Genomic DNA, 120414 nt, shown 5'->3' on the forward strand with positions numbered 1-120414 from the left:
TGAAGTTGAAGCTGAAGGGGAGATTCAGCGCTCCAGCAGTGCCAGCTCTAGTTCGGTGAGACATTTTAAGTTTTCGACATTTATGTGTCACAAGAAAATAAGAGTTATTATTATTATTGGTAAATTTCATAATAAAGGAATCGTTATAATATATTAAAATCTTTTTTTTTTTTAATCTTATACTTCAATAAAATTATCGAATATATAGTCTTAAATAAACAAAACTTTTTGGTAACAATTTTTGGCAACACACACATTCAAAGAAACGCTGAAGGTGGTGTTGCATGAGATACATGCAAATCAGGACAAATTTTTCTATTCCCTTTAATAGAATATAGTAACAAAATGTAAGAAAATTTTTAAAGAAATCTTTCAGTATTGAGCTCTGTTATTTATTTATTTTTTATTAGAGACTATTTTAAAAAACAACTAATAATGGGCTTTGGGTTAATGTAATATTATACAGATGGGAATGGCACAAACGCTAGATTTTATTTACGAATTGAGCTTTTCTCTTCTTTTTAATATATTTTTCAATTTGAACCATCCCCAATCCTTTGGGGGGAAAATGCAAATTCACACAAACAAATTCGAGGCTAAAAATTAGCAAACGAATGCTGTCTAAATTGATATATATTTTTTATTATTATATTTTTTCTCTCAATTACAAATTTCTATGGGTTGCAGTCCGAGGATGATGGGCAAGGTGGGAGAAGGAAGAAGAAGGGACTGCGAGAGAAGATAAAAGAGAAACTAACTCTGGGGAAGCAAAAGGACGAGCATCCGCAGACGACAGGGTTCTCCGCTGCCACCACCACCTCTACCACCACAACCGCAACGCAGCACCATGATCATGAGAAGAAGAGCATGATGGAGAAGATCAAGGAAAAGCTTCCCAGTGGCCACCACAGCAGCAGCCACAACCACTAAATAAAGCTTACTCATGCATTCATATAGGCCCTTTAAATTGTGTCAAATGTCCATGAGCTGTGAAAGAGCGAGCTTGTATCGTGCTGCGTGTGTTGTGATGTGATGTGTTGTGTTGTATGTCTCTTAATTTTTTTTTTTTCAAATTAAATTTTCGGACCTGGTTTGTTGAGCAAAGAATGAGCCCGTGGATCGCGACTGCTGTAATATTCAGTACTGGGGATGAATATGCATGGAATGTTTTATGAAATTAATTGACATTTAATTTGGCCTCTTCTTGAGTTTTGTTGTGTTTCAATTATGAGCTAATAGCAAGCCAGTGTACCCATAATTAAATGACAAAAAATTAGCAATCATTGATCGAGAACTACCTGTGACAATTGACCACGTCGATATGTGTGAGTATTTTTTTTTAATTTTTTCGCAGTACATAAGTCATCATCTTAGCTATGGTTAGGATAAACTTCTACTTGGTTTAATTTCATTTAATGAGAAGATAAAAAGAGTACATGCCAAATGATTATGAGATATTAGAATAAACTAAAATACTAAATGATTAATTTTAAATAATAAGGGATTAATTTTGAATTTTTTTGATTTAATAATTTAATTGAGTTAATATCAATTAGTAGAGCCCTTTAATTGATTTAATTTCAATTAGTAAAGTTATTTAATAAAAATTTTCAGTTATTAAGTTAATTTTTAATTTTTTTTGTTTAATTTAAAAATCTGAATAATATTAATAAAAGATTTTTTTTCAAAATATTCTTATTTAATTAATTAATTTATACCCTTATCTATTAAAGTTTAATAATTAACATTATCACCCATCTTTATAACTTGTTGTGAAAATATAGTGGTAGACTATTATTTTTTTTTTCTTTTATTTTCTCTAAATTAGTATTGTTTATTTGAAAAAAAAATTTATAAATATTTTTCATATAAAAGATCTGTAAGTGACAATAAAATTGATCACCACACGAATTTAAAATAAGGGTTGTATTTAATTGAAAATGATTTATATTATGATAATATATTATCTTATTTGTGTTCTTTAAGATATTTATCTTTTATTTAACATTTGTAATTTATAAAGATAAAAATGTAAAAATATTAGATATCAATTTTTTTTAAATTAGAAAAACTATTACAAATTAATATTTATTTTTAATAAAAATAAATAAATATATCACTGGCATTGAATTTTATTCAGAATTAAAATTAATTGAGGTCTATTTAAATTTCATATTAAAAAAACAAACACCACCTCAACGATTAACGAAGATATTAGAATAAATTAAAATAGCAGATGATTAATTAGGACAGAACAGAGCTAATGTAACAAAGCCGTGACTAAATTAAACAGACTGCAAGTAAGATGGAGATCGTAGCTAGATTATGTTTAAGTTCTGTGCAACAATTTGCTTCCAAACCCATGTCCCCCACAAAAAGCAACGAGACAAACACCGATTTCTCCACAGCAGCTGTAAATAGATAATTCTTCCAGAGACAAACACCGATTTCCCACAGCCCTCAAAGCTCCATTTAGCTTCAAAATTCTCGAAAGAGGACAACCTTGGCCGCCCCAGAAAACACCCCCTGTTAATTTGTCATGGATAAATCCTGGATCCAGTGCCAAGGTTTCAAGTGATTTTTACAGTGAGTCCCCACTGCTTCTATTAATGATACATCAGTACTTATTATATTCAAACAAGCCGCAATACAAAGACATTTTATATGGTACAAGAGTGAGGAAATAAAAAATGGCATGACGCATGGTATGCTTGACTGATTGTGGTTGTAGTTATATATATTGTTTTTTTTTTTTATTACATGAGACTAGTGCTCAAACTACAACTCATATTACATGAGACTATAATTGATATTTATAAATCAAACTATTATTGGGACCGACTTACATCAATGCTAATGGAGCTCTGTCCAGATTTTAACCCTCACTAATATTCGAGGGATGTCTACTCCTCACTCTTGGGTAAGGGAGAAGACTACATTCACTCAATTATAATTGATGAAGGAAATACTCCCACGTTACACTTGTATATATTGTTATGTGCTCGTACAAGTAGTATTTGGTGTGCTTTGAATGATTCACATGCAAGTAATAAAGTTTTACATTAAATGATGAAATTAAATAAACTTGAAAATTTTTACCTCTTATTTCTACTACAAGTGATAACTTGATAAAGTTTAAAGATTTTAAACTTCAATCGCTCGGCTAATTATAATTAATATATTTTGATAATAATGTCAATTAAACAAGATTAATCAACTAAGTTTTTCATTAAATGATGATCAATCTTTTTTTAATTAAAAATCATGACGGACACAATCAATCATTTTAATATTTGATTCTTCTTATCATCTTCAATCAAGTTAGAGAGGAAACTTTGTGGGAACTTAGGCTTGCCTTCAAATATTCTAAACCGTTAATTTTTATGTCGGTTTTATTTATAAAGGTTTTACGATTTTCCTTTTACGCTCTCATAATTTACATAATTGTTATTTTAAAAAAAGTATTTAAAGAAATTATTAACATATGTTTGCTTCCGATTGAAAAAATTAATAATAAAAGAGAAAAAAAAATATGATGATAATCAAATCAAATTCACATGACGCCGATTCAACGGTGCAAAGCACGTCGACTTGCACTTCAACACAATTAAACTCTCTCTCAAAAAAAAAAAAAAATTGAAGTTGAATATCATATTTCTAATCCGTACAGAATTCATATTGCTTTTGAAATCCATACATTAGGCCTCGTAATTATTTTCTCGTGATTATGATACGAAATAGCAATTTTTGTTTTAAGATTTTTAAAGCAATTAATAAATAATAAATGGAAATAATATAAAAAAGTAATTTATTTTCTTCAGATTTTTTTGTTCTTCAAAATCATTGGTAATCGAATAGCCACATATATATATATATATATATATATTTGTTTTTTGAAAAAAAAGAAGAGAGATAATTATACAATCCATTATTATAAATGGTGTTGCTTTCGTGGCTCACAATATATATAATAAGATGCATGCCATGCATGGCATGTAACCTTTTCGTGAGTGCTTTGCCATCTTCATGAAACATGGAAGGGATAATGAAATGCTGTACGTTTAGAAGAACTGCCTTTTGGGCCAAATAAACTTCTTCTTGTAACGATGATAGGTGGTATTGTTGGATGATGATTAAGAGATCCACTGCCCTTTTATATTCAACTAATTGCATTTTGATATTATTATTGTGACAAAAAAAATTATTTTTCTTCCAAGTTTATTTTCACATTTAATAATTTGAAATATTCTATTCGTATGATTTTTTTTTAATTACACATTTGAGTAAATCAATTTAAAATTTTATTTTCTATATAATTTTAATGATATAGGCATATATTTCCAATGCTTTTATTATGTTGGAAAAAACATTGGTAAATATTAAATACTGAAAAGACAACTTAGTTCTTGTTGAAATAAAGTGATTTTGAATAATTGATGACTCATTCAATTATGAGGCATTTTCATATGAAACCCCACGTGTTTGAATAGAATCTTTGCAAGGTCTTAGAATTCCGAGAGTGACATATATATTATTGGATTAATTTCAGAATGTATAGTGTGATTGGAACTCTAATCGTTTAGTTGGTTTGTTCAGGACATTGTTAAGTTAGAAATTGATAATGATATTGATATCAATATTAATTTGATGATTATGGGGCACCGGTGATCTCATGTTATGATTGAGGTATTGATTGCTTTTTATGAATTAATGTAAGTGAATTCATATGTGATATTTATTGTACGTGTATATGTAAATATGTACGAAAAGAATAGTTTTGCTCGTATGGATTGGCGTTTTATATTCTTGAAGTTATTTTACTGTTATAGTTTATGATAATGATGTTATGTATGAATTTTTTTTTTTCATTTACACATTCAAGTAAATCAATTTACAATTTTTTTTCTAAATAATTTTAATGATAGAGGCATATATTCTCAATGCTTTTATTATGCGGATAAAAATATTGGTAAATATTCTCTTAGTACCTTAAATTTGAGTCAGTTACCTAGCTAGTTCTTGTATTTTTAAAAATTATTCAAAATGTCCATGTCATTATTTTTATTTTTCTGTAGTTGTTTGGTTTAACTTTCTAAAGATGAAGTATATTTTTATATGGTAAAATTTAAAACTCTAATAAAATCAGACACACAACTATTGAAAAATAGAAAATAATGATCAACGAAAAAAATATATGACATTGACCTTTTGGATAATTTTTGTAAATATAGACACTAATTTTTTTTCATCGCAAAATAATTGGGGATAACAAAATATTCTGTATATAATTAAAATGAGTTCAAAAATCAATTTTTTGAAAATTGATTAATATTTTTAATTTTAATTTTAAATGAGTTCAAAAATTCAGATTCATATTTACTTACCTTTAATTTTATTTAATTTTATTTTATTTTTAAAAAAATAATGTAATTATAAATAATAATATATTTTATTCATAACATATTAGTGGCATTTACCATGTATTTAAAAATCTTGAAACTTAAAAGTTAGTTTTGTAAATTTAAATGATAATAAATTAAGTATAAAGTAAAATTAGGGCAACCGGCGTTGATTTCTTTTCAAATTGTTGGCTCAAGATGCTAGTACGATTTTTTTTTTTTTTTGTAATTGAATTCTTTATTTTATATTAACTAATCTTTTATTGTTTAATTAATTGAACTTTTATTAAATTTTTATGATCAAAATCAAATCCATGTTCATCAATACATTCCAAATGACATTCAAAATATGTGGACATGGATGACGTAAAAAGTTAACAATGTTATTCATATATTCAGTTAAATATGGTCATAATAAAAATAATAAAGTATTAAATATCAATCATATTTAACTCATATGTCATTATCAATGCATATGAGTCTTATGATTTGTTTTAGTGCAAAAGCATAAGGTACAATATTTATTAGATATTTTAGACAAAATATACAATTTAATTGTTATCAATACATTTTGTTTTTAGTTTTATTTCTAAAAAAATACCTTTCTTCTATTGTCAAGTTTTAGAATTCATGATGAATTTAAAGCAAATTTAGATTTTTTTTTTTTGGATTTAGAACATACATATATCTATATATTTTTTTTGGGATATGGATATGAGTAGTAGATTCATGACAGATTTAGAACATATACGAATCTTAATTTTTATTATAGATTTAGATTTGGAATAGAATAGATCCAACACATATCTGATCTATTGTCATCCCTAATTAAAATAATAAAAAATAAGTGTTATATATTAATTTCAATAAAGAGAAATTTGCAATCAATTTCTCTCTCTCTCTATATATATATATATAGATAGATAAATAGAACCTTTTGAGAGGGCTTTCCACATGAAACATGGGATTGAAAGTGAAATGGGCGCACTGACGTTTGAGCTAGGTAATGTTGTAAATGATAGGTGGTTGTTGGATGATGATCAAGACATGCACTGCCCCTTCATATTTAAATAATTATATTTTGGTTGTAAAAACTGTGTCACGTAAAGTAAATTATTTTCTTCATTTTTTTTTTTTTTTGAGATTCAGTATTTCCATTCGAAAAAGAGAAATTAAAAAATTGATTTGAGATTTACCCATCTCCTTCATTCTTTTTTCAAAAGATTGTCCGAATTAGGAAGATTTTTTCCTTGTAATTTAATGTAAAATCAGCTTTTATTTTATTTTATTGTAGATTTTTTTTTTGAAAAAAAAACCTCAAGTTTGGATAAAGGCTGAACCCGATCGAGACTGGACAATAGCCGGGCTTAGCCTGACCCTTCAAAATACGGACCAAACTTTTTTTAGTCTATGGTCCTTTATTTCAGGCATTAGATTGAATTAGTAGAATTTGACAAACCTAAACCAGACCCGATTGCCATCCTTACAAGTGGTCAGCCAAACAAGGTTTGTTGATGAGTGAAAATTACTCAATTAAGGTCTCGTTTGGGATTGAAGTGCTATATCTTTTGAGATATAACTGCTATAAAAAAAAAATTATAACTATCAAATAAAAGTTAATAATATGTAGTAAATAATAATTTTAATAAAATTATTAAAGTTATAATAAATTTTTCATTATATAAGTAAAAAATCATATCAACATAACTTATAAAGTACAACAACTAGTGTTTACTAAATATTTTAATACAGTAATTTTTAAATTATAATTGCCTAACCTCAATATCAAACGCACCCTAAAGTAAATGAGGCCAATATCGGGAGTTTGTAAATTTACTTGGCTACTTGCACATTGATTATAAAAAATATTGTATTATTCTTTATGGTGTGTTTACTTCTTAGAATAAGGAATGTGAATGGAGAAATGAGAATCAAAACTATGTTTACTTGATAAAATTGAATTTGGGAACGAGAATAAATTATGTGGGTCCTACATAATTTGAGAATAAAGAATGAGAATCTCATTCTCATGGGAGGTTGGGAATGAAAATATGGAAATGTGAATGAAACATAAATTTATTTTTCTATCATTCTAATTTTTTCATATTTCCTAAATTACCTTTGTTCAAATCACAAATAATTTTATTATTTTAAATGTCATTAATAATAATAATAATTATTATTATTAAATTTTATTAACTTTATTATTTTAGTTATTATTAATTTTTTTATTAATATTATCATTATTAACAATAAAAATAATGATAAAAATAATAATTAATAAAAATAATTAATTTATCATTATTAACAATATTATCAATATTATTATTGTTGTTATTATTATTTTTATTAATAATAATAACAATAATTAATAATAACTAAAATAATAAAGTTAATAAAATTTAATAATAATAATAATGTAATTTTCATTATATACATACATGTATAAATATTATTATAAAAATGATATTAATTAAAATAATAATAATAAATGTTAATAATGATAATATTAATAGTAATTCATAATAAATAAAATAATAAAGTTAATAAAATATAATAATAATAATAATAATAAATGTTAATAATGATAATATTAATAATAATAATAATAATAAATAATAACTAAAATAATAAAGTTAATAAAATTTAATAATAATAATAACAACAACAACAATAATGATAATATTGTTAATAATGATAAATTAATTATTTTTATTAATTATTAATACTATAGGTATTTTGGTAAATTGATTCTCATTCTCATTCATCATTCTCATTTATTTTGCCAAGTAAACACATCAATGGCATTCCAGCACATTCCCATTCCCATTTATTTTTATCAAGTAAACATTGAAATCTCATTTTCGTTCCTCATTCTCATTCTAGCCCATTCACATTCTCAACTCATTCTCATTCTACCTCATTCACATTCCCATAAACTAAACACACCATTAAATAAAGGAAAAAACTATTTCCCCCCGATTCGCGCCCCAACTCAAGCCTTGAATTGAAACTCACTGTTTTGATTAAAATGAAAACGCACCGTTTCACAACAAAGCCAAAAACTCACTGTTTTGATTAAATTGATTCTCATTCTCATTCATCATTCTCATTTATTTTGCTAAGTAAACACATCAATGGCATTCCAGCATATTTCCATTCCCATTTATTTTTATCAAGTAAACATTGAAATCTCATTTTCGTTCCTCATTCTCATTCTAGCCCATTCACATTCTCAACTCATTCTCATTCTACCTCATTCACATTCCCATAAACTAAACACACCATTAAATAAAGGAAAAAACTATTTCCCCCCGATTCGGGCCCCAACTCAAGCCTTGAATTGAAACTCACTGTTTTGATTAAAATGAAAACACACCGTTTCACAACAAAGCCAAAAACGATTCGTTTTACTTGTCAAATATTTCCCCTTCCCTTCCTCCTTTTCCCTTCACTTCAATGTTTCTCTTCCCTGTCTCTTTTTCATGTGAGCTTGCTCACATCAAGCTGAAATCATCATCTTCTTCAAAGATGCCAAGATCCTTGCTTCTCTGCAAAAAAACTCTCCTCCCTCCCTCTCATTCACAAGTCTCTTTCTTCATCTTCTTCGCAAACCCTTCTCTACTCTCACGTTGACCTCCTCCTCAACCATTTTCTTTCCTATTACGACGCATTAGAAAACGCGACCACCCAAGAAAACCTACCCGAGCTTTCTCTTCCGGTCTTGGCACAATAGTCTTGAAATCACTCTTTCATGGCGTGGAGTAATTTGTCCAAGAATTTAATTTCACAGATTGAGCAAATTGAAGGTGGGTTGAGGCTAATGGTGCGGGCGTTGATTGGTAGAATCAAGAAGGTGTAAAGTGAGGACCTTGGGAAAGAATATGGCGATGACGTTTTGGGCACCGAAAGAGACCAAATCAGAGGCGCCCCATGATATGTTATTGACAATTCGGTTGCAGCTTGCTCCTATGAACACTTTGCTTACTTCTACTTCATTAGCAGTGCCATTCGATGACATGACGTTTAAAGTTGCAGAAAGAGTGTTTTAGTGACAACTCTGTGCTTTTCGTTTGCTTGTATCAGAAGGCGGCTCCAACTGCTGAAACTTTGTTTTCTGTGTAGTTTAGCTTTAGTAAGAGGAACGAAGACAGAGTGATGAGGGACTCAAACAGCGTCGTTTTGATGCTGATGAAAAAAAAAAAAATACACGAAACGACGTCGATTGCATTAGTTTTAGAATTTAACCCGGATTTGGGATTCCCCTTAGGTGCAACAGTGGCACCGTGCCACAGTTGCACCTAGTCGTTGGATGCAGTTGGATGTCAGTGAATCCCACCAATCCAACTGCATCCAACGGCTAGGTACAACTGTGGCACGGTGCCACTGTTGCACCGTAGCCTGATCCCCGGATTTGACTCAGGTAAATAGCATAACTCTTAAAGAAACGGTGTGTGGTTCCTCTCGGGTACCTTTCAAAGACGTCAAGATAATCAAATCAAATTCACAGGATGCCAATGCAATCCAACTGTGCAAACCACGTCAACTTCCACTTCTAACGGTTGTTGAACTCTCTGAACACACTCTCTCTCATATCTCTACTTTCACTTCCTCATCTGGCATTCACTTCACTTTCTCTCAATCACAAGCATCAATTTTCCCGCGTATTTAAAACCCTCAAATCACTTCGCAAATGCTTTCTCAATTCAACTTCCTCTCTCAATCTTCCAAACCTCTCCTGTTTTCTCCTGTTTCCTTGCACAACCAAACGCTAACTCTCCATCAAAACGACGCCCAGGCGCTGCCGTTTTCTCCCGCCATAAATTACCACTCAGTTTCTCTCAAAACAACAACTGTATCTGCAATGACTTCAAATTCGAATCTCTCCAATCACGCCGTCACTAGTAACGGCATTAGCGAGCCCGACCTCGATCGCTTTGCCGACGTCGGCAACAAACTCGCCGACGCCGCCGGAGAAGTTATCCGCAAATATTTTCGAAAGAAATTCGAAATTATCGATAAAGAGGATTTGAGTTAGTCCCATTCACATCTTTTTATTCTATTTTTAAATCTTTTTTAGCTATTTTAAATTTTTAATTGGTATGAGATATTGCTTTGGTGAATTATAATTATATTTGGTGAAGAAATTTGGTACGTGAAGAATAATATTTTTTTTAAATTATTATTCTTGATTTATAAATGTACTGTTTGATCGCTGAGAAAATGTAGGATGAATAATTATTGAGTTCCTTTGTTTCTAATGTTTTATTTTATGTTGTTTACTCATAAATGTATTTGAAAAACATTCATAAAATTTTGAGAAATTTCTAATAATTTCAGTCCAAGTTTCTGAAATGGTTAAATTTTAAAAAATTTGGTAAGTTTTGAGCAATGCAAAACCTGCTATTTAAAAAAATATATATGTATTGTGAAAGTGTAATAAAGGGCAGTAAAGGAGAGGCATGGAATTCTTAAAAGATCATCCTTTGAATTGTTGTTATACAATTTGATTGCAGTATCTCACATGGTTGTGCAATTAGGTGGATAGGGGATGTTTAAGAGCTAGAGATGTTAGTGGTGTGTTTGGTTGCAGAGAAATGTTTTGGTGAAAAAAAGAAAAGAAAGTGATTAGTTCAAAGTTTTTCATTTTCATTTTCCTTATTATAATAGAATCGGAAATTGGGCGCGTTGTTTGGTTGTGAGGAATGTAACTTTATGTTCCTTAGTTCACCTGTAGATGTTTTTTGCCTAATTGGACTGCTTTTGTATTTGCTTCAGGTCCTGTGACAATTGCAGATCGAACAGCAGAAGAAGCTATGGTTTTGATTATTCAGGAGAATTTACCTTCTCATGCTATGTAAGTTATGCATAGACTTTCCTATTTGGTTGCTAAGAAAAATTAAGGAAAATGAAAACACATCTATAGAATTTGCATTGCTCAAAACTTGAGATAATATGATCTCGAGTGCTTTCTTTGTGGTTATTTTTCCAAACCAAGCCAAATGGTTTAATTATGCTTAGTTGAGTGTAGGTTATTGGTTGCTTATGTCCCAAATAGTGAAATATCTTACGTACTTATTTTCTTTTTTCATTTTTCTTTTTGCTTTTTGTCTACAGTCACATGTATCTCATTATAAAAGTATAATGCTAAGTTAAAAAGTATTCATGTGAAGTGTTAAAAGTTTCATCCTTGATTTTTGATTTGCTGTTGCTGATACTGTCTAAGAGTTCTTATTGTAGTTTTGGTGAGGAGAATGGGTGGAGGTGTAAGGAGAAGTTTGCAGATTATGTTTGGGTTTTAGATCCAATAGATGGGACCAAGAGCTTTATCACTGGTATGTTTCTTTCTGTCTCAACAGTTGAAGCTTTGAATATTTTACTGAAGTGATCCTGTACCTTTGCTTGTTTCAGGAAAACCTCTGTTTGGTACTCTCATTGCTTTGCTACATAAAGGCAAACCAGTAAGAGCACCTACCATTTGGTTGCATGCACAAAGGATGAACAACTGTTTCTTGATTGCATAATATTTTGGTTTGATAGGGGGTAAAAAAGAAAAAAAATATTCTCTTTCTTGCATCTGGAACAAAATCTATTCTGTATTTGGTTTTCTTTTAAGTAGAAAAAAAAAAAAAGCAAAAAGAAGGGAAAAAAAAAAGTCGAGGTGGTAAGGTGGCTGGTGATTAATGCTAAATTTTCCATCTCATCAGGCTTATGTTAATAGTTGTTTTCAGTTTTTAATTGTACGGATATCAAGTATTTTGTAAGGACTGGAAAATTATTGAACGGCGAATTGCTTGATAGACTGGAACCAGCGGTGGTCTTTGTTAAGAATATGTTCCAACATGTTTTTGCATCCTTGTTTTTGATAGGGAATCTCTCTGGATTTGTATCTGCATTTCATGCAACAAATAAATTAGATCATAATTTTTTGCACTTATTATGCTGAGGGTGAAATTTTACCGTCAGTGATTGCATGCTTGTTTTTGCTTCGGAGTTTATATTTTGACAAGCATGTTTTTGCAGATTCTTGGCATAATTGATCAGCCTGTTCTAAGAGAAAGATGGATTGGAATCAGTGGAAAGTGCACTACACTAAACGGAGAAGAAGTGTCCACTCGCACTTGTGCCAAACTGTCACAAGCTTATTTGTATGGTTATTCTATCTTTTGGATATCTAAATTCCATAGCAAGAATAGTTGTGCGTAGCATCTCAACATTTGCAACCGGATAATTTAACTACATCTTTACCAGCACCGTGCTGGACTTGATTTGTATAATCTATTTTATTTCATTTTCTTACTTTTGTTTCTATCTGTTTAGATACACTACAAGCCCACACCTGTTCAAAGGAGATGCTGAAGAGGCATTTGCTCGTGTAAGAAATAAGGTATGTGCTAGTTCTTAAAGTTGATTAAAGCGAAGTGTTTGCCTTCTGCATGAATGCATTTGTTGATAGGAAAATACTAAGAGATTATGCTCATCTTGAGTACATTGGTTGATAGGATGAATTAACAATCTAATTCAACCTCAGTGGCTTATGGGATATCTGATGTCATGGAAATAAAATAAGTCCACGATATTCGACTATGGGAATGTTTTGGCTCGGTTTTCAATATTTAGAATGTCAAGCGCCACACATTATAACACACTACATTTTTGTTTTAGCTTGTGTGGAATTCTTTTTTTATTACTTATCTCTTCCACTTTTTCCCCCTTATTCTTCTACGGGTGTACTTTGCAGCTTTAGGTATAACCATTTGCAAGGGATGGAGCCAGACATTTACTCTACAGGGGACAATTTTTAAAAATAATAATAAATACAAAAGTTATATCTTTCATTCATAATATATATATATATATTCTGCATTCATAATATATATATTCTATCAACATCATTTACAACTGCCCATGGCACATCTTCATGAGTTGATAGCATTGTTCAATAGTTTCGTTAACAACACTATCCAAAATGTCTTTTGAAATATACTGGGATTATGGCTATCCGGCTTTTTATTTCTAGTTATTGAGTTGTTCAAATAATTTTAAAGGGGAAAGGGGCAGAACAATGAAATCAAGGGGGCAGATTAATAAAAATCAGGGGCAAGACTTGAGCATAAAATAGAAAGCTGAGTAATTTGTTTAAATTAAGTGGGTGCAGCTGACCTGACACCCGAGTAGCACCATGCTGCCTCTGTCTCTGGCTGCTTGGGTCAGTATCTTGTTATGTCATCCAGTCACATCTGTCAATACCCAGTCCCTCAAATACTCCTGCTGAGTTTGGAGATTAAATATCATGTATACTGATTCCCAAATCTCATATTTTCGTTTCAATTCTTCATTATGTATAGGTGAAGGTGCCCCTTTATGGTTGTGACTGCTATGCGTATGCCCTTCTGGCTTCAGGATATGTGGATCTTGTCATTGAGTCTGGTCTTCAGGTAAACTGCAACCATTCAAGTCTATATGTTGGATACTATGTTTGGATGTATATTTGGACTTAAGCATGAAAAGCCCAATAGTTGGTTTTCATGGAAGATAAGGAGAGTACCTAGCAATGTGTACAGAGGATATACTTGCACACATGCGTAGGTAGCACTTCTTTTTGGAATCAGGAGACGTTATTCCAGCTAATTCCATTTGTCACTAATACCAAACTATCTCTATAAATATCAAATAACTTAACACCACATGCATTACTTTTCCCGTTCATGCACACTAAGCTGCTGTGAGGACTTTGTATTGCGACCATGTGAAAATCCTGTTGCTTTTCTTAGCTTACGCAAAATGCAGTGTATTTAAACATAATTGCTTTCGTCTAATCAATAAGTTGTTTTTTGTTTTTTCCTTTTTGGCAGCCATACGATGTTCTTGCACTAATACCAGTAATAGAAGGTGCTGGTGGTGTAATAACTGATTGGAGAGGTGATCAACTTTATTGGGAGGCTTCTTCAGATGCCCGTGCAACAAGTGTGCTTGCCTTTTTATGAACAAAATTGTCTTTGTTTGAATTTTCTCTTTTCTTATTTCACATCTTCGCCAATTTTAGTCAGTTTTATAAATAAAGTTGTGATTATTGGTGCTGCAAGTTTATAATTTGACTTTCAGTAAAAGCATCTATTTGTCTTCATCCATCATATTCTGTTCTGTTTTCCAGGCTTCAATGTAATTGCTGCTGGAGATAAACAAATTCATCAACAAGCTTTGGATGTATTACAATGGCAGTGATGTTTTGCATTCCTCTGAAACAGCAACTCACCTAAAGAAGGTACAATTATTTCAGTCCATTTCCTTGGGAAGAGCTAGATGTACCTGAGAAGTATTGATTAGTAAGCAATTGTAGTAGCACTCTTATTTATCTGAAACAAAATTTTTATTTATGAAATGTGTAGTACCATTTCTGATTTAAAATCAACAATACATGATCTATTTTTCAAGATCCACTTTTCTTCGGTTACAATTGTATAGGTTCAATATCATGTTTACCATAGCTTCTATGTTCAATTTTTTCGACTGTCTCATTGTTATTTACCGGTGAAGCCAAACTTAAGAATAAGAAAAATGATATTTATCCGTAATAGTTACGGCATGGCCACAAAAGCAGCTATAAAATCATATGGTATTAATATGTTTTTTCATTAATGGTAACACCAACTTTCGTCATCATCTTTTACCAACTTCCATCATCATCTTTTACCAACTTCCATCATCATCTTTCTAAGTGGTATGGTTTGCTATTTAGTGATATTTATCCATAATATTAACGGGGGCGGTCATAGACATAGGTGGTTTTAAGTATAGGCGAACAAGGCGGTCGCTTAAGGCTCCAAATTTTAAAAAGATCTTATTTTTTAAGTATTAGTAATAACTCTCTGATTAATAAAAAAATAAAAAAAAATTATGTGTGGTAGAAAAGCCTATGAGAAATTATCCACCGTCCATTCATTTTTTCAATGTTTTAAAAAAATACACAATTTTTTTTTTGCTGGAATCCACCTGAAAATGCATTTCTTTTCACTTTTTCACTTCCGTTTGGAGACCATTATAACTTTGCTAACATCATAAGGGTAAAATCGTCATTTTACAACGACACAGTGGTGGATAGGTGTAAAATAATACAACTTCGAGTGGAGGTCAGCAAAAAAAAAATTTAAGAATTGTGTATTTCTGAAAAAATACAAAAAAAACAAGTGGTCGATGGATAAATTATCTTTTACATTTAAGGGTAAAAAAGTCATTTAAGTAATATTCCGTTAATTTCCTTAACGGATTCCAAACGAAAGTGGAAAAGTAAAAAGAAATGTAACTTCAGGTGGATTATAGAAAAAAAAAAGAATTGTGTATTTTTGAAAAAGTTGGAAAAAACGGGTGGACGGTAGATAATTTCCCAAAGCCTATTAGACATCTCTCTAATTTATAATTATCCTATAATTAATAATTATTATTTTTATATAAAAACCTATAATTGGTTATCTTATTGTTAAAGAGATATAATTAATAATATTGTTTAACCATTAATTTATTCATTATTAGTTTTTCCAATAAAAATAAGTAAACTTTTTACATTTTCAACTTCTTAAAAAAGCTCAATTATTCAACATTAGAATCTTTGACTTTGAGTATTACTTTTAATTTCTATTAAAAATCTTATAATCTAGAAAATCATAGATGTAAAATTTCTTGTTCTCTTCTCTACAATGAAGATTATTACATGCATTAGTTCATTCAAAAAAAATAAAAATTAGTTACTTGAAATACAAAGTCCATATCCATTATCTAACCATCAATCCATGATCTCAACTTTCAATGTGCTACCATTCTAAATATTATATTTGAAAATTGTATTATTCTCATTTATTCATTTGTTTATTTTTGTATAATTTCTAATGGTAAAGTTTAGATTTTTTTTTTTTAGAATCTTCTTGATTATTTGTTGAAATTCAAGAATTAAAACTGAAATGAATTTTCAACTCTTTTTTGTTTTGTTGAGTATTGAAATTGCTAAACAAAAGAGGTCTCATAAAAATAATAATAATTCGCCTAAGGCCCTGATACCCTAAAGCGGGCACTGGTAATAGAAACAACGGGAAAAAGCCTTTCTCATCCCTAGGGTTTCATACAATAACTCATTTTATCCTTATTTTTTAAACAATAGCTCAAAATATTATTCCATTAACTCACCGTTAGTAGAATATAGTTTGTTACTAATTCATTAAGGGTAAAAATGGATTTTCCATCAAAGAAAAATTAGAAAAATAAATAAAAGTTGACATATAACTAAAAATAATTTTATCTAATCCCATTAAATAGGAAATACTGAAAAAGATGAAAATTTTTTTATTTCAATCAATTCTTTTTTCACTTCTTTCTATTTTGGCGGCATGAAAGCCTTATAAACCCTAAATCTAAGTACCAAAAATATCACATTTTCTTATTTGTATAAGTATACTCTCTAATTACGTTATAAAATGGTTTGAATTGAGTTGAAGATAAAAAAAATATTCAGTACATGCAAGCACATAAAAACTACTGGTATTTTTGAATTTTTCTTCCAATAATTTAAAGATATTGTGTTAATTATAGTTTGTTCTTTATGACAATTATTTAATGATTATATCAAACTACATCATCGTTGATTTCATTTAAGAAAAATTTAATGAATTTTGTATATTTTATAGTGCTATTTAATTGTGTAAAAAAATTATTTTAATATAGTTTGTATCACTTTAATAAAAAATCTTATTTTACTCACAATGAACTACTAGTTAACGGTTTTATATTAACGGTGAGTTAACAGAAGAATATTTTAAGTTATTATTTGAAAAGTAAGGATGAAATGAGTTATTGCATTAAACTTTAAGAAAAAAAAATTTTCCCTAGAAACAACTATAAAATCATATGGTATTAATATATTTTTTTCATAAATGGGTAGCATCATATGGTGTTAACATGTTTTTATTATTATGTTTTCAGTTAATGGTAACTCTATATGGCATTAACATGTATTTTGTTATCATTCTGAAAAAAAAAATTTCTAGACGAATATCAGTACTCTAAAAATAAAAATTTAAGAGAAAGCTGGTAAATATTATTTCATTCAATTAACTGAATTTAAATGCCTATTCTCTAACAAATGCATCAGAAGAAGAAAAGCACAATTACCGCCTGTTATCGAGGCTTATACCGACAAATGCATTTTTTCCGTTTTTATTTTTTAAGAGTATCTTAAGAATTATTTACATTCGTTTCATTGCACAAACCACTTGCTCATGAATAATCATCGCCCATTTAATTCTATTCTTCTTTTTCAACCCCAAATAATCAAAAGCTCTCCAATGGCTTTCGTATCCACAACTCGTCCATTTCATTTTACTTCAATTTCAGTATCAGCTCTTAGATGTAATTTCTCATCTTCGTTCCCTCATACCGGAAAACCCACATCTTCAATTTTGGAAAATGAACCCTCATATCCGAATACAACAGCTAAACTGAAGGAGTCGCTACGACTGACGGTCAAAGACCGAGCCTCACTCGAAAAATTCCTCAAAGAAAGGTGCAAATCATCAGGTCAAGGTGATATTAATCTTATTACTCCTAATGAAGCCTTGTGTATCTTTGATTACATGCTCCGTATGCACCCTTCTCCGCCTCCTGTCTGTTCCTTCAATATTTTGTTTGGTTGTCTTGCTAAGGATAAACATTATGATACTGTCCTTTCACTCTTCAAGAGACTCAATTCAATTGGGTTGTTTCCAAATCTTTATACTTATAGTATCCTGATTAACTGCTTTTGCAAAATGGGTCGAGTTTCTCATGGTTTTGTTGTTCTTGGGAGAATCCTCAGGTCTTGTTTTACTCCAAATGCTGTAACCTTTAATTCTTTGATTAAAGGTTTGTGTGCGGAGAGTAGAATCATGGAGGCTGCTGCATTGTTTACGAAACTTAGAGTGTTTGGTTGTGAGCCTGATGTTTTTACATACAATATTTTGATTAATGGATTGTGTCGAACAGGCCATACAATTGTTGCTCTAAATTTATTTGAAGAGATGACTAATGGAAATGGGGAATTTGGTGTCATTTGTAAGCCAGACGCTATTACATACAGTACTATTATAGATGGTCTTTGTAAGGAAGGTTTTGTGGACAAGGCCAAGGAACTGTTTCTGAAGATGAAGGATGAGAATATTAACCCCAATGTGGTTACTTATAACTCTTTGATTCACGGTTTTTGTTATGCTAATGATTGGAATGAGGCGAAGTGTTTGTTTATTGAGATGATGGACCAAGGGGTACAGCCGGATGTTGTGTCTTTTAATGTGATCATGAATGAGCTTTGTAAAAATGGGAAGATGGACGAAGCAAGTAGGCTGTTAGAATTGATGATTCAGATTGGTGTGCGTCCAAATGCTTTTGTCTATAACACATTAATGGACGGGTTTTGTTTGACAGGTAGAGTTAATCGTGCGAAGGAACTATTTGTTTCTATGGAGAGTATGGGTTGCAAACATGATGTTTTTAGTTACAATAGTTTGATAAATGGTTACTGCAAGAATAAGGAAATAGAGGAAGCGTTAAGCCTTTATAGTGAAATGCTTTCTAAAGGAATTAGGCCAACAGTTGTTACATATAACACCTTGTTCCATGGCCTTTTTGAAATACACCAGGTTGAGCGTGCTTTAAAATTGTTTGATGAGATGCAGCGTAGTGATGTGGCAGCTGATACCTGGACATATAGAACCTTTATTGATGGGCTCTGCAAGAATGGTTATATTGTAAAGGCAGTTGAACTATTTCGTACTTTGAGAATTCTCAAGTGTGAACTAGATATTCGAGTCTACAACTGCCTCATTGATGGATTCTGTAAATCTGGCAGACTCGAAATTGCATGGGAACTATTTCGTAGTTTGCGTCGTGGAGTCCTAATAGCAGATGTTGTAACATATAACATCATGATCCATGCGCTTTGTGCTGATGGGAAAATGGACAAGGCACATGGTTTGTTTCTTGATATGGAAGCAAAAGGTGTAGCACCCGATTGTGTCACATTTAACACGCTGATGCTAAGTTGCATCCGCAATAATGAGACATCAAAAGTTGTTGAACTCCTTCACAGAATGGATGAGAGAAATGTAATACCAGATGCATCTACACTTTCAATTGTTGTGGACTTACTTGTAAAGAATGAAATTAGCTTAAACTCGATTCCACAATTCAAGAGTCAAAGGTAAGTGAGTTTAATATTGATTTAGTCGCATGTTTCTTCTGCCTGAAAACGCCGATCTGAAGGATCCCATTCTTATTACAACATGTAAAGGAGTGTTGTCTATTGTTGGCATGTTCCTAGGTTCTGTCCATGGATTCTGTTTGCAGACATGGCTAACTTCTTGTTCAACAGATAAGTTTTAAAGTCTTTCAACTTTATGTTGTAAAATAACTTTTTTATTATTCAATTCATGAGTTTTTCTTCTGTAACACATACTTCTCATTAGCTGGAAGTGCAATTTTTTTATGCTTTTCCTGTATGGCTTCTTTTTCTGCTCTAAATAAAATGGCATTTTGTTTCCCTCCTGTGAGGGTACAACGTTTATGTTTAAATTTTCTGTTAGTTAAATTGGTTGTCTTTGATATAGGGAACTTCCAGTTGAACTGATTTGTAATTCTGGGTATATGAGATTACCAACTGTATTGGGAATTAATGTCAAATTAATTATATTATCAGGTTTTTCAATCAGCGTTCATCATTTATTTCTATTAACAATTAATAGCACAGCTTGTCTTCTCAGCTTCATTGGTTCCTCTAAAAAATAATCTTGTAAAGACATTTTTTTTTTTTTGGCATGGTAAATGCTAGATTGTTTGTGGTCTGAATGATACTACACATCTAAGTAATTGCCCAAATTTTTTGTTCCTTGTTACATGGCATTCAATTGAATGAGGACTTCATGATTGTGTGTATTGGTATTTGTTAAACAAACATCAGTAAAGCATGCTTCAACAACACTGACAGCGTGATTAACCGTAAGCCTTGGCTACCTTACTATTTTAAGTTACAGTCAAATCAAATGTGGTAATTAAAGGTGGGGTAGGCTCCCCATTTTGTGAGGGTTGTAACAGTTTGATGGCGGTATATAAAAGTTCATGGGATTAGGATGAACCCTAATCCAACGTTTGCTGTTAAAAACATGTTTGGAATAAATTATAATGGACCACCATTTAATCCTAAATAGTATGAAAATTGTATCCTAGGAGAACCCTTGGGATTACTTTTATGAAGCCAAAAATGTTATCATAACTATTCATGGGATGATGAATGACAAAATTATTATTTATTTTATTTAACTAATATTATAAATATTATAATTTATTTTTTAATTATATTATAATATTATTTTAAACTTATATAAATATTAAAGAATAATTTAATTTTATGTTGCAGATATAAATTTATTATTAATTAATGTTTAAAATATTTTATTAATTTTTTAATTGATTTAATTCAAAAATTTTAGTTATTAAATTGTAATTGTAATAATATTATAAATTCACAATTTTAGGAACTATATTTATAATTAAATTGATTTTTATTTTTCATATTTTGTGAGTTTTCATTTTATCATTGACGTAAATTTAATTAAATAAATAACTTATATTTATTTACTTTAAAATAAGTTTAATAAGAAAATTATTGTTCCAATCCAATCTAAACCGTAATTATACCAAGCGCCACTAAACATAATCTAATGCAGTCCTACCACATTCTGCATACCAAATAGCCCTCGAACAAATTGACTCCAACTTTATAAGCAAAACATTACTGTTATAAGTAAGTATAAAACTAAGTTATTTATTTATTTATTTATTTATTTTCACAAGACAACAATTGGGTAAGTATCTAAACATAATCCAATACAATCCTATCACATCTTGTGTACCATATAGACCTTAAGCAAAATGATCCCTAACTTTATAAGCAAATCATTGCTCTTATAAGCATAAAAACAACTTCTTCTTATTTATTCATTCATTTTCACAAAAAAATAATTAGGCAAGTGTCCACTTTTCTTTTTTTTTGGGTATAAAATGATAACACATATGCCGTAATCCTTTATCTCGATGAATGATTTTGAAAATATTTATTAATCATTTTCTCAATTTCCTCCTTACTTACATGAGCGGGATTCGAAACCCAAACTTTTTGTTTATAAAGTAAGAGATTTTACTATATTAACTAAATGACACCTACTATTTTTAATTTAGTTTAGAAAATATGTTATTGGTTTTTTAATTTTCATTAATGAAATATTGGTATAGCAAATTCAGCAAGTATGCATTTGTGCACAACAACCTAGTGAAGTCTTTCAAACTCTTAAAATGCATATTTTTCATTTCTCCTCTCTTTTTTTTTTTTTTTCATTTTACCCTTCAATTTTATTCTGAAGAGTTGGTTTAGGAGATCAATCTTAATCGAAGAGTCTAAGACGACATGTGTCAAACTTAAGCCTTACAACTCTTTTGTTGCACAAGCAACTTCTTTATTATCTGTTGTCATGGTTGTCAAAGGCCGGTGGCCACAAAGCCAATTCAAGTTGGCTTTGACAAGCCGGCCAAAGAAAATGGTGATGCCGGCCAAAGAAAATGGTGCCATCCAAATGGAGAAAAAGAAGAAGTTGGCAACAACATTTGAAATATATACATATATATATTAATTTAATAGCCATTTTTTGGCTATAAAAGGAAGAGCTCCCTAATTCATTTTATTCCAATCTTGAGATCCAAGTTTTGTAGAGAGAATTGAGAGTTTAAGAGCTTGCATTTATAAGCTCTAATTTTAGTGATTTGAGAGTTTGGGTGTATTGAGGTTTTGGGTAGAGAGCTAAAATACTACAATACTTGTAACTCCTTTTCACTAGTAAAATATTTCCTTCTGTTTTCGCCCGTGGATGTAGGCTAAAAGCCGAACCACGTAATTTCTGGTGTCCTCTATTGTGCTTGTTCTTTATTTTATTTCCAATTTCATTTTAGCTGCGGTCCTGCTTCACCCACTAATTTTCTAACAGTGGTATCAGAGCTATTGGTTGTATTTTTGGAGTCAGGAATTGTTCACGTATTCACGTATACGGTGTACGGTACTATTCATGTATACGGTACTATTCACGTGAAACGGTGGAAGCGATCCAAGAATTTTGCGGTACAAAGCAGGGAATAGTGGTGTGAGTAAAGCAACTGTGTGATTCTGTACATGTCTAGGAAAGTTCTGTCACAATGGCGATAAGAGCTTAAGGAGTCTGGGTTTTAAGTGGGACCATTGTGACCCCTCCAGTCTTTCCTGGGAACTTTCCTGGTGTGCATTCTCACACATACTCATAACTATTCAAGGTGGTATACCAGCTTGTGTGCAGTATTTATCAACAAAATGGCGGCAAAGTATGAAATTGAGAAATTTAACGGAAATAATTTTTCGTTGTGGAAAATGAAGATGAAAGCTGTATTGAGGAAAAATAATTGCTTGGCAGCAATTGGAGAAAGGCCCATGGAGATAACTGATGACAAGTGGAACGAGATAGATGGCAACGCCATTTCTGATCTACACTTGGCACTTGCAGACGGAGTATTATCCAGTGTGGCAGAGAAAAACACAGCGAAGGAAATATGGGATACTCTCACAAAATTGTACGAGGCCAAGTCACTACACAACAAAATTTTCTTGAAGAGAAAACTCTATACTCTTCGAATGGCGGAATCTACAATGGTGACTGACCACATCAACACATTGAAGACTCTATTTTCACAACTCACAACATTGGGTCATAATATAGAGGAAAATGAACGTGCAGAGCTTCTACTTCAAAGTCTACCAGATTCGTATGATCAACTCATCATCAACCTGACGAACAACAATCCAGTGGAGAGTCTAGTTTTCGACGATGTTGCAGCCTCCGTATTAAATGAGGAAAGCAGGCGGAAAAATAAGGAAAACAGACAAGCAAGTTCGCAGCAAGCGGAAGCGCTATCAGTAACGAGAGGGAGATCAACGGAACGTGGCCCCAGTGGGAGTCAAAATTATGGTAGATCAAAATCCAGAAATAAGAAGAATGTTAAATGCTACAACTGTGGCAAGAAAGGGCACGTCAAGAAAGAGTGTTGGAGTAACCAGAAGAGAAGAGAGGGTAAAGAACCTGAGTCATCAAATGCTCAGGGGTGTGTAGCAAGTACCTCAGATGATGGCGAAATTCTCTACAGCGAGGCAACAACTGTTTCAGAAGGCAGAAAACGACTTTCTGATGTCTGGCTTATAGACTCAGGAGCTACCTGGCACATGACCTCTAGGAGAGAATGGTTCCACACATATGAACCTATCTCAGGAGGATCTGTATATATGGGTAACGATCATGCCTTGGAGATCGCTGGTATTGGTACTATCAAAATAAAAATGTTTGATGGTACAATTCGCACAATTGGAGAGGTACGACATGTCAACGGCCTGAAGAAAAATCTATTGTCTTTAGGACAAATGGATAGTAATGGGTACAAAACTCATGTGGAGAATGGAATTATGAAGATCATTAAAGGCGCGCTTGTATTGATGAAGGCAGAAAAGATCAGTGCTAATTTATTCATGCTTAAAGGAGAAACACTACTGGAGGCTGATGCGTGTGTCGCATCAAATGAAGAAGAGTCAACGATGATGTGGCATCTCAAGCTTGGTCACATGTCAGAACAAGGTTTGAAGATTCTCTCTGAGCGAAAATTGCTTCCGGGGCTCAAATCGGTAAGTTTACCATTTTGCGAGCATTGTGTTACAAGTAAGCAGCATAGATTAAAATTCAGTAGATCTATTGCTAGAAGTAAATATATTCTAGACTTGATTCATTCTGATGTCTGGGAATCACCGGATATATCCATGGGAGGTGCAAAGTACATGGTGACTTTCATTGATGATTATTCCAGAAGATGTTGGGTGTATCCAATTAAGAAAAAGTCAGATGTATTTCCAGTGTTTAAAGAATACAAAGCGCGGGTGGAACTTGAATCTGGTAAAAAGATCAAGTGCTTGAGGACAGATAATGGTGGAGAGTATACAGACGGTGAGTTTCTTGCTTTCTGTAAGCAAGAAGGTATTCAGAGGCAGTTCACGGTGGCATACACTCCTCAACAAAACGGAGTGGCGGAGCGGATGAACAGAACTCTTACAGAAAGAATAAGAGCTATGTTGAGGACTGCTGGTCTACCCAATTCATTCTGGGCAGAAGCAGCCAAAACTGCATGTTATATAGTAAATCGATCGCCATCTACAGCTATTGGGCTGAAGACAGCGATGGAGATGTGGACTGGAAAGCCAGCTGATTATTCCTACCTACATGCATTTGGATGTCCTGTGTACGTGATGTACAATGCCCAAGAAAGAACAAAGCTGGATCCAAAATCTAGAAGATGTATCTTCTTGGGGTATGCTGATGGAGTAAAGGGGTATCGTCTGTGGGACCCCACTGCCCACAAGATCGTCATCAGCAGAGATGTTATCTTTGTAGAAGATCAACTGCAAAGGAGAGATGAGGATGATGGCACTACAAAAGAAAAGTCAGAGACTGTGCCAGTATATGTGGAAAATAATCTAGAAGATTCAGATTCTTCTGAAGCAGCACCAGAGCACGAGGAACAAGAACCAGTCGAGTCTGAGGCTCCAGAAGTTCGTCGGTCAACTCGTGAGAGACGACCACCGACGTGGCACTCGGAGTATGTCACAGAGATCAACATTGCATACTGTCTTCTAACAGAGGATGGAGAGCCTTCAACTTTCCATGAAGCTTTAAACAGCTCAGATGTTGCTTTGTGGATGACAGCAATGCAGGAAGAAATTGAAGCTCTACACAAGAACAAGACATGGGAACTTGTACCACTACCACACGGAAGAAAAGCCATTGGAAACAAATGGGTATACAAGATCAAACGTGATGGCAATGACCAAGTGGAGCGGTATCGTGCGAGATTGGTGGTGAAAGGATATGCTCAGAAAGAAGGTATTGACTTCAACGAGATATTTTCGCCGGTGGTTCGACTCACAACAGTCAGAATAGTTTTGGCAATGTGTGCCACATTTGACCTACATCTAGAGCAGTTAGATGTGAAAACTGCATTTCTTCATGGAGAACTTGAAGAAGAAATTTATATGCTCCAACCAGAAGGTTTTGCAGAAAAAGGAAAGGAGAACTTGGTTTGCAGGTTGAACAAATCTCTATACGGTCTCAAACAGGCGCCGAGGTGTTGGTATAAGAGATTTGATTCCTTCATCATGAGCCTTGGATACAACAGACTCAGTTCAGATCATTGTACATATTACAAGAGGTTTGAAGATAATGATTTCATCATTTTATTGTTGTATGTGGATGACATGTTGGTAGCAGGTCCCAACAAAGATCGAATCCAAGAATTGAAGGCACAGTTGGCTAGGGAGTTTGAAATGAAGGACTTGGGACCAGCAAACAAGATTCTAGGGATGCAAATTCACCGAGACAGAAATAACAGGAAGATTTGGCTTTCTCAGAAAAATTACTTGAAGAAAATCTTGCGGCGCTTCAACATGCAAGATTGTAAGTCAATTTCTACCCCACTTCCTGTTAATTTCAAATTATCCTCAAGTATGTGTCCTAGCAATGAAGCGGAGAGGAAGGAGATGTCTCGAGTACCGTATGCATCAGCAGTGGGAAGTTTGATGTTCGCTATGATATGCACAAGACCGGACATTGCACAAGCAGTGGGAGCAGTCAGTCGATACATAGCGAATCCTGGCGGAGAGCATTGGATAACTGTGAAGAGGATTCTGAGATACATCAGAGGAACCTCAAATGTTGCATTATGTTATGGAGGATCAGAGTTTACTGTCAGAGGCTATGTGGATTCAGATTTTGCTGGAGATCTTGATAAAAGGAAATCCACTACTGGTTATGTGTTTACACTTGCGGGAGCAGCTGTAAGCTGGGTTTCGAAACTGCAGACCGTTGTGGCTTTATCTACAACAGAAGCAGAATACATGGCAGCTACACAAGCTTGCAAGGAAGCTATTTGGATACAAAGGTTATTGGAGGAGCTCGGGCATAAACAACAGAAAATTCCTGTGTTTTGTGACAGTCAGAGTGCCCTGCACATTGCAAGGAATCCAGCCTTTCATTCCAGGACAAAGCACATAGGAGTCCAGTATCACTTCGTTCGTGAAGTAGTGGAAGATGGAAGTGTGGATTTACAGAAAATCCATACCAAGGAGAACCTAGCAGATGTTTTGACCAAGCCGATAAATACTGATAAGTTTGTCTGGAGTAGATCCTCTTGTGGCCTAGCAGCAACGTAGGCAACATGATTATGGCGAAGCAGAAAGGATGATGTGGAGATTGATTGATTTTCAATCAAATCTCCAAGTGGGAGAAATGTCAAAGGCCGGTGGCCACAAAGCCAATTCAAGTTGGCTTTGACAAGCCGGCCAAAGAAAATGGTGATGCCGGCCAAAGAAAATGGTGCCATCCAAATGGAGAAAAAGAAGAAGTTGGCAACAACATTTGAAATATATACATATATATATTAATTTAATAGCCATTTTTTGGCTATAAAAGGAAGAGCTCCCTAATTCATTTTATTCCAATCTTGAGATCCAAGTTTTGTAGAGAGAATTGAGAGTTTAAGAGCTTGCATTTATAAGCTCTAATTTTAGTGATTTGAGAGTTTGGGTGTATTGAGGTTTTGGGTAGAGAGCTAAAATACTACAATACTTGTAACTCCTTTTCACTAGTAAAATATTTCCTTCTGTTTTCGCCCGTGGATGTAGGCTAAAAGCCGAACCACGTAATTTCTGGTGTCCTCTATTGTGCTTGTTCTTTATTTTATTTCCAATTTCATTTTAGCTGCGGTCCTGCTTCACCCACCAATTTTCTAACAATGGTTATATTATGTTTCAACTAACAAAAGCAACTAAAGGTATGATAAGGTTGCATATTTGTCTCTAGACCAATTAGCATAGCTTGTATGAAAACGGTAGAATTTGTCAAGAGATGATTATATAAACTCTGTTTTTTCTTTCAAAATTTATTTTACTAAGAGATCAATATCAGTGAGATATTAGTGAAAACTAAATTATGCATCTTTTTAAAATTATTAAAAAATAGAAATGCCGAGATAGCCATTGCCATCAGTAATGTGTAGTGATGGAAGGATAGCATGAATTATCAAATGGGAATCCTTAAACAATTTAAATTTTCAGGAAAAAAAAATCAATGGACTTCATCACTCACTGCCCTTTTTTTTAAAGTCAACAGCAGGTGTTGTTCCTGCATCATAAAGGGTGGGCTAAGATAGCTCACATAGAATATTATCCTTAGTTTGAACGGGTTCATATACTCAACGTATTCCATTTATGATTCCGCTTGCATTTATGATTCATCTTTCAACTTTTGCCCTTTATGATTCCTCATACATTTATTATTCCTCTTGCTATTGAAGATGGGAGAGAGATGGTGCATGTGGCCATACGATTATGTATTAACAAAATTTGAATTGATATATGTTAGTTGTAATTTAAAATTCTACACATATATCAAAATATAAAAAAAAAAGAAGGAAGAAAATCTTATTTCATGTTTATTTTAGTGTGAAATAAAATTTAATAAAATGTTATAGAGTAATAAATTGTGGTGGTGGCTATTATTTTTATTTACAATTTTACGACTGTGGGGATTGTTGGCGGCAAGTGTTTTTTAATTAAATTCTTTAACGTATTTATTATTTTTTAACATCATTTTATTTCATAAATAACAAGGGTTTACAATAACATCAGGAGCACATATTCATAAAAGTGTTATAAAAAAAAAGAAAAGTGAGTATAATCCATTAAAGTTAAGAAGTCATGGTGTAATAAGGTATTATGAAATTAAATACCACAAGGGTAAGCGGCATAAGGTGATTAGAATGAACAAAATTGTTGACATCTTATGTCCCAAAATTTTGAACAGTCCTTTTATGTCGGAAATGAAATTCAGTGGAATGGAATCATCATATGACACAGAGACAGAAGAAGTCAGGAAGAAAGATACGGTCTTTTTGACAACTTCAAACCATGGTGAATATATATGTCTTCTGACACCAAATTCTGTTGGTAGTTACTAAAAATGGCGCCAAAGCTCAAAAAACAGAAATTCTCCCCGAACATCGCCACGTTTTCAGGGATGCAAAATTCATTGTGGCCGTCATTTTGGTTTCATCCTCTTAGAAACCAAGTAACAGACTTCGCCCAAGAAACCCCCCATTATAGTAAAAACAAAACAACACATCCCTTTTCAATATCCTTAGTCCAAATTCTAATCATCCCTTCATCCAGGAGGGATGGAGATAGAAAGATAATTTTTTTTTTCTCTTTTGAAAAAAAAGGACAGAAAAGAGCAAACAAGCAAGCAGGCAATCAACATTTCTATCCTCCTGAATGTCATCGTCAACGTCATCATCTTCATCGATGGCTATCCTCCTGGCTCTTCTCTACGCTCTGGTCTCCGGTCCCACGATCGCCTTCTCGCAGAACGGCCCCCCCACGGCCGCCACGTTCTCCCCCAGAGATAACTTCCTTATTGACTGCGGCGGCAAGTCCTCTAATCCTCTCCCTGATGGAAGAACTTTCAAGTCTGACAAAGAAGCCCTTCCATTCCTGCAAACAAAAGAAGACATCCAAGTTTCCGTCCCTTCGGCTGACGTTCCTTCTCCTATTTATCTATCCGCAAGAGTTTTTAAAGAAGAATCAACTTATACGTTTCAGTTGAATCAGCCCGGTTGGCACTGGGTTCGTCTCCATTTCTTTGCCTTGCCCGCCAAGGAAGCTGATCTTCAGAAAGCATCGTTCCATGTGGCAACGGATAAGTTTGTTCTCCTTCACAACTTTAAGCCCGACAATGACAATAAAGCTGTTGTGAAGGAGTTTATGCTTAACCTGACTGAATCCACATTTTCCATCAAGTTTACACCGATGAAGAATTCTGTTGCTTTTATCAATGCCATTGAGGTTGTTTCAGCTCCGGATACCTTGATCAGTGACGAGGGCTCTTCTCTTTTCCCTGTAGACAGCTACGAAGGTTTGTCTAAGTTTTCATACCAATATGTTTACAGGCTTAACATGGGAGGACCATCGATTACTCCACAGAATGACAGCCTTGGCAGGACTTGGGTGCCTGATTCAAATTTTTTGAAGGAAAAAAATTTGGCGACGACAGCCTCTGTTGAATCCAACGCTGTACAATACCCTGATGGAGTCACACCTTTGATTGCACCGGCAACTGTGTATTCTTCTGCATCTATGATGGCTGACTCACACACAGTTCAACCAAATTTCAACGTAACATGGACATTCGATGTTGATTCAACGTTTAGCTATTTGCTTCGACTGCATTTTTGTGACATTGTGAGCAAATCTCTCAACGATCTTTACTTCAACGTGTACGTTAATGGCAAAACAGCGATTTCCGCATTGGATTTATCCACTGTCGCACAAGGTTTGGCCACTCCTTATTATAGGGATATTGTGGTGAACGCTTCATTAATGCATAATGGACTCAATGTTCAAATTGGTCCGAACAAGGAGAACACTGGTACAAGAAATGCAATTCTCAACGGATTGGAGGTTATGAAAATGAGCAATTCTGTTAATAGTTTGGATGGAGAATTTGGTGTCGATGGTAGTAAGGCTAATTCGTCTAGCCGCGGGCCAGTTGTTGCGGTAGGTTTTGCGGTGATGTTTGGTGCATTTGTTGGCCTTGGTGCAATGGTTATCAAATGGCACAAGAGGCCTCAAGATTGGCAAAGGAGGAACAGCTTTTCTTCTTGGTTGCTTCCTCTTCATACCGGTGATACTAGCTTCATGACCAGCAAGTGTGGCTCTCACAAGAGTGGGTTTACCAATTCAACTCTTGGCCTTGGCAGGTACTTCTCTTTTCAAGAGTTGCAAGAAGCGACTAAAAATTTTGATTCAAGTGCAATAATAGGTGTTGGAGGATTTGGCAATGTGTATCTTGGTGAGATTGATGACGGGACTAAAGTTGCTGTGAAAAGAGGGAACCCACAATCCGAACAAGGGATCACAGAGTTTCAAACAGAAATTCAGATGTTATCTAAGCTTAGGCATAGGCATTTGGTGTCACTTATTGGCTATTGCGACGAAAATTCAGAAATGATCCTGGTTTATGAGTACATGTCCAATGGACCTTTCAGGGATCATTTGTATGGAAAAAATCTGCCACCATTGTCATGGAAACAAAGGCTGGAGATATCTATAGGCTCGGCTCGAGGACTTCACTACCTTCACACTGGGACAGCACAGGGTATCATTCATCGGGATGTTAAGAGCACCAACATTTTGCTCGATGAAAACTATGTTGCCAAGGTTTCAGATTTCGGGCTTTCAAAAGATGCACCTATCGGGCAGGGTCATGTAAGTACAGCAGTGAAGGGAAGCTTTGGATATCTTGATCCTGAGTATTTCAGAAGGCAGCAACTAACAGAAAAATCAGATGTTTATTCATTTGGTGTGGTTTTGCTTGAGGTGCTGTGCGCAAGGCCTGCAATTAACCCTCAGCTACCAAGAGAACAAGTTAACTTAGCCGAGTGGGCAATGCAATGGAAGAGAAAGGGATTACTTGAAAAGATCATTGACCCTCATCTTGTCGGCACAATCAATCCTGAATCATTGAAGAAATTTGCTGAGGCAGCAGAGAAATGCTTGGCTGATCATGGAGTAGACAGGCCTACAATGGGAGACGTACTATGGAATTTGGAGTATGCATTGCAGCTGCAAGAGGCATTCACACAAGGAAAAGCTGAGGAAGAGTCTCAATCAGCCGCCACAGCTGCCGCCTCCCCTGCTGCTGTTGCTGCTCCAGCCGCTACTTCTGCCTCAGACGACCGTCCAGTTTCTGCTCCAAAAGAAAATGTTGGACCAGCTGAAGTTCATGCTATCGATGAACACTCAGGGACTGCAATGTTTGCACAATTTTCAGGGCTTAATGGTAGATAAAACATAAAAAAAAATGCACTTGATATTTGAAGAATCTTGTGGAGTTTGATATATTTCTTGTGTAGCAAGGAACACTTTTGTTGCTTCTTCATGAAGGGAAGTTAGCATTTTGAAGGTCCAGCACTAGCAAAATTTCTGATACTGTAATAATCTGCAATGTTGTACGTTACAATTGTCCATTTGTAGAATTCGTGTTTTTTTTCTGCACTGTCTTCTTCGTGGTATATGTTTTCATTGTCGCGAAGATTTGTATCAGAACATATGTTACGATCAATGTATAATTAGCACGGTTGGGTGTAACACATGCAATAACTACAATGCATATACATCATATATTATTACTTAACACTTTAGCCTTTAGTTGTCATTAGCCATTAGCATTGTTAATAAATAACAATGATGTAAAAAATATAAGAAAATGAAGAAGGGAATTGCTTTGATTTTTTTTTCCCGTGCTCATAACCAAATTATATGTTACCATGGATCGTTATTGAAATTAATGGAAAGCAATCCCAAACTGTCCCTAACTTACAGAACAAACTCTATTCACCAATAAGATCAAAGAATATATGAATATTGTTCTTACCCAAACTTTCATAGTAAAATAACAGAGTGTTTGGTTTCACAAATTGTCCTACTGGAGAGTCTTTTCTCTCCTTATTCTGTCTTTTCTTGTAATGTTCTGCAAGTTAAATATGAAACGGGACACTAGCACTTGGTGCAAATGCTAATCCTGTAGGCTCTTCTTGTATGACCTTTTCCATTTGTTCTCAAATAATAACCATACTAGTAAAACGACAGTTGTTATATCTTCTGTGAGATGATTTACTCTGCATGCTGAAAGTTTTATGTTAAAGCCTTTCTATTCGATTGATTGGCTTTGATGCATGGAATGGAGGATTAGTTGGTTCTTGGTGTTTTGCAGGTTTTGATTTGGTCTTAAACTCCTTAAAGCCTCTTTTATTTTTTGGGTGATTAATTTATATTTCACAGTCCCTGATTAATTTCTCGAATGTTTAAATATCGGTTTAATAAGTGGGAACTCAGTTGAATTTCATTTCTTTTCTTGGCAAATAATACCTTAGACTTGAAGAGAGCAATATTGATAAAATTTGCTATAAAAGACTTTAAGAAATGTCATTTTGCTGTAGGCACTAGACATGTCAAAGATTTTTAATGAAATAATTGATAAGGTCCAAATTGTGTCTTGTTGGAAAAATAGATCATATATTTTTGTATAGATTTGTGTATGGGTAATAAAAAGAATAACAATACATATATATCTGATATTCACAGCATTCAAGTACAAAATGAACTTTGATTAAATGGTTAGGCATATTCCCATTACTCTACAACTTGTGAGCAAAAGAATGGTTTAAATTATCAAGTACTTATCCACCACCAAAAGAAGATAATTTTAATCAAATTTGACAAAAATACATGCATTACTCTAAAGTGAATGTGGGGGCAAAAAGCTAGACGCCTAAAAAAAAGTTAAAGGTGGGCTGTTGTTAAATGAACAAGAGAAAGTGTAGATAAGAATGTGGATGTGGATGTAGAGCTGACCTATTTCTTTAATTAAGCCAACAACATGCAGCCTCCTCCTTTAAAATATTTGAGAGGCTCCAAAACAACACCCACATTTATATATTGGCCAATAGAGCTCTTATACCCCATTTAACATTTTGCTTGAGCCTCACTTTTATAAAATCCTCAATAACTTAATTCCTGATAAGCCAAATTCATCGGATATTATGGATCAGAATGAACCTGAAATGAATTCATTTGACATGAGCTCTCTGCAGCACAATCTCCCTCAAAAGTAAGAAACGCTAACACTTTTTTTCATTGACTTTTTTTTTTTGGGTTTTTGTCATTACATTTATTGAAATACGTTGTATTTTTCGTGATTTAATATATAAAATTTTCAAATGCGACATTTATTGCAAAATAATGTTCTATTGTATGATGCTAAATTATATTCAAGACAGCACCGTCTGGCCCGAATCCATTTGATATTCGAATAAATAGTAAATGGAAATGTTCTTGTTTTTGCAATAGCAGGAGAGGCTTGTCAAGGTATTATTCAGGGAAAGCAAGGTCATTTACTTGCTTAGCAGATGTTCAATGTCTTGAAGATTTGAAGAAAAAGGAGAATCCTGAGGCAAAGAAACGGAAGCTCAAGAATTTGAATAAAAAAGACGTAAGGCATAATGATGTTCCTTCATATCCATGTCGAAGAGTTTCAAGTAGCACACATTGTGCAACTTCTTATGTCCACTGATTTGTAATCAATTAGCTGGCCAAAATTTTTTCTATCATGTCATCTTTGAATCCCTGCTGTATAATTTTGGTAACACCTCTATCCATGTACAAAAGTTGAAGAGTTTTATACTTGGGAAAAATATTTATGAATCTTATTTCACATTTTGGATAATTGTAATATTTTTATTGACAATCGGAATTTTGTTGAAACCCTATCTAAATTGCTATAACTCCTAAATTGATATGCTACAGCGCAGCTCAAATGTTTAGACCTCAAACTATGAACATGAGAAATTAAACCCCACCCACAAGACAGAAGAGAATAAGTTTATCGCCCAACTAATGAATGGATCCCTAGTCCCTAGATTTGCAAAACCTATTTAGCATTCTTTTCCCCCCAATTCTGCACATATAAGAGGAAAATATGATTGCTCTTTGGATAAATAAGAGATACATTGAACACCAAGTTATATCACTCGCTCCATTCTCAAAATCTAACAAATTTTTAATAGTAACATTACACTCACTAAGTGAAGCTAGCCTGCAGGTGGATTTAGATACACTGTTGTTACACAAAAGGGTAATGGAGATGTCCAACTTTTAGATGAAACTGTGACCTAACAACTAACAATGATCAGCACCAAAAGAATTACCATTTCTCTCATTCTCTTGCTAATGGTACAAAAATAGGAAGTGACTTAGTTCCCCAAAGTCAGTCTGAATCAAGAACACTATTGCAACCTTTTCTTCTTGTTGGTCATTGAATCCAAATCATCAAACATGACAACGTCGTCATCGTCGTCGTCGTCGTCGTCAAGTTTTTCCACTTCCTTATGATTTCTAGTTCCATCAGTAGCATCCAGAATCGAAGCCTTAGAACCCTCCGATAATTTTCTTTTCTTCCCAGAAGGTTCTGAAATTTCCTCCATTTCACCATCTTTTACAGCATCTGCTGGCTCTGTTTGCAATGCATTCGATGAGTCCCCACCATTGCCTATAGACTGCTTATCATTCATAGACTGCTTATCATCCTTTGCTGGAGGAGCTTGAGTCCATCCAGAGAGAAGCATTCCATCGGGTTCCTTTTCCTCATCAAATTCTTCTCTGTTAAAATTCAGAAACAATTTACAACCAAATATAACACATGAAAACTTAAATTCAAGCAAAATATTGATCAAAATCTATAGAAGAACACATTGCACATAGATGTCTCATGAAGCAGTGGAAAAATTGTGACCGGCGCATCTACTTTCATACTAGCATTATTGAATATTTGATGCAAGATGTTAAGGGTTTATTATGTGAAATGTATAGTCGCATTTTTGGCTACAACTCTCAAGACACACCCGATCCCACACAATATAACCACCGGAGATACCAACATAACCTAAAGAGATAAGTCCTAAATCAGAAGACCAGGAAAACAATTTAATCCTTCAAATAACACAAGAGGAACTGACCCTGAAATATTAAATATTCCATCAGATCACTCACATGAGTGCAATCTTTACCACTCCTTTAGGTGAAAGGTACTGTTTAAGAATAAGAATGAGGCTTTCAGAAATCACGAACATGAATGTACTCCATACAAATTGTTGTCCTAATTTTGTTAGACAAAAGAACACCCTCATGCAACAAAAATGAAGAACCAGCACCGTACAAAAATCAGCCCCAACAAACTTAATGGAGCTTTAATGTTCAATGTTATTAAGGTAACAACAAACCTGTGTTTGATGTTAATATTGCAGGTCAGCTCTTGTTGAAGATCCTCTACGGTAAGCATTGTCCCATTAGTAACTGGAGAAGGAAGCTGAGATAGCACCTAAGGCAAGACAGAAACAAATAATAAAAACTCATAAAATACAGGGAAAATATATTAAAAAACAAAAGAGCAACACATCTGCATCATTACAAAAAAAACAAAAGTCAGGTGGGGAAGAACAAAGAGTCACAGATGAAGCTTGAATTTTTACCTTCTCGAGGTTTGCAGCATAATTTGCTACCTCAACTTCATCAAGGTCATCACCAACCTCATAAAGAAGGTTTGATCCATGCATAATCAATGGAAAATTAATGCCAAGCTTGGCCTTAACTATCTTTTCAACAAAATCCCGCAATTTTGAGCGACTAGTATTGATCTCGAGTGAAAGCGGTGTCTGTTTCAAGAACCAAGTACCATCATGACTAGGAATACAGATAAAGGAGTTTCAAGTGTTGAAAATACTTAAATTATACCTCAGAGCAGACATAGCAGGACTTGTTTGGTTCATAAGGTTCCACTGGCATAAGGAGCATCTTTTTGGTGATATGCTCTAGACAATATGTCATCCTACAGACAAATTCAGAATCAGATATCAGCACATTCAGCATTCGTTAATCCAAAAGTATAATCAGAAACAGGATGTGGTAAAATTCAATAGAGAAACAGGCCACAGAAAATTCTTCAAGTACTTTCACGTAAAACAGCAGCTGTAGCATGTACATCTTCACCATCTTATAAACAGTAAAATGAATAAAAACAAATATGCAGCAGAGCATCAGTAACCAATTGAACCAAAATCAGTACAGATCATAAGGAAATTGAGCCACACCGATATTTATCAGTATCCTTTAGCAGCACTTTGATTGCTTCAATGACTATCAACCCAGCTATTATAGCATTTGTTGTTGCAACAGCATGCACAATATTGCCAGCAATACCTTTGGCTTCAAAGAGGCTATGTAAAGAAATACCGAAAGAAGCAGCCCGAATATTTGCAGCAGCAGTAACAAACTCCACAGCTAACTGGTCATCTTTATCAAAACTTAGATTCCCTATCTCCTGCCCATAGATGTTACAAATACAACATTCAGTTTTTCATTGCAAGTAATAAAAATGATTATCAAGAAATTTCATATGTATAGAAAATACTCGTAAAGAATCAAGAGACAATCTCAAACCTTTTCTCTCTTTGCAAAAAATAGTTTCAAAGCCTCAAGAAAAATTCTTGAACTTTCCAGAAGAGTCCACGTGTCCTGTGGATTCTTCAGGCCCAAAGATGCCATGGCAGATACTGATGAAGTGTCAACTACACAATTTTTAGCCACATTTCCATTCTGCTCTGTTAGATTTTCAGGCATGACATCCGCACTATATATTGGCTTTGGTCTATTCCTGTTTTTCCAAGTCTCTTCATTGGACGAAGCTACTTCAATGTTATAACCAAACACATGATCATATATTCTCCTTCCATATTGGTCAATATCTTCATCTTTTCTTCGAACAAATACATCTTCTGCATGGGCCGATGAACTAGCATCACTAGAACGGACATTTAAATCATTTTCTTGATTCTTGTCTCCAAACAACTTGGCAAATAGCAGGTCTTTAGCCCATACAATACAATGCACAAACTGCAAACCCAAGTCCAACACAATTACTAACAGATGCCATCAAAACATAATCTCTAAAAATTGGCAAGTGAAAACTAAACTATGTTCAAACAGTTCAAAGTAACAAAGCCTCAATATGGTTCCAATGTTTAGCATAATTGCTGCATGCTAGAACTTAGAACAACAGAAGTACCTGTTTGTTAAAATTTAAGCAATGCTCCTTCACTTTTTCATCATTGATTCCATTTCTTACATTAATCATGTTCCATTTCTTAATCTTACCATCATCCAAGTTCTTGCCTTAAATGAGAATAATTCCATATGACCTAAGCTTGCTACAAACAATGATACTCAAATGGGAAACTAAGTGTCTAAACTAAGCATTAACCCCATGTATTGAAATACAGTAAAACCCCCTGTTGTTATAACGTTAACAGCAAAACTTATATTCTAGAGGACAATTCGGCCTCATAGGCTGCAAGAGACCATTCTGACACCTAAATACATTATATACAAATTGAAAATAAAATAAAAGATAAAATTCTATTATTCTAGTGTTAATTTTTTTTTTTGTTTAAAAAAAGTCTCTGTTTTATTTTATCTGCAAAAACTCATCTTCTTGCTTGCCTCCTCCACCCAAATTCTCAAAAAATGATTAACAAAAATCTGTTAATGATCGGAAGCCCAATCATAATTGTACTTCCTAAAAAAAGGGCTAAGCAAATCAATCTTTTTCATAGGCTATGGAAACTCTGTTGATTTAAAATCAAACCAACCCACTCATCTGAACCAGGTTAGCAGCCAACGGAAAAGAAGAATGAAATTTCAAGATGACGGCACATAATATAATAGTACCTGACGATGAAGTAAAAACCAAAACCTCATCTTTTCTATCCTTCCCTCCCCCCCCCACCCCCCCCCCCCAAAACAAAAAAAAAAAAATAACACGAAACTTTCAGCATTGTTTCTCTCTGTCTCATCAATTAAAAGCTCTTCACTCTTCAGGGCTTTGCAATAACAACTTCACCACGTATCTGTCTAGCATATGCTATCCTGTTGTCATGGTCAGCAATTTACAATAAAGCAGACAGCTTTTGAAAGATGTATTTTAAATGCGCCAAAAAAATATGCTTCAAATACGCCAGAAGGTGTTTGGTAAAATGCCTATGAGATATTCAAGTTCATGGAATACTATTATTTATCAGTTATGGTTTGTTGCACAAGTTTTTGTTTTGAGTTGTAGCATCCAACGGGAAATTTGGTTCCCCCCGCCCCCCCCCGAATTACTCTTAGCCTCTAAATTTTTTAAGGAAAAGTTTGAAGTTGGTTGGTATTGATTTGTGTTTGAAGGAGAATTTGGGTCAGACAGTTCTTTTTTTTTCAAATACGAATTGGGTCAGACATTGAAACAGCGAGAAGAGATGATCCAATCAGACAGATGCAAAGGGTAAAATAGGAAAAGCAACAATAAACGTGATTTTAACAGAATACTCTCAACGTCAAGGAGGTTTTACTATATTTTAATACATGAGGGGGGTAATGCTCAGATTAGACAAACATGAGGGGTTTCACTCATTTTGCCTACTCTAATCTACAATAAGTTATAGCCAATCAATCTTGACACTATAGCAAAACAGAAACATTTACCTTTGATGGAGTGCTCGTTATCGTACACACAGGATAGGTCTTTGGAGCAGGTTTTGGCTGACACTCGTAGCATTCTGTTTTCCCTTTTACATGCACTGTTACCTACTTCCAAGAATGCGACATGAGTAAAGACCATCATCATGACCATATTAAACAACAAATAGATCAACATAAGACAGTCAACTCATACGAATGAATATGCAGACAGATGGGTAGAGACCAAGAAAGATGAACAACTAAGCATAATAATAGAAAGTAAGTAAGTCAAACAGATTTTATTTTTCATAATTTTGGTAAAATTCAATAGATTAGACAATCAGGAATGTCAAAATAATTATAACAAGAACAATGCAACTCATTATATTGGATGGCCTGCTGCTTTGAAATAGATATTAATTTTTATTGCACTTCGAAGCTTCCATAATGTCGTCAATCAGATATAGGCTCAGCTCCTCAGGCATAAAAGCATTTGATAATAATAAGATGTGTAAATGAGTCTATGTCAAACAGTGTTACTGGCTTCCTAGTTCTCTCATGGTCACTCAACACAATGCTATTGGCAGCTGCAAGATAACAGGCAAAAGGGGAAAAAAAAAAAAAAAAAAAGCAACAGTCAACCATGATTAATAATAATTACTTTAGCATGCCTCAATTAAAATACTTCTACAAGTAGTAAAAATCAATAACATGAGTTCAGCCCACCGTCCGTAATGAAAACAATAAGATCCAAAAGAGCATTTTTGACAATTTCAAAATTATGAACTTAGCTCATCATGCACAATCATACCAAGTACAGAACTGAAAATATCCATTAATTAGCATAAAGAACTTCCAAGTTCAAGCGTATTATTCAAAATTAAGCAAAACCTTAAGCAGACTTACCAACAGAATCACAACCAAACGAAAATAAGGGTATTTTGGTTAAAATACTTGGGGCCTGTTTGGGATTGCTTTTGGGAAGTTCAAAGGTGATTTTGAACAGCTAAAAACTAATTGTGGTGTTTGATAAAATTTTTTAGAAACCACTCCATCCTATGGCAAATTTAGAAAAGCAGGAAAGAGTAACTTTTCAAAATCTGATTTTGAAAATCAATTTTATACTTAATACGATTCCATATATATATACTAATATATATTACAAAAATCCAAAATTATCCTTATTAATTAGAAAATAAAATCATCAAATTTATAGAGATTATTATTATTACTAATTATATTGAGATAACAAAAATTAATAATATAAAATATTTATTTTAGTTATCAATTATTATATATTTTATATACATGTTTATAAATGTTTAAATAAATTTTATTCAACATTATATCCAATTTGGTGATTTACATTTTCTTCACAGCTGAACAGCATAAGTAACAACAATTATTTCAAGAGCTACAACATTATCAAATTGACCCTTAGAAAACTAAGATATTTTATAATATATATATATATATATATAGTAGGTGATTAGCAGCCAGTACCCCATCTAGTAGGCCACTGTCTGCGGTTTGCATATTCTACTAGAATTACTTTGGGTTAACAAATGCAGGGAGGTTGAATATTTTATCATAAAACACTCAACTGAATTGAATTTATAGTGCAAGAAACGCGAAAACCCCAACAAACAGCATAATAAAGGCAATATGTATAAAAGCCCCATTAAAGATAAAGAAAATATGTCCAAAGACTTAGTATGTCAAATTACCTGCCCTAGGAACCCAGTAGTACCACTCTCAACCAAAGGGACATCAGCTGCCAAGCAGAGGCGGTTCACATGTCTCCTTGCATCTAAATTATCTAGTCCATTCAGAACAACATTGAATTGTTTAAAGAATTCCACATTGAACTTAGGATCCTTGACGTTTGCATGATGTGCTGTGATGCTCATTTGAGGCCTAAATTTTAAGACAGCATCTCGAGCAACCTGGTAGAAACATTGATGTCAACACCTTAAAAATTTTTTAAAAAATGAAAAATGAAAAATGAGCAACTGAAAGCATAGGAGAAAGGATTCTCGCTTAAGTGGTTACCTTGGCCTTAGACTGTCCCACATGTGATTGACGAAATAAAAACTGTCTATTCAGGTTACTGACTTCTATGGTGTCCATGTCAATCTGCAAATAAGTGATTGCACTAAGAATTACTATTACTACCAATAACTAATGGCAGCATCTGATGCAAAATCTAAAGAATTTCAAATGAACTGATAAAAGCAAATTAAAAAAAATGAAATTTAAGCAACAAAAAGGGGTAAAATTGTATCATGCATATCACTGATCAAAGGAAGAGGGAAACCCAAAAAAAGAAAAGAAAAAAAAAAGGCAACCACAACAAAAGGCTAACTAATCAAAACAGCCACTTCCTCTTACTCCCTTAAGTATTCATTCAGACTGTATAAACAGCAGAGCTACCTTGAAGCTGACATTAATGTCAATTTACCACTCTTACAGGGCCATAACTTCTGACAACCATTCATGACCACCAATCACCATACCATTGCAACATAATACAAACCTTTCACAACTGCTCTAGGTCTAGAGCCTCAGACGCTATACCCCGCCCACTCGATTAGTAAGTCCACCACCAGCCGTAGCCCACATAATTAACAGTAACACTAACCACTAAAACAACCAAAACCACAGCAACACCACCACTAAAACTACTGCCACCGCCAACTACACCTTTCATTAACACTCCCCATCATCACCGTCACCTTTCCATCAGCCCATTCATTGGTCCGACCTTCATCACCACTATCAGCAACTTTAACAAGTATCACACAAACATTGGCTTATAACAAACCTAATATCCAAAAAGGCAACAACTATGTCACTCAAACACCATAAAAGCAATTCAGTAAAAACTAATCAAACGTCTTACCACTATTCAAGTGCCATTCTTTAGAAATCAACTATCTATCTGTTTCCACATGGCATACTTGTATTAAAAAGAACGATATAAGTTCAAAAACTATTGGTCACCACTAATTAAATTCCAGCAAATGAAATCACAACCACACAAAATCAAACGAAAAAAATTAAAAAAGGAAAATAAAAGTGAAATACTAACAATATGAATGTCTTGAAAGCCGGAGAGAGCGAGAGTCTTAAGCAGCTCACACCCAATACCACCTGCTCCAACCATGAGCACTTTCGCGCCCTAACAAAAATCAAAAACTAATTAAAAACACATAAAACAAAACCCTTAATTTCACTAGAATTGAACTAAAAACAAAACTGGGTTTCTGGGTTTTCAGTTTTTTTGTCTTTGTTTTGCACCTTTATGGCTTCCAACTGTCGCTCTGACACCATTGCTACTGGAGGTCTTCTCAACTCAAGCAGCTAAAGAAGAAACTTCGAGGAGAGAGAGAGAGGGGGGGGGGGAGGGAGAGAGAGAGAGAGAGAAGTTAATTAGAATCAGAAGATGAAATTTCATTCGTGTGTTATTAACTTATTATTAAACGCGAAAATATACAAAAGGGAAAAGAAAAATAAACGGGGACTGCGGGAATCGAACTCGGGACGTGAAAGTTGGGTTCGGAGAATCTCAAAGGTGGTGACGAGGAAAGGACGGCGAAGAGTTAAGACGAAGGAGTACATGCATAATCCAAAAGGCCGTGTTTGGGAATCAACTTTTATAATATTTTAGATTTTTCCTTTTTCTTTTTGGCATTTTAATAATTATTTTATAAATTTTTTAGTATTTTATCTATTATCATTTTATCTCCGTCCAATAATTTATTTCTTGTTGAATTGCTAACATTTATAAAACTGCTATCTTTTTTTTTTTTCTCATTTCAAATTTCAATAATTGAACTAAGACAAATGGGTTATTGAATATTTTCAATCATGTTTTAGATTAGAATTAAAGGTGAAAATGACACATATCTTATTGTTTCATTTAATAGACATGAAAAATTTAACTACATTTCATTAATAAAAGTTGACTTAAAATTAAATTACTTTTTTAAATTAATAATACATCTCAAAATTAAATCGCTCACATATAATCAATTGAAAATACAGATATTAAAATAAACATAATTAAAATATATTATACTATTATTTTAATATAATGTAATTTTTCCGATTCTTCTTTTGAAAATTGAAAGTTTGATGATATGTTTAACTTTTGAAATTATTGATGGAATGTTATTTAGCAACTCATCTCACATTAATGTTATTTTTGGATATTAAAGTTTGATTAATATTAAGTTTAATTCGAATATTAAGTACTTAATTGATGAACAATTTAAAATACAGCACGCTAATTGTGCTATGACTCTATCTATTTTCAGCATTAAAACTTAAATGTAACAAATTATTGAAATAGCACGTATTCATGAAGAGCGCCTTTCACATATTGCATTAGACATATAGCATTAAGTTGTAATGGAATAAATTGTTTTGTGCGGTATGGACCATAATATATATAATACTAATTTTAATATTATTATATTGTAGTATTAAAATTAAATTAGTACTATTTTAATTTATTAATATGTTAGTGTTAAATCATTAATTTTTTAAATTAATTATTTTATACATTAATTTTATAAAAAAAAATAATTTAATAATATACTATTATCAAATAATAAATTGTTATAATATTATAATTTATAACGTTATATTATATTATAACATAGTTTATTTTTATATATCAGCTATTATAATATATGAAATTTTTAATAATACATTGTGTTACCTTGTGTTATAATACAATATAATATTGAATTTTCAATCTAATTATAAATTAATTTATATTTATTAATGTCAAATATAATTATTTAGTTTAAATTAATTTTTAAATTAATTATTTTAGTAAATACTAAATGATTAAATACTTTTTACATATTTAAAGTAAAATAATTAGAATGATTTTATGTAAAAGAAATAAAAAATGCATTATCATTTATTTATGAAATATTTAGATTTATTAATATTTTATATTATATATTATTATTTAAGAATAAATATAAGTTGATATTTAATGAATTTAAATTTATTATGTGTTATTGAATAATAAAAGAAAAATAATTAAATTTAAAATATAAAAAGTATTTTAATGTAATATATCCTGAACCCTACCCCTACCTTCCTCCCTCCATCGAATTAATTATATACTTGTTTTATTACATCAGCTACTTTTTTAATATACTACAATGTTATCAGAATTCGTAACCAAACATGAATTTGCATAAGAATAGTATTTTAATACAATATAATAAAAATTATCCGATGAATCTAAAATTCATTCAATTTTAGACTCTGGGGCAATTTAATTTTGTGAGTCCTTTTATATTCTAATTCTCTCTCTTTACATATTATATAAAATTAGTTTTAATCGAGATAGCCACTTTATGTTTATATAACCAACGCGACCATTCAATCACTCCTTAATGTATGCACATTTATTATCGAACTTAAACTATCATGAGATACAATGAATATATGTGACAATAACTCATGACATTTATTATAGGTTATTAAATGTGAACTAGATATACATATTATCTACTGAATTATAAATTTTTCTGTCAATTGAATTGTATGTAATGAGGTGATAGTTAACTAAGGTGGCGTTTGTTTTTTAATTTAATGACTTAACGTGACTTAACTTAATTAATTAAGTTAGTTAGAGGTGTTTGTTTTTATAACTTAATGAGACTTTTTAGATAATTTTGACTTAATAAAATAAGCTATTTTTTTTTTTTACTTTTTACTTAATGGAGAAATCTGAATTAAGTCAATTACTTGCTAATGTAAAAAATATCTCTGTTTTATAATTTATTTTTCATGTCTATCCCAAAACTCACCCATAAATATTTACCCCACATAAAAATATCCATATTTTTTCTTTCTTATATTACATACGATAAAATTTGAAATTTATAGTATTTTATATATTAAAATTCTAAAATAATTATGTATTCACTTGAATATAGTTTTACTTATAAATGTTAAAATATTGTGGTATTTAATATATTATTTATTTGACATTCAAATTTAATAAGGATACAAATATAAAAGTACATATTTTCAGCTTTTTAAGTTGAAAAAAATAAACAACTTAATACTTATTTTCCGAGATTCAGACAAAAAAATAAACATATTATTCAGATTCAGACATTCAGACCTATTCAGAATTCAGACTAATTCAAATCTATTCAGATTTCAGATAAAAAAATAAACGCTACCTAAGTTTTTTTAATAATAAAAAAAGAGAAATTATAAAAGACGAAAAAATATACATATTTTTCTTCTTAAACTTTAGTTATTATAAAATTAATGATTTAGCTATAAAAATAAATACCGACAGCGGGGCCACGATTACCCCGCTCCCAGCGCGGGATATACCTACACCATACAGACAAACAAACCGAAACACAGTACGGATCTGTGGGACCGCCTATCCCCTTTAATTCCTGGCGTGAGTGTGACAATCAAATGCCACGTCGGTTTCTTTCACTTACCCCCCAGCTAACAACAATTTTTTTCCACGTTCATTTTCTTCCCCAAGTCCCTCCGCCCCTCAAACACGGCACATTCCGATTGGCTACAGCACGCCTCTACATTCTTTCACCAATCAGATACGGCCACGTCAACGTACTAATAGTAAATAGCAATACACGCAAGAAATCCTTCGCGACTCTACCTATTTCCTACCATCACTCTCACTCACCAGTCACCACCCCTTGCTGTAACGGCCTCCGAAAGCAGCTCCAAGCTCCAGCCCCACAAGTCAGACCCTCGCTCTCTCTCCATTGTTTTGCGTTTTACGGCGAAGTAATTGTCCTTTTGCTTGAATTTAAGTCGCTTATCAAGTCTTTTTTTTTCCCCACATTTAATGAGTTTATTTATTTAGGGTTTGATTCTTCAAAAATTAACCCTATTATTTTCTATGTTTAGTGATTGTTAAATTCGTGGAGAAATGGAGCCCGCAGTGATGGTTTTGCCGCTAAATTACGCTTCTCCTGATGGTACTCTCTCTCTCTCTCTCTCTCTCTCTGTGTATACTTTTTGTTAATGCGCAGCGTTGTTGAAATGTGTGTGTGCATGTGAAGTCTATGTTCGTTAAGCGTGTTTTGTGGTGTCTGCTATTGGTATTTTGACTCTTGTGAAATTTTTATGTTTGCTTGATGGAATTGTGATTTTTGCAACTACGTGAGCGTGTGAGTTTTTTTTTTTTTAATTAAGTGTATTGTGTTGTTTGTAAATGTGATTGATGAAGTTATATTTGACTCTTGTGAAATTTTAATGTTTGCTCGATGGAATTGTGATTTTTGCAACTGCTTGTGCATGTGAAGTTTTTGTTTATTATGCTTATTGTGTTGTCTTCTATGTGTATTTGACTCGTGCACACTTTTCATCTTTGCTTGATAGAAATATATTTGAAGAGACATAAAAGAATGAAAATGTCGAGTGATGTGGAAAGCTACAGCAGTACAACTCCCTCCACAAGTGTGAAACATGATATGAAAGTGAAGACAGATACTTTTGATTATTCCGATCCATTTTCCATCAAGGATTTGCTGGACGACTTGAGCTCTGGTAAATATGGAAGCGTGACCAAAGAAATAAAGGAACTTATTGATCGGAAGGTCCAGATATTTGGTCCACTTCTCTCGCAGAATCCTTCACTGTCGAGTATGTTTGTGGATGCTGAAAAGCTGAGTGGACAAGCTTTGAAATCAGCAAATCGACAAGCGCACCATTCCGTCATTGATTTGGAGGAAGATTGTGTGGCTGTTGGTGTTCCATCAAAATCACCAGCTGTCGTGGTTCTTTCAGATGATGAAGATGAAGGGGACAAGAGGCCTTCTTATCCTTTTCAAGAGGTCCGCTTGATGCAGCCACCTGTTGGACCATTTTTAACAGAAATACAGGTAATCTTTCTTGCAATTGTAATCTTGGAAGTTAATTGTGAAAAGAATGCTGACTGACAGGGATATAAAAATCATATTTGACCAACTATGAGTTATTGGCTAATGTCAGTCGTAAGAGTTGACTTTTCGATTAACTTTAACTTTCAAGGAAGTGGATATGAGAATGTTCGGCGCTAAATGATACGTTTGTTGTTGTTTATCAGGACTATTTCTTACATTTGTAGTTGTCAACATTCGCATATTTCAATTTTCTGGTATCATTTTATCCAATCTGAAAGTGATTGTGTGATGCCATATTTAGGTTCGAGGCAATGTGGACAATATGGTACGAATAGAAGAACAGGTAAGATTGGCTGGTGAAACTGTGGTTGAGAAGGATAAAGGTGTCTATGTTGGTGTGGAAGGAGATGATGACAACCAAAAAAAGGCTGAAGACGACGGTCTTGGTGATATTTGGCAAGAGATGTCAATGGCAATGGAAATTTCCAAGGTATTTGGTTTATATTAATTTTGCTTTTCATTCATTTATGCCTACTTTGTGCTCCTTTCTTGATTCGGAGATTTTTTTTTTTTTTTTTATTATCAAGGATAGAGAGTCTTCACCCTTAGTTTCTTTATACGATGGTTACTTGCTGTGCAAATTGGGGAACCATAATGTTGGTAAAAAAGAATAAAAAATGAAAAGGTTCACTATTATTGCCAAATAATTGGGATTATGATTGTTCAATAAGCTTTTGGAAAACCATATGTGGAAGCTGGTGAAGAAATGATGCATGTAGATTATGTTCAGGGGTTTAAGGTTTGAATCATGTTCAATAATCAGTTTATTAAGGTGAAACTTAGATCCTTGTACTCCTTATTAAAGAAGCTGCAGCCAGCTGTTTGTGCTTAATGGAACATCACTATTGTATGGATGGTTGTGCAAAGTGATATGTAGGATATGTTTTTCTTAATTTTTGTTAGCTATTTATTCCATTTTTTACCGAGTTCCTGCAGTATTTATTATTATTATATGCTGCTTCTGGTAGGATGTGGCTGAAGATAATTCATCTGCTGAGCACATGGGAGAAGATGCGGATGACTGTGATCATTCATTTGTCTTGAAGGATGATCTTGGTTATGTCTGTCGCATCTGTGGAGTTATAGATAGAGGAATTGAGACCATAATTGATGTCCAATTCAATAAGGTGAGGTTATTCTTTTTATTAATTTTCCCTTTTTATTTCACTTAATGCTAGAAAGGAGTTATGCAAATATGCGGGACATAATTCTGGCTGTAGATGTTTGATAATAAATATATGAAATCTGAGGACTTTGGATGCAATAGTAAGTTGGATGAGATGGTGCTTCCAGAAATATATATTTTGTATATGGAAGTGGGAGTTTTTCATCGGGCATATGTTTGTAATGCATGTCATCTAATTGAGCAAAGGGATCGAGTTTTTCAAGCTTAATTAGCTACACACTCGCTCAACATGAACTTTTCGGTTGAGGATCCATGACGGAAATGCTCAGCTTCTGGAGTCTAGTGGGGCTGTAATGAGGATGTTTTTCTCTGGAGGATTTGTGGATTGCAACTGAATCATATGCTAAACTTAAAAGGGTACCAGAGTGGAAAAAAAAAAAAAAAACTCACCATCATTGTTTCAAATGTGGGCTACAGTATAACCTTCTCTAAGAAACTACTCCAACAAATTTTAATTTTCGTAAACCTCCCACACAGTGCACGGGCATTATACCCTCAAAGTTAGTATGAAAGAGACAAATTTGTTAATTGGGTACGGAAGATTATTTTTATGGATACTTAGTTCATAAAATCAAACCGGGTAGCATAATATTTAATAATTGCTAATACAGAGGAAAATTGTCGTTATATTCAATGCATGCACTTGTTCAGATTTTTTATCGAGTAGTGTTGGTATGGTACTACTGTTTTTCAGTCTTTGCAATTGAGAAGCTCCAATTACACGATTCTCTTGTAGCTACTTCTGTTGCTGGGATACTTTGGGTGCTGTCCTTGTGCTTTCCGGTGTTTTCTGTACCTACTTCAAATTAGGGGTGTTTTTTGGAATTGTGTCTTGTAATTTTTTATCTGCACATTTGAGATTTTTTGTACCTAGCTGGTGGATAAAGAATATCCTTTTGATTCATCTGTGGATGGCTATTCACTCCCTGTTAATCAATTTATCCTTGATACAATTATTTTTTAAGTTTCCTTCTAAAAGCAAGAAAAGAGTGGTGTTCCTGTTGTATTCACTGAGCAATAACTCAGGAAGCACCAAGTATATCCTGCCCCTGGGCAAGGTCTTGGACTCTTTCTGCTTGTGGATACCTGTGAGCGCTCTTGAGCACCTTTTCTTTTGAAACTAGTGGGCTTCTGCCACTATTTGATGCGAAACTGGAAAATAGTATTTAGGAACAGCAGAGAACTAAAATTGTAGAACATTTTAACTGGTTGGTCATGTTGTCCTGCACTTTGTTTTCTCTTTCATTGATGTACATTGGTATCCTGATGATTATTTGACTTACCGTTATTTCACTTGTCAGGTCAGAGATTTGTAATTAATAATTCAATAACCTGCTGTATTCAACAAAAAAAAAAAAATAATTCAATAACCTGCTGGTGTTTCTACTGCTTTGTGTTTGTGTCGCTGCAAAATTCCATGATACTGTGAATTCCATCAGAACCTTGAAGTGTTTTATTACTTTAATTTTATCTCGGTCATTATATGCTTAGATTTTCTGTAATCATACAAATTTAACAGCTTTGCTTGAGTTTAGCTTTTGGGATAAATTTTGAAGCCTTGTTAGCTAATTTTTTACTTGAAATGGTATTACCTTTGGTTTTGATTTTCATTAAATTTAGGTGAAAAGGAGCAATAGAACTTACCTATCTGATTTTCGGAGTGCTAAAGATAGAGAATCAATTGATGTTGGAGTTAAGCTGTCTGAGTATGAGTTGATGGTGACTGAGATTGCTGCTCATCCAAGGCATACGAAGGTCATGAAACCTCATCAGGTGGAAGGCTTTAACTTTCTTCGTAGAAATTTGGTGACAGATAATCCTGGTGGCTGCATATTAGCCCATGCTCCTGGATCTGGAAAGACATTTATGATAATCAGTTTCATTCAAAGTTTCTTAGCCAAATATCCACAGGCTAGACCACTGGTTGTGCTTCCTAAAGGAATCTTGGCTACATGGAAGAAGGAGTTTCAAAGATGGCAAGTGGAAGATATTCCTCTATTAGATTTTTACACTGTAAAAGCTGATGGTCGGGCTCAGCAATTGGAGGTGCTGAAAAAGTGGGTTGAGGAAAAGAGTATACTTTTCTTGGGGTACAAACAGTTCTCCGCTATTATTTGTGACACTGAAACCAGCAAGATTTCAGCCACCTGTCAAGAGATACTGCTGAAGCAGCCTTCAATCCTGATTTTGGATGAAGGGCATACTCCAAGGAACGAGAATACTGATGTGCTGCAGTCCCTTGCGAAAGTACAGACACCTCGAAAGGTTGTACTTTCAGGAACGCTCTATCAAAATCATGTCAAAGAGGTGTTCAATATTTTAAAGCTTGTTTGTCCTAAATTTCTGAAAATGGACACATCCCGGTCTGTTGTTAAGCGAATAATGAGTAGAGTGCAAATATCTGGGTTGAAGAAGCAGATAAAGACAAATGCGCAGGACACTTTTTACGAATTAGTTGAGCACTCTCTACAAAGTGACGAGGATTTTCAAAGGAAAGTGACAGTCATAAAAGATCTGCGGGAGATGACTAGTGGTGTCCTCCATTATTATAAAGGAGATTTCTTGGATGAGCTTCCTGGACTTGTAGATTTCACAGTAGTGCTGAATCTCAGTTCCAGACAAAAGAGTGAAACCCAGAAGTTAAAGAAGTGGTCTAGGAAGATGAAGATTGCTGCAGCTGGAAGTGCTACTTATCTACATCCGAAATTGGCTACTTATCTGCATCCGAAAATGAATTCCCTCTCTGAGAAAAGTGCCCCAACAGATGATAAGATGGATGAGCTGTTGGAAAGACTGGATATAAAAGATGGAGTGAAGGCTAAATTCTTTCTGAATATGTTGAACTTATGTGAGGCTTCTGGTGAAAGGTTACTAGTTTTCAGTCAGTACCTCCTGCCCTTAAAATTTGTGGAGAGACTAGCAGCGAAGATGAAGGGCTGGACTCTTGGGCGGGAAATATTTGTCATCTCTGGGGAATCGAATGCTGACGAACGGGAGTGGGCGATGGATCAGTTTAATAACTCTCCTCACTCCAAAGTTTTCCTTGGATCAATCAAGGCATGTGGAGAGGGAATTTCTCTGGTTGGGGCATCCCGCATCATTATTCTGGATGTTCCCTTTAATCCATCAGTGACCCGCCAAGCAATCGGCAGGGCTTTCCGGCCAGGCCAAACAAAGAAAGTTTATGCATATAGATTGGTTGCTGCTGAGTCTCCTGAGGAGGAAGATCATGCCACTTGCTTGAAGAAGGAACTGATCTCAAGGATGTGGTTTGAATGGAATGAGTATTGTGGTTATAAAAATTTTCAAGTGGAGACTGTTGATGTGAATGATTGTGGTGATCTCTTTTTGGAAAGTCAGCTCTTAAAGGAAGATGTACGAGTTTTGTACAGAAGGTAGGTTAGTTTTCATTTGTCATTTATCGCAGTTGAGTTCCTAAATATGATTTTATCTATTCTGTTTTAACTCCTATTTTTGTATACTTATCAGGTAGAGTAAAGCATTTATGATTGAATCAATGGCTTGGCAATAGCAATCTCTCACTTTCTATCTAAATCTGACTGACCGGTGATCCTAATCTCCTCAAAATTCATTTAAATATTGACTTCTGAAAGCCGGGTAGCCAAAAGCAGCCCAAGTTTTGAACTGTGTTACTGGTTGATCATCTTGGATGTTTGTTAACTATTTAACTTTTTCTGAGTCAGCTGTATAGCGTCTTTCCTTACAGTAGGTGCATTTTGATCGGTAGAATCACAAGTTTCTGCTGCTTTTCATGTAAACAGCTAAGTTTGTGTCTTTTTCAGGCATTTTTTTTCACATTGTTTGAAGATTTCTCGAATGTGATAACTGGTTGTGTACGGGTGAGAGTAAATCAATGCAAATAGATGCTGAAATTTGCAGTTGCACATAAGGATTATCTCCCTCTCTCTTTCTTCTCTCTATAAGTAGATATACAGAAATGATCTTTTGTGTAACTTTGCTAACCATGTAGATGAGCAGCAGCATGCGTCTTTGATTTCACTTGTTAATGATGGCAAACCTGTAGATTAGCCCGATAGTGCCATGTGGCAATTGTTTAGTTTCATAACATAAGCAACGTCATTTATTGGTCCTTACTCTGTTGAATTTAATTATGTAGCTCTCTTGCTGTAGACCCGAATTCTTGTGGTAAGATGATGTTAATTTAATTCCCTCCTATTAATAGGTAGGAATAGATAACAGTATTAGAAAAAAAAATCTTTAAAAAAAATAAAATTGCTCAAAAAACTTCAAAGCACCATTGAAGTGACACGTGACAAGCTACATGTATTTGATTAAAGGTATGTAAAGAGGACTAGAAATGGTTTCGCTTATTCTTTGAAGCATTACATGATCCAAAACTACAAGCACAGATTAAAAACATGACAATTCACAGATTCTCATATTGGGTTGCGATTGCCCTAGCAATCAAAGGAAGTAACAAGTTGATTCAACTGCTAAGAACCTAAATCCGTATCGTGTACGAGAGGGAATACGAGATTTTGCGATCCAATTACGCTCACAGCAGGTTGATTCCATTAGAAACATAAGCCCTAGGCCGTAGCAGCATGGAGAATGAATCATTTCACAGAAGGTACATACAACTTAAGTTTAACAGAATTTAAATAAAAAACCTTACAATGTATACAGGGTTTTTTATTTATACATACTAGCAGCTGCCAAAGGTGAATATGCAAAGAGTACAGGAAGGATAAAATATGCTGTAAATCCAAAGCACAAATGACAGTCAAGTACCAATAAGGAGACAAGCTGCAACTAATTCATTAGCTTCTAAAGTGATGGGTCATTAAGAGAGAACAAGACAGAGGGTCTTTTTACAGTTTCTTGTCGCCATCCAATGGAAGCACTATCGTAAATAACAAGTTGAAAAACGTGATACCATATTTAATTTGGCATCAAAAACCATGTACAGTTGGTGATCAGATATGCTAGATTGTCCGGATCAAGATTTGCTATATGAATGGGACTCTACAGATCACAACAACAATCAGAATCCATAAACAGCACCAGAAAGAACATGCTGTCACCGGGCGGCATGTCATTTTGTAACATGAATGAGATGCTCCACATCAGGTTTTCAGGCTGAAAACACATGCTGCTGCTACTTGACATTGGACTCATCAACTTCCTCCTGTCGCTCGTGGACAGTAAATGACGGAAGTGAGTTCAGACTAATTTCATTCTTTGCAAGTAAGTCCACAACGATTGAAACTATTGATGCATCTGGCATTACATTTTTCTCCTTCATCTTGTGAAGAAGTTCAATAACTTTTGATGGCTCATTGATTCGGATAAAACCATGGATAAGCGTACCAAATGTGATGACATTGGGCGCCACGGCATTTTCTTCCATGTCAAGAAATAAATCATGTGCCTTATCCATTTGGCCATCATTATAAAGCCCATGGATCATGATGCTATATGTTACAACATCTGCTACAAGGACTCCACGAGGCAAACTATGAAACAGTTCCAATGCAATTTCGAGTCTGCCGGATTTACATAATCCATCAATGAGGCAGCTGTATGCTTGAATATCAAGTTCACACTTGAGAATTCTCAAAGTACGAAATAATTCAACTGACTCTACAATATAACCATTCTTGCAAAGCCCGTCGATAAAGATAGTATATGTACGGGTATCAGCTGCCACGCCATCACGCTGCATCTCATCAAACAGCTTGAAAGCACGCTCAACCTGGTGTATTTCAAAAAGACCAATAAACAAGGTGTTATGTATAACAACATCTGGCTTAATTCCTTTAGAGAGCATTTCGCTATAAAGGTTTAACGCTCCCTCTATTTCCTTATTCTTGCAGTAACCATTTATCAAAATACTGTAACTAAAAACAGTATGTTTGCAACCCATATGTTGATGCTGAAATCTGCTCGCCCTTTGACCAACCAGATTCTTTCACCAACGTTTGTGTTATCTGTTGTTGCTCGTTCACTGGAACTGGAATCGTCCCCCTTCCTCTCAATAGACCTGCGCTCACTAAAAACGGATCAGAGACGCCGGTGGTTTTGCCGTAGTAAACCCTCCGATGCCTAAGTTAGCTCAAGGTGTTTACGGGAAAACAATGTGATTTGGGTTCAAGAAGTTTATCTGAAATTCATAGGACAATGGTCTGGTTGCAATTTGGCAGCGTTTTCCCTCTCTCAGTTTTTCTGTCCTTTTCTCCGTTGAGTTCATTTTCTTTTATAGCCGCTGTCCCCACCTTTCCGTTTGCCCTTCATCCCCCCCTTTTTCGGGTAGTGGCAGCCCTTCACGGGACTCTAACCGTTGCATTGTCGCAAACGTGGGGACTTACGTGTCCTTCAACGGTTCTGGGAAAAGCGTAACGGTCGCAATTCTGTGTTCTGTGAAAAGCATAACGGCCGCGATTCTGTGTTCTGGGAAAAGCGTAACGGCCGTGATTCTGTGTTCTGGGAACAGCGTAACGGCCGCGGTTCTGTGGGATCGTGTTCCCGCTTTCTGGGGGACAGGTATCGGCTTGGTGTATACCTCTGGTCGGTACATTCCCCTAGCAGGGGTTCCCCTCTGGTTGGTTTATGCTTGCCAGGGGTTCCCCTCTGGTCGGTTTATGCTTGTCCCTGTGTTCGGCTCGTACCATAGGCTGAGGTGATCCACGCCGGGGTGGAAATAATAGCATGATCGACCTGGTGCTTGTATTTACTTAACACCAGTCCCCCAGTTTCTGGTCTTGCGAGTGAAATGAGTCAAGAGTAGAAACTGATAGTCGGATCTTATCCATTCTGGGGTTTTTCCTCTAGTCTTCTGTCTAATGGGACGGATCTGAGATATCATTTTTCTTCTGAGGAGATTCCGACCTGAGCATGGGCCTAAATGAACACGCGCCCATTGCATATCTGGGCTTACATCTACCCTGGCCTTTTGTAACGGTTAGTGACGTGGCATCTCCAGACTCTTCGTATTTGAAATTTGAAACGACGGGTTATCTGTCCTCGATGTACGGTGAGTGAGCTGGCGTCTCCATCACTTTAAATGCCTTCGTTTCCCCCTTTTCGTTTCAAATCCCTAGACTCACATCGTCATCGTTTTGTTACTCGTCTCCCCGTCGTTACTTAACCCCCTCTCTGAACTTTGCTTACACTTCTCGTGTCTGGAGTATCCACTTGCTGGATTTTTTCTCTATCACGGCCGCGTCATCAGTGACAGTTCAATCCAGGTATTGCTTTTAACTTCTCCTCTGGTTGTTGTTGATTGGGTTCTGTGTTGCCCTCTTTGTGTCCATATACTCGAGTTTTCTCTATTTTCTTTTGGGATTCCGATATGTCAAACCGGAGAGGAAAGTTGATTGCTGATGAGAGTGATGAAGAATCGGAGAGTTCAGGCCTCAACGTGCCAATACCCACCGACTTCTTAGGTCCCTCCAGTAGTGTAGGTCCTTCCCATGGGAGGGATACCCTTGAGTATCCACGCCCCTTAGTTGTCTTTCCCTCCCCCGAAATAGAGCTTGTAGGTAATAGAGGCGGACCTGCTTCGGGCTCTGGTGAGAACCACAGCTATGGTGGGGTTAGGGTTCCTGAAGGAGTCGGTGATGGTGAGGGGAGCAGCTCCGGACCGAGCAGACCTCCTCAAAGAAGGCATCTTGGTCATAGGGTAGAGGCGGATTCTTACCCTATTGACTACACAGCTTGTGCTACCACCGAAACTGATCTGTTCAAGCTGAGGAACCTTTACGACATTCCTTCAGAGGTTCTCCTGGTAGTTCCAGGAAAAGGTGACGTCCCCAGTCAGCCTTCGCGGGGTATGTGACGATGCATCTGGAGAGCTTCAAATTAGGAGCTCGGCTGCCCCTTCAACGTTATTTTGCTAAGATATTGGGTGGTATGCACCTGGCCCCAGGTCAGCTACATCCCAATGGATGGAGGGTTCTCTCGGTTATGTATGTGTTGTGGAAGAGGTGTGAATCAGAGGAGCCCTCCCTTGTTGAAGTGAAGCATATATACCAGCTGAGGAGTAGCCCGAGGGAAGCAGGCTGGTATTATTTCATGTCGAGCTCTGCGAAGAGAAAACCAATCACCGGCTTCCCCTCCTCGTGCAAAAATTGGAAGAACAAATTCTTCTTTGCTGGGGGGAATTGGTGTCCAGCAGCTCACTCGCTGGGTGGTGATATTTACCTTCCAACGAATTTTGTCACCCCAGGTCGTTCATTTTTGCCTATATTATTGATAAAATCGCTACTTATTGGGTTCTTTAACCTTTTGTGCTATTTCAGAATCGTGGGGTCTGATTGGAGGGCTTGAAGATCGGCCTTTGCTTCAGGTGGAAACGACTCTATTGAACGCGTCTACCTGCCAAGACCTCCTGTCACCAACAAGTCTGGTCGGCTCGGGTTTAGTGGATATAGTTGCCGGGATGGATAACAAGATTCTCAGTGCTATGACCAGAAAGCGTGGTCGAGCTTCAGGCAGCTCCAGCAACCCACCTCCTCCTCCGAAGAAAACCAGCGTAGGCCCATCCAAGGCTCCTGTTCCTGCTCTGCCCCCTCCCCCGCCCCGTAAGAGTGGTGGGGAGAGAACTTCTGACAAGAGTCCCGAGGTCAGCCTCCAGTCTGGGGACCGATCCTCCCCTTTGCCATCTCGGGAACAAGGCGACTACCTGAGCTTGTATCAGAAGGATTACAAAAGATCGGTGGGGCCCAAGATGGTGAAGGACATTGAGAGTATGGACCTCTCAGAGTTGGCTGCTTCTGTTCAGAGAGTATCCTTCAGGCTGGCCACCATGGTTTCGTGTTACAAGGCCGGGGCCGCGCGCCATGAGAGGAAGCTTCAAGCTGACAATCAGGAGCTGAAGAAGAAAGCTGACTCTGCTGATCGTTCCAAGGAGAAGCTGGCCGAGCTGAATCAGCAGATGTCGGAGCTGGCGGAGAAGGTTGCGGTTGTTGAGTCCACCTCCTCCAATCTTGAGGACGAGTTGGGTGGCCTAAAGTTTGACCTTCAAGTTGCTCAAAGTGAAAGGGATACTTTGAGGACCGCCCTTGAGGGAGAGATCAAATCTCTGAGTGACCAGCTGGCTGAAGAGAAAGGCAAATCCGCTGATGTGGATGATCGGTTGGATGCTGAGTACAACTCCGGGGTTGCTTTCAGCTATAAGTGTATCATGTCTGTACTCAAGGAAGAATACCCCGAGCTCGACATGAGCAAGCTGGAATCTGGGGTGGAGAGGTATATGGCTGGGGCCAGCCAGGGAGATAAGGAGCAGGGTGAGCAGGATCAGGTGGAGGCTCATTTGGATAGGGCGCAGGAGGAGGAAATTGGGGGACGTGCTTTCGAAGTAGGTCAAGGGTCCGTGCCTGTACCTCCCGGTAATACTGATCTCCCACCTCCTGAGATTGCTGACCCTTTACCTCCCGAGGTCGCTGATCTTTCAGCTGCTGGAGCCGCTGACTCTCATAATCTTTAGGCCCCCTTTTTTTTTGTATGAACTCTTGAGTTGTATTCGTTTGATAAAGAATTGAATATTTATGAGATTTCCAGATACTTTCTATTGGATCTCTTGTCTAGTGTTTACTTGCATTTAGCAAATTTTTTTGAAAAATTAGCTGCTGGTCTTTCGTTGACCGAGCAGAAGCAGACACTCATTTGCCTTAATAAAATTTACGAAAAATTAGCTGCTGGTCCTTTGTTGACCGAGCAGAAGCAGGCACTCATTTGCCTTAATAAAATTTACGAAAAATTAGCTGCTGGTCCTTTGTTGACCGAGCAGAAGCATGCACTTTGTTGCCTTCGTAGAATTTTCGTAGCTTTAGCTGCTGGTCTTTTGTTGACCGAGCAGAAACAGGCATTTTCTTGCCTTAGCGAAACTTTCGAGAATTTAGCTGCTGGTCTTTGTTGACCGAGCAGAAGCAGGCATTTTGTTGCCTTAGTAACATCTTCATAAATTTAGCTGCTGGTCCTCGTTGACCGAGCAGAAGCAGGCACTTACTTGCCTTAGTGACACTTTCGAGAAATTAGCTGCTAGTCTTCGTTGACCGAGCAGAAGCGGACATTTTGTTGCCTTAGTAACATCTTCATAATTTTAGTTGCTGGTCTTTCGTTGACCGAGCAGAAACATGCATTTTGTTGCCTTAGTAATATTTTTACTGGTCTTGCTACCAGGGGACTTCATGCTGAATTCATCTTTATTGAAATTTGAATGCCTTACAAAAAACATAGAACATATGCATGTACAACAGGCTATCATGCATTTAACAGAAATAACTTGTCAGAACGAGAATTCAGTAGAGCATTTTGCTTACTGGAAATATTTCTTCAAGTGCTTGGCGTTCCACGACCTTTTCACGTCTCGCCCATCCTGGTATGCTAACTTATAAGCTCCTGGTCCAGTGGCGCGTATCACCCTGTACGGGCCTTCCCACTTCGGGCCAAGGGCGCCATGGTTAGGTTCCCTGGTGTTTTGGTTCACCTTCCTAAGTACCCAATCTCCTGCTCGGAATTGCCACACGCGTACGTTCTTGTTGTAATAACGCATCATCCTTTGCTGACACTGGGCCACTTTCTGCGATGCCCCTGCCCTCTTTTCCTCAAGCAAGTCTAGGTTTAAGCAGATCTGCTCGTCATTTTGCTCCTCGTTGAAATATTCCGTTCGATGTGTCCCCACTCCAATTTCTGCTGGGACTACCGCCTCATGACCAAATGCTAAGGCGAACGGAGTTTCCCCTGTGGCGGTCTTGTGAGTTGTCCGATAAGCCCATAACACTCCTGGTAACTCGTCAACCCAGGCCCCCTTCTTCTCTCCCAGTCTAGTTTTCAGGAGCTTCTTTATCACTTTGTTGGCTGCTTCCACTTGTCCGTTTGCCTGGGGGTGTGCGGGGGTGCAGAATTTCAGGTCCACCCCCAAATTTCGGTAAAATTCCCTGAAGTTGCCGTTGTCAAACTGTCTCCCATTGTCTGTAACGATGGCATAGGGGATCCCGTATCTGCAGATGATATTTCTCCAAATAAAATATGTTGTCTTCTTCTCCGTGATTTGGCTGAGGACTCCCACTTCCACCCACTTGGTGAAATAGTCTATCGCCACAATTGCATGTGTCGCCGCTCCTCGGCCCTTAGGTAACGGTCCGATTAAGTCGATTCCCCATTGAGCGAAAGGCCACGGGGATGTCATGGTGGTCAGCTTCTCTGGGGGTTGTGCGGGAACCTCGGAGAAGTTTTGGCAGGTTTTACAGTTTTTTGCCATCCTTTTCGCATCCTGATGCATGGTTGGCCAGAAGTATCCTTGTCGGAGTGCCTTGAAGGCTAAAGTTCTCGCTCCCGAGTGATTGCCGCAAATTCCTTCATGAATTTCCCTTAATACATAATCTGCCTCCTCATCATCCACACATCTCAACAGGGGCAAAGTGAATCCTCGGCGATAGAGTACTCCATCGAGTAATGTGTACCTCGCTGCTCGGCATTTTAGCTTTCTCGCTTGCCTTTTGTCCTCTGGTAAAACTCCATCGCGGATGTATGCAAGGATCGGGTCCATCCAGGATTCTTCAGTGCTTACTCTCATTACCTCTACTTCTTCTCCTATACTCGGCGAGGTCCTCACCTCTAGTGGAACTGATTTAGGTAATTTGGGATCTACAGTTGCGGCCATCCTAGCCAACATGTCAACTCGGTAATTTTCGTTCCGGGATATCTGCTTCACCTCTACTTCCTTGAATAGTTCGACCATCTGCCTCGCCTTCTTTACATAAAATCCCAATTTCTCTTCCCTTACTTGGAATTGATCGCTGAGCTGGTTGCATACTAGCTGGGAGTCTGCTCGGATTTCAACCCTTTCTGCTCGTAGCGTATGTGCAAGACCGAGACCAATAATGAAGGCCTCATATTCAGCTTGGTTGTTCGTAAGCTGGAATTCGAACTTTACAGCGTAGGATACCTCAACACCTTATGGGCTTCGTATTATAACTCCTGCCCCGGATCCCTGTTCACTACGTGAACCATCAACCATCACCAACCATATCCCCTTCGAATCCTCCTGTTCTGCTGGTTGTCCCTCCTGGACCCCTTCCCCTGGTTCAATGCGGTCCACCATAAAATCTACCAGGGCTTGGGCCTTGATTGCCCCTCGGGTCCTGTACGACAGGTCAAATTCGCTCAACTCCACCGACCATTTTACTAACCGACCTGACGCGTCCGGTTTTTGAAGTACTTGCCGAAGGGGTTGATCGGTCATCACAACAATCTGGTAGGCTTGAAAATATGGTCGGAGTTTGCGTGCCGCCGTTATCAGAGCTAGCGCCCATTTCTCCATTAGCGGATATCTGGTTTCTGCGTCCACTAGGGCCTTGCTTGCGTAATATACCGGGCGTTGCTTCCCTTCTTCTTCCCTGACTAAAACCGAGCTGGTAGCCCACTTAGAGATTGCTAAGTACAAAAACAGCTGGTCATCCTCTCTCGAAATTGATAGTAACGGGGCGCGGGCTAGATATTCCTTCAACTGTCCAAATGCCTCCTCGCATTCTGGTGTCCAGTCCATCTTCCTCCCTTTCTTTATGACTTGGAAGAAAGGGTGACACTTATCAGTGGCTCGCGAAATAAATCGGTTCAATGCTGCCAACCTCCCCGTAAGGCTCTGCACCTCCTTTACTGTTCGTGGGGACCTCATTTCTATCACTGCTCGTATCTTTTCCGGGTTGGCCTCAACCCCTCGATGGCTCACCAGGAATCCCAGAAATTTGCCCGAGCTGACCCCAAATGCACATTTCTCCGGGTTTAGCTTCATCTCGTACTTCCTCAGTAATTCAAAGGTTTCCTCAAGATGCTTCACGTGATCCCTTGGTTCTTTGGACTTTGTGATCATATCGTCCACATATACCTCCATTGTATGTCCGATCAATGGCTTGAAGATCTTGTTCACCAACCTTTGATAGGTAGCTCCTGCATTTTTCAGGCCGAAAGGCATCACCCTGTAGCAAAACAAACCCATGTTAGTTATAAAGGTCGTGCTTTCCTCATCCTGCTCGTTCATGGGTATCTGGTTGTATCCGGAGAAGGCATCCATGAAACTGAGCAGACTATGACCCGCGGTTGAGTCCACCAACTGATCTATTTTTAGTAGGGGGAAGCTGTCTTTCGGGCATGCCTTGTTGAGGTCCGTGAAGTCTACACACATTCTCCACTTCCCATTGGCGTTCTTTACCAGTACTACATTGGAAATCCACTCCGGGTACTTGGCTTCCCTTATAAATCCCGCTTTCAGCAGTTTTTCTACTTCCGCATTTATGGCCTCGTACCGTTCCTGGTTGAAGCACCTCCTTTTCTGCCTCACCGGCCTTGCCCCTTTTCTGACTGCCAGCTTATGACAAGCTACCCCTCGATCAATACCTGGCATATCCTTATGAGACCAGGCAAATATGTCCGCATGGGACTGTAGACACTTCACCAGCTCGCCTTTTATTTCTTCACCCAATTCCGATCCGACTTTAACCACTCTGCTCGGGTCACTCCTGCTAACAATAACTTCCTCCAGCTTTTCAACAGGTTCCTGGCGACCGTTTTTTGACTCCCCCCAGTTATCTAGAGAGGTGACCTGCAACGTTTCCTTGGCCGCTGTAGCATAGCAGCTCCTGGCCATCCTCTGGTCGCCCTTTACTACACCCACAACTCCATTTACTCTGTACTTCAGCGCTAGATAATGCGTGGACATTACACATTGGCTTATCCTCATGAACGGTCTCCCCAATATCATCTGGTAAGGGCTTCTTTCCTCTACCACGACGAAGTCCAGCATCATCGTTCGTTCAAACGGCTTTGTCCCCACAGTAATCGGGAGTTCAATGATCCCCAAGGGAGTTAACCGTCCCCCTCCAAATCCTTTCAAGGAAGTATTTGTCCGCTCCAGCTTCAAATCTGAAATCCCCATATCATCTAGGGCCGACTTAAACAGGATGTCTACTGAGCTGCCCGAGTCTACCAGTATTCGCTGCAATTCTGTACCGGCCATCTTTGCCTTAATCACCAAGGCATCCTCATGAGGATACAAAATACCCTCTTCGTCATCTTCCGTCCACATAATAGGAACTTGCCGCACTTTTGCTCTTTTGGCTGCCGGTAAATTCAGAAGCACCTCTTTGCCAGTCATGGCCTATCTCCCATAGTTCTTCCGTGCTCTGTTTGAATCCCCGGCCAATGTTGGCCCTCCTGCTATCACACGGATGGTCGGCTGTTCTCGTTCTAGACTCCTCTCAACTCCTTCATCCCGCATGTACTCTGACTCAATGACAGGGGACACTCCGTCTACATACTCATCCAAGTATCGGTTCCTTACTAAATCTTCCACCTGAATCTTCAGGTCACGACATTGGCTGATTGTGTGACCGTGAGTGTCGTGGAATTTGCAGAATCTGTTCTTATCCCGTCGATGAGCCGGTTTTGTTATTGGGGCTGGAGGGTATAGCAGGCCTCTTCCCTCGATCCTCTCATATAGTTCCTCCATGGAGATCTTTAATGGAGTGTATTGTCTATAGGCCGAGCTCTGATCTATTAGCTGAACTGATCGGCTATCATGAATGTCACCTCGGGCTGTCCCAATTGCTAATTGATCTAGTCGACTAGCCCTGGAATCGGTTGCATGTAATGTTCTGGGAGTGTTGTGATAGGGGTGGGCAGCCATCTGCCGGAATTCTCGCTGCCGCTCTGGGATTGGGGGGCGTGGAGGTTGAGCCCGGCTGTGTTGGAACTGTTGTGCTCTCGGAGTTATGGGGTAAGGGTGGGACCGAGCTGATGTTCCGCCCATCCCTGAAGATTCTCCAGTTCGCTTTCCCAACCCGCTCCCTTTCGGGGCTCTCCGCTCCTTCCGCCTCAGCTCTTCTAGCTGTTCACTTTTTAGTCTTGCTGATTTCTCCTCTTCAATTTCAATATCTCGTCTCGCCTGCTCATACCCTGCTGAATAATTCTGCACCAGGGGGCTTCTCAGGTTATACCATAGCCGGCCTATCCTCACACCCTCCTTTAAACCCCTCAACGCCTGCGGGTGATTGAAAGCTCCCAAATCAAGTACGGCTCGGTGGTATCGTTTTACAAAATCCCGTAGGGACTCGTGCTCCTCCTGTTTCATCCCCATCAGTTCCATCATGTCGTCCTCTGGGGCTACTGCCCCTCGGAACTGCTCGGCCAACTCCTGACACATCTGCTCATACCCCTTTATACTTCCTCGGGGCAGCTTGCGGTACCATTCTCGAGCTCGTCCCTCTAGCGTCAACGGGAACGCCCTGCACCTCTGAGCTGGTGTCAGCCCCTGCACACCTGTCATGTCGTTGAAACGCTCAATGTGCACCAGTGGATCACTTCGCCCGGAGTATTTGAGGTCGGGGAAGCGGAAATCTCTTGGGATTATGGTACCCATGATCTCAGCTGATAGCGGAGATTCTTCATCTAGCATTATCCTCCAGCTCGGGGGTTTCCTCTTACCCTGTATCTCCTCTATCACTTGCGCTAGTCTGCGCACCTCTCCCTCCAATTCTACAGCACGGTCAGGATCACGTGCAGCTATCTGATCTCGCTCCTGCTCGTCATTTTGCAACCACTGTCTGAGCTCTCCTTCATCAGCGTTGACTCCTCGGCCATCAGCTCCCGGTACTTGCCTGGGGCGAGGTTGGTTCCTCCCTTCGTCTACTTGTTCTCCAGGAATCCAACCAGTGCTTCTGTGGGGATGAACCCCATAAGGTTGGTCCGCTGGCGGAGGGATCTCCTCGACTCTATGCCTCCGGATGTTGGGCTCTGCTCCCACATCATCTCTCCCCACGGGGATTTCGCGATCCCTTCTCCGCTCATCTCTTAGCTCATTCAATATGGTGGCGAGAGTCTCCATTTGCCTCTCCATCCGTTCCAATCGATCTTGCGTCACCCTCTCTCGGGCTTCATTTACAATTTCCCGAAGGGTGATTGTTTCCCCCGATTCGTTATCCTCCCTCAAAGCGTCCTTCCTTGACAAATCCATGTCTACTTGTTCTCTGTCTCTCCGGTAAGTGCTAATTCGGTGGAGCTTTTTATCCAGATCCCCACAGACGGCGCCAAAATGTTGATGCTGAAATCTGCTCGCCCTTTGACCGACCAGATTCTTTCACCAACGTTTGTGTTATCTGTTGTTGCTCGTTCACTGGAACTGGAATCGTCCCCCTTCCTCTCAATAGACCTGCGCTCACTAAAAACGGATCAGAGACGCCGGTGGTTTTGCCGGCGTAAACCCTCCGATGCCTAAGTTAGCTCAAGGTGTTTACGGGAAAACAATGTGATTTGGGTTCAAGAAGTTTATCTGAAATTCGTAGGACAATGGTCTGGTTGCAATTTGGCAGCGTTTTCCCTCTCTCAGTTTTTCTGTCCTTTTCTCCGTTGAGTTCCTTTTCTTTTATAGCCGCTGTCCCCACCTTTCCGTTTGCCCTTCATCCCCCCCTTTTTCGGGTAGTGGCAGCCCCTCACGGGACTCTAACCGTTGCATTGTCGCAAACGTGGGGACTTACATGTCCTTCAACGGTTCTGGGAAAAGCGTAACGGTCGCAATTCTGTGTTCTGTGAAAAGCATAACGGCCGCGATTCTGTGTTCTGGGAAAAGCGTAACGGCCGCGATTCTGTGTTCTGGGAACAGTGTAACGGCCGCGGTTCTGTGGGATCGTGTTCCCGCTTTCTGGGGGACAGGTATCGGCTTGGTGTATACCTCTGGTCGATACATTCCCCTAGCAGGGGTTCCCCTCTGGTCGGTTTATGCTTGTCCCTGTGTTCGGCTCGTACCATAGGCTGAGGTGATCCACGCCGGGGTGGAAATAATAGCATGACCGACCTGGTGCTTGTATTTACTTAACACCCCATACTCTCCATAGAAACAAATAGTTCCTTCGCATGATTAACTCTACCTGTCAAGCAAAACCCGTCCAGTAATGTGTTATAGGTAAAAGCATCTGGACGCACACCGTGCTGAATCATCAAGTCCAACAAACTACTTGCTTCATCCATCTTCCCATTCTTGCAGAGCTCATCCATGATCACATTGAAAGTCACAACATTAGGCTGTACCCCTTGATCCATCATCTCAATAAACAAACGCTTCGCCTCGTTCCAATCGTTAGCATAACAGAAACCACGAATCACAGAGGTATAAGTAACCACGTTAGGTTTAACATTCTTATCCTTCATCTTCAGAAACAGTTCCTTGGCCTTATCCACAAAACCTTGCTTACAAAGACCATCTATAATAGTATTGTATGTAATAGCGTCTGGCTTACAAACTACACCAAATTACCCATTTCCATTAGTCATCTCTTCAAATAAATTTAGAGCAACAATTGTATGGCCAGTTCGACACAATCCATTAATCAAAGTATTGTATGTAAAAACATTAGGCTCACAACCAAACACTCTAAGTTTTGTAAACAATGCGGCGGCCTCCGTGATTCTACTCTCCGCACACAAACCTTTAATCAAAGAAGTAAAGGTAACAACATCTGGAGTAAAACAAGACCTGAGGATTCTCCCAAGAACAACAAAACCATGAGAAACTCTACCCATTTTGCAAAAGCAGTTAATCAAAATACTGTGAGTATAAAGATCTGGAAACAACCCAGTTGAATTGAGTCTCTTGAAGAGTGAAAGGACAGTATCATAATGTTTATTCTTAGCAAGACAACCAAGCATAATATTGAAGGAAGAAACCGGAGGCGGAGAAGGGTGCATACGGAGCATGTAATCAAAGATACACAAGGCTTCATTAGGAGTAATGGTAGTAATATCACCTTCACCTGATGATTTGAGCCTTTCTCTGAGGAAATTTTCGAGTGAGGCTCAGTCTTTGACTGTCAGTAGTAGCGACTCCTTCAGTTTAGTTTTTGTAGTCGGATATGAGGGTTCATTTTTCGAAATTGAAGATGTGGGTTTTCTCGTGTGAGGAAATGACGATGAGAAATTACATGTAAGAGCTGATACTGAAATTGAAGTAAAATAAAATGAACGATGTGAGGATACAACAGCCAGTTTTTGATTATTTGGGGTTGAAGAAGAACGGAATTACCAAAATAGAAGAGTAACCTGCTCTTTTATTTCCATTCCGATTTTGAACAGGTAGGTTACAATTTACATCATACCATTATACATCATACCATTAATCGTATTGTACTGTTAATTTTACAATCAAACAAATCAAACAAATTAAACAAATTTAATCAAACAAGTAGGGTACTTAAGATAGACAATCAAACAAATTATAAATTTTGTAATTCTTTTTAACGTAGAATGCAATTAGGATGGATGGTTGATAATTTGCTGCATCATAAGAAAAAATTTCTTGTTTTCGTAAAGGACTCACTCACTAAAAAATTAATAATTGGTATCGATTTAGATATCATTTTAAATTTTTGTAATGTAGAAAGAAGATCTAATATAGTATTTTTCATATCACAAATTCATATGACGTATCCTAGAGATTTTTTGTAAATTTGTTCCCAATATTGCTTATTTATTCTTAAAATGAATCTCCACTTACACCTTATTTCCAACTTTTTGTAATGCGTAAAAAGAGTTAATGTTATATTCTCAAATAACTATCTTTTAACTCATAAACATTTAGTTTTATTTATATTAACAACAACTTAATATATATGAGATTCTACTTAATTAAGAGAAACTTAAATTGATAGGACTATTAAGAGAAAACTAGAAATGAGGTGCTTTTGGATAAATAGAACAAGTGAAAAATTTTCATCAAACCATTTGACATGTTATTTGAAAGCTTGCCTCACTAGAAAAATTTTAGGTGAAATTTTTCTTTTTGAGAGTAGCAGAAAGCTTACTTTGAACGGTTGAAGATTTATGAAAGGAAAAGGTGCTTCAAGATCCTAGATGTTAACTTTGCTATAATAATGTGGAGGGCATATCTCATGCTCTGATGAAAAATTTGGTCAAATTCCTAATTGGCAGCAGATTTGAAAAGGAAATTAAGCATATAAGATATTATTAGTTTCCTACACACCTTGCCTCAATAGCAGTAAAATTTGAATGGTGAGTCAGTAGCAACTATATGTGCTTTGGGTGATACTAGGAATGCAAGGAACAAAATGTTGATTGGAAGGCAATAAAGAAGATCCCATCAGATTGATAGCAAGAGCTGAGTAATCACTTTGAGAGTCTTTTAGAGGAGTCAAGCAATTAGAGGAAGCTTATGCTACAAGGAAGGAAACTGACAAACAGAAACAGTGGTGTCCTCCTTCTAATTATGGCTAGTTAAAAGCCAATGTGGATATTGCTTCTGATGTAGAGAAGGCATTAGTAGGTTGGGAAGTTATTGTTAGAGATGTTCAAAGTGATAGTTAGTTCAACTGGGAAGGTTTATTAGTTTCTAAGCTTTTCACTAGATGAAAAGTTTGATCACAATCTTATCCATCTTCTCGTAACTAAAGTCTTTGAGAGGCTTTGACATAATTGGACAATCAACGTTGTTTCTGCAGTCTAGTGCACAACAATAACATGGAATGGAAGCTTAAGCATTGTTGTTGGTTGTGTTTCCTCTTAAAGATCCTAGCTCTTTGCTGTATTGAGATCCATGCTCCCCTATGGGCCCACCCACATATGCATCTACAAATTAATGATAATAATAACGCTTATTTAACAATAGTTATATTCACACAAAACTTAGTGCAAAAAGGGTCTTTCTACTAAATTTGCTAATTTTTTTAAGAAATTGTAAAACGTTTAATTAATTTAAGTAACTTATACTTCTAAACTTCTCATATTAATCCCTTAAATACTTGAATTTGAATTCTAGTAATTCAGATTCCTTTATGTATTACTCTATGTTTATTTTTAAGATAATCCAATACTTTTACCAACTTACATTTACTATATTGCGAATGACAGAATGTAAATGCTGCTAGAAATACTTTTAATTACAGTTTCTTTTATATTAATAATTTTGAATTGGTGCTTCCTAATCATATATTATACCCTACATTAAATGATATTTCTATTATTCTATTAGCAAGGATTCTTAATTTAGTATTACAATCTATATGACTTTCTGTTACTGCTAATCTTCCTAAATTATCGACTTGTTTTATATACTCACTAAATTTTTAATCGAACAATTTTGTAAAGTAATGCAAGTGTAATTATCTAAAGGCATGCAAGGTAATTTTGATTTTAAAAAAATCTTATAAACAACTATTCTTTACTACATACTCCCCAATTCTCTTATAAACTTCTGTCAAATTGATTGGATAACAAATTAATTTCTCACAAATACTAACTGAAATCAGTACCGTTTTTGAAAATTTCTAAAAATTTTTTCTCAAAATTTGGAGTATTAAATCAAACTTTTCAATTAAAACCAAAGTTTTTTTTTTAAAGAACTTCTTCCTCTTAAGGACATGGAAATCCCAACACAAAGCCTCTCTTCTTCCCTAGAACGTCTATCCTTCGGCTAGAATGATAAGTTAGGAGTAAAACTGGGTACTTAGAGGTCTTTATTCAAGGCTTTAGTTTTTTTGTAGAAACTTAAGTCTTTCTTTAGAGTTTGATTTAATTTTTCACAGATAGAAAACATTCATCATAGCAAATAAGAAGAAACTTCATTCGTAATGAAAGATTTGCAATATAAAACTTTTTCGCTTTTAAACACATAGAAGCTTACAAAATATTAGGTTCCTCTGTTAAAGAAGAACTAAGTAACTTAGCTACAATACATGTTGAATAAATTACTTACTTGAATTATCTTCTACAAATACAAAAAGGATATTGAGTTGATTTTTCATTGCTTCTTTGATCGATAATCAGCAAAAGAGGTGACTTTTTTTTTTTTTTGTAGAGTTCTTCCTAGCTACTTATCCTTATCTTCTACTGCTTCCTTATCTTCTACTTACTACCAGTGTGGACTAAAATGCTTCACATAACTAAATGGAGTGTCGTTAGAATTATCACTATAGGTTTTCCATTTTTAAAGTTATGCTTCAAAACAAGTATTAAATAAAGGTTGTTGTTTTCCCTTTTTAAAGTTATGCTTCAAAACAAGTATTAAGTAAAGGTTGCCAATTGGAGAGTGGATTGTTGAGTCATGCTTTTAGCATGTTATTAAGGTTCTAGGCCTCGACAACATTTAAATTATTCTAGCAATCTCTGCAATCATCTTTTTTTTTTTCGCTTGATTGGTCTTTCAAAAGAGCTCTGTAAGCCTTGATATTATTCTTATATTATTAATGGTAGAAATCTACAAGCTGATCATTTGTGGTCCTGGACAAAAAAAAGGAACTTTAGCATATTCTAAAGAGAATTTATTTTTTTGATTAAAGTCTTCAATAATTAATTTTGGACGATCGATGATTTATCTAATGTTTCATCATCTAATGTCAATTTTTCTTGCTATTATTCTACTTCTCCAATGTCTAATCTACTTGATTTAAGAATTATTATTGAAATCCAAGGAATGCTAGAGCCTTGCAAGTTGTCAAATTCTCTTATGGTCTTAAATCCCTTAAGAAAAATGGAATGTTATGCTTGAAATTCATAGCATGCTTCTTCCTTGAATGGCCATTCTGGTGTTTTGACTGGATATATGCTAGCATGAGCTATTTTCCCATTGCAATTAGATTAAGCATAGTTGGTGTTAACCTTCTCCCAAATGCATCTGTCTAGTCTAGGTCTCGAGCAATAACTTGATTAAGAAAATCAAAATCGAATAATAACTTTAGAGTTAATATTAGTAGTTTATCTCTGAATTTTAGTTCCATTGGTGAATATAATCCTAGATCAATGTTGGCTCTTACAATACTGTAGGTGAGATGACACTTATAGTCTGCATATTCTAGTGGAATTTCTTGGCAGAATAGGCCAATTCTTGGGCAAACTTTTTAAATATTGCCACAATAGGTCTCCTATAAGATAAGAAAATCTAGGTGTTTGGTGGGCAAACCATGGGGTTTCGTAGCTATGTTTGACATAATCTTGGAGGAAACTCTAAATGAACTCTATTTTTTCATTTTGCACTTTGGCTAGATGCTTTTTAATGATTAGTCAGCCATAATGGGATAGTTTGAAGGTTCAGTATGTGCAAAGGAAAAAGGTTCTACTCTCTCTCATTTCTAGCTCGCTTTAGTTAAGTGTTTTGCATTCATTGTCTGCTTTAACCAGTGGGGTTAAAGGTTTTGCCTTTACCTGCCAATGGGGCTAATAAATTCTTGAACTTATCTTTTAAAGAATCTGTTTTTTTTCATACAAATCTTTCATAGTGATCATAAAAAGATAAAGTGTTAATAGAAGATAAAATGACTCCATTGCCTTGTATATTTTAACATATGGTGATGGGTGCTCATATAAAGATGGTACACTGCTATCTATGTCTTTTGCTAATGGGCTTATGAAAAAGCTCAGGGCAATTTGTTGTTTACAGCATCAAGGGCTCATTTAAAATCATAAAATCATTGACAATGAGGCTTTTAAAAATTTGTGATTAGTTGAAGAACTTCAAGCCAAGTATGGTAGATACCTGGTGTAAATCCTTTAAAAACCATGTAAAAACTAAAATTTTTACTTAAAGGCTTACTTTGGATTTTTTGTAAAATAAAATGTCAATGTATTTAAAGCTGTTAAGATCTTTCTATTATCATCCTTTGCATTCCAAATGTTGTCTAGAAGGTATTGTTGTGATTCATCTATCTGACTACCAAATAAAGGCTTGAAAGATAAATTAGTTCCCTTCGGGAATATTGGCATACTAATTTGTCCAAAGTTTATTCTCTTATTGTCCATCTGCAAAATCACAAAGTATGTTAGAATAAATTTCTCTTTTTTAGTAATCAGTTAATCTATTATCTACTCCTTTGATTTGTTCAAATTCTACTTTATATCTATTCCTTGTTATAGTATTAACAAAATTTAACCATCTTGTACTACTTAACTTTTTCTCATTAGTTTTATTATAAAATCCAACTATTGCTTCATAATCCTTCCTTATTGTGAAAGGCGGATTGAGAAATAATCTAAAATTATTTAAAGCATTTATAACTCCTAAAATTTCATAATCTAAGCTGGTTAAGCTATTTTTAGAATTTTTTAGAGATCTTATAAGTATCTACAAATTTTCTTAGTACTCATACTATCATATTTACTTGGTTTGGAGAGTTATATTGCTCCCCATCCGTGTTCACTAGCATATGTTTCTACAACTTTATACTCATTTTCTAATGGTAAAGCTAATTATGGTAATTCTTTACAAACTCTAACTAATTCTATATTCGAAGAATTAAAGAATTTTTTACCTCTAGGTTTGGTTTTACTGTACAAAGGTCCTAGTTAGCTTATTAATGTCTTTTATGTACATCCTAGTATAATTTAATATTCCTAAAAAGGCTTATAATTTTTTGTATCTTCTATTTTATCTAGAAAATCTAATATATTCTTTAGTATGTGTTCTCATAATTTTATCTTTTTTTTTCCTATTTTCATTCCTAAAAATTTTATGTATTATTTACAAAGTTCTATTTTCTTTTTACTAATTATAAATCCGTTATTGACAAACCCATTAAAAACCATAAGTAAATGATTACCATAATCTTCTAAATTCTTGCGAAACACTAGTATGTCATCTATTTACTATATTTTTTAAATATTAGATCCATCTTATGTTGAAAAATAAAAGGGGCATTTTTTAATCCAACTGGCATGAGTATCCATTCAAAATATCCTTTAAGGCAGTTGAAAGCAGTCCATAGAATAGAATCATCATCTATTTTAATTTGCCAAAATTTTGATTTATAGTTAAATTTACTAAATATATTTGCATTTTGGATGCAATTAATTAACTAATCTTTACAGAGATTTTGTATTGATCTTCATATGTATTATCATTCAAACAATTATAGTTTATAACTATTTGTGCTTTTCATCTTTCAATTTCTGTATGATTTCTAACCATGAATGTTGAACTTCTATGCCTACTATTACTATGTCTAATTACTCCTTGTTAACATATATGTTTCCATAATATTGATTTTGATAATAACAAACAAGATTAAGAATGATTAATCTTTTAAGCTCAAATTATATTTTATATATTTTAAATAAATCATTATTTTCACATTATAAATGTTTTATATTTAATGGAAAAATGATTTTATGAAAAATGATTGTTTAAATACATGAAATGTTTGTCATCATCAAAAAGGGAGAGATTGTTAACATATATGTTTCCATAATATTGATTTTAATGATAACAAACAAGATTAAGAATGATTAATCTTTTAAGCCCAAATTATTTAATATTCTTTTTAAATAAATCATTATTTTTACATTATAAAGGTTTTATATTTAATGGAAAATTGATTTTATGAAATAGATTTTTTTTATTCTTTTTAAATAAATCATTATTTTCACATTATAAATGTTTCATATTTAATGGAAAAATGATTTTATGAAATTGGTTGTTTTTCAAAGTTTATGGTTTAATTGAAAGAATTTTGAAAACTTTGAAATAAACAAGTATTGCTTGAAATTTTGGTAAAGGACTTATTTGAAAAGTGTCATAACATTTTTGGCTATATCATAATTTCATAAAGTTTTGGGATTAACAAAGCATTATTTAGAAATTTTGAAATTGGACCTATTTGTAAAGTTTCATAACTTTTTAGGCCGTAATATAGTTTTGTAAAGTTTTGAGGTCAAACTATAATTTTAAAAAATAATGCATTGTGCAGGTTACTGTAGCATCCGGCTTACCGGATATAAAAATTGGAAAACCTGATATTGGGCAGAATGTATCCAGAACGTAAACGACTAACCGGATTTCATAACCGGCAAGCCGGATAGGCAAAATTCAAAATTTTGCCTTAACAGTAACATAAATCCGGCTTACCGGATTCTATAAACGGCAAACCGGATACGCCCAGAATGTGCATAACGGCTAGTTTTTTAGTTCAAACTATATAAACTCAAAACCAATTCATTTTTGGGAGATCCAAGCAAGCAAGAACAAGTGCACATAACATATATTGAGCTTCAACTTCGTGAATCATCATTCATTGAATCATCTTTGTTCTTCAATTTGTATATCCACTCTTAAAGAGAGATTCATTGTTGTATTTTTTATTTCTCATCAAATTGTGAGAGTACAAGTGTGAGAAACACTTGGGGTGAAGAGATTGGAGATATAATATCTTGTTGTAAAGGTTCATTGACACCTTGAAGTCAATTGTAAACGTTTGAAGCCTTGGAAAGGATTGGATAGTGAAATCCTCAAGCCCGGTGTGCTTGGAGGCGTGAACGTAGGCGGGGATTGCCGAACCACATAAAAATCCTTGAGTTTGCTTTCTCTTCCCTTATTTATTATTGTGCTTTTATTGAATTTATTATTTTCGAATTTATTAAGGTATTAGATTAAATTATTGTGTGGTTTGCCTATGATAATTTTTAAAATCCCAATTCACCCCCCTCTTGGGTTGCCTAGTTAGTATTTCACTCCTAACTTTAATAATTCTACTATTTGAATGCTAAATTCTTCTATGTCTTGTAGACTATAGTCTCCTTTAGCTGTTTTAATAGTAAAATCTACATTTTTATGTTTAAATGAGCTTTAAATTTGCTTTTATCTCAATATTTGATTGGGACTTTTTCTAAAACTTGTGTAGTTTTTGCTAATCTAATTAAATTTAGGCCTTTTAGTTTTTACATCTATATTTTTTTAATGCAAAATAAGATCACAAAAATTTTCTAGATCTAAATAGAGATGGCCACTGAGTCGTGCCGTGCCGGCCCAGACCCATTAAAGGAAGCCCACTCGTGCTCGTGCTCGTATCATGTTGTGCCCACTATGCGTTTCGTGTTGTGTCATGTCGTACCTAACTTTTTTTGCTTCGACCTCGCCCAGCACATGTGCTGTGCCCACTCGTGTCGTGCCGTGCATAGGAAAAAAACCCACTAAGTTTTTTTTTTTTTTTTAAGAGCAAATGCTAAGTTGTTGTCTTATTTTTTTCAAGCATATATACTTTTTTGAATTTATGTGCCTTTATTCAAATTTAATAGAATAAAAAATTCAAAACTCAAGTTCATATTCAATAATAATAAATTAATAATAATAAGAGAATATAATAGTAGTTACTAAGTTTAACTCTATGGTATTAGAATTCTTTTTTAGTACTTAACAACAACAATAATAATAATAATTTTTTTAAGGGTTAACTCAATTGTTAATTTGGAATTACATAAAGTCATATATAATAGGTTATAATAATATTAATACATATTTATAAAATCATGATATTTCTAATTTTATTTATTAAAATCATGATATCAATTATTTATTTAATAAATTATAAACATAAATCAATTATAATTTTTTTGAAACTAAGAATTAAATAAATTTAAAAAACTTGAGCTAATAAAATATATTAAAAGATTCAATTTCAAGTTATTTATAAAATCATAAAATTTTAAGTTTACTTTCATTAAAAAATGAAACATGCTTATTACGTACTTTTTTGCGTGTTGTATTTTGGCTCATCTCTAATCATGTCGTGCTTTTAAGACCCACGTGCCTAAAATTCTAAACTAGGCTCAACTCACGTGCTTGCCGTGTCGTGCCGCATGCCCTACCGAAACGTGCTCGTGCCGTGCCTCGTGTCGTATGGCCCATTGGCCACCTCTGGATCTAAATCACAAAAATCTAATTCTCTATTAATGTATAGTTCTTTAGGAAACTATCTATAACTTCTTTATTACTTTCTATTATTGATCATGCCGAAAATCAAAATGACTACTTGTTCCTATTTCTAAATCATGTGAAAAATCAAAATAAAAAATAACTTTTATTGGTCCCATCACGCTATGCACACAACTTTGATTGAACATGCTGATATTGGGAAAAATGAGAAAAACAAAAATCAGTTGGGGTAACAACTATTCTTTTAAAGAATAAAACATAATTAGTATTGATTAACATTTTGGCTTCACAAGTACGTATAAAATTTAATCCTAAGATTTGATTGATTCGATAGCCTATGCTTGAGGTAAAGGATAATATTCATCAAAAGCATTTTCTACTGTGTAGAAACTTATTTGTAAATCTCTGATACGTTTATCATACTTTAATCCAGTTCCATCTATTTGCTTTGCAAATATTGGTTGAGGCAATATTTGCAAACAATCTGTTGCGACTAAATTAATATCTATATAAGACTTGCTATTCCCTAGATCTATCATGACAAATAATTCTATGGTATTATCATTTCTAAATTTAATCTTACTAATATACCAAGTAAGGTGATTTGAGGTACTAATAGGTTGTTGATCATCAAATGTCTTAAAATGTTGATTTAAAAATTCGTCCAAATATTCAATAATTTGTTTATCCTTCTGTCTATTTTGGTTTTGTCCTAACTTAATAATATGTTGTGTAATTTCAAATTCTTGTTTTTCTAGCTGGAATTTTAACCTTTCTATTTCTAAGTTTTGAGATTCTACGGTTTGCTTAGACTTTTTTATTTCAACTAGCTGGTTTTTATAAGTCTTAATTAAATTTTTTTTACAAACTTCTATCTTATAATACTTACACTTATATCTAAGTGCTATGCTAGGAAAAAGTTCACATGTATTACATCTAATATTATTGGATCCTTGTCTATGTACAAATTCATGCTGACATTCTGCTTTTTCATTTAATTGTTCTAGGTCTAATCATTCTTCATCATCTAAATCGGTAGATTCTTAAGTATCAGATTCTATTTAAATCTTCTAAATATTCTAATTTTATAAAGTTTCATAATTGTTAATTGTATTGTAGACTTCACTGTCATCACTACTTATACTGTAAAAGATCGACACATTCTTTAAAACAATCATTTTTTTTTTTGTTAGGATAAGCATTTGCAAGATGTTTTGGATCTCTACAAATGAAACAAGTATATATCTATTGCCCTTTTTCCCTTTCTAATATGTTTGGCTTTTCCTAAGGATTTTTCTTTTATTATTGTATTTATAGGTTTTAAAATATTTTTTATACTTTTTCTTTCTGTATTTCTGGTCTTTATACTATATAAAGTATAAATAACTTTTCTACAAAAATCATAAGGTTGATTTTTTAGCGTTTTCTGAATATTAGCTTGTACACATTTTTCTCTAACTATATTATAGGGTAAATATTATTCTTAGTCATATTCCTAAACCTTTCTTCAACTTCTTATTCTTCCATTCATTTTCTATTACTCTTCCTAAAATTTCCTATAATGTTCTAAAATATTTGTCACATATTTCTTCATCAAATGATTTACTAGTTTTGATGGTAATTAATGCAAAATTATTGTTAAATTCTCTAAGATATTTCCAACTTTAAAATTGTAGTTGGTCAAGGTCTGCTAAGGCTACATTTTGTAAAAAGGTATTGCCTCTAGCTGGATCTAATTCTATACATATTTCCCTAATAAGACTTGTAAAATTATATGGATTATTCCCTAATTCTTTGGTTTCTGAAACCTTTTCAGCAAAATCTCTTTTAAAAGTATTGTATCAATTTCTTACTATTTCTCCTAATAATGTTTATAAAAATTCCCCCATATCATCACTATGAGTTTGGTTTTGCCAAGCTTTGATTGCATTTGCTTCACATCTATTTATGACTTCTGGCCATAGTTATGGATCCCAAGCTGCTAAATTTAGTATGCTACTAGATTTACTTGCTGTTGGCAATGTCCTAATCTCATCTACATGTTATCTTTTATCATAAGTTTTATAATCTTAATCCTCTTCACTATAATTTCCCATGTTAATAGGGTATCTTCTTCCGAAGTTATATGTTGTATCTCTTGGTGTTGATTGACTAAAATTTACTCTACTACGTTTAGGGGATTAGTAACGTTACTACTGGCTTCTTCAATTATCTCATCCATTTTGATGGACTTCTGTGTTTTAAATATCATACCGACTTATAATTTTCCTTATATTATATCATCTATATATTGGGTATTGTATTCTCTTTTTAAAACTTCTACTGCTTGATAATGACTCATTTCTAACATCAATTCATTATATCTAAAATCAAGAATTGTATTTATTTCTTTCCATGTAAATTCTTCTTCTATAGCTATTAAAGTACTTTCTAATTCACCATCTTGACTTCTGGTTGTGCCTGCTTGGTAATTATAATTTTCAAATATTAAATATTGAACCATCACTATTACAGTAAATTACATTATCTCTGGTACTAAAATTAGTTTTTCTATAAAATTATCTAATTTCCAATATAGTCCTGCATTAGTTTCTTCTGAGAAAATTTTTGCTCTAATAGCTTTAAATCCTTTAGTTCCTAGAATATTTATTATCTGATTATTGTTTAATTTGTATTCAGTTGTGCTATTTTCACAAAGTCTTCCTATAAATCCTGTGCAAATTAATCAATTATCTTCATTTCTTTTCATATGGTAGCCTCTCGCTTTTATTCATATTCTTAAATCCTTATAAAAATTATTAGCTTTTACTAAATAGTCTAAGGTAAAATAATACTATTCTTACCCTTACTATTCACGTTTAGTTCTATACTTCCTAAAAGTTATTGTTCTATATTTGTCAATCGATTATCATAAAGATAAATTAAGGCTTTTGCACTTAAATTCTCTCTATGTAATCTTTTTAGTTCGATTATAACTAATCCTAAATGGGTCTGTTTGGGTTCTTTATCTCTATTCTGATTATAGGAATGCTTATATGTTAAATCTAATTTTATCATTTGATTTTCATGCGTGTATGACACATATCTTTCACTATAATTTTGATATAGCAAAGATTTACTAAATAAAATTTCCCTTTTTATATATTATATTTGGATTGATTGAATATAATTTATTTTATCTAAGCCTTTCTATTTGTTTGTCTAAATCTGTAAGACTTTATATTTTAACTTCATGACCTTCTTTTTTCTTACTAAATATTCTTTTTACTTACCTTCTAATTTACTACTACTGACTATTTGCTTACATTTATCCATTAGTAATATCTATAGCTCTTAATTTGCTTAGGTTGAAGGCTTCCTATATCTGTACTAATTTTAATATTTTCGAATCTTCATATTAAATCTTCTAATTCTGAAGTTGGTATTACTTCTGAATTCTTGGTATTTTCCAATTGTTTTAATTTGAATCTTCCTTCTTCTATTCTTGATATTTTATCTAATTCTACTGTATTTTGATCTTTTATGAAATCTAATTTTTTTCTACGTTCTTGATGACTACTCTATTTTCTCTTAAACTATCTGAAGACTATCTTAAAATTTTTTTTTTTTAACCAATAACGAAAAAGTGCGGTTGATGGTACTTACAAGAGTTAACATGTTCACCCGACACCTACGTATTGCAAAGTCTAGGAAGTCATTTTAAAACTCCATTAATTTAATTATTTACGACATTAACTGGTTGGCCATGTTGTCCTGCACTTTTTGATGTTTATTTGACTTACCATTATTTCACTTTGTCAGGTCACAGATTTGTAATTAATAATTCAATAACCTGCTGGTGTTGCTGCTGCCTCGTGCTCGTGTCGCTGCGAATTGCAAAATTCCATGATACAGTGAAATCCACCAGTACCTCGGAGTGTTTTACGGCGTTAACTTTATTTATGTTAATATATGCTTAATTTTTCTGCAGTCACACCAATTTAACAGCTTTGCTCGAGTCTGGCTATTGGGATAAATTTTGAAGCCTTGTTAGCTAATTCCTTGCTTGAAATGGTATGACCATTGGTTTTAATTTCCATTAAATTCAGGTGAAACGGAGCAACGAAAGTTACCTATCTGATTTTCGGGGTCCTAAAGAAAGTGGGTTGAGGACTACCATTTGTGGCGCTGAAACCAGCAAGATTTCAGCCACCTGTCAGGAGATACCGCTGAAGCAACCTTCAATCCCGATTTTGGATGAAGGGCATACTCCAAGGAACGAGAACACTGATGTGCTGCTGTCCCTTGCAGAAGTACGGACACCTCGAAAGGTTGTGCTTTCAGGAAAAATCATGTCAATGAGCTGTTCAATATTTTAAACCTTGTTCGTCCTAAATTTCTGAAATCGGACACATCCCGGCCTGTTATTAAGCTTATAATGAATAGAGTACAAATGTCTGGCTATGGCAAATGCACAGGATACTTTTTACAAATTGGTAGGGCACTCTCTGCAAAGCGATGAGAATTTTCAAAGGAAAGTGCGGGAGATGACTAGCGAAGTCCTCCATTATTATAAAGGAGATTTCTTGGATGAGCTTCCTGGACTTGTAGATTTCACTGTCGTGCTGAATCTCGGTTCCAGACAAAAGAGTGAAATCCAGAAGTTAAAGAAGTGGTCTAGGAAGATTAAGATTGCTGCAGCTGGAAGTGCTACTTATCTGCATCCAAAATTGGCTACTTGTCTGCATCCCAAAATGAATTCCCTCTGAGAAAATTGTCCCAGCAGATGATAAGATGGACGAGTTGTTAGATAGATAGGATATAAAAGATGGGGTGAAGGCTAAATTCTTTCTGAATACGTTCAACTGAAGTGATGAGTGACAAGCTACATCTATTTGATAGAGGAATGTAAAGAGAAGACTAGAAGACTAGAAATGTTTTCGCTTATTCTTTGAAGCATTACATGATCCAAAACAAGAAGCACTGATTAAAAAACATGACAACTCACAGATTCTCATATTGGGTTGCTAATACCCTATCAATCAAAGCAAGTAACAAGTTGATTCAACTGCTAACTTAAATCCATGTCATGTGTGAGAGAGAATAAGAGATTTTGCAATTGACGTTCCCTCACAGCAGGTTGATTCCAGAAGCAAAAAAAGCCCTGGGCCCTTGCAGCATGGAGAATGAATCATTTCAAAGAAGAGACATTCACAGTAAGTTTACAACAATTTAAATAAAAGAGCTTACAATTTATATACGGTTTTTTTTTTAATTATACAAACTCGCAGCTGCAAACGGTAAATATGCGAAGAGCACAGTAAGGATAAAATATGCTGTAAATTCAAAGCACAAATGACAATCAAGTACCAATAAAGTGACAAGCTGCAACTAGTTCATTAGCAAGCTTCTAAAGTGATGGGTCATTAAGAGAGAAGAAGACAGAGGGTGTCTTTACAGTTTGTCGTGGCCATTCAATGAAAGCACTATAGTAAATAACAAGTTGAAAAACATGACACGTTTTTAATTTGGCATCAACAACCACGTACGGTCGGTGATCACACATGCTAGCTTATCCAGATCAGGATTTGTAATATGAGTGGTATTCCCCAGACCACAACAATCAGAATCCATAAACCAGAGAGAACATGCTGTCACCAGGCAACATGTCATTTTCTAACACGAATGAGATGCTACAGAACAGGTTTTTAGGCGGAAAATGAATCATTTCACAGAAGAGACATACACTGTAATTTTACAACAATTTAAGTAAAAAAGCTTAAAATTTATATAAGGTTTTTTAATTATACATCTAGCAGCTGCCAAAGGTAAATATGCGAAGAGTACAGCAAGGATGAAATATGCCATAAATTCAAAGCGCAAATGACAATCAAGCACCAATAAATTGACAAACTGCAACTAATTCCTCGGCTTCTAAAGTGAGGGGTCATTAAGAGAGACTAGACAGGGGGTGTTTTTACATTTTCTTGTGGCCATTCAATGGAAGCCCTATAGGAAATAACAAGTTGAAAAACACGTTACCATATTTAATTTGGCTTCAACAACCATGTACAGTTGGTGATCACATATGCTAGCTTGTCCAGATCAGGATTTGTAATATCAATGGGACTCTCCAGATCGCAGTAATCAGAACACATGAACATCATCAGAGAGAACATGCTGTCACCAGGCGAGATGTCATTTTGTAACACGAATGAGATGCTCCAGATCAGTTTTTCAGGCTGAAAACGCATGCTGCTGCTACTTGACATTTAACTCATCAACTTCCCCCGGTCGCTCGTGGACAGGAAATGACGGAAGTGAGTTCAGACTAATTTCATTCTTTACAAGTAAGTCCACAACCATTGAAACTATAGATGCATCTGGCATTACCTTTTTCTCCTTCATTTTGTGAAGAAGTTCAATAACTTTTGATGGCTCATTAATTCGGACAAAACCATGGATAAGCGTAACAAATATGATGACATCAGGCGCCACAGCATTTTCTTCCATCTCAAGAAATAAATCATGTGCCTTATCCATTTGGCCATCATTACAAAGCCCATGGATCATGATGCTATATGTTACAACATTTGCCGTTAGGACTCCACGAGGCAAACTACGAAACAGTTCCAATGCAATTTCGAGTCTGCCGGATTTACATAATCCATCAATGAGGCAGTTGTAGGCTTGAATATCAAGTTCACACTTGAAAATTCTCAAAGTACGAAATAGCTCAACTGCCTCTACAATATAACCATTCTTGCAGAGTGATAAGCCCAGAACTGAAATGGTTAAATAAACAACCCAGTAGAGAGCAGAATGTTGTTGGAAGTAGGAAAACTTGTATTTATCAACAGAAATAAACCAAAACACCCAAGCATTCGAGAGGCTTGGTATCTCTCCCAAAAATGAGCAAGCTCAATACAAAATAATTCTCTGGATTCTCTTCCCAAAAACCAGCTCCTCCCATATAACCTCCTCACTTCTACGCCAAAATAGAATAACAGAAAAACTCTAACAAATTATCAAAACCGAAAACCATCAACTTATTACTAACAGAAATGCATAACAAACTCCTCTCTCTATACTACTTAATGACACGTCAGCCACGATTGGTATTTCCAGAATTACCCTTGCGCCTTGCATATGTGAAACGCACTTGTGGCCTAACACAGAGCCCATCAATAAAGGTTCTATATGTACAGGTATCAGCTGCCACATCATTACCCTGCATCTCAACAAACAGTTTTAAAGCACGCTCAGCCTGGCGTATTTCAAAAAGGCCATGAAACAAGGTATTATATGTAACAACTGTTGGCTTTATTCCTTTAAAAGGCAATTCGTTATAAAGACTTAACGCTTCCTCTACTTCCTTATTCTTGCAGTACCCATTTATCAAAATATTGTAACTAAAATCATCATGTTTGCAACCCATACTCTCCATGGAAACAAATAGTTCCTTCACACGATTAATTTTACCCGTCAAGCAAAACCCATCCATTAAGGTATTATAGGTAAAAGCATTTGGACGCACATCACACTGAACCATCAGGTCCAACAGCCTACTTGCATTATCCATCTTTCCATTTTTACAAAGCTCATTCATGATCACATTGGAAGACACAACATTTGGCTGTACCCCTTGGTCCACCATCTCAATAAGCAAACCCTTTGCCTCATTCCAATCATTAGCATGACAAAAACCGTGAATCAAAGAGGTATAGGTAACCACATTAGGGTTAAGATTCTCATACTTCATCTGCAGAAACAGCTCCTTGGCCTTGTCCACAAAACCTTCCTTACAAAGACCATCGATAATAATACTGTAAGTAACAGTATTTGGCTTAAAAACAACCCCAATTTCCCCATTTCCATTAGTCATCTCTTTAAATAAATTTAAAGCAACGATTGTATGGCCAGTTCGACACAATCCATTAATTAAAGTATTGTATGTAATGACATTAGGCTCACAACCAAACGCTTTAAGTTTCGTAAACAATGCGGCGGCCTCCACGATTCTACTCTCCGCACACAAACCTTTAATCAAAGAAGTAAAGGTCACGACATTTGGAGCAAAACAAGACCGAAGGATCCTCCCAAAAATTACAAAACCAAGAGACACTTGACCCATTTTGCAAAAGCAGTTAATCAAGATACTATAAGTATAAAGATCTGGAAACAACCCAATTGAATTGAGCCTCTTGAAGAGTGAAAGGACAGTATCATAATGTTTATTCTTAGCAAGACAACCAAGCAAAATATTGAAGGAAGAGACAGGAGGCGGAGAAGGGTGCATATGGCGCATGTAATCAAAGATACACAAGGCTTCATTAGGAGTAATAAGATTAATGTCACCTTGACCTGATGATTTACACCTTTCTTTGAGGAATTTTTCGAGTGAGGCTCGGTCTTTGACTGTCAGTCGTAGCGACTCCTTCAGTTTAGCTGTTGTAGTCAGACACGAGGGTTCATTTTTTGAAAATGAAGTTGTGGGTTCTCTCGTGTGAGGGAACGAAGATGAGAAATTACATCTAAGAGCTGATATTGAAATTGAAGTAAAATAAAATGAACGATTTGAGGATGCGAAAGCCATCGGAGAGCTTCCGATTATTTGGGGTTGAAGAAGAAGAAAGTAATTGCCAAAATAGATGACAAATCTGCTCTTTTCTTTCCATTCCTATTTTAATTTTGCAGGCAGGAAATATTGCTTACCCTATGCTTACCCTATATTTTAATTTTGCAAGCAAGAGATATTTAATAATTAATTATTAAATTTTGTCGTTTCCATTTCAAATGTGAAATTTATTCAGTTGGCATACAAACCATAAATAAAGGTGCCAATTTTCTTACATTATCTGCCTTCTCAAATATATTAAATTCCTATAATTATTAAATAAGTGAGGTTCCATCACTCAATTAAAAATAATTTAATATGTAATATTTAAAATTAATTTTTTATGTAATTAAGTGCTAAAAGACTAATTTATCATTATAAAAATTATCATCATTGTCATATTTGTGTTTGTTTTTATTTTGTCGCTTTGTGAAAGTAATTTAATATTTTTAGTGGACAACTAATACAAATTACCAACTTAAATTAGAAAATCAAACAAATTAAAATTTTGCAATGCTTTTTAACATAAAATAAACTTAGGGTGGATATCTGATAATTTCCTCCATTGTAAAAAAAAAAGAAAAAGAAATTCTTGTTTTTATATAAGATCCACTCGCTATAAAATTAATAATTGGTATCAATTTAGATCTCATTTCTAATTTTTTTATTATGTAGAAAGATGATTTTGTACCACCCCAAATTTTATTGGGCCCCATGGATATTTTCCTTATTAAAATTAAAAACTTATGAATTGAACTAGTAAGTAGATAAGTGATTTAAAATTTACGAAACTTTTATTGCGCATTGATAAACATGTTTATTTATTATATGTTTCAGTTTTGAAATTTACTATGAAGTAAATTAATGATGAAAATTTAGTAAGCAGGGCTATTGCAATTTATAAAATCGTTATCTAGAATTGATGGATCTAAAATATGATATATTCTAAGCATGTTTTTGTAATTAAAATCAAAAATTTTTTCTTCTCAAAAAAAAAAATCAAGAATTTTTTATAAAAGTTCCTTTGCTTATATGTCCAAATGATGTTTTGCTAGTGATTGAATGAATGCAAGATTTTATTGTGAAATGAATTTGTAAACAATTACATATAAAAAATGGTTATTACGTAGGAAGATTAAGATTGCTGCAGCTAGGGCTGCCCTCTTTCCCCTTATTTATTTCTTATCTGTGCAGAGGCATTCTCGAACATGCTGCAAATGGCCGAAGAAAAAAGAGTCATCCATGGGCTAAAGTTTAGCAAAGATATTACCATATCTCACCTTCTGTTTGCCGACGACAGCCTTATCTTCACAAGAGCCTCAGAAAATGATTGTATGCACCTGAGAAGAATCTTTGAGTGTTATGCAGCTGCCTCAGGTCAGCTCTTCAACTACGACAAATCCTCCATGTTCTTTAGCGGCAACATAACCAATGGGGTCATTACGGCAATTAAGAACATCTTCCAACTGAATGTAGTTTCTAGACATGAAAAATATTTGGAGCTTCCATCCATGGTTGGGAGGAAAAAATCGGGATTCTTCAATAACATTAAGCTGAGAGTGTCTAGCAAGATTGCGGATTGGCAGCACAAGTACTTTTCGTGCGGAGGGAAGGAGATATTGATAAAGGCCGTAGCTCAGGCGGTTCCAGCACATGCTATGAGTGTATTCAAAATCCCCATGAGCATTTGCGTAGATATTCAGCGAGCAATTGCAAGGTTTTGGTGGAGCAGCAACATGGAGAAAAAGGGCATTCACTGGGCAAAATGGGAGAGGCTAAGCCAAGCTAAACGGAGGGGAGGGCTGGGATTCCGAGACTTTGCAAGCTTTAATCAGGCATTGGTAGCCAAGCAAAGCTGGAGAATTATTCAGTTCCCTGAGTCCCTAGTAGCAAGAGTCCTACAAGCGAGATATTTTAAGGATAACCAGTTCCTTACTGCAAAATTGGGCTCCAAACCCTCATTCATTTGGAGAAGCATACTGTGGGGGAGACAAGTGATTCATAAGGGGATTAGATGGAGGATCGGGAATGGTCAGCAAGTTCAAATTTATAAAGGGAATTGGATTCCAAAGCCCACGTCCTTTAAACCAGTTTCCCCTCCGTCCTTACCAAGTGACACACGGGTAGCTGAGTTGATCAAGGAGGATAACCAATGGAATGAGGATATGATCTGCCAACATTTTTTGAGAGAGGATGCTGAAATAATTTTAAGAATTCCTATCCCTAGCACACCAATGGCCGATCAAATTCTTTGGCACTATGATAAGAAAGGAATTTACACTGTTAAAAGCGGATACCAAGTGGCCTTGAGAATTAATTTCCCGGATACCCCGTCCTGTTCAGAGCAGCCAGCCAACCAATGGTCGATTATTTGGTCCATGTCCTTACCAGAGAAAATTAAGATCTTCATCTGGAGAGCAGCAAAAAACATTCTTCCAACAGCTGAGAATTTATGGAGGAAGAGAATAGTGCCACAACCCGAATGACAAATTTGTGGAATCAGCATGGAAACTGTTGGTCATGCATTGGTGGAGTGTAAATATGCTCGCAAAATCTGGAAAAATACCAGGTTTGATGCTGAGCTTAAAAACATTGGTGGCCATGACATTCTGGGCATATTGCATGTGCTGGTGAAAAGAGTTGGGAAATCAGATACAGAGGTGGTGGTTGCTCTTCTCTGGGTAATTTGGGGTGTTCGAAATCAAAGATTGTTCAAAGGAAAGAGGGAGAACCCTGGCATAGCAGCAGCTAAGGCGGAGGCTGTTGTGGAGTCTTTTAGAAGGATCCAAAGTTCTGGGAAAATGGCCAATATCGGCGGTACAGTAGAGAATCGTGTATGCTAGAGGCCCCCCCCCCTCCAAATTGGTGTAAGATCAATGTGGATGCAGCTGTAAACCTGGAGGATCATTTAGTTGGGCTGGGAATTGTCATACGGGATGCTAACAAGAATTTTGTGGCTGCTGCAATCAAGAGTACAAAGCTGCACTGTGGCGTTACCTTTGCAGAAGCAGAGGCAATGAACTGGGGACTGAAAGTAGCTTATGATGCAAGGCTGGCAAATATAATCATTGAATCCGACTCCCTCGAAGCTGTAGATTATGTTAACAACAGGAAGAGCAGCAGAACAGAGATCCAGTGGCTAATTTCGGAAATTCAAAATAGATTAAAGGAGTTTTGTTCTTGGAAAACACTGCACACGCCAAGGTCTTGTAATGCCATTGCTCATTCTCTAGCAAAGTTAGCTCTAGAGAAAAGTATAACTGTTGTTTGGGTAGATTCGTACCCCTCAGAAGTCATGAATTTGTTAAACTCTTTTATGGAATGAAGTTTATTTTCTTCTCAAAAAAAAAAGATTGCTGCAGCTGGAAGTGCCACTTATCTGCATCCGAAAATGAATTCCCTCTCTGAGAGAATTGTCCCAGCAGATGATAAGATGGACGAGTTGTTAGAAAGATTGGATAGAAAAGATGGAGTGAAGGCTAAATTCTTTCTGAATATGTTCAACTGAAGTGACAATTGACAAGCTACATCTATTTGATAGAGGTATGTAAAGAGAAGACTAGAAGACTAGAAATGTTTTCGCTTATTCTTTGAAGCATTACATGATCCAAAACGACAAGCACGGATTAAAAAACATGACAACTCACAGATTCTCATATTGGGTTGCTAATACCCTACCAATCAAAGGAAGTGACAAGTTGATTCAACTGCTAAGAACTTAAATCCATGCCATGTGTGAGAGGGCACAAGAGATTTTGCAATTGAAGTTCGCTCACAGCAGGTTGATTCCAGAAGAAACATAAGCCCTAGGCCCTAGCAGCATGGAGAATGAATCATTTCAAAGAAGAGACATTCACTGTAAGTTTACAACAATTTAAATAAAAGAGCTTACAATTTATATAAGGTTTTTTAATTATACAAACTCGCAGCTGCAAACAGTAAATATGTGAAGAGCACAGCAAGGATAAAATATGCTGTAAATTCAAAGCACAAATGACAATCAAGTACCAATAACGTGACAAGCTGCAACTACTTCATTAGCTTCTAAAGTGATGAATCATTAAGAGAGAACAAGACAGAGGACGTCTTTACAGTTTGTCGTGGCCATTCAATGGAAGCACTACAGTAAATAACAAGTTGAAAAACACGATACATATTTAATTTGGCATCAACAACCATGTACAGTCGGTGATCACATATGCTAGCTTATCCAGATCAGGATTTGTAATATGAGTGGTATTCTCCAGACCACAACAACCCGAATCCACAAACCAGAGAGAACATGCTGTCACCAGGGGATGTCATTTTGCACACAAATGAGATGCTCCAGATCAAGATTTTAGGCTAACACATGCTGCTACTACTTGACATTTGACTCACCAACTTCCCCCTGTCGCTCTTGGACAAGAAATGAGGGAAGTGACTTCAGACTAATTTCATTCTTTACTAGTAAGTCCACAACGATTGAAACTATAGATGCATCTGGCATTACTTTTTTCTCCTTCATCTTGTGAAGAAGTTCGTTAACTTTTGATGGCTCATTGATTCGGATAAAACCATGGATAAGCATATCAAATGTGATGACATCGGGCGCCGCAGCATTTTCTTCCATGTCAAGAAATAAATCGCGTGCCTTATCCATTTGGCCATCATTACAAAGCCCTTGGATCATGATGTTGTATGTTACAACATTTGGCACTAGGACTCCATGAGGCAAACTACAAAACAGTTCCCATGCAAATTTGAGTCTGCCGGATTTACATAATCCATCAATGAGGCAGTTGTAGGCTTGAATATCAAGTTCACACTTGAGTATTCTCAAAGTACGAAATAGTTCAACTGCCTCTATAATATAACCATTCTTGCAAAGCCCGTCAATAAAGGTAGTATATGTACGGGTATCAGCTGCCACGCCATCACGCTGCATCTCATCAAACAGTTTTAAAGCATGCTCAACCTGGTGTATCTCAAAAAGGCCAAGAAACAAGGTGTTATATGTAACAACCGTTGGCTTTATTCCTTTAGAAACCATTTCGCGATAAAGACTTAACGCTTCCTCCACTTCCTTATTCTTGCAGTACCCATTTATCAAAATATTGTAACTAACATCATCATGTTTGCAACCCATACTCTCCATAGAACCAAATAGTTCCTCCGCACGATTAATTTTACCCATCAAGCAAAACCCATCCATTAATGTGTTATAGGTACAAGCATTTGGACGCACGCCACGCTGAACCATCAAGTCCAACAACCTACTTGCTTCGTCCATCTTTCTGTTTTTACAAAGCTCGTCCATGATCACATTGAAAGTCACAACACTAGGCTGTACCCCTTGATCCATCATCTCAATAAACAAACGCTTTGCCTCATTCCAATCATTAGCATGACATAAACCGTGAATCAAAGAGTTATAAGTAACCACATCGGGGTTAATGTTCTCATCCTTCATCTGCAGAAACAGTGCCTTGGCCTTGTCCACGAAACCTTCCTTACAAAGACCATCGATAATAGTACTGTATGTAACAGTATTTGGCTTACAAACAACACCAATTTCCCCATTTCCATTAGCCATCTCTTCAAATAAATTTAAAGCAATCATTGTATGGCCAGTTCGACACAATCCATTAATCAAAGTATTGTACGTAATGACATTAGGCTCACAACCAAACGCTTTGAGTTTCGTAAACAATGCGGCGGCCTCCATGATTCTACTCTCCGCATGCAAACCTTTAATCAAAGAATTAAAAGTAGCAGCATTTGGAGTAAAACAAGACCTGAGTATCCTCCCAAAAGCTATGAAACCAAGAGATACTCTACCGATTTTGCAAAAGCAGTTAATCAAGATATTGTAAGTATAAAGATTTGGAAACAACCCAGTTGCATTGAGTCTCTTGAAGAGTGAAAGGACAGTATCATAATGCTTATTCTTAGCGAGGCTAGCGAGCAAAATATTGAAAGAAGAGACAGGAGGCGGAGAAGGGTGCATACGGAGCATGTAATCAAAGATACAAAAGGCTTCATTAGGAGTAATAACATTAATATCACCTTCACCTGATGATTTACATCTTTCTTTCAGGAATTTGTCGAGGGAAGCTCTGTCTTTGACTTTGGCTGTCAGCAGTAACCAATCGTTCCGTTTAGTTGTTGTAGCTGGAAATGAGGGTTCATTTTTGGAATTAGAATTAGAAGTACGAGTAGTGAGGTCTCGGAAGTGAACAAGTAAAGATGAGAAGTTAGATCTGAAAGCTGATATTGGTGCTGAAGCAAAAGAGAATGAACGATTACAACAAGATTCCAATCCCATTGAAGAGTTTTTTGTTTTTGTTTTTTTCAAGGTTCTAATCTATACTTCCGGTTACCTATTTTATTATGCACGGGAGAGAGACAATAGTCTAACTAATCGAATTGGGTTGGTGGGCCAATTTAATATTAAGAGATAAAAAGCCCATTTTATAAGTTGTTGGCAAACATGAGTACGAACGAATGCTGGAAATTGCTATGCTAGCGAGTTTCAGTGGTCGCTAATTTTGATTGCGCACTGAATAAACCTAAAGAGAAATAAAAAAGTAAAGATTTAAAATAAGAGTAATGCTAGATATTCTTAACATTAAGTCTCACAATTTAACTCTCAATTGATGTATCATTTATTTATTAGATTATGGTTAAGTAATTTTACAGGTTATAAAATTTATCATCCAATAAATGAACGACACATAATATTTGGGATTTAAATTGAAACTAAAATATTGAGATCCCTAATATTATTGTTAAAATAAGAGTTAATTCTAACCATTGATTTAGTACTCAACAAAACATTATCTCAACACTAAATCATAATCCAATCTCCATACCCATTTTAAACTATAAATTCATTAGTAAAAATTTAAAATATTTAAAAAATTTAATTTCATTTTAAACTAATCTTTTTTCCTATCCATTCACAATTGTATAGTCTTTCCTTACTCTCACATTCTACAAACTAAACTCTAAATTTCACTCTCTTTTAATTCATTTTTTTGTCTTTCAAAATAAATCATAATCTATATTTTGTGCTTTCTATCTTCATTAACTTTTATAGCTGGTAAATATTTGTTAATTTCATTTTTAAATAATGGGTTTTACTCCTCTTGATTTATGATTGAGGAATTAAGAATGAAAAACTTCTATCAATAATTATTTTGATAATAAAATTCTTAATTAAAAGGATGATTTGGATAGAAAATTGATGAGTTATTTGAAGAAATAATTTAGTTATTTGAAGAAATAATAAATTACCATTGATGTCGACACATCTTAAATTTTTCAAATGTTCGGGAGTTTTTCCATTCAGTCTTTTAGAAAAAAAAATTATTGCATAAATTCTAAAATACTATTGCAGCAAATGCAATCTTCTCAAACTTTCGATAAAGGCACTTACGCAAATGCATCAAACTATGGCTCCAAGACTCGCCTCCAAGGGCGTGGTCGGGTTAGTTGTAGTGCAGTTGTAATCTTTATCAAAACCCGGGTTCGATTCTAGGGGGTAGGGATGGCAAAAAGTGGGCTTGGGTTGGGCTTTTTTAAGCCTAGGTCCAAGCCCATTTTAATTATTGGGCCGGGGCTCGGGCTTTATTTATTTTTAAATTTTTTTAAAATTATTGTAAATTTGAAATAAAGTGATGAAGAAACATGTTATGTGAAATAGGCTGAAAAGAGAAGTTGTGCCATTACTTGTTAACATACATGCAGCAAAGTGATATTACTGTTAAGGGAGAACTAGAAAAAGGGCTTGTAGCCATTCAATGGAAGTACAAGTCGAGATAAAAAGATGACATAGACAAAAACATCACGATACCATACTTAACTCGGCATCGATGCCCATGCACAGACTACAGTAGGAGATCAAATACACTCACGATAGCTTATCCAGATCAGGTCTTGTAATATAAATGGAAAACCCTGGACCATGACTGCGATCAGAATCCAAAAAAGACACCTGAGAACATGCTATCAACAGGCAACATGCCTTCGCATTTTATAATATGAATGGGATTCTCCAGAACTAGTTTCCTGGCTGAAATCACATGCTAACAACATAATTTGACTCATCCACTTAATTTTAGCTCTTGGACAGTAAATTGTGGAAGCTAACCTCATCCTTTAAGGATGAGCGAGAAGAGTCCACCAATGGATATAAATGCATCAACTTGAAATAAAAGAACACTGATTGTAAAACATAACATGGCTAATTTGGCATCAATACTCATGTACAGGTGATGGTCACATATAAGCAGATAGTTGGTTGAACCAGTAAGGACCGAGGGGGAACAGAACCCGAAAAAAAAAAGAGTAAGGACTATTAGTTTCACAATAGAATTACACTCAGAAGGATCAGAATGAGGCAAGAATTGGTTTATACTACTAAATAAAAGTGTTAAAGGAAAAAAAAAAAAAAAACAAAGTCAACGATAGGCCAAACATTATTTGATACTCTGTTATATGCAATCATTATTTTATGCTCTATTTCATGCATTAAAATTATATGTTTGTTTGTCTAAATCTTCAAATTGAAGTTCCAAATATCAAAGACAATCATCAAACTAATAGAAAGTCTCAACATAATACTTACAAGCCCACAGAAGAGAAATAAGATGCCATTTTATATGCTTTAGAGAACATAAAGGTCACACAGGAAGAGCTTAAAGAATTAACATTTCCAGCTAATAAGAAAGAGACACCATTGATAGAAGGAAAAATTGTGAATTTAATAATAAATAGGTAAGTTTACAGTATTGGGCTGAATCAGGCACGACACCATTGGGGTGCATCTGAACAAAAAGTTTCAAAGCCTGTTCAACCTGACCTATATGAAAATGCCCAAGAAACAAGGTGTTGAATGTAACCACTGTTGGCTTAATTCCTTTAGAAAGCATTTCTCTGTAAAGACTTATAGCTTCCACTACTTCCTTATTCTTAAGAGTAACCATTTATCAAAACACTGTAACTAAAAGCATTATGTTTGCAACCCATACTCTCCATGGAAACAAATAAAAAATGGTCAGACCTAAAACTTATCTGATGAAAAAACAGTATTGGAAGTGTCAGCCATGTCTGAGAACAGAATCGATGAACAACACCTGTTAAAATGCCATCACAAGTATCTTTTTTTTTTTACTTGAAATAATTTTCATAACTTTATTTTTGAACTACTACTACTATTATTATTTATTTTTTATATAACTACATTTATTCTTATTACTATCATGTCTCATAAGATTTATAGTTAAATATAATAAGAATACATATATGATGTACGCTATTATTGCACTCTTTTTAGATTACTAAGATATTATTAACATTTTGATTATACAATTGATTTTTATAAGTTACAATATTTTAAGGTGTTGATGTTTCAACTTTTTCAATTTAAAATCATAATTCATTATTTTAAGAGATTTGATCACAAATTTTATCATCTATTGCTTAGCTTTTGACATTTGTTTATAATTATGCTCATTTACCATTTAAACAATCATAATTAACTAACAATATATTTTTCTCGATTATAATTTGTATCGTCCGTGTTTAATTACGTATATCTTCTGAAAAAATAAAAAAGTACACACATGACTTTCCGTTTACAAAATAAGTCTCAAATCATTTCTAAAAGTTATGTTGTTTATCTTCATAAACTTATTAGACTTCACAAATTTGATTCGAAATTTAACAATCTAAACAATAAACACTTTCAATTGTTATTATTTATGAATTAAAATCACATAGAATGACCTGATCTTATTTTTTCTCCAAAACAATTCTAATTTTAAAAATAAAATTCTATTTGAAATTAAAAAAATCTAAATTCAGGTTTTAAACCGAGAAAAATATACTCTATAACTAAAGAAAAATGATTCACATTGGTAAAAATACTCAATTAAACTGAATCTTTATTTACAAATGCCTGATCACTAATAGAATCACTGGAATATAATTGAACATTCGGACATAAGGAAATAATATAAAAAAAGGAGTAAAATAATGGACAATCCTTAAGATTAGAGTAAAACCAAAAAGATATAAAATTAAAAATAATAACAGTTCAATCTCAATTTTTCTGCATTTATATTCCTACTACAAATTATTTATTCATGTCATATTTTCATTTACTCTTGCAAACGAGCAACACTATAGCAAGCAAATCAAAATTCCCAAATGAAAAACTAAAAATAGAAAGTCAAGAAATAAAAGAAAAAAGAATGAAAAATTGGAGAGGTAGGAGCAAAGTGACTAAACAGGTGCCTTGATTAACTCTAAACATTCGTATCATTCGTGGAACCAAACAAATGTTCGTGCTTAACAAATCGAAAATATTAAGGAACCGAAAAACAAAGTCATCACACAGCCAATCCAAATAAACAACGCCAAATCTCAATCCATATAAACCAGCACATATGCACAAGAGCACAACCCAGATGAATATTTGAACAAATCCATCCGTCGTTTAATGAAAGTCACAAATTCACAAATAAAATTTCAAGCTAAAATGAGAAAGCTTCTCATTCCAGTAGTGTTGAAATATACAAAAACAATATATCATACCTTATAACATTGTCATTAGCACTCACAGCTAAGAAAATCAACAAGAAAATTATTTAAACATTTCATGTCATTTTTATGGTTACCCAAAAAAAAAAAATAGTTGAACAAATGGAAACATTAATTCAGTTCATAATTGACAAAACTGAAAGCTCATTTAATCTTAGATTCACTCACAATTATAATGCACAAACATGAAGAAACTTGTTTTCATTTCTTGAATAAAACATTATACACTGAGCGTTATTTATAGATGCAGAGGATACGTTTTTTTAAAGATTACATATGTGAATATAAGAGGAAATGTGTCGATCCGTTCGGCGCAGATCGTGTCTTTGACAAGTGCAGATCATCCCTTTGACAAATGCAGATTATGCCTTTGAAAACTTCCTTCAATGCCGTTTTATTTGACATTCTCAACACTTCCCCTCAAGCTGGTGCATAGATGTCTTGCATACATAGCTTTTCTAGGAATTTTGTAAATGCTTTGCTTGAAATGGCCTTCGCTAAAATATCTGCAAGTTAATCTGCTGATCGAATTTTCGGCAGTTCTAAGATTTTTTCATCTAATTTCTCCCTGATGAAAAATCTATCTACCTCGACATGTTTTGTTCGATCGCGTTGAACTGGGTTATGAGCAATATCTCGTGTAGCTTTATTGTCACAGTATAATTGTATTGGTTGTTGTGATAGATGGCCCAAATCATTTAAGATAAAGCTTATCCATAGCCCTTCACATATCCCAAGGGCCATGCCTCGATATTCTGCTTCATAGCTCGAACAGGCAACAACATGTTGTTTCTTGCTTCTCCATGTGACCAGGTTGCCTCCCACAAAGGTAAAATATCCTGAGGTAGAGCATCTATCACTAACTAAACCGGCCCAATCTACATCAGTATAAACTTTTATGTTGTTGTAATCTTCATTTTTGGAAAATATGATTTCTTTTCCTAGATTTGACTTCAGGTACTTCAGGATCCGCATTATTGCTTTCATGTGTTGTTCTCCGAGATTATGCATAAACTGACTTACAACACTCAATGCATAAGCAAGATCTGGCCTTATGTGGGACAAGTACATCAATCTTCCAATCAGCCTTTGATATCTCCCTTTGTCTACTGGAACTTGGTCTGAGGTAATACAAAACTCTAGTACTTCTTCTTTTGGGGTGTCAATAGGCTGACAAGTTGTCATTCCTATTTCGTGCAATAGATATAAGGCATATTTCCTTTGAGACAGGAAGATTCCTCCCTTAGATCGAGAAACCTCAATTCCAAGAAAGTATTTTAAGACACCTAAATCCTTCATCTCAAATTCTCTCAATAAGTACTTCTGAAGAGCCTCTTTTTCTTCCTTGTCGTTACTTATAACTACCATATCATCCACATAGATAATAAGGGCAGTGATTTTACCTTGTCGTTTTTTAATGAACAAGGCATGATCTAAATTGCTTTGGTTATACCAAAAAAAAAAAAAAAAACCATAGCCTTTGTGAATTTCTCGAACCATGTCTTGGGGATTGCTTCAACTCGTACAATGATTTATTCAATTTGCATACTTTCTGATTGAGTCGTTCTGGTCCACTGCATGCTGGTGGCAAATCAACTAGTTCTCATGATTAATTTTTTCTGAAGAGATCTCATTTCGTCATTCATAGCTGCTTTCCACTTTGGGTCTTTTAAGGCTTCTTGCACACTGTTAGGAATAGATACAGTAAATAATTGATTCACAAATGACTGATTTGATTCTGACAAGCAATGGTTAGACATAAAATGACTTATAGGGTATTTGACTCTACTAGAGAGGTCAGGCTCATATGTGGGTTTAGGGATACCTTTATTTTGACGCTGAGGAAGAATTCTTCTGGTTAGACCAGGACTTATGGTATGAACATCCTCTGCAGACGATTGGTTAGGTATTTCTGCATGTGACTCATTCTCGATTACAATCGTGTCTGAGTTATTTTGCTCCCCAAATGTGTCTTCACTTATCTCAACCTAAGAATCATCACCATTTTCTTTTCCAGTATCTTGAAGGTTTACTACTTCAATAAAAGATTGACTTTCTTCAGGTGGAAGATATGTAAGAGTATGAATTTCCTCTTCATTATACTCATTCTGAAATTTAGGCTCTGACAAGTAGTACATGATATCTTCATGAAAGACGACATCTATGATGATGTATATTTTTCTTGATGATGGATGATAGCATTGGTATTCATTTTGATGTAAGGCATACCCTACAAACACACATCAAGGAGATAATTTTCTTATTGCGGCAAATGAACGAAGATAACACAGCCAAACACATATGGGGGTAAATTTGGCACATTTGGTGACATAATTGCATCATTCAAAACCTGGAAAGGAGTCTGGAATCCAAAGGAGCTTGAAGGTGTTCGATTGATCAAGTATGCTGCGGATGCCAATGCTTCTCCCCAATAAGATATTGGCATGTGGGCTTGGATTAGTGATGCTCGAACAACTTCTAGTAAATGTCTATTTTTTCATTCAACAACGCCATTTTGTTGGGGTGTCCCCACATAAGTGGTTTGATGGACAGTTCCTTGTGATTTCAGAAATTGTTGAATTGCTATGCTCATATACTCACCTTCATTATCAGTATCTAGAACTCGAATTTGTGTCTGAAATTGAGTCGTCACCATCTTATGAAATCTTTAAAATAAAGAGTTTACTTTGTCTTTCGATTTCATTAGAAAAATCCATGTCATTCTGCTACAATTATCAATAAATGTAACAAACCAATGAGCACCTCCAATTGTAGAAACTTTCGATAATCCCCATACATCAGAATGTACTACCATGAAAGGAACTGGATTCTTATTTAAGGACAATGGAAAAGTAGTTCGATGGCTTTTTGAAAGTTTACAAACATCACATTTAAAGTTACAAACATCAAATTTCAGAAACAAACTAGGAAATAATTTTTTTAAGTAACCAACCCTAAACGTCTATGCCATAACCAAATTTTTTTTTTCCTTTTTTTATGGAACTATCTGCGACTAGTGCTGGGCTTAGCTTTCTAGTGTTTGTTGATGTTATCTCCAAGTAGTACAAGTTGCCTCGTCTAATACCATAACCAATCATTTGCTTCGTTTGGATGTCCTTAAACACACAATGATCAGGCCAAAAAATTACAACACATGATAAGTAAGTGGTTAATTGAGACACATATAAAAGATTATAATCTAAAGATGGAACAATTAACACAGAGTTTAAATTTAATTCATCTGTGAGTCATAAAGATCATTCCCTAATAACTGAGGTTGTGGTTCCATTTACAGTGGAAACATGTTTTTGTGAAGATGGTTTCATTTGAGAAATTTGTCAAGAATCAAAAGTCATATGATCAGTTGCCCCAGAATCAATTATCCATGTACTATTAATAACATGTGTTTAAAGGCCTTACCTGGACTGACAGAGGTTGCGATTTGCACTAAAGATTCTTTTCTAAAATCTATAGTGGATGTGGATTCATCTATTGTAGTTTTTTTATCCTTGCTTGGTGTTTTTCTTTCGAGTATACCACCAGTCAGGATATCCAATGATTTCGAAACATTGTTATTTCGTAAGACCCTTCTTCCTATAATTAGTGCAATGGAGTGATGACTTGTCAACAAGCTTCCTTTGAGGCTGCTGTCGTGCTATCATAGCAGACGTTTCTAAGTAAACCTTTTTGTTTAGTTTGCTTTCTCGTACACATTCTCTTCGGATCAGATAATAACATTCTTCTAAGTCAGGGATAATATCTTTTCGTAAAATTTCTCCACAAACTTGGTTAAATTCTTCATCTGGCCCAGCAAGAAAAAGGTGCGCTCTTAATCTTTCAACAGACCTTCTGTATATTACAACATCTTCTAGATTTTATCTCGGTGATCAAGTTCTTGAAATATTTAGATCAATTCTCCATAGAATTTAGAGAGTGGTTGTCCATTTTGCTTGGTAAAAAATGTCTTCTATGTTAGGATCAAGCGCTTACCATTGGGCTAAAAGCTTAAGCTGGCAAGTGAAGGGCACTCCCACTTCACCACATACTCAAAGTCCTTCAGAGCATCTCATTTCACACCACTAACTTCGCTACCCCCCAGGGATTTACACCTCTGCCAGGTATCAAACCCAAGACCTCATTCTCTCCTAAGCATTAGTCCCTCATAGTTGCACCATCTCCACCAACAAGCTTAAGCTGATAGCCAAGGTGCAACTTTATTTCCTTATACAATGGAAGCGCAGAGCCCCACACTAAGCGGTGGACGAACGTGAGGGGCTGCACACATTTATAATTGTGCCAATGGGACAGGCAGCTACGCCCTAGGTAACCTTACTACCACCTCAATGGAATTACACGGAAGGATGTTACACCCACAAGCGCACAGAAGAATTGTTGGGGCCCCATAACCTCAACATTCTGGTTTAAAGTTAAAACTTGTAATTCATCACTTCCATCATAGAAGGCTATTGATAATGCATCCCAAATTTCATAGGCTGTAGGAATTCGTAAATATCGCTTCATGATCTTCAGAGACATGGATATAAGTAACCATCTTTTACTTTTTGGTTCTCACTATACCATTTCTCATATTCCTTTGAAGATTCCTCAAATGGCTTTGTGTTGCTACGAATATATGAGAGTTTTTCTCTTTCTATGAGATGCATCTCCATTATTTGAGACCAAACATCGTAATTTGTCTCAGTGAGGATAATTCCAACATTAAATACTCTATCAGATTGAACAGATTAAATGACAACAAGAGCAGATTTAGTTGGAGTTTTCTCAATTTTTTTGTTTTTTTCTCTTTTTTCCTTTTTTTATTTTTATGTTTTTTTTATTTTTTGATAAAAAACGACAAGTCGTTTGGCCTCTCTTTAAAGAAACGATATGTTGGTTCCGATGGAATAGAAATGACATGTCATTTTAAGACTGCTGCAATTCTGGAGATCAAACGTCACGTCGTTATGTCGCTACTGTACAAACGACATGTTAGTTTTAACGTAATATAAAATGACACGTCGTTTTAAGACTGCTGCACTCTGGAGATGAAAAACGACACGTCGATTGGAGTCTTCTTCAACCTCTGGAGCGCGTGAAAGATGACAGAGGAGCGTGGTTGGCGCGTGTTAGTTGGCCGTGATTTCGGGTGGCACGTGTGAGCGCGTGCAACTGTGCTTAAATGCGAAATTTTTACAGTTTGCTTACTGAAAAATGAGAAATTTGATGGTATTCTTGGTTTTTGAGGATCACTCTGTTGGGCAATTTATGGGATTGTTGATAAATTTGTAAACTCAAGCTTTTTACATATGGGTGGCTTGTTGTTCGATCGACATGGATTTCTGTAATGGTAGGAATGATTTTAAGGAAGAAAATGGTGGAAAAAATGGTTGTGGGAAGAATTTGGTTTCCTCTCTTTTTGTTACAAACAAAGCAGTGGAACTTGAAGAAACTTGTTTTCATTTCTTGAATAATACATTATACACTGAGCGTTATTTATAGATGCAGAGGATACATTTTTTCAAAGATGACATATGTGAATATGGAAGGAAATGTGTCGATCCGTTCGACGCGGATCGTGTCTTTGACAAGTGCAGATCATCCATTTGACAAGTGCGGATTATGCCTTTGAAAACTTCTTTCAATGACGTTTTATTTGACATTCTCAACAAAACAATGTCCTACTCTCTATTTAAAATTCATTGGATCTACACAGGCCTAAAAACTCGACTAATAAAATTGTTTATCTATAATATTTTCATGGTGAAAACATAAGAAGCTCATCAATAAATAGAATAACAAAACAAGATCAATCCCAAAAGAATCAAATGAAAGAATCCATATCTTGCTTTTGTTAATGAAGCAAAATTGCCAAAACTGTTAAAGACATTTGCAACAACGCTGTAATATTTCAAGAAAGAAGATTTAGATCTATCAAATCCTTGCACTTTCACTCAAATACACATTAAAACTAAATCTCAACTTTATATATATTTAAAAAAAATCAAAATCTTTTTTTTAATAACACTTCATCACTGATAAAACAAAGCTCAATAACCAAGCCTTCATAAACAAGAATTTATGAAGATATAAATAATATATAATTACAAATAAAATCAAACATATAGAAATCTCCCAAATGAATCTCATTGAAACTAATAATATATACTACTAAAGTTATCAAGAGTTTTCTCAACAAAGAATTACCATGATAAAAGCACAATCCTCCCCAATCATATGTCTAAAATGAAAAAAAAAATTACATTATTATTGGTTTTTTTTAAGGTAGGGGGGGGGAAGCCCAAATAGGTTTTTAATTTTTTCCCTTACTACCCCCAAGACTCGAATCCGGGCATCATCTGCTACAAACTTGATGCTATTATCAACCTGATCACACCATTGGGAGCTACATTATTATTGGTTAAGTGATAGTTTAATTAACTATAATAGACCTAATTTTATTTTCATAAATTAAAACTCAAAACAAACTAAAAAATAAAATCTTCTTTTGAAAAAGTATTTACAAAGTGCTACTCAACAATAAGTACTTTTTATTTCCTAAGGGGGGAAAAATGAAGCCAAAGCAACTGCATCCCCAAGAAATTGAATTAGTTCACCAAGAAACTGGATTATGCAATACAACCAATGTTCACCAAGAAACCGAATTATACAACACAACCAATGTTCACCAAGTAATTGAATTATACAACACAACCAATGTTCACCAAGAAACTAAATTATGCAATACAACCAATGCCTTCAAAGAAATAAGAAAAGGGATTCAAAGTACCTGGATCCAAAAGAAAAGATAAAATACTGCTCTTAACACCTTAGCTTTCCTAATTCAATCAATGATTAATTAGTAATTAAGATAATTAATCGCACATATAATATAAACATTTATCTGGAATAACTGAAAAAACAAATCAGCTTATCCTATAACATTGTTTAGCATATAACATCTATCTCATACAAGCCTATGTTATTTTCTCAATATCTATTGCCCCACTAATTCATTTTAACTAGTAATAGGTAATATAAAATCAAAAAATACGGCGTTTAGATTATCATATCAAATGTGAAATTGACATTTAAGCAAATAGACAATGAGGAAATAACCAAAAAAAAAATCAAAGAACAAGTAAATGTTGCTTTGTTTTAAAACAACTCAATCATATTACATGTCATAACTATAATCCAAGGAATTAAGACATACAGAAAAATCCAATAAACAATAAAACAAATAAAATTAAATCTAACAATCAAATAACTGTAATTCAAATAAAACATTAAAGACTATTCGAGTTTTAGATCATTAAAATATCCCTTATAACGGAAATAAAAATGCTAATCAATTACATGGGAAAAAATATTCACTTAAACTTAATCTTCTTTACACATGCACTAAACCAATATTGGTCTTTAGCAACAAAATAAGCAATTTTTAGTGATAAAAAAAAAACAAGCTTTTGTCTCTAAATTCATAGTAGAAAAATAATATTTAATTATCATTTTTAGCGACAAAAGATTTGTCGCTAAAGAGGACATATATGGACCAAAAATTAGGTTTGTCGGCAAAAAATTAAGCGGCGAAAAAAATGTTGGCGCCTAAACCTTTAGCGACCAAAATTTCATATATTGCGACGAACAATGTTTGTCACTAAAAATAGTTTTAGCGACGAATGAATTTTTTCACTAAAACTCTTGATATGCTAAAAGAGCATGTTTTGTCGATGAAAATAAATTTTATCGCTAAACGTTGTTTTACCAACAAATATATTTCGTCACTAAAACTCTTTGATATGTTTAAAAAGTATGTTTTGCGACGAAAATAAATTTTGTCATTAAAAATAGTTTTAGTGGTGAAATATATTCGTCGTTAAAATTCTTTGATATGCCCAAAAAGCATGTTTTTGCAACAAAAATAAATTTCATTGCTAAATATAATTTTAGCGATGAAATTTTATTTGGTTCTAAAAATCTTTGATATGCTCAAAAGTAAGTTTTGGCGATGAAAATAATTTGCATCGGTAAAAATAGTTTTAGCGACGAAATCTATTCGCCAATAAAAATAGTTTTAGCAATGAAATCTTTTCGTCGCTAAAAATGTGAAAAATTTAAAAAAAAATTGGCAAAAGATTTTCCACCAAAGTTTAAGATCTTTAGCGATGAAATTCAACTTTTAGCAACATAAAATATATTTCGTTGCTAGATGTGTACTTTTAGTGATGAAATATTACATCACTAAAAAATGTCAATTTTTAGCAATGCAGTGTACTTTTAGCGACAAAATATATAATATAAAATTTGGATAAAAGTACTTTTAGCGACGAAGTGTAAACAAGAAAAAGGTATCGTCGCTAAAAATTTAGAAAAACGTTTCATTGCTAATGCAAATTGTCTTAGCGACAAAGTGTACTTTTTCGTCGTTAAAAGTACTTTAGGTGACGAAGCAAGATTCATCGTTAAAAATGCTTTTAGCAACAAAAATTTGAAAATTCGACGTTAAAGAGTTAACACGACGCTCCTATAGCAACAAAATTTGCCATGGATCATTTTAATTAAAATGAAATCAGATAGAGTAAATAAACTTACCAAACTCAGCCCATGGATCATGTTGAGGCTTTACCTTCAACCTAAGTTTGAAATTAAATTAGCTATTCATTATTGAACTAGGGTAAAATGATAATTTTATTAAAATATAAGATGTAGGGAGAATTGCAGAAAATGAAGTTCAAAAATAAATTCAGAGGTGTCAAATTAGGGGGACTCCTCTATTTATAGATACAATGAGTAAATTATGGCCATCGGATGCAAACAATTTAAACGCTCAAGATTGCATCATGTGGCAAGTTTTGATTGGCTTAAACACATCACGTGGCAAGTTTTGATTGGCTTAAACACATCATCAGTCGATGCCACATTAACATTTCATTCTAATAATATGCCTACATCATCAATCAATGCCACAGCATTAGTTCAGTCCAATAGAATTATGTCACATCATCGGTCAATGCCACATCATCAGTTTGGTTCAATAGAATTTTGTCACATCATTGGTCAACACCACATAATCAATTAATACCACATCATTAGTCCAAAAGGATGATGCCACGTCATCAGTCAATGCCATATTATTGGTCAATGCCATGTCATCATACCATACATGTGAACAGTACTGTATATATAAACAATATCGTATACGTGAATATTATCTTATATGCGAATAGTAAAGTATACCTTTTTATACTTCTGCTAAGGTTTTCAATCATTTTGAGTTAAAAAATATCATTCGTTTTTACTGTCCAACTTCTTGTCAATCATGAAATAGCCAAAATACCTTTAAAATACTTAAATTATAATAAAGCACACACAATTAAAGTTTAGAGGATTTAAACACATAAAAGTCGAATTTTAGTGAGACTTGAAGTATAAAATGATAATTTTATCCTTTATAAATATGCATTCTCTAGTACTCAATAGCCAGATATGGAGGGTGGATTGTAGGAGAAATTAAGAGTTAAAAGGCAAAAGAAAGAGTAGGAATTGAAGTGGAAAAAGAATTAGGGTCGGCTATGCCCTAATTTTTCATTTTGCACTTATTTACTATTTATACTTATAACAAAAAATTGAATTTTTTTTCAAGTTTATAGATAAAAAATAAACTATGTTAAAAAATATTTCATTTAGGTGACAAATTTGCCTGCCAAAATGAGAAAGTTTCATTTCATTTTAATTTACTTATATTATTATAAATTAATTTGATATTAATAAGTGTTACTTATTTTTAATTGATATATTATTATCTATTGATATTGCAAATTAGAAAAAATATTGCCATAATTGTGTAGCACCTATAAATAAATTGCACAACATTTAGTATACAAATAATGCTACCACTTATATTTTTGCACATTACTATAATAATTTTGAATTAATTTAGAAAAGTTTACATGGATGGGGAGGAATTGGGTTGCCATTACACTAACTAATAGAAAAGATTGCAATTATCCATGCTACATGGGTAGTTACATTGTGAATTTAGGTTAATATAATCAAAAGGCATAATTATCCAAAAAGAGTTACATATAATTTAATTACGAAAATATGGAATATATCCCAAGTTAAATCATGTGGGAGGTAATATTTAAAATTATAAACAATTAATATTACTCTTTACATTATTAAAAGAAAATAATGTCATATATAGATCATATACACATTCTAATAACAAACATCTAATATTGATAATACTATCATACTTAAATTTAAATTTAGTTAAATCTAATTAAAATTGGTTGACAATTCAGCTATTAACAATATAAAAAAAATAAAGCTTAATGTTATTGGATTATTAGTCATGATATCACTAAAAATAGATCAAAAACTAACCTTAACGTATGTATGTGTCTATTTTAAGTATTCATAGAAATTGTGCATACATAGAAATTGTGTGACTTAAAAACAGTGAATAAATGTAACCATACAAATAATATAGTATAAAAGAATAAATAAATAATTAATTTCACATAAATTTGCATGAATTAATTTTAACAAGGGATTGTTTCATGAGTATTATTTGAAAATATGGAACATTAGATACATTATATTTATCTAATATACATATGTTTTTTTAGAATGTATACATATAACATATTTATATTAGCAATAAGGAAAATAATAATATTTTATGTAATTAAAATAGTTGGTACGATCAACAAGATAATTGTCTGATAATTATCCAAAACTTGGATAAAAACTATCCTCATATTGGTAGGTAGAGGTTTGAGTCTTCTATGTGCATTGTGAGATTGATTTTTTTTTATATATTTGGAAATAAATATGATTTATTGTGATTCTACATACAAACTGCATTGCACTATCAAAATGTTAATAAAGGTATTCTGATTATTTTCTATGCAAAATATCATTAAACTTATAATATAATGTTAAAAATAATTAATTAATTTAAAATAAATGACATTAACTTATATTTAAATTACTATTCTTTCTAGTAAAAAAGTTTCATTATTTTAAGTATCTTTTAATGTTCTTTAAAAAAAAGGCATATTTTTATTTTATTATAAAAATAAAAAAGTATATTTCAGGCAAAGTTGAGGGGGTCTTTGGTATTTTTCTAGATTGAATTTATTAGTTTGATATTTGCTTAAAATAAGGGTAGCTACAAGATAATTGCCTTTAATATTTGCCTTTATTTTTACCTATATAATTAACCGCTACTTTCGGTGGCTAGTTATGTGCACAAATAAAAAAATAAAAAAATAAAAACAGTTTATGAGATACAGCTGCTGTCTTATAAACGGACCCCTATTGATAGGTATACCAATAACATCGTGCTACTTTCCATGATCAGGTAAACAGAGCAAAGGCTACACTATGACAGGCATTCACCTAACAGTATTCGCATGCAAACTGCCTTGAGTGGCTGCCACACAACTACTCATTAGAAAAGCAATTATTGCAATAGCCTAGGTTAATACCTAACACCAGTTTCTAGGCCTTTGCATTAGCAACAGAAATAGAGCTAACTTAGAATAATTAGAAATTAGAATATTTCAACCAGTCTGTATCCCTTTCACTTTTTAACTATTTAAGGGGAATTGACATGTCTGTAATTAGTTTCTATGTGGGGTAAACCATAGAAAAGCTACACGGCAAAAGTGTATATATAAACATAATGAAAAAGAACGTAAAAGGCTTGTGCTGGTGAGCATAGCATAATGTGTGTGCGCAATTTTTCTATTGAATAGGTTGTTGATAGGTATATCACTAATCTTATGCGACTTTTCATGATCAGATAAATAGTGCAAAGGCTACACTATGACATGCATTCACCTAAGATTGATGGCATGCAACTGTCTTGACTGGCTACCATACAATTACTTATCAAAAATGCAATTACTACAATAGCCTGGGTTCAAACTTTCCATTTTCTCAGCCTTTACATTAGCAACATAAATGGAGCTAATTTATAATAACTATAAATTGGAATATTTTAAGCTAGCCAGTGTCCCTTCCACTTGTTGAACTTTTTAGCATGAACTAACATATGTGCAGTTTGTCTCTATGTGGGGTAAACCGAAGAAAAGCTAAGCAACAAAAGTTTATATACAAACACAGTCGAAAGAAATACAAAAGCCTTAAAATAATAAAATAAATGCCAGTATGCTTCATAATTCAAGATTTTAAACTGTTCATGACCAATGCAACTATATCAGTAACTACATATTAAAGATATAGTGCAATAAGAAATAAATTAAATTCATGAGAAATAAGTGTATGATGGAAAAATTATATCAATTTTTTACGGCACGTGATGGGGAAAATATTCCATCCAAAAGTGAAGACTGAAAATATTAGGACCAACTAAATATTAGAAAAGGTAAATAAAAGAAAAGAAATGCCCATTCTTACCATAAGCTTTCAGTGAAAAAGATAAAATAAAAAGTGGAGGGATGTTGGACTTGGGATAGTTTTAGTCATGTATGGCGCAAAACTATTGATACCACTCTTGCCTAGAAGTTGACAGAGTTTCGGTGCGCATAAAAGTAACCACACATACCCTAGTTACTTCCTCATGAATTTTTTTCAATCCAAAAATTTATTATATTTTCTGAACCATAGCCAACTATCATGATACTCAAAATCAATACATGGCTTTCAAAGATACTAAATTATTGTTAATATGTTGATCCATTGTAGGAGCAATTTATAATGTCTTTTAGCCTTTAAGACCTCTAAGGTACAAATTTATGATGACAAGGGTTCATCAACCAGAGCTTCTGGTAACCAGCTCTCAATAGGATTTGACGTGGTTACTAAAAATTCAATGGTCACTACTGGACCTGCAACAAAAATAAGTGTCAATGTTTGTTGGGAAATGAACTAGGGGAAATGAACTACCATAACCAGTAACAAATTAAGCCGAAACAAACTCTTTTCCTTGTTGTATGATTAAAATAGGATATGTAACACAAATAAATAGGCAAAAAAATAAACTAATACAATCCAAAGTAAAAACCAACCACAAAAGATACAGATTTTTACGTGGAAAATCCAAAGCGGGAAAAACCACGAGACCATGGTCCGATATAATCTTCCACTATATTAATGAGATTACTGCACAAATTCTTCTATAGATAATATTATAGGCTACGAACATCAAGAATCTCAATATTCTTGGCTTACAGTAACAGCCTAATAATTGTCTCTCTAACTAGTGGGTATTCAAATAATAGTCAACGGGAGGACAACATAAAAATCAAAATCAATAGGATTGTAGAGGGTGATACCAGGAATTTACCATCAAAATTTGGGAGAAAACGAAGTTAATTTTGCCTTTCAATCATCCAATTAAAGATTAAAAATCTTACCACCAAATTGTTATAGACAGCCACTGTCTTCTTCTCTCTTTTCCTATTCGTCATTTTACCATATAACAAATTAGGATTGCCGCTTTCTCTAAAGGCTAAATTTCAGGCAATTTTTATCCAAGTCCAAAGTTTAATGTTAATTACACACCAAGCAAGTCTTAATAGACTTTGGACTTTTGGACCCCCAAATGAGATAGACCCAACAAATCTCCTTCTCCAAATCATTTAAGGGCTACCGCAAGCCTGCTTTATGCATATAGCTTTTCATTTTCTCTTTGGGCAATACATTTGTCATTATATTTGACCCATTCTTCGTTGTATGTATCTTCTCAAGCTGCAACTGTTTTTTTCTCAAGCACGTCTCATATCAAATGATACCTCACATCAATATGCTTGGATTTCGAATGGTATATCGAATTCTTTGCCAAGTGAATTGCACTCTGACTGTCATAATACACAACAAATTTGTCTTACTTCACATCTAATTATTGTAGGAAATTCTTCATCCACAAGGTTTCTTTGCAACCTTCAGTAATTGCAATATACTCTGCTTCTGTGGTAGACAAGGCAATACACTGCTGAAGTCTAGACTACTATGAGACTGCTCCCCTGCAAAGGTAAGCAAATATCTTTATAGAGATTTTCTAGAATCAACATTGTTGTACTTTTTCTTGTGCTATTAGTGTCAATGTGCAAGTATACACAACAAGTAATAAAATGATAAGTATTTAAGATTGTCTCCATAGGTATTGATGTTATTAGATTTGCTACAACAATCCTTAATAATGTAGTTTGTGTTCCAAATTAAGATAAGATAATTAATGAAACTAATAAACTAATTAAAATAAAGATACAATAAATAAAAATGCAATAGATAAAATTCTTATGTCAAACACAAGAATAAAACCAATAGAAATGGAGTAGTTGAGTGATTAAACACTCTAAATCTTATGTATCCTCAACTGTTGCATGTTTGATACCTTATGCATTTATGTAACTTAACAGTGACAAATTGTTATAGTAACATAAGATATAGTATTACACATTTAGGTTCTATTTGTCCTACAAGGTAAATCCATATATCTAGTTTATCACTAATTTTAGATTAAGCATATCCCTTTTAGAATCAAGTAAAACTCAATTCAAGAAACCCAATCTAAAACTAGCATTGCTCTTATATGTTCCACTATGATATGCTTTTTTGTGGCTCTTTCTTAACTAGTATCATTAAATGAGTGGTTAACCAAAATAATGAACATAAATAAAAATTATCAAAACAAAATGTTATTGCAAATATACAACAACACATGTAATTAGTCAATAAACCATTAAGATTGTTTATCATTAAACCACAAATAAATTTAGTTTTTGGTTTGCGAAAGAAAAATAAAGAAAAGAGTTTCAGTCATCAAATACATCTCTATGATTAAAGAGTAAACAAGAAAACAAGAGAAGAAATAGAAGGACTGGGTTTCCCAATTGATATCTGCAAATTCTCCTCTAATGTAGCCTTTAATTTCGCTCTTAGATTCTCTTTTGCTCTTGTTTTTTTTTAGTTTTTTTTTGGTTGACGGCTTTCGCCTTCCTTTGTGTGTGTGCTTCTTTTATATTTGAAAATTTGGACAACTAGGAGTCTAGGGCGCGTATCTTCCAAATTTGGAAACTCCATATCACAATCTGTTAAGTGTCTCGTGCGAAATCCTCTATATCAATGCTCCAGGATTGCTACAGCAATGGTTGCTACAATAATGATTACAGCATCTACACTGTTCCAGACTTATTTCAATTCTTCATTAACCAAGTTCTTTCCTTATTTTTGCAAGCTCATTGCAACAACATCCCTTTCTTGAATTTTTTAGCTTCCAATTACCTACAATTAGGCATATGATTTAAGCATACAATTATTCGAAATCAAAAAAATTTATTAAAATTAAACTAAAATGGATGTTAATGCAAATTATCATTAAAATGAAATAAAAACACATCATTTACTCTCTAAGTAATCTTGATTTAAGTCTAAACGTGTCATGATAACTCTCATTTTATAGAGTTATCAAACAACTCAAGTCATATCTACATCTATGTACACTTGTAACACAGGTTTGTCACCACAAAAATATAAACATACATTGGAAGTACCTCTAAGATATATAAGAATCCACTTCACTGCTGTCCAGTAATCTTTGTCCGAATTAGAGAGAAATGGCTGACTACACTGAAATGCAAGTTATGCAACCCAAGAGGGGGGGTGAATTGGGATTTTAAAATTTATACAATACAATTCGCACAACAATTTAATCTATTGCCTTAATCAAATCAAAACAATAAATTCAATCAAGCAAAATATTAAAAAAGTAAGGGAAGAGAAAACGAACACAAGGATTTTTACGTGGTTCGGCTATCCCCGCCTACGTCCACGCCTCCAAGCTCACCCGGCTTGAGGATTTCACTATCCAAGCCTCCCAAGGCTTCAAATGTTTACAATTGACTTCCAAGGTGTCAATGAACCTTTACAACAAGAGATTATATCATCAATCTCTTCACCCCAAGTGTTTCCCACACTTGTACACTCACAAATTGATGAGAAAAAAAATTCACAACAATAAAACTCTCTTTAAGAGTGAATAACAAATTATAGCTCAATGATGATTCAACAAATGATGATTTACGAAATGGTTATATTATATGATCTTATATTTGCTTGTGTTCATCATAAAAATGAAGTTGGAGTTGAGTTTTTATAGTGAAAGCCCGAAAACTAGCCGTTATAGGCAAATTCCAGCGCCCAAGCGGCTAGCCGCTTGTTTATCTGGCTCACCGCTCAAGAACAGTGATATTACCGTTATTTTTGAATTTTGCTACAGTAACACCGTTCACTGAAATTATACTTTGGCCCAAAACTTTCTATAATTATACTATGACCCAAAACGTCAGAAAACTTTACAAATAGATCCAATTTCAGAACTTCCTAAGAATAGTTGTCTTTCCCAAACTTTTTAAAATTATGATATGGCCTCAAAGATTTTATTGTTTTGCACAAAGGTCCTTTTCAACATAATACCTATATTTTTTAAAGTTCTTAAAACCTTTCACTTTAGTCCAAAATATTCATAAATTATAGTATGGCCCAAAATATTTAAAATATTTGTAAATACGTCCAACTCTGAAATTTAATACTTATTAAAATCAAAGATTTCAAATTTTAGCATTTAAGTCCAAATTACTTAAATCCACAAAATACTTTACTTTATAAAAACAAAACCTTTTAGTTTATGAAAAGTATTTAATTAAATTAATCTGTTGAGTTTCTCAAATGCTAAATCATGCATCAATTAAATCATACCGGCTTTACAAGAACTTGTCGCAATAATTTGTCCGTTGAGCTCTAAACTTTATTCTTGATTTCGCCGTTGTCCGTTGAATGTCTTGAGCTTGATTTCACTTGATTCACTTGCATAAATATTATCCTTAAAAAACTAATGAAAATGTGAAATACAATATTTATTAAATCACTTAATACATATGTTTGTTATCATCAAAATTACATTATGTATAGCTCTTTAGGCTAACATACACCAACTGTGTGAGTAATATCAAGTCTTGTACAAATCATGGCATACATTAGACTATCAACTGCTGAGCATAAAGAACTCCTTTCATTTTTTGTTTCTCTTTCTCACTTATAGGACAATGCTCAGAATTGAACTTGAAATGGCCCTCGAATGGAGAACAAACAAATTTTGTGTTGCTCTTGTTAAATCTTTCAAGAACACTTTCAACATAAGGTTCTTAAGATAACCATAACTTCTCAGATTTTCTATCGCGGGAAATCTTCATGCCAATGATCTATTTCGCCAGTCTCAAGTCCTTCACTGCAAAAGACTTGCTAGGCTCTCTCTTTATATTGTCAATCTTACTAGCATCCCCGTCAACAATCAATATGTCATCTACATAAAGCAAAAGAATGAAATCGTTATCACCAAATTTCTTCACAAAAACACAATAGTCGCACATAATCTTGCTGAAATCATGATTCTCCATAAAAAAATAAAATAAAACTTCTTGTACTACTGTCTTGGTGCTTGTTTTAGCTCATACAAACTTTTCTTCAACTTGCATACAAGTTTTTGTTTGCCTTTGACAGTAAATCCTTCAGGTTACTCCATGTATAGTTCATCATTTAAGTCACCGTGTAAGAAAGCTTTTTTTACATCAAGTTGTTCAATCTCTAAATTCAAGTTAGCTGCTAATCCCAGAACAATTCGGATAAAAGACATATTAACCACAGGAGAAAATATTTCTTCAAAATCAACACTTTTCTTCTAACTGAACCCTTTCACAACCAATCTAACCTTATATCGCTACTGTGAGTTATTTTCAGTCTTCAACCAATAAACCCACTTGTTCTTCAGTGCCCTTTTTCCCTTAGGCAGCTTCACTAAGTCATACATGTGGTTCTCATTTAAGGATTTCATCACCTCTTATATGGCTTTAATCCACTTATTTTTGTACTGATGAGACATGGCTTCTTCAAAACATTCTGGCTCATCTTCATCTGTAAGTATCACATATCCATGTGGAGAATATCTGGTTAAAAGTCATTGTTCTATAGTAGATCTTCTCAATTCTAGCTCAACTGGCGGCTCATGAGGATCTAGAAGTGCTTGCTCAATTGGTTATGTTGGACCATCATTATTATCATCTTCAGCTCCCATATGATCATCATAAATTATAGGTGGAGAAACTGAAGTTGGAATAATAGGAATCTCCAGAGATTACTAAGATTCATTACTCTTCTCTTCATTACCAACTATCTCATCTTCAAAGAACACAACATCTCTACTTTTAATCAATTTCCTAGCCACTGGATCTCAATATCTATACCCAATTTCTTCATGTCCATAGCCTAAGAAAATGCATTTCTTGGCTTTATCATCAAGCTTTGATCTCTCATCTTTTGGGATGTGAATATATTCTTTGCCACCAAACACTCTCAAGTGTTTATAAGAAACATTTTTTCCAGTCCAAATTCTCTTAGGTACATTGCCATCTAATGGAGCTTAAGGAAAAATGTTAATCAAGTCAACTGTAGTGTGTAACCTCTGCCTAGAAGGATTTAGGAAGCTTGGCATAAGAAAGTATACACTTGACCCTCTTTTCAATCATTTTATTCATCATTTTTGCAACATTATTCTGTTGTAGGATTTTTGGTACAATATTTTCAAGTTTGATTCCATGGGATCTGTAATACTGTTCAAATGGTTATCTATACTCACCACCATTATCTACCCTGACACATTTTAATTTTCTTTTTATCCCTATCTCAACATAAGCATGGAAGAACTTAACTATATTAAGCACTTTGTCCTTAGATTTCAAAGCAAAAACCCATACTTTTTCTATAACAGTCATCAATAAAAGTCATAAAATAAAGTGCACCTCCTATTGATTTACTCTGCATCTTGCAAACATCACTGTGAATCAAATCAAGGATTTTGCGACTTTCTAAATGGAGAAAAGCTTTTAAAAGCCACTCTGTGTGTCTTTCCAGATAAGCATTAGACACAAGTCTTGAGGAACATATCTATGAAGTTGGGTAGAAATTCTTTTCTAGTAAGAGTTTCTAATCATTTCTCACTAATGTAACAAATTTTTTTTTTGTCATATCTCAATGTCATAATCTTTTATAGCCACATTCACATCTTGTTTTTTGATCTTGGCTTCTATCGCATAAAGAGTGTTTACTTTCCTCATTTTAGCTAACATTAAGGAGCCTTTGATGAGCTTCTATTTTCCCTCACAAAATTGGTTAGTATAATCATCGTCATCAAGCTTGCCTGTAGAAAATAAATTAAGGCGAATATCTAGTACATGTCTGACATCTTTAAACAATAACTTACAACCAATATTGATTTCTAAGCAAATATTTCATATGCTCACAATCTTGGCTGCCTCCTTATTTCTCATTCGAACATGGCCATAATCACCATTAATATAGGATGTAAAGTAATCACGATGTACATTAACTTAAATTGAAGCATCTAAATCAATCACTTAATCATTGGTATGGCAAGTGAGATTTTTTGAGCTCTCATCATAAATAATACCCAAATCAACATCAACTGTGGCAGCAATATTCTCTTTGTCATTTTTCTGACTATCGTCTTTTTTCTTTCGTATGTTCTCTTTTCCACAATCTACACTCCTTTTTAACATGACCTATTTTCTGACAATGAAAGCACTTCATGTTTCTCCTCTGGGACTTAGATCTTCCTTTGTAGTCATCATTGTTCTACTGAGGGGAATTTCTAGTTTGGTTTTTCCCCGACTCAGAGGGAACTACTTCAACACTCTTTCTTCTAAATTCTTTATTCCGCTGCCTATCTGAAACCATATCTAAGGTTAATTTCCATTCTACACTGAATTATTTATTAACACCACTAATGTCTCTCAACTGTCAGGCCAAGAACTAAGTAATAATAATGCGTGTAACTTATCTAAAATAATTTTCATAGTAGTCAACAGATCAACGAAGCCCTAAAACTCTCTAATGTGTTCAGTTATATTGTGCCCCTCCTTGTATTTCAAGTTAACAAGCCTTTTCATTATATCAACTTTATTCTATGTTATTTGCTGCTCATAAATCATCTCTAGTTTTCTCAAAAAAACATAAACTCTGGATTCCTTCACAATATAGTGGTACACACTCTGATCAGTCCATGATCTAACAGTACCAACGGCCTTCTGGTTTAATTGAGTCCACTTCTTGATGAGATTGAAGATAAAACTATTACAAGCACGTGGGATGAGTCATATTCTGATCCTATTCAAGTTCTCGTTAGATCCATTACAAGAGCTCGAGTCAAGAAATTCAAAAAAGTGCTTAATGGATTGATTCAAGCAACTTGGACTCAATCAAATTAGTGGAGGCTCGTTAAAGGAATCGTACATTATAAATGCATGATGCAGGCCCTTGAAGTTTCCAAATAATCACTTCCATAAAATAGAAGTTGGCTTGGCTTGCACATTATGGTGGGAAAATATATTATTTTCCTTTTTCAGATACTTTCCCGTTTCTGTAAGAGGCTATTAAAGAAACAATTCAACTATTTCTATTCTAATTGCCTAGTTTCCATTTTAATTGATGTAAGGCATTTAAGATCCTGGTTTAATTTGGATCCTTTCCTATTCGCTTATATTAGGACTATGATTTTATTTATATTCTTTCCTATTTGTTTAAATTCAGATTCAGATTTGATTTTGGTTTAGGATTTATTTTCAAAAATTCTTGTAACCAACCCTATATAATGTACTCGTATCCAATAAACAAATATCAGTTTTGATACAATTGGTGAGAGAGTTAATTCTCTTTGGTCCATTCAAACTCTTCGAACTTATCGGATTTCTGTGGCATTCAAACTCTTAACTTATCAATCAGACCATCCATACTTGATTATGAAACACATGGGAAGTCAAACTATAAATGTGAATTTTAAAAGAACAAAGAAGAAAAGGGTAATGACTTTCCAAATCATTCAAGAGAAGAGGACTTTTTGGCCAAATCTTTGTTGGCTTAGCAATTATAAAGGGGCGAGGCTGCATTATTTTATGAAGAAGCCGAAAGTTTTTCTTGTAATATAAGTTAGGAGTTTATTCAATAAAATGAGTATTTTGTTTATCAATATAAGTAGCTACATTTTTAAGATAAGATGAAAGGTGAAACTCAAAAAATTTAATGATGAAATTAATCCTCTCTCAAGTAAGTAAAATTGTTTTAGTTTTTAATTACATGCTTATAATATAAATTTTTTCATCAATTATTTCATTTGTTTTAAAGGAATAAATTTTTTTTCTACAATTAATTTTATTTAGTAATTGACAACTAAATTTTTAGATTCCTTATAATTCGACTGCGAACTCACCAGGTTATATTATAGTTAGACACTTTTATATTTAAAAATACCAATACTTTTGAGTCGTGTTAATACACAAATTAAAAAAACTCAATGAACGCCCATTTGGACCTTCGGCTGGCACTAAGCCCGACCTGACTAGCCTTTTCAGGGCCAGCCGAAATGCAAATGAATATCAACAAGTTATAACACAACATAAAATTTGAATGATGGGGTTCTATCAGTTTAAAAATTAATATACCACAATAATCCTGGTGTTTGACAGCAGTAACGTCTGCTTCCTCTCTCCAATCTTTAGACTGAGGCACATCTCCAAGACAATGAGACTTTTGAGGTTGAACAGCTTTACCAACATGAAGGAGAGGGCGAGACACATTCAAGTGAAAACGAGCAATAAGCTCACTATAGGTGAGGTCTGAATATTAGTTTAGTCCCAATATGAGCCTTTATATTGTTATGTTCAGAAAAACATATAATTTTTCTCAAAATTTTGAGGCTATGTAGCTTTTCATGCTCAGAAGAATATATTTTGTTCTGCTGCTTGCACCATGTTTGAAATTATTCAGTAGTATTCAAACAACAATTGAGAGGAACAATTGAGTGCAGTGGTACAAAAAATTAGAAACTATAGAGGCTTCATGGCTGAGCCTGACCAGCAAGCAACCATCCTTTTGCTCCCCTTCTTCTCTCCTTTGTTAAAAAAGCTGGTTTAAAGAAAAAGAGCTAAAAGTGTAGGGTTTTCTTAATTTTTATTTTCTTAATTTTAAATAAAAATAGAAATGTGGGCTGAAAGTATAAGGTTTTTTATCTTACATTTTTTTTCCTTAAAATAGACTTGGGCCTTTTATTTAAAAAAAAAAATTGAAACTTCTAAGACCCTTTTAAAATCCTTATGACACCCCCTCCAAATTCTATTTCCTAAAATACTCCTAATTTAATTTATAAAATAAGAACTCACATAGTAAATTCCATAAAATTTCACCTTAACAAAATATGTCTTTTAAAATTTATTTACAAGGTATGTAAAAATATTAAAATTTTAAATTATTTTCTTCTTTTTATATAGTTTCTATTTGCATAATTTTAAACTCTTAAAAATTATTTTTTCAATTAAAATATAAATATATATTATAAATAGGGTGGATGTAAAAATTTTGTTAAAAAATATTTTATTTAAGTATTTAATTAAATTTTTATTTAAAAAAGTAATGAATCACTTTATCCTTAGTTATTCAGAAATTTTGGGTAATTTTATTTAGAAGGGAATTTTATGAGAAATTTTTTAGGGGTGTAAAAGGCTTAAAAAAAAAAAAGCGCTTGGTCCTTAATAGTTAAAAATATTATTTGAAGTCCAAAAGTGTAGGGTCTTTTCAAAGGGCCGGTCAGGCAAAGTAACAACTACCGTAATTTATCGACTGCCCGATTCAATATGTGGCCCCACCACTACTCACGAGCCGTTAAAATTAGCATAGAGGTAACAGCATTTGTGAGATCTTGACGTTTCCACACTTTCGAAAGTAAATTAAGGATTGTTATTCTAATTTAGGGTAAAAATAAACTAAAGAGAAATAATATTTGTCCTTTTGTAATTATAAAAATGAAATTTATCAATTTTCTTCTTACTGAAATTAATATATATATTACTTACTCTCTACTGTTTTCATAATAATCAATAATTCTCTAACAATATAATTTTATAATATTATTTTTGTTTTAAAATATATTTTTATTCATATTTATTATAGATTAAATAAATCATATAAATAGAAATTAAAATAAAAAACTTAAGTACTAAAAATAAGAAATATATATTTCGATGTGAATAAAAAATTAATAATTAGATATTTTCTTGTATTTTTTGTCATTTTATAAACATTTTCTTATAATAAATATATAAAATAATAAAAATACAAGAAAAATATGTTAATATTAATTTTTTTTCACATTGGAACATATATTTCTTATTTTTAATACTTAATTTTTATTTTAACTCCATAAAATTATTTACTTAATTTATAATAAACATAAATAAAGCATATTTTAAAATAAGAGTAATATTGTAAAGTTATGCTGTTAGAAGGGTTATTGGATATTATAAAAATAATAAGAAGATAAGTGGTATATATTAATTTCAATAAAAAAAAATTAACAATCTTATTAAAATTAATAAAAATTAATGGAGTAGGATCTTATTCGAAACATTCCCTCAAGCAAGTTACTATTTCAATACACCAAAACTGGATGTAATAACAAATTAATCACACTTGGTTAATTACATATTCAACTTTATTTAGAATCCATTCCCATAACTCCGGCAACAAATATCTGTATCTGAACATAAAATCTCAAACTACTCAAATATAATTTGAGACCGAGCATAGAAGAGCTTATTAGTTTACGGCACTTGCAACCGATTTGAACAAATTGTGAACTCACGGAGTCATAGAAGAAAAACCCAGCAGCATGGCGTTACATAATTATTTATTAAAGATCTGTAAAAGTTCTATGAAGCATTAAAGGATCTAAACGATAAGCACAGATTAAAAAACATGGTCGTATTGGGTTGCCTATACCTATCCTATCAATCAATGAAAGTTACAAGTTGATAGCTGGTAAGAACTTGAACAAACGCCATGTTTGTATACTACAGATTTTGCAATCGAACAATACAAGCTCCACACCAAGGTAGGCATAGGTTTCGTAAGTTTTAACATAACCATTGATCATTTCATAGAAGAAACATAATCAGCAATTTTGCCACAATTGAAAACAAAGAAGAATGTAAAGGATGATACAAAGAGACTAAAAGATCAGTATAATTGGGTTATTCTACAAGAAGACCATTGCTCCATTTAGGATTGAGGTTGGATATTAAAGTGTTTGGTAAAAACTAACAATTCTACTTTAGAAATTAAGTTGATTTGATCTTACATTTGTATAATGAAAATTTTATTATATCTTTACCTATTTTGTAAAAATTATATTTACTAATGCTATTAATTTTTACAATTTTTACAAATGTAATTTTTACAATTTTTACAATTTTTTTTAGTAAATATAATTTTTACAATTTTTTTTATACTAACTATAGCTTAAAAGATAAAGTATAAGTTACAGCACTTCAATACTAAACAAAACCTACGAAGATAGAACAGCAATGAACAAACAAAAAATGTAGCATCACACCTTCACATTTTGTACCTTGAAAACAGAAACTACCAACTTAAGATTAACCACATCAACTTACTTTTGGCTTCGAACAGGAAGTTGCCGGAAGCAAGTTCAAACGAACTTTCTTCTTTACAAGTTTAAGTCCGCAATAGTTGAAAATGTAGATGCATCTGGCATTACTTTTTTCTCCATATCCTGTGAAGGAGTGCAACCGATGAAGGTGTCCCATTAGATTTGACGAAACCATACATCAGTGCATTGAATGTAAATTACATGAGGCCCCACACCCTTTTCTTCCATATCCAGCTTCAAATCACTAGCCTTTTTCTATTTGCCATTGGTCATGATGTTGTAGGTAAACCCAAGCTACCAAGTATTTGCTGACGCCACATTTCATAATACTTCTGATTTGCCAAAATCATCAAAGAGAAGTTTTGGGTGTCGCGTAAGATCGATCTGATTGAAAGGTTGCAGCATGCAGAAAATCATAACAGAAGAAACAGAAGCTGCTATTTAATAACATTTAGAGTAAAAGAAAAATGTCATACACAAGCAGACCCTAAAGAATGAGCATTTCTACCAAATGCTACTTTCCCATTTCATTACTTCCAAAACAGAAAAAGGAAATGAAGAGAGTGAGAGAGAGACCGCATCATAAAGGAGAACTATAGAGTTTTCAATAACAATGGATGAAATTTATGTGATCCAACAATAACTGCAGCGAACGCGTTGGCAGGCGCCGTGTCTGCAAGTAGCACCTGAACATGCCATCAGTATGGAACACTCCTCCATTTTTTGTGTGCAACGCTCCGTATTTTTTAATATGAATGCGATTCTCCAAATCCCCCATTTAGGCAGAAGAAAACATGCTACTAAATCACCATTCAACTCATCTATTTACATTGGATTCTTGAATTTTGGAAGTGAGTTGAAACTAATTGCATTCTTTACGAGCAAGTCCACAACGATTGAAAATATAGATGATGCAGTTGCGGGTTTCAGCACTAAGTTCTCACTCGTTATTTCTTATATCACGAAATAAGTCTACTGCCTGCAGAATGCAGCCATTCTTGCAGAGCCCATGAACAAAAATAGAGTGTGTATACTGTATACCAATCTGCTACCACACCATTAAGCTGCATCTCCTCAAAACATTTTCAAAACCTGACGTATTTCAAAAAGGCCAAGAAAGAAGGTGTCATTTCCCTATAAAGACTTAAAGCTTCCTCTACTTCCTTATTCTTGCACTGCCCCCATTAATCAAAATACTGTGACTAAAAGCATCCTGCTTGCACCCCTTGCTCCCCATAGAAACAAGTAGTTCCCTTGCACGATCAAATCTATCCGCTAAGCAAAAGCCATCCATTAATGCGTTACAAGTAGATGTGTCAGGATTCACTCCTCTCTGAATCATCAATTCTGCCAACCCGTTGGCTTCGTCCATCCTTCAGTTCTTGCAGAGCCCGTCTATTAGCATATTCAAACACACAACATCAGGCTGCACCCCTTGATCCATCATATCAAAAAACAAACACTTAGCCACATTGGGTTTAAGAATTTTGTGAATTTTTTTTTATTTTATAATATCATTTATCATTATGGTACATTTTGGATGAACTATTTTGATGAAAAAAATCTTCACGAACTTAGGTGATAATCATAAATTATCTATTAAAAATGACAAGTCAAATATCATATCACTTAAACTGTGTATCTCAACCATACAAGTATAGCATGAATCTATGAAAAAATCATTTCTCTTGTTGATGTCCATAAATTGAATTCAAGTGATTGCTGTTTAGACTGCGTATCCCTACTAACGTTTTGTTATAGAGTGGGGCTATTTTTAACAAGTTTTACACAGCTATCATCTAATTTAATTTTCAGAAAACTATAGAGTTTTACTTTATACACCCTTCAAAAATTTACAAATAAACCTAATTCTAGTTGCAGCTACTGCTACTGATCTCTTCTTCTTGATCCTTTTTTTTTTTTTAATTCTTCATAGTTTTCCCATCATTCTTACTGTGAAATGGTGCATGGTTTAGAGAAAGAGCTATGGGATTCATTCAAAATTAATTTGGCCACTTTCAAGATTACTTAAGAGAGCTAATGAATTAGAGAATTATGACTTAAATGGCTCTCGCCTATAGGTTCTTTCTTTTGTTATAGAAATGCTGAAAATATAATATAAAGAGGTCAAGAAGCATCAAAATAGCTAAATTCTAA

At 34.5% G+C, this 120414-nt stretch overlaps 11 protein-coding genes across 14 annotated transcripts in view; 6 read left to right on the top strand and 5 right to left on the bottom strand.

Moving 5' to 3' along the window:
* LOC102616716 (late embryogenesis abundant protein) overlaps positions 1-1208 on the top strand; it is a 1627-nt gene extending 419 nt beyond the window's left edge. The window contains exons 1-2 of the mRNA XM_006487196.3: positions 1-55; positions 688-1208. The exon at positions 1-55 is cut by the window's left edge and continues 419 nt beyond it. Of these exons, the coding sequence (XP_006487259.2) occupies positions 1-55; positions 688-930 (298 nt within the window). The 3' untranslated portion in view covers positions 931-1208. The remainder of the gene's footprint in view (positions 56-687) is intronic.
* An 8657-nt stretch (positions 1209-9865) lies between these two features.
* On the top strand, positions 9866-14835 carry LOC102617016 (bifunctional phosphatase IMPL2, chloroplastic). Of its 2 annotated transcripts, none has more exons than XM_025102432.2 (9): positions 9866-10432; positions 11178-11256; positions 11640-11734; positions 11811-11860; positions 12423-12547; positions 12720-12786; positions 13748-13837; positions 14255-14321; positions 14554-14835. In XM_025102432.2, the coding sequence occupies exons 1-9, from the start codon at positions 10093-10095 to the stop codon at positions 14622-14624; spliced, it is 984 nt and encodes a 327-aa protein (XP_024958200.2). In that variant the 5' UTR covers positions 9866-10092; the 3' UTR covers positions 14625-14835. The 2 variants fall into 2 exon arrangements, with proteins under 2 accessions (XP_024958200.2, XP_006487260.2); XM_006487197.4 differs by having other exon boundaries at positions 9869-10432; positions 14255-14366.
* A 2720-nt stretch (positions 14836-17555) lies between these two features.
* LOC102612904 (putative pentatricopeptide repeat-containing protein At1g12700, mitochondrial) lies at positions 17556-19868 on the top strand. The gene has a single exon (XM_052432253.1). It carries the CDS (start codon positions 17666-17668, stop codon positions 19622-19624), a length of 1959 nt encoding a protein of 652 aa, XP_052288213.1. The 5' UTR covers positions 17556-17665; the 3' UTR covers positions 19625-19868.
* An 8907-nt stretch (positions 19869-28775) lies between these two features.
* On the top strand, positions 28776-31431 carry LOC102626639 (probable receptor-like protein kinase At4g39110). Its single transcript, XM_025101841.2, has one exon. The coding sequence runs from the start codon at positions 28858-28860 to the stop codon at positions 31429-31431; it is 2574 nt and encodes an 857-aa protein (XP_024957609.2). The 5' UTR covers positions 28776-28857.
* A 2677-nt stretch (positions 31432-34108) lies between these two features.
* LOC102625845 (SUMO-activating enzyme subunit 2) lies at positions 34109-42309 on the bottom strand. 3 transcript variants are annotated; one of them, XM_025101843.2, is made up of 12 exons: positions 42188-42206; positions 41992-42066; positions 41783-41872; positions 40744-40827; positions 40419-40637; positions 38716-38817; positions 36637-37089; positions 36288-36517; positions 35932-36025; positions 35670-35852; positions 35421-35518; positions 34109-34800 (listed from the first exon to the last, which is right to left on the bottom strand). In XM_025101843.2, the coding sequence occupies exons 2-12, from the start codon at positions 42022-42024 to the stop codon at positions 34428-34430; spliced, it is 1959 nt and encodes a 652-aa protein (XP_024957611.2). In that variant the 5' UTR covers positions 42025-42066; positions 42188-42206; the 3' UTR covers positions 34109-34427. The 3 variants fall into 3 exon arrangements, with proteins under 3 accessions (XP_024957611.2, XP_006487357.2, XP_052288195.1); XM_006487294.4 differs by having other exon boundaries at positions 41992-42309; XM_052432235.1 differs by lacking the exons at positions 41783-41872; positions 41992-42066; positions 42188-42206 and adding an exon at positions 41125-41174.
* A 2877-nt stretch (positions 42310-45186) lies between these two features.
* LOC102625289 (protein CHROMATIN REMODELING 35) lies at positions 45187-51754 on the top strand. The gene is made up of 7 exons (XM_006487292.4): positions 45187-45498; positions 45622-45692; positions 46096-46598; positions 46900-47088; positions 47627-47785; positions 49465-51239; positions 51334-51754. The coding sequence occupies exons 2-7, from the start codon at positions 45644-45646 to the stop codon at positions 51335-51337; spliced, it is 2679 nt and encodes an 892-aa protein (XP_006487355.2). The 5' UTR covers positions 45187-45498; positions 45622-45643; the 3' UTR covers positions 51338-51754.
* A 1230-nt stretch (positions 51755-52984) lies between these two features.
* Positions 52985-53752, bottom strand: LOC102624818 (pentatricopeptide repeat-containing protein At1g12620-like). The gene has a single exon (XM_052432581.1). It carries the CDS (start codon positions 53750-53752, stop codon positions 52985-52987), a length of 768 nt encoding a protein of 255 aa, XP_052288541.1.
* Positions 53753-55177: 1425 nt separating this feature from the next.
* On the top strand, positions 55178-57313 carry LOC127899244 (uncharacterized). The gene is made up of 3 exons (XM_052432582.1): positions 55178-55655; positions 55754-56017; positions 56127-57313. Exons 1-3 carry the CDS (start codon positions 55178-55180, stop codon positions 57311-57313), a joined length of 1929 nt encoding a protein of 642 aa, XP_052288542.1.
* A 7379-nt stretch (positions 57314-64692) lies between these two features.
* Positions 64693-65400, bottom strand: LOC127899245 (pentatricopeptide repeat-containing protein At1g62720-like). The gene is made up of 2 exons (XM_052432583.1): positions 65307-65400; positions 64693-65120 (listed from the first exon to the last, which is right to left on the bottom strand). The coding sequence occupies exons 1-2, from the start codon at positions 65398-65400 to the stop codon at positions 64693-64695; spliced, it is 522 nt and encodes a 173-aa protein (XP_052288543.1).
* Positions 65401-80233: 14833 nt separating this feature from the next.
* Positions 80234-89490, bottom strand: LOC127899150 (putative pentatricopeptide repeat-containing protein At1g12700, mitochondrial). The gene is made up of 2 exons (XM_052432236.1): positions 87616-89490; positions 80234-80899 (listed from the first exon to the last, which is right to left on the bottom strand). Exons 1-2 carry the CDS (start codon positions 89428-89430, stop codon positions 80768-80770), a joined length of 1947 nt encoding a protein of 648 aa, XP_052288196.1. The 5' UTR covers positions 89431-89490; the 3' UTR covers positions 80234-80767.
* LOC127899151 (pentatricopeptide repeat-containing protein At1g63400-like) lies at positions 80893-83193 on the bottom strand. The gene has a single exon (XM_052432237.1). It carries the CDS (start codon positions 83100-83102, stop codon positions 81612-81614), a length of 1491 nt encoding a protein of 496 aa, XP_052288197.1. The 5' UTR covers positions 83103-83193; the 3' UTR covers positions 80893-81611.
* Positions 89491-120414: the final 30924 nt, after the last annotated feature.

Source organism: Citrus sinensis, chromosome 8, assembly GCF_022201045.2.
Source record: "Citrus sinensis cultivar Valencia sweet orange chromosome 8, DVS_A1.0, whole genome shotgun sequence".
Lineage (NCBI taxonomy): Eukaryota > Viridiplantae > Streptophyta > Magnoliopsida > Sapindales > Rutaceae > Citrus > Citrus sinensis.

Bases quoted from the DNA above. Each gene is read 5' to 3' on its own strand.
- LOC102624818 (XM_052432581.1), bottom strand. From the start codon at position 53,752: ATGGGTTGCAAACATACTGTTTTTAGTTACAGTATTTTGATAAATGGT.
- LOC102612904 (XM_052432253.1), top strand. From the start codon at position 17,666: ATGAATAATCATCGCCCATTTAATTCTATTCTTCTTTTTCAACCCCAA.
- LOC102625845 (XM_006487294.4), bottom strand. From the start codon at position 42,024: ATGGTGTCAGAGCGACAGTTGGAAGCCATAAAG. The intron at 37,090-38,715 runs GTAAATGTTTCT...TTGGGTTTGCAG, and splicing joins TAACGAGCACTCCATCAAAG to TTTGTGCATTGTATTGTATG. The intron at 35,853-35,931 runs GTATAATTTAAG...TTCTTGAAACAG, and splicing joins CCTGCTATGTCTGCTCTGAG to ACACCGCTTTCACTCGAGAT.
- LOC127899245 (XM_052432583.1), bottom strand. From the start codon at position 65,400: ATGGGTAGAGTTTCTCATGGTTTTGTTGTTCTTGGGAGAATCCTCAGG. The intron at 65,121-65,306 runs GTTTGTGTGCGG...AATTTGGTGTAG, and splicing joins CTTTACTTCTTTGATTAAAG to TTTGTAAGCCAGACGCTATT.
- LOC102625289 (XM_006487292.4), top strand. From the start codon at position 45,644: ATGGAGCCCGCAGTGATGGTTTTGCCGCTAAATTACGCTTCTCCTGAT. The intron at 45,693-46,095 runs GTACTCTCTCTC...TTTGCTTGATAG, and splicing joins AAATTACGCTTCTCCTGATG to AAATATATTTGAAGAGACAT. The intron at 47,786-49,464 runs GTGAGGTTATTC...CATTAAATTTAG, and splicing joins TTGATGTCCAATTCAATAAG to GTGAAAAGGAGCAATAGAAC.
- LOC127899151 (XM_052432237.1), bottom strand. From the start codon at position 83,102: ATGGCTTTCGCATCCTCAAATCGTTCATTTTATTTTACTTCAATTTCA.
- LOC127899150 (XM_052432236.1), bottom strand. From the start codon at position 89,430: ATGGGATTGGAATCTTGTTGTAATCGTTCATTCTCTTTTGCTTCAGCA. The intron at 80,900-87,615 runs GTAATGCCAGAT...AAGGAGAAAAAG, and splicing joins ACAAGATGAAGGAGAAAAAA to GTAATGCCAGATGCATCTAT.
- LOC102617016 (XM_006487197.4), top strand. From the start codon at position 10,093: ATGCTTTCTCAATTCAACTTCCTCTCTCAATCTTCCAAACCTCTCCTG. The intron at 13,838-14,254 runs GTAAACTGCAAC...CCTTTTTGGCAG, and splicing joins TCATTGAGTCTGGTCTTCAG to CCATACGATGTTCTTGCACT. The intron at 14,367-14,553 runs GTGTGCTTGCCT...TCTGTTTTCCAG, and splicing joins TTCAGATGCCCGTGCAACAA to GCTTCAATGTAATTGCTGCT.
- LOC102626639 (XM_025101841.2), top strand. From the start codon at position 28,858: ATGTCATCGTCAACGTCATCATCTTCATCGATGGCTATCCTCCTGGCT.
- LOC127899244 (XM_052432582.1), top strand. From the start codon at position 55,178: ATGTCAAACCGGAGAGGAAAGTTGATTGCTGATGAGAGTGATGAAGAA. The intron at 55,656-55,753 runs GTATGTGACGAT...ACCTGGCCCCAG, and splicing joins CCCCAGTCAGCCTTCGCGGG to GTCAGCTACATCCCAATGGA. The intron at 56,018-56,126 runs GTGATATTTACC...GTGCTATTTCAG, and splicing joins AGCAGCTCACTCGCTGGGTG to AATCGTGGGGTCTGATTGGA.